The sequence below is a fragment of the Conger conger genome, chromosome 17, assembly GCF_963514075.1.
Source record: "Conger conger chromosome 17, fConCon1.1, whole genome shotgun sequence".
Classification (NCBI taxonomy): Eukaryota; Metazoa; Chordata; class Actinopteri; order Anguilliformes; family Congridae; genus Conger; species Conger conger.
Genome location: NC_083776.1, coordinates 1831349 through 1975527, shown reverse-complemented (window position 1 = coordinate 1975527; position 144179 = coordinate 1831349). Strand labels below are relative to the sequence as shown.

The following is a 144179-nucleotide window of genomic DNA, read 5'->3' as shown; positions in this document are numbered from 1 at the left end:
TAGAAGAGCCTGCAGGCTTGTAACCAGTCCCCTCTGCCTGGTACTGTACTCCCCATAGTCTGGCTCCTCCTTATTTATTGATTTTACCAATCCTGCGTAACTCGGACAACGGCGCAGTTGCAGTTTCAGCTCTTCGTTTCACTTGTGCTTTGCTTGAGTTTCAAACTAGTTTCAACTAGTTTTCATGTTTGTTGTCTACCTTGCGGTTGCAGTTGTGTTCATTCCTCCAGGCCTCTTCTCCAGATGAGCCAGTTTCTCGGCTGGAAAGTTGAGCCTTTCGTTTTGTAGCAGTAAAACAAGGAATGTCCATAATCCTGTATATACAGCATCTGTATTGTCCTCTCAACACAACTTGGTTTTTTTTTTCAGTTTATATTAAAGATTGAAAGATTTTTTTAAATACATGTTTTGATTATCCCTCTGTTGGGTAAAATAGTGTGGCATTCTATGGAAAATGGTTGGAATTTATATAGTGTTGTACAATTGATGCTTCCCATTTACCCATTCATATTCATATATATACACACACACCAACGCCGATTGGCTGCAATGAGGGAATTGGGGGCATTTTGACACACCCAGGGTGGGATTCAACCGGCAACCCTCCAAATGCCAAACGGCTGCTCTTACCACCTGAGCCAATTACAACTTATTTCAACGCTTTAGTACCTAATTAAAGTAGTGTTTTAGGTGTGTGTTACCCTCCACTCAAAATGCATAGCAGACCTGACCATTTGCATTGTTATATCAAAACCACCATTATTGGGGTGTTGGGGAGTCGAATTAAACAGACCAAAGGGTAATCAAAATGTTTGCTAAACCAGTATTAATTAGCCAGGTTTAAATTGTTGCTGTTGTTGACATGCACACTCAGTGTTTGGCTCTTTCTGGGATTCCCCCCCCCTTTCTGGGAAATTCACTTAACCCCTGTGTAGTCCTAACATTCTGTATTTCTGTAATAACATTCTGTAGACCCTTGTCCTAAGGGTAAAAAATGACCCGCCTTCACTGAACCCCTAAAATAAATCAGCTTAATTGAATTGCAAACCCCAAATCCATATTTTCCATGAAGATACAACCTGTCACTCATCACAAACTTTGTCATCAAATTTATGTTGAAAAAACATCATTTATGGGGTTTTATCTGCAGTTAAACATAGTGGCGGGTAATTTTGTTACAAGGGTTAATTGCAACTGGTTACGCACATGTCACTCGTCCTTGGCCGTAAATAGCTATGCTTGTGTTAGTCTACCGATTAGTTTGTTGCAGCTCATAAACCAATGAGGAGTACCAGAATAAAGGGGACCTTTTTTTTTTACACTAGCTACAGTTTTTACACAGATTATACTTTCACTGGGGGCGAAACAGGAATACGTTAGCGTAGTCACCACGGTAGCCTTGAGGGCGTCAACTGCAGCGGATATTACCACGTTTGCTGCATATTTTGATGCCAGTCTGCCTTGGTATATTCATTGAACGACTTCCAAAGTCTGCAGAGTACGGGTAAGTTAGCGTAGGCTACTGCAGAAAAATGGCTGCATTCTGAGCCATCCAAATAGGAGGTAACGGTTACTATATTTAGTCGGCTAATAATTTACACGTTATCTGTGGCATATATACTGTGTGTTTTTATATAACTACCATAGTTTTACCAGTAAATGCAAGTAATTAATTCAAATGAATAGCCATGGACATCTCTGCTTGAACGTCGACCTGGCTGTTTCACCATAGGATTGCATACTGTAGACTACGTAAGTTAGCTTTTGTAGCTAACGTTATTTGCGAAATTCCGTCTATTACGATAAGATAGCGTTTTCGTAAATGAACAAATTGATGTTAACTGGTGGAACCAACGGTAGTTGGGTACGATTTCTCTCTTGCTGGCGAAAAAGCAGCCGTAAATGATTTAATGTTAGCTAACTTACTAGCTAACTTACTAGCTAGCTTCAATGGGATGGCAGGGCATCTTCTGGTGTAACACGATCATGGTCAGACAAAGGTTCCAGAAATATGATTTCGCTAGCTACAGTGATATATGGCTAAATATCTCCGTGTTCAGTGTATGTATATAGTATTTATTTTAAAACCAGGTTGAAGTGGTGATGCAGCTTGCTAGCTGCTGTCACGAATGACGATGTAACTTAATGTTGTCATAACATTTCTTCGTACAGCGAAGAATCCGAACCGGTTTAGTCTACATTCTGGACCGGTGCTGTCCTAAAATCTCTTACCGTGAATAGTGCCTGACCTGCAAATGTATCTAAAATCTTAATAGATAATGAACCCCATTATAAAAAGAACTGTAGGCTACACGTGAATCGTAGGAAGCTTTAACAAAGTGAATGTAATGTGGCGTTTTGTAAAGTGCGGTTTCAGTATATAGTTACTGCATACTGGAAATGTAATTACTTCAAACGGCAGGCAATTTGTCTACATTGCTGCCGCACCCAACAATCGACCGATTACAATGGTGACCAGTGTTACTAAATCCACAATTGTATGGTCATGGTGGGATTATTATACATTATATGGGCCGACAAAAGGACGCATTTTGATTTATTTAAAAGTATAAATTGGGAAATTTGGCGGCACGCGTAGACGGTGGGTAGCACTGCCGCCTCACAGCAAGGAGGTCCTGGGTTCGATGGACTGCGATGGACTGGCGACCTGTTCAGGGTGTATTCCTGCCTTTCGCCCAATGTATGCTGGGATAGGCTCCAGCCCCCCTGCGACCCTGTTTAGGATAAGCGGGTTAGGATAATGAATGAATGAAGTTGGGAAATTGTAGATGCCTGTATGCAATACATGCAAAGCCTTGCAGTTATATTGAAGATATTGAAGAGGGTCAAGTGGATTTTTATTTTATTTTTTCATGCTCTTGTGTCTTTCCATCTTCCCCTAGTCGCTTTCTTGGATGCTCAGTTTCTGATGCCAGGGAGATAAAGAATGGGCACACACTACCACCATGGTGACCGTAGACTGTGACTCTGGCTAGGAAGATGGCAGTGGGGTCCAGCGAGACTGTTGACGATGTGGGGAAATCTGTCCAAGTACACCCCATTATTCCTGGTGCTGGCAGTGTCAGGACTCGTCCTACTGCTCTGCAACATCCACACCCTGGAGGTAAGGGGGCTGTCGGGGGTTTGGATGTTGATCAGATTTGTGTGCAGGTGGGAGGGGGCTACTCAGGAGAACCCACATGTCACGTCCCTCAACCTTCACTGCAGTGGAGGTCAACAGGAGTGTCTGGTGTAGCTTCGACTGGGCCCTTCACATGCTTCTTAATGTGGAACTTCATCTGGCGCTGGCCCAGGGATGAACTTTTTTTTTTTTTTTTTTTTTGGCCTCTCTTTTCGAACTCTTTTTGATCTCCCTTTTTGAACTCCCTTTGGGCCCCTGTGACCTGTGAAGCTCATGTCTTACACAAGTACCGTATCGGCATGTAATCCATCATCCCTCACGGCAGGGGTGTCAAACTCCAGTCCTGGAGGGCTGGTTTTTGGTGTGTTTCAGCACGGGAGATGCATTTCAAAGTCTTTCATTGGCTAAAGAGTCCACACACCTTGTTCTCAAGGCCTAAAACTGGCGGCTGATTGAAAGGAAACCGCAAATACCAGCATACACTGCCTGACTGGATAAGTGTGCCTGACTATGTGGTAGGGTAGGTTTCTAACCACCACAAAATTACAAATTCAATGATTACATCAGCCTACACATTCCTTTTTTCTCCTACAAAGGGGCAGATAGAATAAAGCTGAATGTGTTGATTCTGAACCCGCCTTGAGCCAACATTAATATGACACAAAATTTTTTAACAACATGTAAATGATATTCATTTGTAAATCATTTTTCATATAAAGTTAAATTTGTGGAGGTCGATCATTGTGCTTATGAAGCAGTAGCTAACTAGTTTTAAAATGACCTTATTAATATAAATGACGTATTGTACATGTAACGTAGTTGAGGATTTAGCCAATACAATATGAAAAGTTTATTTTCCACAACTCGTGAGCATTTTTCCTTTTATTACCATGTTTTCCTGGCAAGGACCCAAACATGAGCATCACCGTAATCTTGCTGATGATTCTATTTAGGTCATGGTAGTCCAAACAGGGTCTGAGAGTCTCGTCCACCTTACCCACAAAGAAAAAGCCACAGCACGTACGTTGGTTCAGTCATAATTTCAATTGCCAAATGTGACTGAAACGTAATGTTTAGGACAGATATCGACACGGGTGCATAAGAGGAGAGGCACTTCATACCCGATTATTGTCAATTTCAGAAATGCAATTAAACCATTGCGTTCCATGAAAACCAGAAACCATGGGCCAATATGGTCTGGAGGGTTGTAGGAACATATTACATTACCTTAATGGCATTTGGCAGACGCTCCTATCCAGAGTGACGTACAGTTGATTAGACTAAGCAGGAGACAATCCTCCCCTGGAGCAATGCAGGGTTAAGGGCCTTGCTCAAGGGCCCAACGGCTGTGCGGATCTTATTGTGGCAACACCGGGATTAGAACCACCGACCTTGCGGGTCCCAGTCATGCACCTTCACCACTACGCTACAGGCTGCTGCCTGTACACCTGCCCACCTCATGCAGGTACACCACTTTTCCCCGCTGTAGATGGAGCTGGTGGCGGTACATGAGGGCGAATCCTGTTTATCACACTCGGTTCTGAGACTCCAAAACATGATGGGGAGAAGGTATGAGGCAAGAGCTGGCGCTAACCGGTGTTCTTTATTCTGCAGAAAGGGAGTCGGTTCACATCACGAAGATGCACGTCCAAAATGCGTTCTTTTGTCCAGATGCTTTTCCCACAACTGTTGCTGACATGGCCAATATGGTTTCGGCATTCGATTGCGAAAGTTTGCTCTCACAATGACTCCCCAGTTGAGAAACACAGTGAGTTTGTCCAGAGCTTGACCCTCAAGCCAGAAAGCAGCTGGATTTGCTCTGCTGTTTATCTCTTGCTTGCTGTTAAAACGCGGTTTCTTTTTTTTTGGATTGTCTTGTTTTTTTTTCTTCCCATTCTGACCCACCGGTGTAGCTGCGCGGTATTGCTTCACACCCTCGGTGGCATATCCACTTGCATCCTTGTTTGCATGACTGTTCCCTCTAGGGTCTTTCAGCGCACTTATCCCTGGTTATGGGTATGCACTTTGTTGTACGTCGCTCTGGATAAGAGCGTCTGTGAAATGGCATTGATGCAATGTATGAACCGAACCTAACTGTCCGATGTCCCTGTTCTGGTGTCCCCGTCCCCCTACAGAAGTTCAACTGTCAGACGGTGTCGGCGCTCTACCAGCTCCAGACCAAGCTGGACTCGGCCTTCAGGTCCTCGGGCCTGCTGCAGCTGGACCGGAACCGGACCTACTGCGGCCTGCTGGGCCCGGAGCTGACCGCCGATGAGGCCGCGGAGGAGCGCCACCTGCTGGAGTCGGTGGCCTGGCCCGAGCCGCGCACGTCGCCCGCGCCCTTCCGCCAGAGCAGCGACCCCAGCCGCAGCTTCTTCGTCATCCTGTCGTCGGGCGGGGAGTGGCGCGCGGGCGGCCAGCTGGAGGCGCTGGTGCACATGCACGACTTCCTGGGCAAGCCCAAGCGGCACGGCGGGGACTTCCTGCTGGCGCGCCTCCTGTCCCCCGAGCTGCGCGCGGGCGTGGCCGGCCGCGTGGTGGACCACCAGAACGGCTTCTACTCCCTGCTCTTCTGGCTGCCCTGGGCGGGGCCCGCGCAGGTGGAGGTGGTGCTGGTGCACCCCAGCGAGGCGGTGCAGGTCCTGAGGCGTCTGCGGGAGGAGAGGCCCGACCGCGTCTTCTTCAAGAGCCTCTTCCGCTCCGGGTACTTCTCCGAGACCACCGTCTGCAACCTGTGCCTGCCCCCCGGCCAGCCGCTCTGCAATTACACCGACCGCCACACAGGGGAGCCCTGGTTCTGCTACAAGCCCAAGCTGCTGGGTTGCGACACGCGCATCAACCACGCCAAGGGCGGCTACCAGAAGGACCTGCTCACCAGCCAGGAGGCCCTCCTGTTTCAGAGGTGGGTCGCCCGCGTCAACGCTCGCATTTCCATTTCCAGGTGCCAGCAAGGCCGGTGGTTCGATCCCCGGTGTAGCCACTATAAGGCACAGCCGTTGGGCCCTTGAGCAAGGCCCTTAACCCTGCATTGCTCCAGGAGAGGATTGTCTCCTGCTTAGTCTAATCAACTGTACGTCGCTCTGGATAAGAGCGTCTGCCAAGTGCCATTAATGTAAAAGGAAAGTGAAAGGAAAAATTCACCAAAAAAACTAAACAAAAAAGACGATGAGTGTAATGCTGTGCTATTTGAGTCACTTTCATGAAAAGTTAAATTCTGATGACATATTTGGGAAGAAATCTGGTTTAATAGGGAAGGTCTATGCAATTCAGTACATTTCAATATCAATCATACATTTTGTGCGGGTAGTTTTTCCTCTGTCTGTTGAGTGAGTAGGCGTGCACGTCAAAACAATATTCCTATCTTTTAAATTTGACCTTGAACGCGGTCGTTTCTGCAAATACTTTGCCTCAGTCTCCCAAACTTCATTGCAATGCGTTTGTCTGCAAGATACTGATGAAATGTTAGATTGCGCTTTTGCCAGGCAGAACTGAACTGTAAAAAACTTTCAATGTAAAGCTTATGGCAATGTATCAAGCTAAATTTGGTATACGTCAGCACCCAAGTACACATAAGTAACATCGTATGCATTTTAAGGCTGTGTGCATTTTTCTTCAAAGTTATGCATTGGTAACTGAAAGTTAAGGGACTTGAACTCCCTTTTTTGAGAGTGCGTTGAATGCTTAAAGGTACAATAGGTAAAATAATTTTTCGTGTTAAAACATTGTTACAATACCATTGTAAATCCCTTCCTATCATTGAAAAAGGCTCACTGACATCTTGACCCACCCTCTGCCTGCGTTTATAGCCTTTAAATTTGGGTTTCAAAATATACAGTTGACAGGCCAGCACTCAAACATTGTATAACTGTACAATGTCAAGCTCATTGGTTCTAATTGCCGCAGCCAATGGTGTTTCAACGTCAGCGCATTTACAGAGCAGGGATAAAGTGTTGTGGTTTGAAGGTGTTTGTTGCTGATATTCCTCTCTTGAACGTTATAAGTCCAAAATGACCTATTGTACCTTTAATGCCTCACTCTGGTTTCTACATCCGTCTGTGTGATTTTATGCAGATGCTGCTGAGACCGTTCAGTAAAGCACCAGAATGTTCTCTCTCCTGGGATGGAGAAGAGGACTGCGGTGTGCTGTATAATGCAGGGCATTATTCATACGGTTATCTTACACCCAGATTAAGCGCAGTAGCCCTTGTGAGTGCTGCTGCTGTTCTGCAGTTTTTACGAGCAGCGAGTGAACTCGTGGGCTGTCTGTCGCCCCACACAAAACGTTCTCACGGTGTCTCCGCCATTTGGTGTAGCGTTGACAGAACGTTCCGGTAACAATGTGAGAACATTTTTTTTTTTTTTTTTTTGGTGCTGTTCATAAGTAATTATAGCATTCGTGTTTTTTTACACTGATTGTTTGTGTGATCTATTGCTCTGTTTTACAGTTATTGTTTCCTCCTTACATTTCAGTGACATAAATATTAAGGTCCCAATACCGTCGTCAGGACCAGACCGTGTGACTGTGCTGCCAGAAAGAAAAGGTATGGAGAACACGCTTTCTGGACATCTCTGAGACTCTATACTGTAACTTTATACACGCGTTATCAGCAGTAAACTTATCTTCTGAAAATGGAGATATAATCTACTTTGTTAAAGTGTGTTAGAGTGTGTGTCCTATCCCTGGTTGCTATAACGTGACAAAAATAATATGTTTCAATGGTACATTTGTTCCGCTTAAGTCTTTAAAAGTAACATAAACATATTTCACAGGAATTTAATCAACTAAACTAAGCAGGGTGTTTTTGTAAATCCGTGCTCATCAGTGTTATAGAGTCTTATTCAGCGTTTGAGTGGTGTCCTGCTTCAAGTCACATCTGCTTGATTGGCAGTGCTGATAGTAATTGACAAATGAATAAGACCAAAAGTACAGTTTAAAAAACGCTAAAAACTAAACAGAAAGAAATTGAATATTTGGACCACTGAACACTTTTTACATCCTCATCTTTGACGGTACTGCTGTATAACACTAAATGTAGGACAGATCACAAGTGCAATTAAACATTTTGTTGTCTAAGGATGTTAAACAACTGCAAAAAACTAGTCACAGTAAAATCAGATGAAAGGGATGAGCATACCACCTTTCTTTTTGGGTCCAGTAGGGGGAGACATTGTGTCAGAAAGCAAGAGAAGCTGAATTGGGGCACGGATTCATTTTCTTTTTTTACACTCTATAGAGTATATTTTCACGTGTAGCTGAGCAGTTCATTGAGAGGATGAAGGTGTTGACTGCTTAACAAGCAGGTTCAGAGGGTCTTGTTTCAACCACTTGAATTTGGAGAGTAGATCTGCATGTTAAGAGAAAACAAATTGAGATGGCTCATTGGGTTGAAGCACCATGGTGTGGGGTATGGATGGGCCTGGCTGCTCCGGGCTGAATCCGGCCCACTGGGAGATGTGCCTTTGCTGATTTCATCAACCAGGGAACGGGAGGGTAGAGTCTGAAAGCCCTCAGACTCCGCTCTACGCTGGTTCAGATGCGCTCTGTGGTCTGAGAAGAAGCAGCTGGCTTCTTTAGGAGGAGAAGCCGGCACGTTTACGACACTCTCCCGGTAGAATTCGCAGGAGACGTGTCAAATTGGGGTGGGAATTGGATACGCTCACGGTGGGAGTGCAAGATTCATATGAAAATGGCTTCTGGCCAGAAAGTCTCTAGAAAGTGGTATAGTGGATGACTATGTATGCTTGGTGGAGGTTTAAGCCACGGTATAAATGCTTGTATCAGAATAATGACCAATTTAATCTTTGAGTAACTGGAGGGATGTGGAGGAGTGTGTGTGTGTGTGTGTGTGTGTGTGTGTGTGTGTGTGTGTGACATTTGTTGTTCACATTTAAGTGAGGGGCAGTTGGTAAGAGTGACCGTCTGGCAGTCAGAAGGTTGCCCTCGGTGTGTCGAAGTGCCTCTGAGCAAGACGCCTAAACCCCAATTGCTCCTGGCGAGCTGATCAGTACTTTGTTTGGCAGCCTATCGCCATTGCTGTGAGTGTGTGTGTGTGTGTGTGTGTGTGTGTGTGTGTGTGTGTGTGTGTGTGTGTGTGTGTGTGAAATGAGAGGCATCGACTGTGAAGCGCTTTGGATGAAATGCAGTCCATTTACCGTTTAACTTGACCGTTTTCACCCACAGAGAAGCCGGAGTCTGAGAGGAGCGTGAAAGCTGAGACTGCCAAGTTCATGCCGTCGGGGTTCTACTACCAAGGCACGTGGCAGTCGACCGGGGGCGTGCCCATCCAGCAGTTCAACGACACCGCGGCCATCACAGACTGTCTGCGGGGGAAGGTGGTGAACATCTACGGGGACTCGACCGCACGCCAGTGGTTTGAGTACCTCAACGCCTTCGTTCCAGGTGAACAGGTTCATGCCAGGTCGTTTTTACCTGTCGTGTCCTTAGTCACTGCCCTATGTGACCTTGTGTGTGCATGCCATAAACCTGTCCTGTTCCTGCTGCGATGGCACACACACACACACACGCGCGCACACATACACACACACACGCACATACACACACACGCACACACACAAACAGGCACACAACACGCGCACACAACACGCACACACACACATACACACACACACGCACACACAACACACACGCAAGCACACACACACGCGCGCACACACACGCGCGCGCACACATACACACACACACACACAGCACACACGCGCACACACAAACAGGCACACAACACGCGCACACACACACACACACACACACACACAAACAGGCACGCAGCACACACACGCACACAGCCTAATCTCCGCTATGAGGAAGAAGACGCTGGGGAATGCATGAGACAGCCCTTCATGTTAAATAACACGCCACATCCTGTATCATGGTTTTGTGATAATCATTGTTTATCTCCGATGCTGTTCTGGATCCGCCTCATTTATCAGGTATTGTTGGCACGCCTGCTATTAGTGGCACGGCTGCTGGAGAGATCTTTCTTTTTTAAACAATTCTATTTGAAGGGTGTAGACTGTGCTATATGATAAATGAATGAAGGGTGTAGACTGTGCTATATGATAAATGAATGAAGGGTGTAGACTGTGCTATATGATAAATGAATGAAGTGTGTAGACTGTGCTATATGATAAATAAATGAAGGGTGTAGACTGTGCTATATGATAAATAAACGAAGGGTGTAGACTGTGCTATATGATAAATGAAGGGTGTGGACTGTGCAATACCGAGGCCTGTGGAAACGAGCTGCTCCTCCTCCTCCCCGCGCAGACCTGAAGGAGTTCAACCTGAGGAGCCCGAAGAACGTGGGCCCCTTCCTGTCGGTGGACAGCGAGCACAACATCCTGCTGAAGTACCGCTGCCACGGCCCGCCCATCCGCTTCTCCACGGTGGCAGCCAGCGAGCTGCGCTACGTGTCCAACGAGCTGGAGGGCCTGGCGGGCGGGCGGGGCACGGTGGTGGTGGTGACGGTGTGGTCCCACTTCAGCACCTTCCCCGTGGAGGTGTACGTGCGGCGCCTGAGGAACATCCGCCGGGCGGTGCTGCGCCTGCTGGACCGCGCCCCCGAGACGCTGGTGTTCCTGCGCAGCGCCAACCTGCAGGCGCTGGACCCCGACGTCAGCCTGTACAACAGCGACTGGTACTCGCTGCAGCTGGACGCGGTGCTGCGCGCCATGTTCCGCGGGCTGCCCGTGGTGCTGGTGGATGCCTGGGAGATGACCCTCGCCCACGGGCTGCCCCACAACCTCCACCCGCCGCCCACCGTGGTCAAGAGCATGATCGACGTCTTCCTCTCCCACGTCTGCCCCCGGAGGAGGGGCCTGTGAGGGGGGGCGGGGCGGGCGGGGGGAGGTCGAGAGACGGGCGGGCGGACATCCTGAGGCCGGTCGCTATGCGGCGGTTGGTTACCGTGGGAGCGCGGCAGTTGGTCGTTGACGGATTGGCGGGGGTCGCCGTGGAAGTGCGTTCGTTTCGGATCGTGGATCGGGATTCAGAACCTGTACTTGGACAGTCTTTCCCTACCCAAGACTTGCAGTGTTAAAAGGTCAAAATGTGAAACGGTCAGTAAGTCCACTCAGTATTCTGGACTACTTTGAGTGTATGTGGGGGCGGTAGCTATGGAAACGTGGCGAGACCCCTGTCCTGCTGAATGCAGGGCAGAAACTTCATTTCAAGCCATGCATACATGCGTGTACGTTGCCAAAAAGCATACCGAGACAAATGCCAATTTTAATAGTCATGCTCGATGTGTGCTAATGCAAATTCTAATTGCTGTTTCTACCTGTGCTTTTAATGTGATTTAATGAAGGGTCATTGATCAGAGCTAGAGTTTTGGCTAGAGTTTTCGCTGTATTACTAGAACGGAGTTGGACTGGACCATTCCTGGACCCGTAGACTTTCTCCAGCCTGTTTCTCATAGTCAATACACAATTGCGAGAATTGCATCTCCCATTGCCAGCAGTTGCTTCTGCACCTTAAGGGATTTCCTTCATCCCACGTCATTAAACCACCCGGAACTAAATCCTGCGGCCATTGAGGGTTAACAAACAAAAACGGTAAAAGTGAAAGATGAATCTCTCACTTTGAGGTTTATGGCTTAATGTATAAAGGAAATATTGGCTCTGAAACATGTGAAACGTCCAGGCTGGTTAACCAGAAGGGGTGTAACTGTATGCAGAACGGGGTCGGTACGTAGCCTACCTCCGCCTTTTCACTTCACGGTCTATTACATTTTCTGTTACAAAGCAGAAAAGAAATTTGATTATGAAAATGTAAACAGTGGCTCATTGCCTATTATTTCCTGCTTAATAAAATTAGGCACATTAAAAAAAAAGTTCAGCACTTGCTTTAAAGCAGGACTGTAATTGTTTGGTTATTGTTGCAGCGTGTGTTGCTACTCCAGTACTAAATCGCGATACAGGACCTTTTTTTTTTTTTTTTTTTTTTTTTTTTTCTCTCCCAGCCTTGACGAAGCCAGCATACTAGAGACGCATTGTGTTTCTGTATTTTACGGGAACCAGGTCTCTCCCCTAATTTGCGTAGGCAGAGCTGCAAGCACACCGGCTACTATTTTCGTAAGGACAAGTGTATTGAAAATTAAATTCATATTTGGTTGTTACACTATATATGAACATATGCACAAAACCATATCCCACTGCTGTACATTATCAGGTATGTGAATATAATAAACATATTATAATATGGATTTCTGTATGGTTTTATAGCATTTTATAGCATGGATATCCGTTTCGTCATTACCTGATATTGTAACATGAAGGTGGGGGGGGGGTTTGTTTACCAGTTTGTGGTATTGTCAGGGTAATTTGGAAGGTTGACATTCAAATGAAATAAACCACAGTTGTGTTCTCTCCATGTCACACTCTTGACTGACTTTTAATTTCCATTGCGAGCCAAACGGTGACAGACCTGCGGCACCACATCCGTGTCGCAGACAAACTGCGTGTGCGCGCGGGAGTGTTGGTGGCACACGCCCCAGAGTAACCGCAATAAGCTGTTGTGCCCTTGAGCAAGGCCCTTATCCACACACTGCTGCTCCAGGGCCATCGGCCCCGGCTTAATCTAATCAACTGTAAATTGCTTTGGATAAAAAGCATCAAAAAGTAAAAGTAAGGGAACACCAAATGTGATGATCAATATTGTCTATAATTAATTTTTTTTTTTTAAATAAGTTTTGATTGAGAACTCTTCTGAATTGAACAATTCAGTTAAATTGTGAAGTTATGTGGTGTTAAATTTAACAATGGCTATGAGGAAATAGCTTACGATACTTTTTTTCAATTGAACTTGGTCAAATATTTAATGATTGCTTAATCTGTGTGTGAAACTGGCCCTTTTTGTCCGCATATAATGTGTGAGATGATACCATTTTTTTTTATGTCACCTTTGGACAAACCATTGCAGTAATATGCTGTGCCCCCATGTATTCGACCTTTCTCTGTGCCTACAATGTGGTCTGTAAGTATTTGAACAGAATTTCACTTATTTTGTCTCTGTAGCCTACTCCAGCACATTGGATTTGAAATGAAACCGTGAATATGAGCGTAAAGTGCTGACTGCCCCCTTTAATTTGAGGCCGTTTACATCCGTATACATCCACGTAGGAATTACAGTCCTCTTTATGCACTGTTAGGGGAGCGAATGTAATCGGACAGTTTGCTTCTCAGCTGTTTGGATTCACCGGGTGTTGTAGGAAGAGCACTATAACGACATTGGTGATGTAGCCGTGTGTTTACCACTGTGGGGTGTTGAGTCAAGACACAGAGGCTGGGATGCGGTTTACTCAACTTTAATCATACTAAAAACATCAGTTACCTAGGCATGTCGTTTAAACTTTTCCCTCGCACCAAAGTGGCAGGAGTGTGCCACACCACCAACTACACTGGGCCCCCAGACTAGAAACTTATATTTGCAGGAACCTCCTCCGGTAACTAACCGACCTGAAACCACGCCCTAACATTGGAAAGGGAGGTGCTTCAAAAATAAAAACACAGCTGATATGTTCACTCTGTGCAGTGTATTGGAATGTTGGATTAGCCGTGCAACACAGAAGGTGATATACAAATACGGAATCGTAGAACGGTAGCTAAAAATTCACACCAGATTAAAAATCTGGATTATCGAGGAAGACGGCAAATAAAGCAAATATGTTCATCGAAAGCGTCCAATCTGAATACGTCACCTGCGTTGAGGGCTGGGGATCTGGAGTCATGACAAGCGCGATTGATGCATCTTTGTGCTCCCTGCCGCCGGGCGAGCCCACATACTCCACTGGATACCTTCTCTCCCGCTCGCCGAGTTTTTATTCACAGTCGGGTCACACCTGGAGCAGCGCGTCTTGCTCGAAGCCAACCAGCATGCAGCATCTCAACTGTTTCGACGGTAAATTACGCAAACGGTTGTGTTTTAACTCCTTTCAATATACAATAAACACTATCCCAGTGTTCTGATGGTGTGTTTACATGCCTAGCTTACCTGGTTTCCAATTACCTTGTTTAAAAGCGAAATAGGAATACCACTATTATGGTCTCGCTGATATGGATTCGCAGTCAGAAATTAACACGATAAACGTGATTAACATGATAAACGAATCTAAGCCCAGGGCACTTTTGCTCAAGTTAAAAGCCTTTCTTTCAACATATTAAGAATAAAAAAAGCAATTCACCGTTTACCTAGTTCATATGTAATTCTTGATATGAAAAATTATAATTGAATTGTCGATATCAATTATTAGTAATGATTTTATATAACAATTTTGAATTACAACGAGTTAAAATGTAATGTCTGGCTATTCAAAACTGTTTTAAAAAAATTAAAATTAAAAAAATAATAAAACGACTTCCTTACGTGGCGTTTGTTACAGATGGGACTGCTACAGGAACCGTGAAACCGCAATCTTACACGGGGGTGCGCGTGAAAAACCCGGTAAAGGAACTGATCATGCAAAAGTACCGGGACCAAAGGTCCTGGAGCTCAAACTATCAGAACCAGGTGAAGAGGTTTCCGCTTCGATTACAAAATTGTGTAAATATATTTTGCTGTGGTGTAAGGACATTCTCTGATCACTGATGAGCAGTGATGCACAAGTGTAATTGTCATTCTGTTGTTTTTTTCCTCAAATTCTACCTTAACGGGCTAAAGGTAATCTCATGCTAATGATGCATATTTTTAAAGGCTGACTGTTTATGTTTATTAGATCAAAACAAAATTATGCTGTATACAATGTTGTCCAGAAAAGCACAACTATAAAGTTACATGTTTTGTTATTATTTCCGCTTCATACATGCAAGATGTTAGATTGAGATGCGCCGCTTGTAGCGAACATAGGTAAAAAGGCTTGGAGCTACGTTGCCCTTTGTGTAGGTTGCCCAATACATTGTTGGTGACTTAAAAAGCTTTTAGGCACGGAATTTTAAGCTTTGTACTTCACCTTTTGTAGAGATGTTTATTACAATTACGTAATAAATACCTCCACTACTTCCGGTGCCAGTGTTGTAGTTGCAGTCACTACTCCGACAATGACCAAACTCTCATGAGTTTCCCCTGATTTACTTCATATCACTTTTTGTGCACCGGCACCGTTTCTAATTCCACAACGTTCTTTTGTCAAGGACAATGCACTCTGCCCTGAACCATGCTGTGACGTCAGCGAGAGGATGCTGCAGTTGTCCGAGTCTGGCCCTGTTTCCATGACAACCGCCCACATGCCCGGGACCTGGCCCCAAACCGCTCCTCCCCGTGCCGACCCCGGCGCGGAGATGAGCCCCCGTCCCGCGTACCTCGCCACCGATCCGGGGATCTCCGTGGCCATGGGGGCCGGCTTCTACATCCCGCCCTTGACCCCCCAGCCTGACGCGCCTCCTCCCTTGCCTCCCCCCCAGTCCCTCTCCCTTGAATCTCCTGGCGGCGTCTCCTTCTTCCAGTGGCAGATCAGACAGGAGGAGGAGAAAGTGGCGAGACTCATGCCGGCACAGCTGGTTGCACAAGACAGCGATGGAGACACGTGAGTCCTCCCCTGGAGCAATGCAGGGTTAAGGGCCTCGCTCAAGGGCCCAGCGGCTGTGCGGATCTTATTGTGGCTACACCGGGGATCGAACCGCTGACCTTGCCCCAGTCCCTGGTCATGTACCTTAACCACTACGCTACAGCTAACAGTCCAATTAGGAACCCCGCCCTCCAATTTGGGATTACACTGTAAGGATTAAGAGATTGTCCTGACCCACAATTCTTTTTTAAACAGACACACTCCCAGACTGAGAACTTTTCCAATCACTTTGGCACTAATCTCACAAGTTTGAGGACAAGTTGTCATTGTGAAAAGTGAACTCAACAGTCTGAAATGAGTGCCAAAGTGATTGTAAAGATTGAGTTTGAAAGAAAGATGAACGTTCATTCTCGTCTGGTTTCAATCATGTGGAAATTGTTTCACGGAGCAACTGTTTCTTTGAATACAGCGTTCTCTGAATGCTTTGTTTATCTTTTGGTTCCTTGTTGCCTGAGGGAGAGTTAATGATGACCAGACATGTATGTACAAACTAGCGGTTGGAGGGTTGGGTCCCTAATGAGCCCACAAAGTAGGACAGATGCCCGATCGGCTGGGCGTTGTCGCTTGTGGTTCCGTTTTGACACCTCCCCCGATGCTCCGTTTCCAGGTTACTGCACATCGCCGTAGCTCAAGGAAGGAGAGCCCTGTCCTACGTGCTTGCTCGGAACATGGCCCGTCTCACCATGTTGGATTTGAAGGACCACAACGGCCAGGTGAGTGTGAGTGGACCCGCCCACGGCCCGAAGGCGGTTCTGACTCGGACTCGAGGGACTCGAGGGACTGGCCGTCTGTGTGGCAGAGCCTGGGTTGCCCAGTGACAGCATCTGGGTGACCGCCCCAAAGTTTTGTCCTTGATCAAACTCGGATCCTGGAGTAAACATTCAGTGCACATCCAGTGTGATGCTTGTGTCTCATCTGTTTTTTTTTTGGGGGGGGTTTTACATAGAGTGCCCTTCAAGTGAGCGTGGCAGCCAATCAGCACTTGATTGTACAGGACCTGATTGCCCAAGGGGCACAGATCAATACAATTGACTGCTGGGGACGTACACCTCTACATGTCTGTGCTGAAAAAGGCCATGGACTGACCATGCAGGTGAGCCCAGTCACACCGGGCTGTGTGTGTGTGTGTGTGTGTGTGTTTGTGTGTGTATTTACGTGTGCACATCTGTGTGTGCATTTGTCTGTGTTTGTGTGTGTGTGTGTGTGTGCGCGCATTTGTCTGTGTGTGTGTGTGTGTGTGTGTGTGTGTGTGGTTGTGCTTATGTGTGCACGTCTGTGTGTGCATGTGTCTGTGTCTGCTCCTGTGTGTGTGTGTGTGTCACTGGTTGTAAATCAGGAATATCTGAACACACAGCTCTTTATTGTATTTTGTCCATCACACTGTGATGTCTGTGTAAGTCCACCTGCCATATTAATAAATCATTCCCAAGAGACGATTCATGTTAAACAGTACACATTTAGACCGATATTAATAGTGCCAGACAGTTATCAGTGCCAGACAGTTACACTTCAGTTCAAAGTGCAAGTTATCTTAATCGGCAGGTTATCGAGAGGGGAAGTTATAGAGGGGGATGCATCGTAAACACTGTAGGTATGGTGTGAGCACTGTATGACTGCCTATAAGAAGTGGCAATGTAGACTCGATTTTCCATTAGATCGTTCGGTAGTTTGATTGTGATGGTAAGCGTCGCCACGCGCAAAACAAGTTCCGTACATTCCGATCTCTCAATAACTCGGAACATTTGCGTCTTGCTTTTTTCTGTTCTCAGATTTGCTTAGTCGGGTGCTGCAGCGACTTCCTCATTTCTGACACAGCTTCGTTTCCTCAAACGGTAGAACATTATAGAAAAGAAAATTCCCCTTTCTCCCGAAGAGGGCAAGAGTCCTGTAGGACCGGCTCTGCCGCACAAACGCCCCTTTCATCGCAATTACAGTCCAACTCACCACACGCGTATTTGCCAACTGTCACCTGGGTTCAAATCGCACGAGGCTAATCGCTCAGCTATTAACTGACTCTCGGCTCTCTATACTCACTCTGTATTGCTTTCTGGGCGTCTCTCTAGGCAATCCACAAAGCTTTGGGAGCAACTGGCCAGAAGGTGAACATAGAGGCAGTCAACTATGACGGTGAATACTTCCTTTAACGTCCTTTTCAGCCGTTACACCCCTTTATGGAACCTCCCGCCATAGTGCCCCTCATGCCATGTCTCAATTATCGTTAAAGACAAGACAACGGACATTTCATAACGGATTGGGTTTATAGCAGGGCACTGTATATATTCAATTATTTGGGTTTGACTCAGTGGCAGTGCGAATACAGATTATTGTTAATATATTGTTATTAATAAGTATACGTACAGTACTGTGCCAAATTCTTAGGCACCATAGATTTTTTTAACTATACATTTGCCTTAGATGTTTACTTTTCAGTAGAAAGGAGCAAATCTGAGATATTCAAACATACATTTTTCCATAAACATTATAGAAAACATGATCAATAGAAATGTTCTATTTCCAATAGAAATCCTTCCTGATCAATAGAACTGACCCCCCCTCACACAGGTATAACAGCGCTGCACACTGCAGTTCTATCCCACAATGCAGCGCTAAAGGACTCATTGGACGGGTCGGCGGCGCAGACGCAGGCCCTGCTGCAAAGGAGGAAGCAGCTGGAAGAGTGTATCAGGACCCTGCTGCTGATGGGAGCTTCTTGCAGATCCAAGGTCAATGAACGGCCCAGCACACTTTTTTATGTTCGCCACGAACGTTAGCTAACGTTAGCTCACGTTAGCTCACAGTTTCAAAAGGTAGCGCGCGGAGCCGCAGCAAACAAAAACGGCTGCTGATGGGGGAAGACGTAGAGAGAACAAAAGTTGACAATTGGCTTTTATAATACACTTTAATAAATGTCATATTTGTTCTTACCTTGAACATTAAATCGCGGCTAAGCAACGGATCAGCTAGCTGTCATTGTTAGACATAAGTTGCATACGTTTCTATTAAAAAGGCGTTGGTGGCCGAACCAAATGGAACAATCTAAAACATACTTTGCCGCCAACGTTTGCCATCTTGAACTCACGTCTGCACTCGCATCCACATTCACAGTCACATACTGCATAGTGCGTTGGTTGGCAGTCCTGTTCCTTGGAGTATGTTTTCACTCCTGCCCCGTCCAAGCACACCTCATTCAACAGCAAGAGATCTCGCTGAGCTGATAATTAGTAGGATCAGGTGTACCATATTAGCGTTGAAATTAAAATCTACAGGACTGTAGATCGCTTGGGAACAGGGTTAGGAACCACGGGCGTAGTGCATTCACATCCACGCTCCCATCTGCGTGCAGAGGCAGGCTGTTTCCCTACAGGACACAATAGGTTCTCTTCCCCCCCCCATAGGACCACAAAAGTGGGCGCACTTCACTGCATATGGCTGCAGAGGAAGCCAACGTCGAGCTTCTGCTTCTCTTCCTGGACCAGCCGGATTCGCTGGCCATCGTCAATTCCACGGTAAATAACGCATTAAAGATACTTGACCTACAACTATGAAGTTGTGGTCATTGACTGTCTGCATGCAGCTGCCTGTACGTAGCAGCCTGCATTTATACTACATTTTACGGTGCCCACCATTGTTCATACCCTTGACTGTACAAAATAATACAAGTACTAGGACTTTACAATATACCGTATATATTTATCGTGAATGAGATATGAACATGCCAGATAAACACATCGCAAAAGACTGCTTGAACTGTGATGAATAGTATGTTCTGTTCTGATTGGCTGTTCAATAATAGCATGATGGAAATAATGTGGGTTTTATTTTTATTTATTTTATTCGGGCAGCATAGGCTTTTCATTGTTTGGGCTCTATGCAAACAGTGTACCCAAAGCTGACACATTAGAACTGTGCACACAATATTTGTTTATTTATCAGCAATATCATCATCGCAATATTCAACAACATTATCACTTATCACATGTCTTCCTCCTATTGTGCAGCCCTAACAAATACTGAGCGATATTAATTCTCAAACATATTTGTTATCAGTGATAGATATGTATATATATATATATATATATATTTATTAAATTTTTTTTGGGGGGGGGGGGGGGTGACTTTAAAGCAGCACTTTGTGCCTGTTTGTGATCTTTATGAGAGGGCTAACGCTCCCCCTGCCCTTCTCTCGTGCTGCGTGCAGGATTACACCGGGCACACGCCACTTCACGTGGCCAGCGCGCTGACCAGGCGTGTCACCCAGGTGGACGCGGTCAGGCTGCTGATGAAGCGGGGGGCCGACCCCAGCATGAAGAATCTGGAGAAGGAGCAGCCTTCCCAGCTCGTGGCCGAGGGACCCGTGGGAGATATGGTAGGTCCGGGTCCTCCTGCACTGCCCTGCGTGTCCGGCACCTATCCCAGCCTCCTTCTCTTCATCCAGCCCCTCTCGTGCACCATAGAATGCGTGTCGTTGTGGGTTATTGCCGAGCGGCCGAAACCGGGCTTTGTTTTTCACCCCCCACTTCCTGGTCTTGTCGAGAGACGTTGCCCTCTGGCGGCAGTGCTGTTCACCGTGCAGACGTGTGCAATGGACGGCCTCCGTTCAGACCCAGCGCTGCCCTTACTGTGCCCATCAAGGCGGACAAACAGGTTCTTCTTTAGGAGCGACATTGGCTCAGGCGGTAAGAGCAGTCGTCTGGCAGTCGGAGGGTTGCCAGTTCAATCCCACCCCGGGTGTGTGTCGAAGTGTCCCTGAGCAAGACACCTAACCCCCAAATGCTCCTAACAAGCTGGCTGGTGCCTTGCATGGGTGCATTTGAATGGGTGAATGATAAGCATGATAAGCATCAATCGTACAGCACTTTGGATAAAGGCGCTATTTAAATGCCGACCATTTACCATTTACCATTTTCCATTCTTCACAGGTGTGGCGCATCCTAAAGGGGAAAGACAAGTCCAGGCCATCCCTGTTCTAAGGCCTTGGACCAATCACCACTGTCAGTTAGGCAGTCCAGTCTGTTGTGTGTAATCATTTGCTGCCACAAAGCAGATGAACAGTTGTTTCTATGAAAACGTTTTGATCACTACAATGTAGTGTAGTAGGGGCGACATAGCTCAGGCAGTAAGAGCAGTCGTCTGGCAGTCGGAGGGTTGCCGGTTCGATCCCCCGCCCGGGCTGTGTCGAAGTGTCCCTGAGCAAGACACCTAACCCCCAAAATGCTCCTGACGAGCTGGTCGGTGCCTTGCATGGCGGCCAATCGCCGTTGGTGTGTAAGTGTGTGTATGGGTATAATGGGTGAATGAGAAGCAGCAATTGTACAGCGCTTTGGATAAAGGCGCTATATAAATGCCAACCATTTACCATATACCACTCTCAGGAAAAAAAAAAAAAAAGGGTTCTTTGGCTCGTTTCCATCGGGGAAACCTTTTTGGATCTTGATAGAGCTCCCAGATTGAACCATTTTGCCTGACAAAGAACCCTTAAAAAATAGATAGGGTTCCTCTATGGAGACACAGAGGAGCCTTCTGGAACCCTTTCTCCTGAGTGTTGTGCTGGAAAGGTAGAATTTTCAGCTCTGTAGGATCATGTTGTGCAGGGAAAGACTAGAATTGGAAAAGTTTAGATGAGTTTATTTTGTCAGATATACCTTATTATTATTCTGTGGTTTTCCTCAGCACCATGCGTAGCCACGGTGACATCAGTTGGGGACTGTCAATATTGTGATGCGTTTCTTGGTCTCAACCGTTTTGAAGATCCGGGTTTTCACCGTACTTTGCGGGTACTAAGAGCGAGCACCAACATGGACAACACGTTACTTTGCGCTCTCCACTGAAAATCTGTGCATGTTTTTGAAGTTAAGAAAGCAATGAATCTATGTGGATCTTTGTTGTAATCTCACGACTTAATTGCTTTCGGAGCAGTCTGCCTCGCGCCTCACCCTCAGAACTTGCCTTATGTACAGCTGATGTCTTTGTAAGGATTAAATTGATTCAATTAAACGTAATGGTGACATAAGCAAAATAAATGCACGATAGCAATGAGACGCGAATAAGAGCAAATGAGTGGAGAGCAGCAATCGTTTCATGTTCACGACACTGCTGCTGCGTAGTGGCTTTCAGTTTAGTTGATATCGACAGTATGTGTAAGGTTGGGGCCAATTCCACTTTCCACTGTCAGTTCAGAAAATAAATTGAACAGAAATTAATGTATAGAAAAATCACCATATTACTGCCTTTAATTTTAAAATTCATGTACCAAACTTGATTTGTTGATTTAATGAATTGATTTAATTGACAATGGAACAATTTCACTGACTTAACACACTCGATATGCAAGCCCAGCACAGTACGCAGTCAGCTAAACACTGATCAAAACAATTGACACTATGCCTGTGAATACTGGTTTGCTTAGGCAGAATTAATTCTGTAACCACAGTAGAATAAATAGTTTCTTGATTTAAATGTGAATTTGAGATGTTCGCGAGTAACTGTGGCATGTTTGAAAAGAGATGTTGCCGCTGCGTTTTGCTGTTTGCGGATTCATTACGAGAAACACAAAGATCCGTTGAGGCCCATTGCAGTTTATCAACGCGAACTGCGTCAAAAAGTCGTCTAGAAGTTTCGTTTAGATGTGACGAATTTATCTGGATGGATGGATTGATGGATAGATAGTACTCTGGGTAAGTGGAAACGTACTTTATTTTCATTTTTGGGTGAGCTGCCCCTTTAAAGAGTTAAAGACGAGAAGAGCGAAAATAATTATCTTAGCATTAAATAAGATCTTAAAATGAATTTGCAGATAACTGACTTCGTTAGATTTACAAGGATTTTTTCTAAGCTGTACAAGGCTCTGTTTTAGATTAGTTTAGCCTACATAGTGGCCTGTATGATGTCTTGGCTATTAGTTAGATTAACGATTAGATTAATCTAAACCGTATCCACTGTACAATTAAGATTACTATGAATCATTGTTTATGATGCAATCATTGTGTGAAACAGAAGTACTCACCATTGTAATTGACGATGTAATTGTCTCTCGGTTCTGTGAAGAATGAATGTATTGATATTGTGAATATTCTTGCAGAAAGGGCTACGTTTTACATTCTCACAGAACAGCCATAAATTGTAATAAAATGTTATTTTAGAGAAATGCAGTTAAATATGAATAGGTTAGGTGACTACAGTTAAATCAGGTATAATCTTTGGTGGTAGGACTGGGACATTAATGATATGTTAAATATAGGCTCCAGAGGTGATGGCACTGTCGGACATTGTCAGCAGTGAGAGAAAAAAAAAAGCTACAGCAGATAGCCTGATGGAAGTTAGACATTGCTTGGGACTTTGGATATTTTTTTGCTGGAACTTGTACTTCTTTGTTTTTCTTAAATAAATAAAAAAGCTGTATCCTAGACGTTTATTGAACTTGTGTGACTGTTAAAATGTGATTTCATTTATCTGAAATAAAAGAATGCATTTGTGTATTTGAAAATCATCTTGGTGATAGAAGTGATTATGACCAGAACAAGTTTTCAGTTATTTTCATCATATGTATCATATATATGAGTCGGGGGTTCCCTGGTGTCCTGTCTAAAAAACGTTTTTTTAAATTTGTAAATATGAAGAAATAAATGGAATACAACACATTTTAAGACATTTATGAGCAAAAATAGTGTGTTTTTATTGCTGAAATACATGGTAAATGGGATGCATATGATGAACATGAAGAAATAAGTAATACATTTTACGACATTTATTAACAAAAATAAATGTGTTTTTATTGCTGAAATGCATGTAAAAAAAAAATGCATTTCACCATTAAATCCAAAAAATGGATAAAAAAAAAATCCTTTATTAGAACGGGCAAGGAGAACAATGCAAAAAAGACAAACGCATATGGACACCAGATCAGTGTACAGTTATTACTATGTATATAGGTGATATGTTGTGATCAAATTGATGAAAAGATTAGAACACTGAATTAAAAACATGCGCAACAGCCCCCCAAAAATTTCATTTATTCTGAGTTAAATGACAAAACGTTACTTTGAAATGATCGTTCCAAATATGTTGCACACACAAATAAGCCTCTTGTGCATCAGGCAGTTTGAAGCTCGTCCCCATTCATTTCTGCAGGCCCAGGTCTGCATATTTTTCCAGCACCGATGACTGAAATTTGAGTTTGCCCTGTCGCTCCTGCTCTTTGGATATACCCTACTGAGCAGCGCCCGTGGCAGCCCGATAGGGCGACACCTAATTAACCACAGCACCACCACGTGACCGAAGTTTTCAGCCGGCCAGAAATGACCACATTTCGTCCCTCCCGCACCACCTGCTGGTCAATCGGGTGCCTACAGTCTGCTAGTTCAGGGTGCATGAAGGGTCTTCTTCTCTAAATCATGGCTGTGTGTGAGCTTAACTGACGGACCACAGAGTGACAGCAAGCAACGTGGCAGCTCACGGCGGTGCTAGTCTTGCATGTATGCACAGTCATGTTTCCTGTTGCTGGAATAAGCATGGCCACTGCATTTGGTATACAATTACTTCAGAAAACTAAACCATACTGTTCTTTTTACTCATGAAAAACTACTGATCCATAACACGGATTTGCAAGTTTGTTGATAGATGCATTGGACGAAAGACACCTTGAAAATGTGTTAGGGGAAAAATAAACGAACAAAAATTACGTTCATTGTTATATCTGCATCTTGCTAAATAGAAAAAGAAGAACACGTTATTATCATTGACATCGAAATCAGAAAACGAGGATTCTGCCTAGATCACCAATCTTTTCAAATTTACCAGTTCTCGGTCGGGAAAATAAAGCAACGAGGATGTCACAGATGTTTTTTTCCCCCGAGATTGTAAACAGGCGTTGATCTATAGCGCTATGGTCATAATTTCCTGTATTGTAGGATGATTTGGTTTTTAGTACAGTGTGGGGTGAGCGCCAGACTGCATGTTGAAAGGATGTTGTGTCTGGTTCGAGTGGGCGGACCTTCCGATCCGACTTGCGCGTGGTTCTCTGTCAGCAAGACCCAACAGCGCACGTATCCGACGGAAACAACAGAATGAGGTGGATCATGGATGGCGGTTCCTTGACACCTGCAGGCACTGACATTTCCCTGCGATTTTGAAAATAATGGACCTGAGATAAGAGACCGCGTTTTTTTAATGTTTGGATTTATCGCAAGACTGGCGAACTTGGATTCCCAGAGGACCAACCCTCAATAGTAGGCTGTTTACTTGCCATCTGCAAGCGTGTCTGACTCGACCACTGGACCGCTTCGCCTTCCCATTGAATCCACAGGCGATAAAACGGGTATAGTACTGTTGCAGGTGCAATATACTGATTCGTAGAGCATTCGGGTTTTCAGTGTAGCAAAATGTTATTGAAGCTAACCTGCTTTTTCGTGGAGAGTGGGCTACGGTCGGCTATGCTACAAATGTAAATCGCTCTGCTGCATTCTCAGTGATCCCCTCCTCTATGCATACTGCAGAGGAGGAACAGGGTGTTCGTGCAGTGAACCTGCACGATGAGACCGGTCCACTGAATTACGGCTGCAGAACGTGTAAGTTTGATCATTATTGGGTTATAGCATATACAAAATCACAGTCCAAGGATTGCAGTGACCAATTCTGGGAAAATACTCCGTGGAATCTTACTATGTTTTTTTAACAGCAGCTGTTTATTTGCTGTGCGTGTGACATTGTTTCAATTAACCTGTCCACAGCCTAGGAAAATGGGAAACAGTTTTGCCAACATATCAGCTTTTCAGTCCCTTCATATTGTAATGTTGGGGTTGGACTCGGCAGGGAAAACGACTGTTCTTTACCGACTGAAATTCAACGAGTTTGTCAACACGGTGCCTACAATCGGTTTTAACACAGAAAAGATTAAACTGAGCAACGGCACAGCAAAGGGCATCAGCTGTCATTTCTGGGACGTCGGGGGACAGGAGAAACTGAGGCCTTTGTGGAAATCGTACAGCAGATGCACGGATGGTATAATCTACGTGGTGGACTCCGTGGACGTGGACAGACTAGAAGAAGCCAAAACCGAACTGCACAAAGTCACCAAATTTGCGGAGAACCAAGGGACTCCCCTTTTGGTCATTGCAAACAAACAAGATCTTCCCAAATCTCTTCCAGTCGCTGATATTGAGAAACAGCTGGCGCTCCAGGAGCTTGGTCCGGCCACCGCTTATCACGTTCAGCCGGCTTGTGCCATAATTGGCGAGGGCCTTCACGAGGGTATGGATAAACTGTACGAAATGATAGTTAAACGAAGAAAATCTCTTAAGCAAAAGAAGAAGCGATAACCGCAAGTCAGTGGCACTGTAGCTCATTTTCATTCGGGTAGCCTGCATCACTGTTTCCCCCAATTAAAATGTTTACTTTGCAGCGACGTAGCTATTTCCGTTGCTTTCTGTTTGACGACAAACTCTGCTGCTGTAAACAGACTCCGTAGCGTGCTGCAAAAGAGGATGTCTCAAAGGGTGCTGGTTTTTTCCAACAAATTTAACCAAAAACCCGCATTAACTAGTGACTAAAACAATGTGAAAGTAAAAAAGAAAAAGAAAGGGCTGGGCCCGTGTTTGTTGCTGCTTCATCACGGATTCTAAATGTAGCTGGACAATTTATGGGCTAAATTATTATGGAGTCAATATAGCACTGTGACGATCATCGAACATTCCGGGCGTTGCTGTCCTCACTAAATCTTAACTAACCGAATGCTTGTTCTTTATCAAGAAAATATTTTTTTTGCACGTTCTCCGGATGTAGATCATGCTGGCTGAATTCCCTACAACTGCACCTGTAGGCATTTTGGGAACGATACCATGAAACGGTCGGGATTTGTGTGACACTTTCCGGCGACAGGCCAAGTGAACTGTATTATAATTTAGTTTCACCTCAGTTGTAAACAGATTTACATAAAGTATACATATACATAAAGCATCTAAATATATTACGAATATGGTGACACCAGGAATATATTTTAAACTGTATAGCGAAGTATGACTTTATGTACAGTAAAACCCAAAATAACCTTTAGGTATTTTTAATTAAAATGTTTTAAAATAACCTGCCTGATGTAATTTATTGTCATTGTGGAGAGTGTTTAGCGATAATTGGCTTTTGTTCAAAAACTATGAACTAATAAATTGAAATATGTTGACACTGACAATAGTTTTCCATAATATGTTGGCCTATTTGTCAATGTAAATCTATGTCGTGTTGCTATGTGCTGTTATCTGTGAGTTTAAGCAAGCAGTCATGAGTATCTGGGATGTCCTCACAAGACTAGTTGCATAGCAGTGTGAAAATGTAATGCCAATGTAAATTTCTGTTGTTGAGAAGCAGGGGAACCACCATTTGTTGGTTCCAGAAAAAATACAGACGGATTTGTACACTCACCAAGCACTTTATTAGGTATTTATTAGACTTATTTTTTAGACTTCTACTGCTGTAGCCTATCCACTGTATCCATCCATCCATCCATTATCTGAACCCGCTTATCCTGATCAGGGTCGCAGGGGGGCTGGAGCCTATCCCAGCATACATTGGGCGAAAGGCAGGAATACACCCTGGACAGGTCGCCAGTCCATCGCAGGGCACACACACCATTCACTCACACACTCACACACTCACACACTCACACACTCATACACTCATACCTACGGGCAATTTAGACTCTCCAATCAGCCTAACATGCATGTCTTTGGACTGTGGGAGGAAACCGGAGAACCCGGAGGAAACCCACGCAGACACGGGGAGAACATGCAAACTCCACACAGAGAGGCCCCGGCCGACGGAACCCAGGACCTCCTTGCTGTGAGGCGGCAGTGCTACCCACTGCACCATCCGTGCCGCCCCTATCCACTGTAGAGTTCATCATATTCAATATGCCAAGATTGCCTGAATCTATGGCCGATAGACATTACCAGACATCGGATGTAAATGGTAAATGGTAAATGGTTGGAATTTATATAGCGCCTTTATCCAAAGCGCTGTACAATTGATGCTTCTCATTCACCCATTCATACACCTACTCACACACCAACGGCGATTGGCTGCCATGCAAGGCGCCAACCAGCTCGTCAGGAGCATTTGGGGGTTGGGTGTCTTGCTCAGGGACACTTTGACACAGCCCGGGCAGGGGATCGAACCGGCAACCCTCCAACTGCCAGACGACTGCTCTTACTGCCTGAGCCATGTCACCCCCTGTTGTCTTCCCTGTTGATGCTCTGCAAGGCCTATAATGCAGCCCTCTTCAGCTCCTGGGGCTATTTGTCTTCATTCTGGTGTTCAGATAGCATGTGATATGCATGCTCAGTTGGATTGAGGTCAGGTGATTGAAATGGCCAGTCATGGCTATTCCACTTTTTGGCCCAAAACTCCTTGGTTGCTACATGTCTTTGAATCATTATCCTGCTGCACGATGAAGCGTCATTCGATCAGTTTTGATGCATTTGCTTGGCTCTGAGCAGACAAGATGGTTCTGCATACTTTGACTTTCATCCTGCAGCAGTGACATAATCAATAAACACAAGTTACAGATGGTGGTGGATCATTTTAGATCATGAGTTTCCTTTTTTGTCCACACATTACTCTTTCCATCACTCTGGTACAGATCTCCATCTCATCTGTCCATAACACTTACAGAATTCTACAGTTTATTTTAATGTATGTTTTTGCAAACTGTAACCTAGGCCATTATATTCTTGGGGCTTGCCAGCTGTTTGAGTAATCTTCTCTTGATGGTCATCTTGGACACACCTACGCCTATATTCTTGATCTGTTACAAAGGGATTTTTCTTCACCATTTGAAGGATTCTTCCATAATCAACTACACTTGTCTTCCATGGTCTACCAGGTCATTTGCCATTGCTGAGCTTACCTTCATAATTTCTTGCTTTCTCATAATGAACCAAACATGGTTTTGACACATCTAATCATATGACTCTGATTGGTTAATTCTGATTTATGATGGCCTACTTTGCTGGCATTGACACTTATTTGGTCCTCCTGTTGAGAGATAAGAACAACAGACTCTAAATGCACTCCTACAATCAACTCTAGACCCTTTGCTAGCTATTTTATGCATGAACTAACAAAGAAACCGAACACACCTGTCCAATAAACATTTTCGCAGCCATTTCCTAAAATTGGGGGGACTACATATAAAAAGGCTACATGGTTCACCCAATACACTTTATACATATACTCATAAATTATCACAATGCCCATTTGAATAGTCTCAATATGAATGTGATAGATCTGTCTGCAAGCAATTGTGTCAGGGGAGATGGGCATAAGCCTTTGTTTTTGTTTTTTTTGCATTAAATGTTTTCAGATTCATATTCATTTTAGTTTGTGTAACTGCAAAATGGCTGCCGTGCTCATTTCAGGGTTCAAATGGATAATGTGCACAATCCACTGGCCTCACATGATGCCCTGGTGCTGAGTGGAAGAGTGAATCAGGCTTTTCTTTCAGGGCCCAAGCACAATCGTCTTCTGTCGTCGACACACTGGAATGGAAAATCTCCAGGTGAACGTCCTTATCAGGGTCTCTCTGTCAGAAATGGAAAGGCTGCTGAAGGAGCTGCAGTGCACACGGGAGAGCGCTCCTTGTGCGTACGTTGCCTTCTCCACACACCGAGCAGGGACACTTCACTGCATTCTCCCAGGATGAGGATTACCAAGCCCGGCTAAATAGAAGGGGAAGCCTTTCAGAGCAAAGCGGGGGTTTAGCACTGATCAGTACATATTACACTACAGGACTGTAGTACTGTGGGCATGGCGTGTTTATATCTGGTATCTACTTTTCCTTGTTCTAAAAAATATTAGACATTTATGTGTATCTCCTAAATCAGCACTACTTAGGGTCAGGACCCAAAATGGCTCACGGAGTGTATGAGCTGGGCCCTGGAGTGAGGCTAGGTCCCTGAAAAGTGTTTTATTCTAATTTTTTTCGTAAGTTTTTAAGTTATGTATTAAAAAGTATTTCTGATTTGGGTCCCGCTATTAAAAGGTTTTTTAAGAACCGGCGCATTAAATTAACAAATTCCTCATTTCCTTTTATATTTTTGCACTGATATACTTTGCTGGTCAGCGTGATTTCAGATACAGAAATGTGCACGTACATAGTGTTCAAATTCTGGAAAGACTTTACTAAAATAAAAGGAAATAAAAGTCATTACAAGGTAAGCGTTAGTGAAGTAAGCATTGGTGAAGTCAGGGAAAATGGCTGGCATGAATTTTGGCACTTTTTGCCACCTGTTGGCTGTGCAGCTGAAACAATATTGACTATATGGTGCTTCAGAGTGATTCTGAATTGTGCGCAGTTTGGCCTGAAACCAGAACCTTGCAAGAGATGGAAAAATAACATGTTGAGGTTTTTTTAATGACCACCGGGTGCTGATATAAGAAATAGTCATTGTTCTTTCTGGAAACCTGACCTAATAAGGTGCTTATATTAAAAATGGCGGCGATATCCAGAAAGTTAACAAAGACAGATGCCACATAGCAAAAAGTTATGAAACTGCTCCTCTTTTGTTTGTTTGTTTTGTTATCCTTGTATTAGGCAGAAGAGGGACAGACTAAAATCACACAATGCCATCGCAGTTTGAAATAAGATTCTAAAATCGGGGTATTGCTATTGGTATATGCTTCTTAACTGCGACTACAAGCCAAACAGGTTCTCCCAATAATGAGCAGGACAGCTTTCAGGAATGCAGGTGCGCCCTTAAACTGGATTATAGAGTTTCTGTCAAACTTTGTTGAAGCAGCAGCACAACGTATAAACCCACCAAAAAGCCTATGGCATGTGTCATGGCAGCTACACAATGAAAGTAATCTTTTGAACAAGCAAATCAAAATGAGCAAAAACATATTTAATATATCCAACAGCAAAAAGCATTAAGACCCTGCTCCTGGGCCTCTGGAACTCTCTTAAATGCCTGTCAATGCCAGTATTTTTAAGCCAAGAGAAATTTGATGAATCACATGTATTCGTAATTGTGTGTCGGAGTAAAGAAAAATTTAAGACTATTTTTTTTTACTTTGGCTTGATATTTGGCTTGAATTACTACCCCACTGGAGCATTATCGCCACCTACTGTTAAAAATGTTAATTAACGCTAAATGATCAAATACGGTAAACTATTCCCATCTGTTCCAGGAAAATGAAGGTGAGGTTAAAAATGGAATCTCCCAAATTAAAACAGTTTTGAGGTCAATTTTCTGAATTACGTGAATAAAACATGCACTTTCTTTTTTTTTCTGATGACAAAGATCACATTCTCCAGTTGGAGAGGTTCCCTCATTGAATGGCATCCAGCTGAATATGACCCAATCTCATCCTGCCTATGTTACATTCGACGTGTCATATTTAAGACTCATTAATGCTGAACTATAATAAGAGCAGATCGCCATTCTAATTGGTTTGGCATACTCAATCCGCTGTAATGCAAGCAAAATTATATATATTGGCATGTGATCTGGTAACATCCTCCCATCCCTGGTCGATACAGTCAAAGAGCTTGATCAATTCTGTGGCAATAAGGTTTGAAGGGAGCACAGCACAAGGAGGAGAGGAAGGGAGGGGGTGTATAAACGGATCATTACCAAATTAAAGCGTCAAATCAAAAAGAGTAATGCGACTTATAGATAATTAATTACTCAGGCCATATGTGTTAAAACTCCGCGCTCAAAGTAAAAAATAAAAACAAAATAAGGCTAACTCAACAATACACTACACCCCCTTCCAAGAGAATAATAGGATCGACTTACTGAAGGCAAAGTTGGGATCATAGCAACTAATCTAAAAGGAGGGGAGTGAAGTCTAGCTTTTTAAAGATATTCACGCATAAATGGTTTAATTAAATAACAATAGTCTTTATTATCCAATAATATGAACTTAACTTAAACGATCAATATGTGTTTATGTAAATCAAACCCGTCATACAAAAGAAATGATAACTTTCATAGCTCCAATATACCCTGCGCAAATGTCTGGATTAACGTTTCAAGGTGGCGCCGGCGCACTAGGCTGTATCTTATTGTGTTTTTTTGTTTTGATTTTTTAGTTGGGGCTGAGGAATTGGGTAGAGTCGCAGTCGTTTTTTGTTCTGAAACTATTTTAGATCTGCATTGATTTCGGTAGGTTCCTGCTTGTTTCTACTAGCTGGTTTTGCTAACTAATGTAGTTTTGGTTTTCGACACTTCGTCATATACGTTAACTTTAGCGAAAATAGTTAGCCAGCTAGATATTTTCTGATTCCGTTTAGCTAGCTAGCCTGTCAACCTGTAGCTATCGCGAAAATGATATGCTAGCTAGCTAGCTAGCATTATAGCAAAGGACTGAATCAGTACAGTGTAGCTTACCAGCTAGCTAACAAGCCACTATGTTCATGGCCTAAATAAATACAGACGCATAACTTACTAAAATGTAGCCTTGAATGTTTCTAATAGTTAAGGTTATGTTGGACGCTGCAAGTTATAGTTAGCTGAACTACTAGGAAGGAAGTTATGCAACGTTAACTTGGCTGGCTAGCCAACTTGGCATTAGTTAACGTTCTATATTGTGCAAACGTATTTTAAAATCGGCTAACATTTTTCATTAGCCTAGCTAGGTTGCTGTTCTGGCTAACGTTATTAGCCAGTTTGGCCTTAGAAATTATGGCCTAGCTAACGCTATAGTTAGGCTAGCTAAATTGACTAGCTGTAGTTTGCTGCACGCTGCATCTGTGAATGTTGGTTAAGATAGCCTGCTGATTAAGATTGGCAACGTTACTTTCCATTGGTTTTCTATTGTGTCTGCTATTTCAAATGGGTAGCCTAGCTAACGCTATGTGTTGATTTGGGAATAACTTGCTAACGTTACCGTCGGCATGTTGGTTGTGCATGTCTTTAGACTATGATGATGAGCTGTGTTTGCGAAATTAACCCTCGATGCTACACATTACATGATCTACCCCTTGACTGGGCATGTGTGGGCATGTTTGTCTTTTTTGCAAGCTAGCAAACGCTGGGTTTAAAAATTGGGGCGACAAAGTCTTGATTTGACAGACTTTTTGCATCTATCATGGTCACTGTTTGTGGTTGAAAGTAGATTTGGGGGGGGAACCATTTTGGAACAAGGTGTGTGTAATAACAGCCAAACTTCGACACTGTGCAGTCCGGGCATTCTATGCACTAACGTTAAGCTGACATGTTAACTAACTTAAAAAAGCCAGCAAAAGAAAGCCTTTTGACATTTGTAAAGGCTTTATATTGACTTTAAACATCTTCACACGATAGTTACAGGTTTACATCGATCGTGCATTTTCCGGTTAAAAATGGCTACGTCAGAGCCAAAGTGTGACATTGCTTCGGCTGAGTTAAGTGCAGGAAGAAAATTTCCCGAATTTAAACAGATATTTAAACAACCTGTGTATAAATAGCCTGTCTTTAGTCCAATTGCAAGACTTCCCACACGTTGTACATCTATGGCCCTTCTCTGAATAGTGGCACTTGACAGGCAGTATGGTTTGAAATTGAACAAATGACATTAATTTAGATCGCATTCTAAAAGTAATTCCCCACTATGGAGTAAGTGGCAACGTGTTGCCAGATTGCACGGCCTTGTTTTGAATGCACGCCAGAATACACGCCCTTGTTTTGAATGCAAGACAGTGTCAATAGCATATATTTCCTAAATAGATTACATTTAGCAGATATATTGACCATTGAAACACAACCCATATAGCCGGTAACTCCTGGCCGGAACTGCGTCGATTCTGGCTGAAAGTCACTGCTGGCCCAGAATTGGTACATATCTGTTCCGGAGTCGCTCGCTGTCTGGGCAGCTAACTATATGCATTATTCATTTTAAAAGTGGCCCTCATACGTGTAGAGATATTGCATCTGTTCAATGGAGATGTGTTTACAGACTTTGAATGATGGGAACCATTAGGCTAACGCTAGTTTTTATTCAATTTTATTCATGACGTAGTTCAGCATGATTCAACATGTACACCCTGTCATAATTTGGGCTGGCGGGCTGGCGGCCGGGCGGGGCTGTAAATGCCCTCAAATTGAAGGTGATAGTCCGCACTTTACCTCATAGTTATTGTTTATTTTAAAGTGCTGGAGAGCCAAAAGAACAGGAAATGTACCTCGGCTGACTTGCAGACAGCATTGAAATTTCACGAAAGACATGCTGCCTGAACAATGAGTCATATTTAGTTCGAAAACACTCTTAGGTATTGGCGCACACTTCTAGCCTACTAATTTGGGTAACTGGTTGAATGAAATGGCGATTAAACCTGTAAATATTAGTGCTTATTGTGTTGCTCTACTTCCTGTTAGTGTTGTTGAACTAACGTTGGCTCAGGCGGTAAGAGCAGTCTTCTGGCAGTTGGAGGGTTGCCGGTTCGATCCCGCCCTGGGTGTGTCGAAGTGTCCCTGAGCAAGGCACCTAACCTCCTGATGAGCTGGTTGGTGCCTTGCATGGTGTGTGTATGAATGGGTGAATGAGAAGCATCAATTGTACAGCGCTTTGGATACAGCGCTATATAAATGCCAACCATTTAAAAATATGACTTAAGTGGCAGTTCCCTTTGTTGCTATGTGTACTCATACCGGAACCCTTTTTGGCGAGTTATATTTTACCCACTGCCTTTATTTAGCAAGGGAATGCTAATCTGTTTATCTTTTTTTCCTTCCTTCCTTAGGGTGTCTTTTATGAATAATCCGAAGCAGCAAAAGCCGACGCTAACCGGTCAGCGTTTTAAAACTAGGAAAAGAGGTACGTTTTCATTTCGCGTGCTGAATTTTGACTGCTGTCTGCTGTAAAAAAAAAAAAAAAAGAAAAGAAAATTGTAAACATGAAAATGGTGTTTTTCAGATGAAAAGGAGAGATTTGACCCTACCCAGTTTCAGGAAAGCATCGTTCAAGGTCTGAATCAAACTGGCAGTGACCTGGAAGCAGTAGCGAAGTTCCTGGATGCCTCCGGCGCCAAGCTCGACTACCGGCGCTATGCCGAGACGCTCTTCGACATCCTGGTGGCCGGCGGAATGCTGGGTGCGGTGCACACTTCATCGCCCAGAAGCGTTACTGACGTGTCGGCGCAGTCTACCCCAGAAACGTTACTGACGTGTTGGCGCAGTCTACCCCAGAAACGTTACTGACGTGTCGGCGCGGTCTACCCCAGAAACGTTACTGACGTGTCGGCGCAGTCTACCCCAGAAACGTTACTGACGTGTCGGCGCGGTCTACCCCAGAAACGTTACTGACGTGTCGGCGCGGTCTACCCCAGAAACGTTACTGACGTGTCGGCGCAGTCTACCCCAGAAACGTTACTGACGTGTCGGCGCAGTCTGCCCCAGAAACGTTACTGACGTGTCGGCGCGGTCTACCCCAGAAACGTTACTGACGTGTCGGCGCAGTCTACCCCAGAAACGTTACTGACGTGTCGGCGCGGTCTACCCCAGAAACGTTACTGACGTGTCGGCGCAGTCTACCCCAGAAACGTTACTGACGTGTCGGCGCAGTGTGTTTGTGTGGTGCCCTGGGCACAACAGGGGTGCGCAGCAAGGCCCGAAACCGTTTCAGGATTTTATGGCAACTTCTGCTCTTACTTATTTAATTGGCTCGGTCGTACTGCGTCTTGGTCATTTGTATTAGCACCGGCTCCAGTCACCGACTGCAGGTGTATCCTAAAGATTTCACTGCGATCTAGCGCAGGTGAGAGCCAGTGTAATGTAGAGAGCTGTCGGGAAAACTAGAATGAAAGTAACTGGTTGGAACAAAAGCCGGCATGTGGAACGGCCCTCCAGGACCGGAGTTGTGCACCCCTAGCGTAGAGCAATTACATACTCTCTCCTACATTTTATAGGTGTCTTTAGATGAAAAACAAACGCTTTTGTTTTCTCCGTTTCAGCCCCAGGTGGAACTCTGTCTGATGACATGACCCGCACAGAGTTCTGTCTCTTTACTGCGCAGGAAGACCTGGAGACCATGCAAGCATATGCTCAGGTGGGTGGCCTTTCTGTGAGACGGTTACAACCAGTTTTGAATTATTAATCTTGATCGATACTGTCAGGTAGCATATTCATAAAGCAGTGTTTCCTGCAGGAAATTCTTTAGAGTTAAGGTGGTGCTTTGGAGGGCTGCTTGTTACTTGAGTTTACATACTGTAAATGTCTGCTTGTCTACTGATAAATGTTGAGAAACAGACGCGCAACGGTGGTTTCGCAACAGCATGACAAAACGATTACCTTAACTAGCGAATATTAGCCCAGTTATGGTGTGGTGGTCTTCTCTCTGATTTGTTTCGTCCTCACCTCAGGTTTTTAACAAATTAATCCGGCGTTACAAGTACCTGGAGAAAGGACTTGAGGAGGAGATCAAGAAGGTGAGGCCTGTCTCAGTTTTTTTATTTGTTGACATTTACAGAAGTTGTCTGTCCCGTTTTCCTATTCTGCCTATTGTGCCATGTTGCAAATGAGTATATGGAAAGAGATTCAAGTTTTATTTTACTAATCAAATTAAGTGACTTGTGCTGGCAATAATTCCCAAGTACAACCAGGACCACTATGGAAATAGGTCAACATAACTTTGTGTCTATTCCATAATTTTACTGTGTGTATAATTGTTGTGCTGCCAAACCTACGTGTATTTTGGAATACGTCACATACGTGGGGCGGCCTGTAGTGTAGTGGTTAAGGTAAATGACTGGGACACACAAGGTTGGTGGTTCTAAGCCTGGTGTAGCCACAATAAGATTGGCACAGCCGTTGGGCCCTTGAGCAAGGCCCTTAACCCTGCATTGCTCCAGGGGAGGATTGTCTCCTGCTTAGTCTAATCAACTGTACGTCGCTCTGGATAAGAGCGTCTGCCAAATGCCAATAATGTAACATAAAAAATCTCCTTGCAGCTGCTGCTGTTCCTGAAAGGTTTCTCCGAGTCGGAGCGCAACAAGCTGGCCATGCTGACTGGGATCCTGCTGGCCAATGGGCACATCTCCGCCTCCATCGTCAGCAGCCTTTTCAACGAGGTTCTCGTCAAAGAGGGTAAAGTCAGGTTCAGTTTGATTTTCTCCGAACTGGGGCGGCCTGTAGCGTAGTGGTTGAGGTACGTGACTGGGGCCTGCAAGGTTGGTGGTTCGATCCCCGGTGTAGCCACAATAAGATCCGCACAGCCATTGGGCCCATGAGCAAGGCCCTTTAACCCTGCTTTGCTCCAGGGGAGGATTGTCTCCTGCTTAGTCTATTCAATTGTAAGTTGCTTTGGATAAAAGCGTCAGCCAAATGAAATGAAATGTAATCTGTAAGGGAAGAAACGGGTAATATCAGCCCCAAGCCCCCCGATAGCATATTGGGTAAACAACTCCCTAGTAGGAGAAAAACCCTCAAACAGTGGCGAGAAAAAAACTCCCTGAAGGGAAAAACTCTTGAGGGGAACCTGGCTATAGGGGGATGCCCATTCTCCACTGGCCTATAGGTTGAGATGGTAACAGTGCAAGTATTAGACTAGCAGGTAATCTAGACCAGCGTTTGTCAACTCCAGTCCTTAGGACCCACTTGCCAGAAGGTTTTTTTTTTTTTTTTTTTTTTTGTAACCAGGATGTAACTTCATTTACGGATCTGGTTTAATGACTGAACCAATCAAACCAACAAAATGCCCTTTATTAGTTCAATCAGATTTCTCTCTCTCCTTCTCTCTCCCTCCCTCGCTCTCCCTCTCCAGGTGTCTCACCGGCCTTCGCCGTGAAGCTGTTCAAAGCCTGGATAAACGAGAGAGACATCAATTCCGTCGCCGGCAGTCTCCGCAAAGTCGGCATGGACAACAGGATGATGGTAAAGTGTGGTCCATTTCGCTGTGTGTTTGGGGGGGTGGTGATGGTCTTCTCTCTAACCCAGCGGTCTTGTATAGCCGCAGGATGTGCCGTTTTATTTTATTTCCGTTAATATCAGCAACCAATCCAACCCCAAGAATCCCCAGGTGAGTTGAGTTAACTAATGCTGATTTAATAGATGAATTAAGTGCTGAGTGTAAACTAGTTGGCACACCCTGCGGCTCTCCAGGACCAGCCGTGGGGGCCTCTGCCCTGACCCGTTCACCGTTTACCTGACGCGGCTGAAACGCTCGGCTGACGGCGGTCTCCTGTGCTCCCTCTGCAGGAGCTGTTCCCTGCCAACAAGCGGAGCTGCGAACACTTCTCCAAGTACTTCACCGACGCGGGGCTGAAGGAGCTGTCCGACTTCGCCCGGAACCAGCAGTCCATCGGCGCCCGCAAGGAGCTGCAGAAGGAGCTCCAGGAGCAGATGTCCCGCGGGGACCCCTTCAAAGACGTGAGCACGCCTCCTCCTCCTCCGTCCTCTCTGCTCCGCGTCTGAAGGCTTTTGAGGGCACCCCCTCCCCGCTGTGTGACACCCGTTAGCTGGGGGCGTGTAAAGCCTGTCTTGATCCGTTCGGTCTTATAGAACTTAGACCTTTTCAGCCAATCGTAATGACCGCTTTGCTTGTTCTTTTCAGCCCCTAATGTATTCTAACCAACGTGAAATGGCCTGAATGAAGAGTATAATGTGAACTTTACTACATTTTCTCGACCAAAACTAAACCCCCTTTGGTTTTGACTGGAGCCTCTTCATATTTGGGACTGAGAAGGTGCCCCACCTCCCATTGTGACGCCCGTTCCAGTCGGGGGGGGGTGTCAATCAGGGATATTTGCATGGTCAGGCGGACCACACAAAGGTTATTGCATCAGCAGCTGTCTAAGATCCTTTAGACATTTTAGATGTTGGAGCAAAACAGTTTGTGTATGTAACTTGATTGGCCCCAGAAGTTAACTTTGACTTTCTTTTTCAGGTACAGTGCCATGAAAATGTGCGCCCTGCCATTCCTCTATTGCATATTGGTTGGACTGAATGGTTTCTGATGTTTAGACATCTATTAGTCCACGGGAACCTGAGTAAACACGAAACACAATTAAATGATTTAATTTATAGGTTTTTCTGATTCTGGGATTTACAGAAATAAATTAGGCAAAAAAAATGAATCTGGGTCTAGCAATTAGCTTGACCCATTGGACAGCAGTAGCATTTATCTGGAAGTAAGGAAACGTATAAATATTTCACCAATAATAAACATGTGGATTCCGTCATCGGAACACGATGAAAATAGCCTGAAGACAGCGGTGAAAAGTGCTAACTAGCCAAATAGACGGGAGGAGGAATTTCCTGTGTGACCATACGGTGCGTTCAGCTGATTGGCTCCTGGCCTGCTCCCCTCCTCAGATCATCGTTTACGTCAGGGAGGAGATGAAGAAGACCGGCATCTCCGAGCAGACCATGGTCAGCATCGTCTGGTCCAGCGTCATGAGCTCAGTGGAGTGGAACAAGAAGGAGGAGCTGGTCACGGAACAAGCCATCAAGCACCTGAAGGTCAGCTCCGCGGTCTCGGCCGGGGGGCCCTGCTTTGGGCACTGTGGTACCCGGCTGAAAGCTAGGTTTTTAAATGGCTGGTTGGCTGGTTGACCAGCTCCCAGCTCATTACATTACATTACATTACATCATTGGCATTTGGCAGACGCTCTTATCCAGAGCGACGTACAACAAAGTGCATACCCATAACCAGGGATAAGTGCGCAGAAAGACCCTAGAGGGAAGTACAATTTCAATTGCTCGACATGGTTTGGCTGTTGACCAGTTCAGACCAGCTCCCAGCTCGACATGGTCTTGCTGGTTGACCTGTTCAGACCGGCTCCCAGCTCGACATGGTCTTGCTGGATGACCAGTTCAGACCAGCTCCCAGCTTGACATTGTTTTGCCGGTTGACCAGTTCAGACCAGCTCCCTGCTTGACATGGTTTGACTTAACTCAAGCTATGTTTTCAAACAGCTACCAGCTCAGACAAGCTACCAGCACTAGCTGGTTGACCAGCTCATACTCAGCTAGACCAGCTTATGACCAGCATGAGCAGCCCAATTCTCAAGCTGGTGAAGCTGGCATAGCTGGATTTTACAGCAGGGTAGCGTAGGGCGAAGCATGGCTCCCACACAGTGTTATTGACTTTCATAGGATGTGTGTGCCCCAGTGCTACAACAGCACCTCAAATTAAATTTTACTCGATATATGTGTATCTAATCCTTTTGGTTGCCCATTGGCAAGTCTTCTATGGAGGTTTTACACGGTGTTTCTGGTATACTCCCCTCTCCTCCCCAGCAATACAGTCCCCTTCTGAGCGCCTTCACCTCCCAGGGGCAGTCAGAGCTCACTCTGCTGCTGAAGATCCAGGAGTACTGCTACGATAACATTCACTTCATGAAGTCCTTCCAGAAGATCGTGGTGCTGCTCTATAGAGGTGCGTAGTCTGCCCGGGGCTTCGGTGCGCTTCAACGCCTTTCCGCCTTTCCACTGCTGTCCTGAAACACGGGGACATGCACAGATAGGCCCCAGGTAGTGCTCAAGCACCTGCCCCTTTGCCCTCTGACCAGATAAGTGCCCTTTTTGAAAGACATTTTTGCTTGTCCTTGTGATACAGAAATAGTGAATGCTAAAGGTCGTCGTCTCTGTGTGAATTGATACAGTAATTTTGTGGAAACCTTTTGAGTATTAAACATCTGCATGAGTGTATGAGTACTGAAATAAATAAATATCTAATTAAGTACAAGATGTGCCACTGTAACGTTATTTTTTTCAAGAAATAAGAAAGGGTACTTCTAATTTTTTTTTTAACATTTTTTAATTTTAAATTTAGCACCTGCCCCCCAAAATGTCTGTGCACGCCACTGCTGAAACGCACGCATCCTTTTCTTTTTAATCTGTTGCAGCGGACGTTTTGAGCGAAGAGGCCATCTTGAAGTGGTACACCGACGCTCACGTTGCGAAAGGGAAGAGCGTTTTCCTCGAGCAGATGAAGAAGTTTGTCGAGTGGCTCAAGAACGCCGAAGAAGGTGTGTGCGGGCATTTTACAGGAACTACCGAAACTACCGAGTCCTCCCGCTCTCAAAGTTAACTGACGACGGACAACCGTTAACCGTTTCATTCACATAAAAGTGCCGTGTTCCCCATCTGCCGCAAAAGATTCCGTTGTTTTTCTTGGACACTTGGAGCTGACATTTTTATTGTAGCTGCGCCTGTCTGTAATCCTGCTTGCCGGATTACACGTACACAATTAGGTGCGTGGAGAAGCAGTGGGCGAGGGTGCTTGTATCACTCTGTAGGCTGGGTCGATGGGTGTTATGCATTTCAAAATGTTTTCACTGCAGTGCGACCATTGAGCAAGTTGGCCCTACTGCAGCTTTAAATATATAGCAAGAATAACACATTCCCAAACTTTTGGACCGGAGACTACACTGTATGTCTCCCATAATACAAGCAATGGTTCGTCTGAGAAAGTAGATTGTGTTGAAACTGTAACCGTAATAATGATAACGTTGATACAATGGGAATATGTTTTCGTACAGGACATTTTCTAATCACAAATGGTGACACTGTCGTCACATTGTTCACACTGCCAGGCCAGATGCAGTGTAGTGCATCGTTTGCTGTGAAAATGAGGAATGTTCACACGGCTGATTTTTAATTGGGTCTGTTTTTTTGTTTTTTTTGCAGAATCCGAGTCCGATCCGGAGGACGAAGGCTGAGCCCTGCATTTTCAGCTCAGTGCAACGGGAGCCGTAGAATGTTTTGTTACAAACCTCTGACCTTCGTTTTCATTTCTTTCTTTTTCTATTCTACCTCCTGTACTTTCAACCATAACCCGTTCAAATGCGATATAAAGGGCTTTCACAGTGTTGATTTTAACTCCTTTTTCTAAACTAATAATGTTTACACTTAAAGAGCACCAATCGTCAAAACCAGCCTCCCAAACACAACTGGGCTAATGGCGCCGATTGCTAAGGTGCTGTATTTGGCCATCTTTAAATTGATCCGTGTCCTGGTTTTTTTTCTTTTCTTTGTTTTATTCTTCATCAGTGGGTCCTTATAGTTACTCCCCACCGCCTATTTTGGAAGGAAAGCATTCGGTTTAATGTAGGGCGCGATCTGGACCCTCGATCGACACTTTTCAAACAAGTTGGACTTGTTGGGGTACGCATTGGGGTATGCCTTCTCTCCTCTAAGTATGAGGACCCTTGTCTGATTTTTACTTTCCTGAACTATAATTGCCTGTTTTGCCAAAGGAGTAAGCCCTGTTTTTTAATGTCGGTTCTATCCAACTCTAGTTCATTCTTTTCACTTTGGATTAAGTGTCAAAAATAATGTAATGTAAATGCATGGCGCTGGTGAGGTGCCACTTCTAAACCGAAATTGCCGTGGACATCAAACATAAAATGCAGTGCCAGCTCTCTAATATTGGTTACTCTTTTCGTTACCCTGATATCAATTGAATTTTTTTAAAAATAAAGAATTCAAGGTATAAATTTGATTTCGTTTCTTTTTTTCTTCTTGCGGGGTCTGTGTTGGTGTATGTGTGTACACCCATATTTAGTTTGTGGTCTGTGTGTGTGTGTGTGTGTGTGTGTGTGTGGAAAATGTGCAAAGTCGTCTATTAGCGGGCTATTTATTTTTGCCATATCCAAACCGTTCATACAGGTGAGTCTGGTCTTGATCTGAAGAGCCGCGTACAGGGCTGGGAAGTATTTGCCTCCTTCTTCGTGTCCTCTATTATTGCATATTTGTCACACTGCATGGTTTCACCTCTTTTGAAAAAATGTAATGTAAAAATGTAATGTCTTCAAGGGAAGCTGTGTAAACGCAAATCACATTTTTTCACACTATTTCATTTATTTTATGAAAAAGTTATCAAATGCTCATAATCGCCCAAGTGAATGTGCCCCCTTAGTGAAGCAATCAGCCAGTTAACCAAATTTTAAATTAGATTCAGCTGATTGGGCACAGCTCAGTGGCTTGTGTGCAGCCTGTTGAATCTCGACCTCACTCATATTGAACCTTAGTGTCCAAGTGAAGTCATCACCACAGTTTCTGCAAGCACGCTATGCCAAAGGAAATTTCAGAACGCATGAGAAAAAAGGTTTTTGAAGTGAGTCTGGAAAGAGGTCTCCAAAGGGGGAACACGTGGGACAGTGAATCTTCCCAGGAGTGGCTGGACTGCAAAAACCTTTCCAAGGCCCCGGTGACGGCCTGTCCACAAAGGATCAAAGAGGAACAACCAGAGAACTTCCGGCCTCTAGATTCAGCGAAGGTAATTATTGTTCACCACCCCACAAATATATTTTTTTTAGAAGCCAAAACCACTAGAGAAACATACTTGCGTGTCTCACTTTTGCAGAACAAAGCGCCTGGATGATCCACAAGTCTTTTAGGATAATGTTCTATGTACAGATGTACAGACTCTAAACCGAGTAAATAATATTTTTGAAAATATTTTCACTGCGAAGTCATCCATGTCATAAACTTTTTAAAAAGATTTTAATGTGGGGTTTTTTTTCTCTCTGAAGAACATGCACAAAGGTAAACAAACAAGTAGCCATCATTTTAAAAATACCTTTAATAATTTGAATGAAAATGAACTTATTGATATGCAATTGGTTATATTCATATTGTTCTGTTATACAAAAATACATGTGTCATTTGTAGCAGCTTCATGTTTTGCCATGTGCAAAATAAAACAACAGTATTGCAATATGGACACAGGTCCAGGTAAATTCAAGTATGCTGACATAAATGGCATATTAAATACTTTGAGAGGTAGGCCGATATATTTCAGCAAATAGTGCATGTGTAAATTACTTACTTAATTTGGATCTTAATTTGTTGTGTAACTTTTCATAAGCGGTATTTCGATAGGACACTCGTGTACAGAACAGGTTTGTACATGTCACAGTTTAAATTGTCCTGGTAATAATGTATTGTTGGGCACATCAGTTATTTTTTAACAGTACTTGAAAAACCAAATTTATCAACAAAGTGCATTTATCTGACACTGTCAAATCTAACACTATTCTTTTCATATGATGCAAAACAATATTCAAAATAGCATAAGTTGCATAAGGGTTTGAGGTGCCTCTTTTACTTTTGTCATTGACCAACTAAAATAATCAGATGTCGTATTAGTAACATTATAGCAACACGTTTTGTGCAATACAAGCAAGTAAACATTGCTGTTCTATATTTGAACCCCAGATTACAATATGTTAACAAAGTCGGTATACGATACAAAATTGTAACCAAAATGAATTTACTTCAAGATATTTCAATTTAAGGGCTTCTGGACAGAAGCAGTCTCTCTCTCTCTGGCGCTCTCTCCTCACACATTCTTTCCCTGGGAGAGTTGAGGTGTTGGGACCAAATTTCACAATTCTTAAGGAATTTCAGACTGCTGAATAAGTCAATTCCATGGTAACTGAAGTTACAACTTCTGGATATTTGTATGGTAAGGCCCAATACAGCTCCATAACAGAGACTGATAAGAGTACATTACATTACAGGCATTTGGCAGACGCTCTTATCCAGAGCGACGTACAATTGATTAAACTAAGCAGGAGACAATTCTCCCCTGGAGCATTGCAGGGCTATAAGGGTCTTGCTCAAGGGCCCAACGGCTGTGTGGATCTTATTGTGGCTACACTGCGATTAGAACCACCGACCTTGCAGGTCCCAGTCGTGTGCCTTAACGACTACGCTACAGGCCGCCCTTAAGAGTAATTTCCAACTGAGGGTTATAAAAAGCTTATGTAAGTTTCTTATGTAGCTGTATTGGATTCCAATATCCTCGCAGTAATGTCAATACTGTGTGTCCAGCTTCTGGACTTTATTAGGTACACCTTTCTAGTACTGGCTTGGACCTCCCTTGTCAAACAGCCTGAATTATCTGTGCCATGGATTCAACAAGGTGCTGGAAACATATTGGCACGATCGCATCACGCAATTGCTGCAGATTCATGCTGTAAATCTCCCACTGCACCCACACCCCAACGGTGCTCTATCGGATTGAGATCTGGTGACTGGAGGCCATTGGAGAACACTGAACTTGTTATTATGAGCAGACTGTGGCTATGTCAGCAACAATACTCAGGTAGGCTGTGGCATTAAAACAATGTACAGTTTGTTTTAAGGGGCTGTAAAATGTTCCTCAGACCATTCCACCACCACCACCACCAGCCTGAACTGTTGACACAAGGCAGAACGGATCCATGGATTTGTGTTGGAGATTCCTCAGACCAGGCAGCATTTTTACAATCTTCAACTGTCCAGATTTGGTGAGCCTGGTGTGGTCTTCTGCTGCTGTAGCCCATCCACTTCAAGGTTTGATGTGCTGTATGTTCACGGATGCTGTTCTGCATAGCAGTACTGCGTAACACGTGGTTGTTTGAGTTAATGTCTTAGCTTGAACCAGTCTGACCATTCTCCTCTGACCCCTCTCATAAACGAGGCATTTTCACCCACATAACCACCGCCCGCTGTATGTTTTCGTTTGTTTGCACCACTCTCTGTAAACTCTGGAGACTGCTGTGCATAAAAATCCCCGATCGTCAGTCTCTAAGAAACTTAAACCACCACGTCTGACACCAACAATCATTCCATGGTCAAAGTCACTTGGAACACATTTCTTCCTCATTCTGATGTTTGGTCTGAACAACAACTGAACCTCTTGACCATGTCTGCATGCTTGTGTGCTTTCAGTTGCTGCCACACGTATTATATTAGATAAATATAATAAAATATATTTGGTACACCTGCTCAGTATCACAAATAGACTGCTCCTCCAAACAGCGAATCAACTGAATATATAAAGCATGCTGATGGTGAGGTGGTTTCATCTTTTCTATGACCAAACATTTGAATGGGCAAGATCTATGTGACTTTGACCGTGGTATGATGTTGGTACCGCATGTGGTGGTAAAATCCCTCCCGGGATTTTCACACAACACAATTTCTACACAAACGATAAGCAAAAAATATAGCGAGTAGGAGCAGATCTGTAGGTGAAAACACCTATGTTTAATCTCTCCACAAGTTCGCGGTTTATCGAAGCCGAGTAGGCTATGTTTAATGTTTTGGTGCGCAGACTATGTTTTTTTAAAAAAAATTTTTTTAATAATTGTTTGTGTATATTTAGTTCTGACTAGCCCTCCACCGTTCATAAATACCGTTGGTATTCGGACTCATTTTCCCCAGTGCGCAGTTCACCAAACTATCTGTACGTATAGTAAAATACGGCTAACATTATTGTTTACGGCCAGATAGCGTAGCAATACAGGAGAGACTTGAGTGCCTCAGCCCAGCTGGCAAGAGAGCCGTCTCTATACTGACAGCAACCACTGTGTGTCCTGGTTTCGGTTACAGCCATGTGGCTGGCTGCGGAGGTAATACTTTCATTTCGGAACGGCACGCCGAGGTTTAGCATTTCTGATACTGAAATAGCTCCATTGCCAGGTGCAGCTGTACACACGGGCTCGCGTTACATTTTACCAAAACACTTCCTATAAACCGCAAAGTGCACTTCAGTGAGAGTCTCCCCCCCCCTCCCTTCCCTTTCGTTCTTGAAATTACAAAAATATACAAAGTTCAGCTTCTTCCCCCCCCCCCTCTTTCTTCTATACAACAGTAGTCGTCTTTACATGTAAACATCGGCGCTTGTCCGAGCATGCGTCCTCTCCGTTTCCACAGCTCAGTCAAACAGACGAGTGTTTCTCCCCATCTCTGACCTGCCGAGGTAAAAATCACATGTTTTAACTTTGTAGTCTCAATTGCACTTTCTCGGTTTTGTTCATCATCATCATATCATCATGATATATGTGCATCATTACTTGATTATTAATTTTAACAACACAGCGCATTCATTTTGTGCCTGTTAAGACATGCTTGTGATCATTTACCACACCGATTAACAGCAAGAATACTCACACTTGAACATGTAACTCTGCTTTCCAATAGATAGCCTACATACAAGACACATGTATTTATTTTCTTTCTTTCTGCGCCACCCACCCAGACAACTCCAAAAATAGAACTGGTTAACTTCTGCACTGCGGAAGCCAATAGTGTCAGAACCGTTGAATACGGAAAGCTAAACAACTCGCCCCCGCATTGGGCGCCATCCACCACCAAGCGCGTGACTTCAAGCGCACACAGGACGCACGGAAACGCACTCAAATTCACACGCTTTCTCACCATTTTCCTCTGGTTGCTGAGGCAGAAGGTGCAGATGGGCCGGAGCGCGGGGCCGGCGAGGTGAGCGCCGCCCTGCAGGACGCTGTGGTACTGCAGACAGGGCTGCCCGTCGGGGCTGTCCTCGCCCAGCAGCAGCACGTTGGCCAGGTGCGAGATGTAGCTGGAGGCCAGGCGCAGCGTCTCGATCTTGGAGAGCTTGCGGTCGGCCGGCTCGGTGGGAATGAGGGTGCGCAGGGCGGAGAAGGCCGTGTTGACGCTGTGCGTCCGGTCGCGCTCCCGCGCGTTGGCCGCCTGCCGCTGCTTGCTGACGCTGCCCAGCCGCCGGGCCCTCCGCTGGCCCCGGGGCCCCCGCGCCGGGCTGCCCCCGCCCGTCGACTTGCCGGAGCTCTCGCTGCCGCTGTCCAGCTCGTCGGGGTCGGAGGCGAAGCCGCCGTTGTCGCTCCCTGTGGACTTCATGGCGGCGCTGGGGAGAGTGGGGGCTGCCGGGGCCCCCAGGCCTGGGTGGGGGCTGCCCATGGCTGTGCGCGGAGTGAAAATAGCACCTGAGACCAGCTGCCACCGATCCAATGACCGGGGGTGTCCGCCGCAGTCCCCTGGCTGCTCAGCATGCCATCCCTTGAATGACGGATCCTTTCTGGGCCCCGGGGCATGTGGCCCGCTGCAAAAGGACAGGCAGGTGGAGTCTGCGGAACACCTGTCGTGGTTTCAGAGGCGAGAGGGTTTATATATATCCTCCCTCCTGCCCCTTCCCCGCCCCCCACCCCCTCATGCCCCAAGACACCCCCTTGCGGTGATTTATACTGCCCCTTGCGGGCATGTGGGCCAGTTCGGGTACTTAACCTTGTGGCTCAGTGCTTCATACAGGTAACCTAGAGGGAGCCACAGCTGCAGAGAAAATAATCCTTCCTCTACCTCTGTGACTGTGATGACCCCCCCCCCCTTCCTTTTGCTCACTCCATCGTCTTTCCTTTTCTTTCAGTCTGTTCACTATACCTACAATCTGCAAGAAAGATGCTGGAAAAGGTTCAAAGAAGGGCAACCAGATTGATTCCAGACATAAGATGCCTAATCTCTTCAATCTTTGAGGTCATTTGGTTGTTAATCCCTTTAATTAATTTAAAAGCCTCGAAAGGCGATTCAGAGTGAGCAGAGCGGTTGGCAGAACAAGGGGGCATAAATGGAAATTGTGTACAGACATTAGGAAGTTTTTTTTCCCAGGACATGTAGTGGAGGCACGACCAGGCTTCCTTAGGTGCTAGGCACTATTTAGCTTTTAGGCAAACTAAGGTATACTTTAGTGGTAGGAAAAGGCGAGCATTGCTGGGCTGAATGACCTGTTCTTGTCATCATGTTATTTTAATGTGATGTCATACCCCTCTGTTGTTCTTCATTTGATCTCACTGTGGGACAGGTTGGTGACACTGCGTTGTGTACATGCGTATGATGTACATGATGCATATGTGATCATGATGTATTCAACTCAGCTGGGTTAAACAGATTCTTCTCAATGACTGAATATCCAATAGAGCGATCGTGGAGCTCTAAAAGATCATCATCCTGCACTTCAAAAGATTGTTTTTCAGTATTTTACATGATTAAATGGCCTACCAGTTTAAATGAGGTTAACCAGTAACTCCTGATTCACTAGCTCCTGTCTCTATGATTGCATTCAGTATGGTTGTTTTTTCTTTGTGCACTTTCCCTGAAACCACATTAATTTTTCCAAGGAAAATGCATTAAAGGTAGAACAGCCAGAATAACAATTGGTGGCTTGTTATTAATAAAAACATTTGAGGACTAGCATCTTTTTATCTCTGCTTGCTCTTTGCCTCCTAGATTTAGACACATTTTACCTCGCTGGCTACATTTGGTTCCAATGGCTACACACATGTTTCTAATTTCTAATTTCTACTTGCATGTTTCTGAGGAGAGCACCTAATTTCTACACGCTCATTTCTCAATGAACACACTGATGTTGAAACGCCATTGGCCAATTTTCAATGAATGAGCTTGAATTATTGTACAGCTATACGATACAGATTGCCGGCCCGTCAACTGCATAGTTAGAAAACCCAAATTTAAGGACTATAAACACAGGCAGAGGGCGAGTCAACATGTCAGTGAGGCTTTTTCAATTATAGGAAGGGATTTACAATGGTCTTGTAACAATGTTTTAACACAAAAATCTTGCCTATTGTACCTTTAAGGCTAGACTTGAACACCGCCTGGGTCTCTGCCTGGACAACATGATGTGGGCAGCACTGACAGTTCCCTGTGGAAAAAAAAATACTTCCTGATATATGTGCAGAATTTACCTGTCTGTAGAACAAGGAGTCATTGGTGGAAATGAAGAAATGGCCCTGCAGATATGTGTGTATAACTGGTGGGACTGTGAGTGGCACCTTCCCTAGCCCTGAGCACCAAAGTAGTTTTATTTCCTGTATGAGTGAGTTGTACAGGTGTTATGCTTCCATTACACTCCAACTGTTCTGCTAGCAATGGTTGCTTACCAGGGCTGTGCCATCTTTAGAGTTGATATAAATATCTGCAAATGTACATGACACTTATATAGAGTTACTCTTTTAAACTTAGTTTACAGCTAAGTTTTAGACCCCACAAATCACATGATGTTAATATTGTGCAGCGAAATGTAATGTGTTGACATAGAAAACACAGCACCAAATAAACCTTGAGTCTCCAAGTCTTAAGTTTCATACTTAAGAAAATACTGCAGATAACTACACAAGTTTGTTGTTATAGTAGGGCCAATATTGTCTTTCCCTTGCTACAAGTTTGTAGTTGCCTTTTGGCAATATTACATGGATGATATATGAAACTTTGTGAGGTCGTCATGCCCACAGAGAGTGAACTACTCAACAATATGCTAATTTATTGCCCTGTTTATTTATAAATATCCAAGCCGAATACAAAATCAACACTTGCCCTGATTGGTCGATTGCCCTGAGTCAGGCATAGAGGTGAAAGGACTTTTTGCTTTTTCTGTATCAAAACAAAATACTGTGAATAAAAATAGACTTATATTTTACAATATTTTTTACATGCAATCACTTTACTGTACTGCTGGATAGTGCTTTACTGAAGTAATTTATGTTTTATGTATGCTGGTCAAGGGTACAAATGTCCTACTGCAGAAACAACCAACAACCATAGCTCCATAACCAGTATGCTACATCGCTGATTCTGCCACAGTTGCTATTAATAATATGTTGTAAAATAAAGAAGACATCTGAGTTACATTAGAATAGATTCCAAAAGCCAATATCATTCTGTTATACATATATATATAATTTGGTATAATAACCTGATGTGCTCTCCTTGTAAGTCAGAATGGTTTATTTGGCAGCCACTAGGTGGCAGTGAGTCAATTTAAAAACTAATTCCATGCTCTCAAGAGTAGAATTCAAACTAAATGGGAAGCTTTTGTACAGTTTGGTGGTAAATTATGTTAGCTGTAAATCTGAGAAATACATGAGATAATACCCTATTATTTTCCCCAGGAAGTGAAAAAATGGGAAATAAATTAAGCTTGAGTTTTTATTCTTTGAATGGATTGCAATGCTTATTATAAATATGAATTTAATTGAATACAACATATTTCAAGGCATTCATGGGGGAAAAAGTATTTGCAAAAAATCAGAATTTTTTTTTTTTTTTGGAAATCAGAAAAAAACATAAGATAATAATGTGCAAAAATATTTTGAGACATTTTTGATGAAAAAACCTTTTTTTGTGCAGAAATCACAAAAGACTTTTGGACATAAGAGTGTATGGTCAAAAAAATAAAATGAGGTTTTATTGGTGAAATGGATGTAGAATATGATGAGTATCATAAATAGGAATAAATAAATTGACAATATGTATTTTGAGACATTTATGATGCAAAAACCTTTTTTTGTGGAAGTCAGAAAAATACATAAGACAATAGTCTTATGTCCAAACACTGAGAAAATAGTCAAAAAAATAAAAATTAGGTTTTATTGGTGAAATGGATGTAGAATAGGATGAGTATCATAAATAGGAATAAATAAATTGAAGATTTGTATTTTGAGACATTTGTGATGCAAAAACTATTTTCTTGTGGAAGTCAGAAAAATACATAAGACAATAGTCTTATGTCCAAACACTGAGAAAATGGTCAAAAAAATTAAAATGAGGTTTTATTGGTGAAATGGAGGCAGAATAGGATGCCTACGATGAATATGAGGAAATAAATTGACAACCTTGTATTTTGAGACATTTATGATGAAAAACCTTTTTTTGTGGAAGTCAGAAAAATACATAAGACAATAGTCTTATGTCCAAACACTGAGAAAATGGTCAAAAAAATTAAAATGAGGTTTTATTGGTGAAATGGAGGCAGAATAGGATGCATACGATGAATATGAGGAAATAAATTGAAAGATATGTATTTTGAGACATTTATGATGCAAAAACTATTTTTTTGTGGAAGTCAGAAAAATACATAAGACAATAGTCTTATGTCCAAACACTGAAAAAATGGTAAAAAAAAATAAAATGAGGTTTTATTGGTGAAATGGAGGCAGAATAGGATGAGTATCATAAATAGGAATAAATAAATTGTAGATATATGTATTTTGAGACATTTATAATGCAAAAACCTTTTTTTGTGGAAGTCAGAAAAATACACAAGACAATAGTCTTATGTCCAAACACTGAGAAAATGGTCAAAAAAATTTAAATGAGGTTTCATTGGTGAAATGGAGGCAGAATAGGATGAGTATCATAAATAGGAATAAATAAATTGTAGATATGTATTTTGAGACATTTATGATGCAAAAACCTTTTTTTGTGGAAGTCAGAAAAATACATAAGACAATAGTCTTATGTCCAAACACTGAGAAAATGGTCAAAAAAATTAAAATGAGGTTTTATTGGTGAAATGGAGGCAGAATAGGATGCCTACGATGAATATGAGGAAATAAATTGAAAGATATGTATTTTGAGACATTTATGATGAAAAACCTTTTTTTTGGAAGGCAGGAAAATACATAAGACAATAGTCCTATGTCCAAACACTGAGAAAATGGTCAAAAAAATTAAAATGAGGTTTTATTGGTGAAATGGATGTAGAATAAGATGAGTATCATAAATAGGAATAAATAAATTGAAGATATGTATTTTGAGACATTTATGATGAAAAACCTTTTTTTGTGGAAGGCAGAAAAATACATAAGACAATAGTCTTATGTCCAAACACTGAAAAAATGGTCAAAAAAATTTAAATGAGGTTTTATTGGTGAAATGGAGGCAGACTAGGATGCATACGATGAATATGAGGAAATAAATTGAAAGATATGTATTTTGAGACATTTATGATGAAAAACCTTTTTTGTTGGAAGGCAGAAAAATACATAAGACAATAGTCTTATGTCCAAACACTGAGAAAATGGTCAAAGAAATTAAAATGAGGTTTTATTGGTGAAATGGGGGCAGAATAGGATGCATATGATGAATATGAGGAAATAAATTGAAAGATATGTATTTTGAGACATTTATGATGCAAAAACTATTTTTTTGTGGAAGTCAGAAAAATTCATAAGACAATAGTCTTATGTCCAAACACTGAGAAAATGGTCAAAAAAATTAAAATGAGGTTTTATTGGTGAAATGGAGGCAGAATAGGATGCCTACGATGAATATGAGGAAATAAATTGAAAGATATGTATTTTGAGACATTTATGATGAAAAACCTTTTTTTTGGAAGGCAGGAAAATACATAACACAATAGTCCTATGTCCAAACACTGAGAAAATGGTCAAAAAAATTAAAATGAGGTTTTATTGGTGAAATGGATGCAGAATAGGATGAGTATCATAAATAGGAAGAAGTAAATTGAAGATATGTATTTAGAGACAAAAATGATGCAAAAACCTTTTTTTGTGGAAGTCATAAAAGTACATAAGACAATAGTCTTATGTCCAAACACTGAGAAAATGGTCAAAAAAATTTAAATGAGGTTTTATTGGTGAAATGGATGTAGAATAGGATGCCTACGATTAATATGAGGAAATAAATTGAAAGATATGTATTTTGAGACATTTATGATGAAAAACCTTTTTTTTGGAAGGCAGGAAAATACATTAGACAATAGTCTTATGTCCAAACACTGAGAAAATGGTCAAAAAAATTAAAATGAGGTTTTATTGGTGAAATGGATGCAGAATAGGATGAGTATCATAAATAGGAAGAAGTAAATTGAAGATATGTATTTTGAGACAAATATGATGCAAAAACCTTTTTTTGTGGAAGTCATAAAAGTACATAAGACAATAGTCTTATGTCCAAACACTGAGAAAATGGTCAAAAAAATTAAAATGAGGTTTTATTGGTGAAATGGAGGCAGAATAGGATGCATACGATGAATATGAGGAAATAAATTGAAAGATATGTATTTTGAGACATTTATGATGCAAAAACTATTTTTTTGTGGAAGTCAGAAAAATACATAAGACAATAGTCTTATGTCCAAACACTGAGAAAATGTTCAAAAAAATAAAAATGAGGTTTTATTGGTGAAATGGATGTAGAATAAGATGAGTATCATAAATAGGAATAAATAAATTGAAGATATGTATTTTGAGACATTTATGATGCAAAAACCTTTTTTTGTGGAAGTCAGAAAAATACATAAGACAATAGTCTTATGTCCAAACACTGAGAAAATGGTCAAAAAAATTAAAATGAGGTTTTATTGGTGAAATGGAGGCAGAATAGGATGCATACGATGAATATGAGGAAATAAATTGAAAGATATGTATTTTGAGACATTTATGATGCAAAAACTATTTTTTTGTGGAAGTCAGAAAAATACATAAGACAATAGTCTTATGTCCAAACACTGAGAAAATGGTCAAAAAAATAAAAATGAGGTTTTATTGGTGAAATGGATGTAGAAAAAGATGAGTATCATAAATAGGAATAAATAAATTGAAGATATGTATTTTGAGACATTTATGATGCAAAAACCTTTTTTTGTGGAAGTCAGAAAAATACATAAGACAATAGTCTTATGTCCAAACACTGAGAAAATGGTCAAAAAAATTAAAATGAGGTTTTATTGGTGAAATGGAGGCAGAATAGGATGCCTACGATGAATATGAGGAAATAAATTGAAAGATATGTATTTTGAGACATTTATGATGAAAAACCTTTTTTTTGGAAGGCAGGAAAATACATAAGACAATAGTCTTATGTCCAAACACTGAGAAAATGGTCAAAGAAATTAAAATGAGGTTTTATTGGTGAAATGGGGGCAGAATAGGATGCATATGATGAATATGAGGAAATAAATTGAAAGATATGTATTTTGAGACATTTATGATGCAAAAACTATTTTTTTGTGGAAGTCAGAAAAATTCATAAGACAATAGTCTTATGTCCAAACACTGAGAAAATGGTCAAAAAAATTTAAATGAGGTTTTATTGGTGAAATGGAGGCAGAATAGGATGCCTACGATGAATATGAGGAAATAAATTGAAAGATATGTATTTTGAGACATTTATGATGAAAAACCTTTTTTTTGGAAGGCAGGAAAATACATAACACAATAGTCCTATGTCCAAACACTGAGAAAATGGTCAAAAAAATTAAAATGAGGTTTTATTGGTGAAATGGATGCAGAATAGGATGAGTATCATAAATAGGAAGAAGTAAATTGAAGATATGTATTTTGAGACAAAAATGATGCAAAAACCTTTTTTTGTGGAAGTCATAAAAGTACATAAGACAATAGTCTTATGTCCAAACACTGAGAAAATGGTCAAAAAAATTTTAATGAGGTTTTATTGGTGAAATGGATGTAGAATAGGATGCCTACGATGAATATGAGGAAATAAATTGAAAGATATGTATTTTGAGACATTTATGATGAAAAACCTTTTTTTTGGAAGGCAGGAAAATACATAAGACAATAGTCTTATGTCCAAACACTGAGAAAATGGTCAAAAAAATTAAAATGAGGTTTTATTGGTGAAATGGATGCAGAATAGGATGAGTATCATAAATAGGAAGAAGTAAATTGAAGATATGTATTTTGAGACAAATATGATGCAAAAACCTTTTTTTGTGGAAGTCATAAAAGTACATAAGACAATAGTCTTATGTCCAAACACTGAGAAAATGGTCAAAAAAATTAAAATGAGGTTTTATTGGTGAAATGGAGGCAGAATAGGATGCATACGATGAATATGAGGAAATAAATTGAAAGATATGTATTTTGAGACATTTATGATGCAAAAACCTATTTTTGTGGAAGTCAGAAAAATACATAAGACAATAGTTTTATGTCCAAACACTGAAAAAATGGTAAAAAAAATAAAATGAGGTTTTATTGGTGAAATGGAGGCAGAATAGGATGAGTATCATAAATAGGAATAAATAAATTGTAGATATGTATTTTGAGACATTTATAATGCAAAAACCTATTTTTGTGGAAGTCAGAAAAATACATAAGACAATAGTTTTATGTCCAAACACTGAAAAAATGGTAAAAAAAATAAAATGAGGTTTTATTGGTGAAATGGAGGCAGAATAGGATGCATACGATGAATATGAGGAAATAAATTGAAAGCTATGTATTTTGAGACATTTATGATGCAAAAACTATTTTTTTGTGGAAGTCAGAAAAATACATAAGACAATAGTCTTATGTCCAAACACTGAGAAAATGGTCAAAAAAATTTAAATGAGGTTTTATTGGTGAAATGGGTGTAGAATAGGATGCCTACGATGAATATGAGGAAATAAATTGAAAGATATGTATTTTGAGACATTTATGATGAAAAACCTTTTTTTTGGAAGGCAGGAAAATACATAAGACAATAGTGTTATGTCCAAACACTGAGAAAATGGTCAAAAAAATAAAAATGAGGTTTTATTGGTGAAATGGATGCAGAATAGGATGAGTGTCATAAATAGGAAGAAGTAAATTGAAGATATGTATTTTGAGACAAATATGATGCAAAAACCTTTTTTTGTGGAAGTCATAAAAGTACAAAAGACAATAGTCTTATGTCCAAACACTGAGAAAATGGTCAAAAAAATTAAAATGAGGTTTTATTAGTGAAATGGAGGCAGAATATGATGCATACGATGGATATGAGGAAATAAATTGAAAGATATGTATTTTGAGACATCTATGATGAAAAACCTTTTTTTGGAAGGCAGGAAAATACATAAGACAATAGTCTTATGTCCAAACACTGAAAAAATTGTCAAAAAAAATAAAATGAGGTTTTATTGGTGAAATGGAGGCAGAATAGGATGAGTATCATAAATAGGAATAAATAAATTGAAAGATATGTATTTTGAGACATTTTTTTTGTGGAAGTCAGGCAGAATAGGATGAGTATCATGGAGGCAGAATAGGATGAGTATCATAAATAGGAATAAATAAATTGAAAGATATGTATTTTGAGACATTTTTTTTGTGGAAGTCAGAAAAATACATAAGACAATAGTCTTATGTCCAAACACTGAGAAAATGGTCAAAAAAATAAAAATGAGGTTTTATTGGTGAAATGGATGTAGAATAAGATGAGTATCATAAATAGGAATAAATAAATTGAAGATATGTATTTTGAGACATTTATGATGCAAAAACCTTTTTTTGTGAAAGTCAGAAAAAAACATAAGACAATAGTCTTATGTCCAAACACTGAGAAAATGGTCAAAAAAATTTAAAAGAGGTTTTATTGGTGAAATGGATGCAGAATAGGATGAGTATCATAAATAGGAAGAAGTAAATTGAAGATATGTATTTTGAGACAAATATGATGCAAAAACCTTTTTTTGTGGAAGGCAGAAAAATACATAAGACAATAGTCTTATGTCCAAACACTGAGAAAATAGGATGAGTATCATAAATAGTATCATAAATAGGAAGAAATAAATTTCAAGATATGTATTTTGAGACATTTATGATGAAAAAACCTTTTTTTGTGGAAGTCAGAAAAATACATAAGACAATAGTCTTATGTCCAAACACTGAGAAAATGGTCAAAGAAATTTAAATGAGGTTTTATTGGTGAAATGGAGGCAGAATAGGATGCATACGATGAATATGAGGAAATAAATTGAAAGATATGTATTTTGAGACATTTATGATGAAAAACCTTTTTTTTGGAAGGCAGGAAAATACATAAGACAATAGTCTTATGTCCAAACACTGAAAAAATGGTCCAAAAAATTAAAATGAGGTTTTATTGGTGAAATGGTGGCAGAATAGGATGAGTATCATAAATAGGAAGAAATGAATTGAAAGATATGTATTTTGAGACATTTATGATGCAAAAACTATTTTTTTGTGGAAGTCAGAAAAATACATAAGACAATAGTCTTATGTCCAAACACTGAGAAAATGGTCAAAAAAATAAAAATGAGGTTTTATTGGTGAAATGGATGTAGAATATGATGAGTATCATAAATAGGAATAAATAAATTGACAATATGTATTTTGAGACATTTATGATGCAAAAACCTTTTTTTGTGGAAGTCAGAAAAATACATAAGACAATAGTCTTATGTCCAAACACTGAGAAAATAGTCAAAAAAATTAAAATGAGGTTTTATTGGTGAAATGGATGTAGAATAGGATGAGTATCATAAATAGGAATAAATAAATTGAAGATTTGTATTTTGAGACATTTGTGATGCAAAAACTATTTTCTTGTGGAAGTCAGAAAAATACATAAGACAATAGTCTTATGTCCAAACACTGAGAAAATGGTCAAAAAAATTAAAATGAGGTTTTATTGGTGAAATGGAGGCAGAAGAGGATGCATACAATGAATATGAGGAAATAAATTGACAACCTTGTATTTTGAGACATTTATGATGAAAAACCTTTTTTTGTGGAAGTCAGAAAAATACATAAGACAATAGTCTTATGTCCAAACACTGAGAAAATGGTCAAAAAAATAAAAATGAGGTTTTATTGGTGAAATGGAGGCAGAATAGGATGCATACAGTGAATATGAGGAAATAAATTGACAACCTTGTATTTTGAGACATTTATGATGAAAAACCTTTTTTTGTGGAAGTCAGAAAAATACATAAGACAATAGTCTTATGTCCAAACACTGAGAAAATGGTCAAAAAAATTAAAATGAGGTTTTATTGGTGAAATGGAGGCAGAATAGGATGCATACGGTGAATATGAGGAAATAAATTGAAAGATATGTATTTTGAGACATTTATGATGAAAAACCTTTTTTTTTGGAAGGCAGGAAAATACATAAGACAATAGTCTTATGTCCAAACACTGAAAAAATGGTCCAAAAAATTAAAATGAGGTTTTATTGGTGAAATGGATGTAGAATAGGATGAGTATCATAAATAGGAAGAAATAAATTGAAAGATATGTATTTTGAGACATTTATGATGAAAAACCTTTTTTTTGGAAGGCAGGAAAATACATAAGACAATAGTCTTATGTCCAAACACTGAGAAAATGGTCAAAAACATTTAAATGAGGTTTTATTGGTGAAATGGACGCAGAATAGGATGCATATGAAAATGAAGAAATAAATTTAAACCTATGTATTTTAAGACATTCATGATGACAAACCTTTTTTTCTGGAAGGCAGAAAAATACATAAGACAATAGTCTTTTGTCCAAACACTGAGAAAATGGTCAAAAAAATTAAAATGAGCCTTTATTGGTGAAATGGAGGCAGAATTGGATGAGTATCATAAATATGAAGACATAAATTGACAACCTTGTATTTTGATATATTTATGATGCAAAAACTATTTTTTTTGGTTATTTGGTAATCACAAAAATACATAAGACAATAAATAGTCTTATGTCCAAAAACTGAGAAAATGGTCCAAAAAAATAAAAATGAGGTTTTATTGGTGAAATGGATGCAGAATCAGATGCATGTGATGAATATGAAGAAATTCATTGAAACCTATTTATTTTGCGTGAGAAAGTACATACACAAGAAATGGATGAGAATTGTGAAAATATTCTAAATATGAAGAAATACCTTGAATTTAACATCTTTCAAGAAATTCATGAGGAAAAACAGTGCTTGGAGAAAGTCAGAAAAATCGATAAGACAAGAAAGTGAATAAAATGGACAAAAATGTAATATAGGTGTTTATTGTTGAAATGCGCGAGAAAGTACATGCTCATGATACATAAGATGAAATACATTTTATTGAACATATCCAAAGACTTTTGTTGGGAAAACAATGTTTCTCCACAAAATGAAAAAATGGAAAATAAATAAAGTCTGGTTTTTATTGTTGAAATGGATGAGGCTTGTGATGCTTATGATAAATATGACTAATTCAATTGATTATAAGTTATTTAAAAAAAAATACAGAAGTGTATATGCTATTATTTTCCCCAAGAAGTGAAAAAATTGAAAATGAATTAAGCTTGAGTTTTTATTAGGATTGCGGTGCTTATGATGAATATTATGAATTAACTTGAATCTAATTTTTTCTAGACATGTATGGGGAAAAACAGAGAATCAGAAGTATACATAAGTCAATAGTCTTTGGTCAAACTATTGGGCAAATAAAGAAATAATTAAGTATGGTTTTCACAATGAATGAGGAATTACATGCTAATGATAAATATGAAGAATTAAATTGAATATAACTTATTTGGGGAAAAATGTTTGCAGAAAAATAGATTTCATCCAAATACTGAACAAATGTCCCAAAAATGCAATGTTTTTTCTTGTTAAATTGGTTGAGGAACGAGAAGTGAGAAGACCATAGTCTTTCGCCAAATACTGTGGCAGTAGACAAAAAATAAAGGATGGTTTTTATGGTTCTTGCTATGAATTTGTAGAACTATATTGAATATTAAATTACTAAATATATTATTAAATAATTAATTAATGTTAAAATGGATGAGGAGTGAAATGCTAATGATAAATGTGAAGAAATACATTTTATATACAGTACTGTGCAACACAGTTTAGGCCCACATCCCTGGGATTTGCATCAGAGGCTAGAATGCAGCAGCCTCCCATGAGCCCCTCAGAAGTGCGGCTGCTACACCTCTCCTTCAAACAGCGGCTGTTAAAACTTGTTTCACCTGTTCCCCGGTTAACTGCGTGCCAAATCTGAAGTCAGGAGCGTTATGCTAACTTTGACATCTGGGGTATTCAGCAAACTTGGTTTACAGCCTCGGGGAAACAAACTGATTTAATTACACCCCAAGGAGGAGTGCACACCACTCCTCCTTGGGGTAAGAGGTAATGACCTGAAAAATCCCAGAGTACACAATCAACTTAATGTGCAAATTCATAATAAGCAGTTAGGGGGCGGCCTGTAGCGTAGTGGTTACGGTAAATGACTGGGAAACACAAGGTCGGTGGTTCGAATCCCAGTGTAGCCACAATAAGATCCGCACAGCTGTTGGGCCCTTGAGCAAGGCCCTTAACCCTGCATTGCTCCAGGGGAGGATTGTCTCCTGCTTAGTCTAATCAACTGTACGTCACTCTGGATAAGGGAGTCTGCCAAATGCCAATAATGTAATGTAATGTTAACCGCTCCTGTTTGCATCGTCACAGGCAGGATTTCTGTTGATATTTACAGGACATAAAGTAGTACATAGTGCATGTGGGTCAGGGGAAAGGTAATGGGATTGCTTATAGAAATGGAGGACTGCCGCTAGTTTATCTCTACATCTTTAAGACAGCTCTTTGAGTCCTTCACACGGAGGGGTTCCACAGTGAGTGCAGTGAGAGTTGGGGCTTAGAAACGGGGAGAAAAGCTGTATATTTGTAACTGATGGTTTATTGAGGTCGGGTTTTTTGGCCAGTTGAACCAGTCCCTTATAAACATCACAACGGCATTAGGATACATTTCCCTCTCAGGAAACATCTGATATTTCAAAACAATGAACTCAGCTTTAAACAGAAAGGACACTGGTGTATTTCTTAAAAATGCAGCAGTTGGACAGTATTGATTGTATCGGGAGTGTCTGTATTAAAACAAATCTTCACTCTAATCTACTGTCCTGTGCAATGACAAGATGTGTGGTTCAAGTGTAGCTCAGGACACTGAATAACTAAACCTTTCTATGATCAGTGCTCTGTGAAGACAACATGCTCGTCCAAGTACTATTATTAAAACAATGAGCACATCCCAAATGCATTTGCCCAAATGTGGAAGACTGAAAACCGTGTCCAAGAAACCTTTGGTGAACAAACAGACAAACAGCACACATTAAAAACAGCTTTATATAAGACTGATACAAAACATTATATTATACCCTTGTGTATAAATTATAATCTTTAAAAATATATATTACAATTCGTAACAATGTACAGGATGAGGATGAGGAGAGAATGACAGCCGTGGGCTGTGGGGGCAGGACACGGGACAGGGAACAGGACATGGAACAGGGAACAGGACACGGGACAGGGAACAGGACACGGGACGGAACAGGACACGGGACAGGGAACAGGACACGGGACAGGGAACAGGGAACAGGACACGGGACAGGGAACAGGGAACAGGGAACAGGACACGGGACGGAACAGGACACGGGACAGGGAAAAGGACAGGGGACAGGGGACAGGGGACAGGGAACGGGGCAGGGAACAGGGCAGGGGACGGTGCAGTAGAACGGTGTCCTCAGTGCGTGGTTTCCCAGGGGACCCAAATTCAGCCTCGTCTAACAGGCAGCTGGGACACAAAGAACAGGGTGAAAAATCTGTCAAACTTTCTCACCTCGATTTTTTTGTCTCATTTAGGAAAAGTAATAGAAATAAGATTAAGACTAAGATACTTGATAAGACTGACTTATTTTTTGTTTGTTTTTTGTTTATTTTATTTTTTTGCAGTGTATCCACACGGATGCAAAGTTTGGCACATAGCTCAGAGTCCATTTACCATATCTAATTTTCTCTTTTCACCACTTAACTAAGTGTGATGCAAATATTACTGTTTAAGCACAGGTATACACAGGTGTCATTTTCTAAATCCAATACCCATGCACAATATTCAGCAAACTGAATATTGCTTAACCCACACACTAAAATATATTTTCTGTGATTTAATTTGAATAATTATTACTGGAATTGCCAAATTTGAGTCAAAACCCAATTTGTTGGGGTTCACGAAATCATGTTTATTTTCGACTACTCTGCTTTGGTCGAGTCTTGCTGTATTTGTAAATTCTTTTTACAAATTTTTTTTTTTCTTCACACTGCTTAGCAACATAACCCTTTCAGTCCTGAGCCCAATATGAAGTGGAATTTTTGCTTTGGTCGAGAAAACGTTGAAAAAATGTAGTAGTAAGTCCATATAATAATAATACATTTTATTGAAAGCGCCTTTCACGTCACCCAAGGACACTGTTCAATAAGTCCATATGGCACTCTTGGGACTGAAAGGGCAATCACTGAAAACCGAGTTTGCATGAAAATGCATAATGCTTTGACTTTACTAACAAAAGTAATATTTAAGGTCAAATGTTGACTGATTCTAGTTCTATGTTCGGAACAATTGAATTTTTTTTTGCAGAGGAAGATTTTGTTTACCTTTCTGTCGCAGAGAGCCCCAGAATATCCACTCCGACAGGCGCACACGTTTGGCCGGACGCAGCGGCTCCCAAACAGACACTTCTGCTCGCAGATCGCTGCAGAGACAACCCGCCAGTTACACTGCGGCCTCCAGTATTGTATTCAATACATATCACTTTTCAAAAATCAATAAAATATTTAAATCAAACTGTTTTCAGGAAAGACCACTTCCATCTTGAAGAGCACTATGCCAGGTATAGATAACATTTCTTGCGCAACATTTTATAGTAGGAATTTCGAATTATGGGATTGCAAAGTCCTCCAAAATGGTAGACATATTCAATACATGGCACATTTCAAAAATCACAAAAAAAAATTTATCAAACTCTTTTCAGGAAAGACCACTTCCATCTTGAAGAGCACTACGCCAGGTATAGAAAACATTGATTGCGTGACCTTTTACTGTAGGAATTTGGAACTAAGGGATTGCAAAGTCCTCCAAAATGGTAGACATATTCAATACATATCACTTTTCAAAAATCTATAAAAAATTTAAATCAAACTGTTTTCAGGAAAGACCACTTCCATCTTGAATCTATGCCCAGTATAGACAACATTGACCAAAATCCTCCAAGACGGTAACTGCTTTCAATACATGGCACTTTATAGATTTTTGAACAGTGCCAGGTTTAGAATACAATTACAATTAGGGTGAGGATTTTGCAATCCCATAATTCCAAAATCATATGGTAAAAATCACGCAGTCAATGTCTACCTGGAATTTCCTGAAAAAAGTTTGAATACAATTTTTTTTTGATTTTTGAAAAGTGCCATGTATTGAATACAATTACCGTCTTGGAGGATTTTGCACTCCCATAGCTCCATATTCCTAGAGTAAAAAGTCATGAAATCAATAGCATGTATACCTGGCATAGAGCTTCTCAGGGTGTACCTGGTATTTCCTGCAAACAATTAGATTTTTTATAGATTTTTAAATAGTGCCATGTATTCAATACAATTGCCCATAATCCCACATTCCTACGGTAAAAGTTAAATTGAGACATTGAATTGAATAGAGAATATTTTGCTGAAGAGTTTGCTATTCCATAATTCTAAATACCCACTGTAAAAACGCACGTAATCGATATGCACGGACACATGCAAAGATGGTTTTCATGAATATTATGGAATTTTGAAAACCGTTCGAGTTGACCTTTTTATAGATTTTTAAAAGTCGCCGTGCATTAAAAATAATTACTATTTTGGAGTATTCAATGTTATCATTTTCATCAGTGAGTGTTTAAAATAACCTAAAGGTATCATTTGGAGTATTGAGCGAGCGAGTCGTGGAGAGTATATTGTCGTCGTTACCGTAAAAGTTACCGTAAAAGTCACCCACATAGATTTCAAGTACGGATTGCTTGACCGACGGTTTTCGAAGTGCGGACGGCGTCACCGCAGTTGTTTAATACCGTACTCCGCAACCTCTGCCCTATCCCCATTCGTGCTTCTATAATACCAAACGCTTTTTCAAAATAATAAAACCACCCACCAAATCACCATAGCAAAGTTTACATGACGTTGACAGGCTTGCTCTGTAGCGTTTGCAGCTGTGCTCACCACGTGTCGCACATTAACGCGCGGTATAACGTTATAAGTGGAATTCGTGGACGTGATTGGTTGAATCCTGGACAGAGAGGAGTGGACAGCATTCCCGATGCCACAGCTTCTGCTGTTTACATCGTCTTCCATTCCAAACCCTGCGCGTGACAGTTTAGTCACTGAATGATTTTAGGAATGTGGAATGTGGTCCTGAGCTCTGTTTGAAACGGCTCTACTTTAAACTCGTCTGAACACCCCTGTGTGAATTTCATCTGCTCGCGCTAAGAGAACATTTTACGGCCGCGCGAGCTGAGATTTACTAATGGCCATTGTCGGCATCAGGGAAGATCACAGAGGCAATTATAAATAAATCAGCTAATTAATTGATGATGATCTTTAAATCTTCTTTACAGTCAGTCACAAATTTAGCGGTCAGTAAAATTAGCAGCTAGTAAAAACAAAAGTAATATGACATCATAATTAAAGTGAAAATGTGACTTTCCATAATTTGGGAATTTCTAATGCAGAGTTATGATTTATCATTCGACAATGTACCAAGCACTTCATATATTGTCATATCATGAACCTTATGGTGACAGACATATACTGTACATATCATATACCTGCTCATGCAAAATATTTTAAGGCAGATACTGCATTCAATAACAGCCATAGAGGGACATGCCAGAGCAGTTTAGATTTGTTCAGACCACAGCAGGACAGAGACACAGCGCTATGAACACTGTACTCGGATACTTGGTGAAGGCTATAATCACTGTTCTGGGATGGGACTTCCCAGAAGATTGTGATGACTGAGCTGGCGTTCCCAGATACTCACGCATTTGGCATAGCATGCCCTGCCATCCGGGTCCGCAGTGGCAGGTATTTGGCCCCACACACTCTCCTCCGTTCAGACACTTCTGTAGACATGTGGCTGTAATACAAATGAAAACGTGTGAGGGGAGACTATTATAAACACTAGAAAGGCCAGGGTTGCTTTTACCGCCTAGAACCGCCAAGCATTGCAACATTGATTTCTGCACGCACAGTGGACTAATTTCATAAATATCATGAAAACAAATGTCACATAATTTTCTTGAAGTAAAGGACACAGTTGAATCGCTTTCTACATTTTTATTTCAAAATTATAGTGGCTTTGTTTAAAAAATATGTCAAGGCATATGCTTTTACAGACACACAGAGAAAAGCGCTAAAATGCTAGGAACTGAGGCAGTGGTGATAGAGAAAATTTGGCCATCCTCATCAACAAATGTTGAGTATTTGAATGAACGGATCATAGGTTGGGACTTGGTTAACGTTATAACATTGTCATAGGTTGGGACTTGGTTAATGTTATAATCACTGTCATAGATTGGGACTTGGTTAATGTTCTAATCACTGTCACAGGTTGGGACTTGGTTAATGTTATAATCACTGTCGCAGGTTGGGACATGGTTAATGTTATAATCAGTGTTATAGGTTGGGACATGGTTAATGTTATAATCACTGTCACAGGTTGGGACATGGTTAATGTTATAATCAGTGTTATAAGTTGGGACATGGTTAATATTATAATCAGTGTTATAGGTTGGGACGTGGTTAGTGTTATAATCAGTGTCACAGGTTGGGACATGGTTAGTGTTATAATCAGTGTCACAGGTTGGGACATGGTTAATGTTATAATCAGTGTCACAGGTTGGGACGTGGTTAGTGTTATAATCAGTGTCACAGGTTGGGACATGGTTAATGTTATAATCACTGTCACAGGTTGGGACGTGGTTAGTGTTATGATCAGTGTCACAGGTTGGGACGTGGTTAGTGTTATAATCAGTGTTGTTTCCGTGTGTATACTCACGCTTGTCGCAGCGCTTGCCTCTCCAGCCGGACGGACAGTCACACACATCAGGGGCGATGCACCGCCCTTCATTCATGCACATGGGCTCACACACACCTGCCAACACCACAAACGGTAAATGTGTATCTGTCTGTGGTGAATGTGTAGATGCCTATGGCAACTCTGTATCTGTCTATGGTAAATGTGTGGATGCCTACGGTAAATGTGTATCTGTCTATGGTAAATGTGTAGATGCCTATGGCAACTCTGTATCTGTCTATGGTAAATGTGTGGATGCCTACGGTAAATGTGTATCTGTCGATGATAAATGTTTATGGAAGCCAATGGTAAATCTAGGGCTGTCTATGGTAAATGTTTGTGCTGGCTTTGTGTCATTGACGAACCACCGGAAGACACATATTCACCGGGTATAATAATGTTTCAAACCACAGCTCATTGTTAGTGACTGTTCCTGGCCATTACCCCTGTGCTCAAATCCCAGGGCCATGTCTTTCTATGGCTCAATGTACACAACACACTTTACAACTCCAAACACATCTTAATTAAGTATACGCACACTAGCACTCCTTGTACAAGTGTGCGCATCACTTATTAAAGTTGTGTTTGGAGTTGTAAAGTGTGTGGGCTTTCTTTTTCTTTCACGGATTAAGTCAGCCCAGAACCTTATTGTAGGATGTATGTCCATGTGATATTTCATATACTCAATTTAAACACAAACTGTAGCGTAGTGGTTAAGGTACATGACTCGGACCCACAAGGACGCTGGTTCAATTCCCAGTGTAGCCACAATAAGATCTGCACAGCCGTTAACCCTGCATTGCTCCAGGGAGGATTGCCTCCTGCTTAGTCTAATCAACTGTACGTCATTCTGGATAAGAGCTTCTGCCAAATGTAATGTAATGTAATGTAACACGCTGCGTATTAACCACAAGGTCCCCCAGACCTGCGCTGCCGTTGGCGGGTAAGGTACTCACTCCTCTCACAGCGCCCCCCGGTGTAGCCTCCGGGGCAGGAACAGACGTTCTTGCGGCTGCAGCGGCCTCCATTCTTACAGGGAGGGCTGCAGACAGCTGAAAAAAGGAAACTGACATAAGTCCTGCAAGGTGTGTGTGTGTGTGTGTGTGTGTGTGTGCGCGCCCGCAAACATGCACAACACTGCGCAAAATACTCAACAGCAGGGATACTCAATCTTACCCAGAAAGGGTCGGTGTGGGTGAAGGGTTTTGTTCGAAAACAAGCAGTTACACCTGATTCTACCGATCAAGGTCCTTAGCAAAGACTCTAGTGGTTGATTAGTAAGGAGTAGGTGTGTTACTGCCGGGTTTGGACAAAGCCTGCACCCACACTGGTCCTTTCTGGGAAGGATCGAGTGCCCCTGCCAGACTAAGCCTATCAATCAAGCCTTTTTTCAATTTTCTTTCAAAATCTTAATTTTTTTCAAAACCTATAAAACAAGGAGATACTCAAGTCTCGACTCAACGTCTCGTATTTATTCAAATAAAAAATGGAACAAATTCAGTTACAGGCTGGGAGTGTAGCTTGCTGTGTGTTCATTGCAGATGATAATATCACGCGCTCTAGAGTCGTGCATTAGCACTGCTGTCTGAGCTGTGTCGCTGTGCTGCTGTGTCGCTGTGCTGCTGTGTCTCTGTGCTGCTGTGTCGCTGTGCTGCTGTGTCGCTGTGCTGCTGTGTCGCTGTGTCGCTGTGCTGCTGTGTCTCTGTGTCGCTGTGCTGCTGTGTCGCTGTGCTGCTGTGTCGCTGTGCTGCTGTGTCTCTGTGTCACTGTGCTGCTGTACTGCTGTGTCTCTGTGTCGCTGTGCTGCTGTGTCGCTGTGCTGCTGTGTCGCTGTGCTGCTGTGTCGCTGTGCTGCTGTGTCTCTGTGTCGCTGTGCTGCTGTGTCGCTGTGCTGCTGTGTCTCTGTGTCACTGTGCTGCTGTGCTGCTGTGTCTCTGTGTCGCTGTGCTGCTGTGTCTCTGTGTCACTGTGCTGCTGTACTGCTGTGTCTCTGTGTCGCTGTGCTGCTGTGTCGCTGTGCTGCTGTGTCGCTGTGCTGCTGTGTCTCTGTGTCGCTGTGCTGCTGTGTCGCTGTGCTGCTGTGTCTCTGTGTCACTGTGCTGCTGTGCTGCTGTGTCTCTGTGTCGCTGTGCTGCTGTGTCGCTGTGCTGCTGTGTCGCTGTGCTGCTGTGTCTCTGTGTCGCTGTGCTGCTGTGTCGCTGTGCTGCTGTGGTTTGACCTGAGCTCAGACGATAAGCAGCTTGCGCACACGGTTTACCCACGGTTACCGTTCTGACACTGCTGCCGTAGAATCCGTGGGGACACACGCACGTGTTCGGACGGTGACAGACGCCTCCGTTCAGACAGACAGGACTGCAGAGGGCTGTGGAGAGACCGCAAAGCACACCAACAACACCGGTCAATGACACGGTCACAGGACTCAGGTCTGGATTCTGGATTAACATTAATCCATATTTGATTCATAGCTGGTTAAGGTAAATGACTGGGCCCCGCAAGGTCGGTGGTTCGATCCTCAGTGTAGCCACAATAAGATCCGCACAGCTGTTGGGCCCTTGAGCAAGGCCCTTAACCCCACATTGCTCCAGGCGGAGGATTGTCTCCTGCTTAGTCTAATATGTCGCTCTGGATAAGAGCGTCTGCCAAATGCCATTAATGTAATGTAATGTAATTTACAACAAAAACTGAATTTACAGTCACTGCCTGGCCTGGCAGTTGAGATATGCACCACGCACCTCCCCCTGCTTTGGGAATAAGAACGTGCGCTCTGGTCTCCCATGGCGACGGCTCACGGTTCTGTACCTGTCTCACAGGACGGTCCAGCCCAGCCCCCGGGACACCTGCACTGGTCCGGAGACGTGCACTCGCCCCCGTTCTGACAATGCCTCAATGCCTGTTACACACCACTGGGGAGGGGAGAGAGGGGCACGCACCTTAGGAACGGCTGCCCAAAGGCTTGAGGCAGCCGGTAACTCACACCTGGAGAGGCGATTGTTCAGGGTGAGCTCGGTTAGCAGAACGAGGGGGCATAAAATGGAAATTGGCAAAAGGTGAAATTCTTTTGTGGTATGGAAAAGGCTGAAAAGGCTGAATGGCCTGTTCTGTTATGTTCTGTTATGTTATTTCATGCTGTTATATGATATGATATGATATTTTATGTTATGTTATATGATATATGTTATGTTGTATGTTATGTTATATATTATGTGTTATGTTATGTTATATATGTTATGTTATGTTATATACTAAGTTATGCTATGCTATGCTATGCAATGTTATGTTATGTTATGCTATGGTATGCTATGCTATGTTATATGATATGCTATGCTATGCTATGTTATATTATGTTATGTTATGTTATGTTATGCTATGCTATGCTATGTTATGTTATGTTATGTTATGTTATGCAATGCTATTTTATGTTGTTATGTTATGCTATGCTATGTTATGTTATGTTATGTTATATGATATGCTATGCTATGTTATATTATGTTATGTTATGTTATGCTATGCTATGTTATGTTATGTTATGTTATGTTATGCTATGCTATGTTATGTTATGTTATGTTATGCAATGCTATGCTATGCTATGCTATAACTATGTTATGCTATGCTATGCTATGCTATGTTATGTTATGTTATGTTATGTTGTGCTATGCTATGCTATGTTATGTTGTGCTATGCTATGCTATGTTATATTATGCACTTACTGGTCTGGCATTGGGGTCCGACGAAGCCGTAGGGACAGGAGCAGGAGTCCCGGCCCACACAGACACCCCCGTGCTCACAGGGCAGGCTGCACAGAGCTGAGGAGAATTAAACAGAGTGTGAGGGGCCAAGACGCTCACAGGGCCCCCACATAGGGACCGAAGCAGGGGTCCTCACTCCCGGTCCTTTCTTTTACAATTACATGCAAACATTAATTTAATTCCTTGCAGAAGCAGTTTGCCAAATGAATTTAGCGGATTGCTAAACTCGCCAAACTGCGTCCATCGACACTGTGTCTGTCAACACTCATAAAATTAAAATCAACACCCGACTCAGTTGAAGTTAAAAAGTCAACTTAAGCACGAATATTGACTGGACCGAGGCCTCTATCTCGTCGGGGTGTGCGTGTGTGGACCGGGGCGGTCCTGTCGACACTCCTGGACAGTTCTGCCGGGAAGGACAGAGTTTGGGGGTTACCGGTTTGGCAGGCCTCTCCGTGGTAGCCCGTCCCGCAGTCACACACGTCCGGGGCGCGCAGCGGCCCCCGTTCTGGCACTCGGGGCTGCAGACGGCTGTAAAAGGGGGGCGATACATCACACTGCGGTTTGGCGCGAGAGAGAGAGAGAGAGAGATGAGAGAGAGAGAGAGAGAGAGAGAGAGAGAGAGAGAGAGAGAGAGAGAGAGAGAGAGAGAGAGAGAGAGAGAGAGAGAGAGAGAGAGAGAGAGAGAGAGAGAGGAGAGAGAGAGAGAGAGAGAGAGAGAGAGAGAGACGAGGTCGGCGAATGTGGGGAAGTGAGGTCACGGCGCGCGAGTTACCGAGGTGACAGCTGTGGCCGGCGTATCCCGCTCGGCAGCGGCACGTGTTGGAGCCGCACACGCCATGTTCTGCCGCACGGACGCCTGCACACGGCTGCGTGATCGAAACACAGAGAGGCGTGAGAACGGACGCCAGACATAAACGCATCGACGCGTCGGCGCGTGCGATTGCGTTTGTCACAAAAAACACTGAATCACTGAATCACTGAATCACTGAGAGCCAGAAAAGAGAACATATTCTGTGACAAGCACCCAGACATTGAATGAATGGCTCTTTTAGGATAATAATAATAAAAAATAAAAAATAAAAGATGACCTAAAAACCTCCTCTATTTTACACCAGGAGTGAATTTTAGCAAGTGGAGCAGAAGCTATGAGTTAATATAATCATATGAATTAATGTTTGTATGAAACCAGTGCCTGTCACATCTTCCCTAACACTACATTTCCACCTGATCACTGACCACCTTCCCACCTCTCAGCCTACCAATTTAAAAAAAGTACTTCTTTTTCACAATTCTGTAAAGAATAAAGCAGTAAACTGTTCAAGTATTCCAAATTCCAAGAGTGCCAATAAAAATAAACATTGGATCTCATGCAAGAACATTTTTGTATTCTTATAAATTTCTTGCACTTTTTTTCGAATGAAGGGCTCATACGAGTGATAACATGTTGAGGCTAGTATTAAGCAGTGCAGTTGCTAAATCTCGATTCATATTTGATTTTCAACGCCTAGTTTGAAAGTTTGATCCCAGTTCTGTGTGCCAGGCATGCACTGCAAGGCTCTTGTTTATATGACTTGTACGACAAGTCGGGGCCACACATAATTTGGTATCTAAATAAGAGAAAAAAATCATTTTAAGAAGAAACGTGTTCTTACGAGTGGTTCTGCCATGAAGCCCACTGTCTGCAGTTTTAATGATAATCAGTGTACTTTGGAATTGGCATTAGACAGTAAAGGGTAAGGCTGTGTGTAAGGATTCTGTTCCAGGTGCAGGGTGCAGGAGCACGACAGTACCTCTGCAGTTTCGTCCATCACCGACGTACCCATAGGGGCAGCGGCCGCACCTGAAGCCGGCCTCGCTGTGGGGAGAGCAGGACACTCCAGGGAAGCAGGGCATGTCGGCACAGGTCCGGCTCTTCTCCACGGAGACCGCCGGGCTGCTCATCTGTGGGGTGTGGGCGGGGCGGAGTGGGGTGTGGGCGGAGCTGAGCTGGGTGTGGGCGGGGCTGAGAGGGGTGTGGGCAGAGCTGAGAGGGGTGTGGGCTGGGTTAAGCGGGGTGTAGGTGTGGATGTGCGGGGTGTGGGCGGGGTTAAGCGGGGTGTGGGCGGGGCTGAGTGGGGTGTGGGCAGGGCGGAGTGGAGTGTGGGAGGGGCTGAGCTGGGTGTGGGCAGGGCGGAGTGGAGTGTGGGCGGAGTTAAGCAGGGTGTGGGCGGGGCTATGCGGGGTATAGGTGTGGATCTGCGGGGGGTGGGCGGGGTTAAGCGGGGTGTGGGCGGGGCTGAGCTGGGTATGGGCAGGGTGGAGTGGTGTGTGGGCGGGGTTAAGTGGGGTGTGGGCGTGGCTGAGCGGGATGTGGGCGGGGCCGAGGGGGGTGTAGCCGGAGTTAAAGGGGGAGCCGGGGACCTCCTTCCTGGGCGTGGTGTAAAGGAAGATCTGCACCGGGCGGAGATCGTAGGCTCGGCCCACCTCCCCGTCCGCAGAAAACTCTGATTCGACGAGGGCTTGAGCCGAGAGGTCGTGGGCGGAGACGGCGTGGGCCGCCAGGCTGTGGGCCGCGGTCTGGGCGGAGCCCAGCGGGAGATCTCTCCTGGGAGGAGCCTCGGGCTCCCCCTCGCTCTGCCGTTTCCTGGTGGGCGGGCCGACGGTGGCAGGGCCGCGTCTCGCGGTCGTTCGAGCCGCGGTTGCCCCCGGCGATTCGCTCGAGCCGGGGGTCTCAGCAGGGCTGCCTCTGTAGGGCCAGGAGTAACCGCCGTCAGATTTCCTCCTCGCCGGGGAGTTAAACGGCCCGGCGCTATTGGCCGAGGAGGGCTGGCTGTGGCGCGTATGAGGGCGGAGCTGGAGGTGGTGGGCAGTTGTCACAGGGTGGAGTGGGCGGGGCTGGAGGTGGTGAGGGATTGTCACAGGGTGGAGTGGGCGGGGCTGGAGGTGGTGAGGGATTGTCACAGGGTGGAATGAGCGGGGTGGAGTCTCCCTCCTCTGAGTGACAGGTCCCACAGCGGGGGAGTGTAGCTGAAGGACTCTGTGGAGGCCGTAGCTGGCCTGCTTGCTCTTGGCCGGTGTCGGGCGCGAGGACAGAGGTGGACCACCTGCAAAGACAGCAGAAAGCAAACCTGAAGAGCAGGGTCTGTGCCAGGCTAATGCAAGGCGCTAGAATAGACTGAGGAGACGTCTACCTGTGTCAAGGGGAGTATGTCATGCCAAAACAACAAACACTGTATCCAATAGCAATAAAAATGTTTATACTATAGAGCCTAATAAAGAATCTAATAAAGCTGGATGTTACACACATTGTGCGTGTAACATTTTCTTTTCGCGATCTGCACACGATACAGGGGCAGCCTGTAGCGTAGTGATTAAGGTACATGTCTGGGACCTATGAGGTCGGTGGTTCGATCCCCGGTGTAGCCACAATAAGATCCGCACAGCCGTTGGGCCCTTGAGCAAGGCACCAGGGGAGGATTGTCTCCTGCTTAGTCTAATCAACTGTACGTCGCTCTGCATAAGAGCGTCGGCCAAATGCCATTAATGTAATGATATGTTTTTTGTTTAATTTTCCTATAACAAACAGGCAGACTCATTGCTTTACTCTTCAGACCCACACACCTACGCACTCTTGTTAGGCACATAACACATAACACATCACACATAATATAATAAGTTATATTAGAATGTGGCAGGCTGCCTAGTTCTGAATGGCTGGTGTGCAAGTGTGTGTGTGTGGGAACTGTTATTGAACGGGAGGGGGGCCTGACAGGCCTTAGTCACTGGTGCGGAGTTGGAGTTTCCAGGAAGTGGACTTGTCTTGCCTGCTTGGGACAGTTTGGTGCAGGCGTGTCCGTTGCCTCGGTACCCCGGTGGGCAGCGGCCACAGACGTAGCCCCGGTAGGGGGGCCTCCGGTCGAGGCACTGCACCCCGGGGAAGCAGGGCCGGCTCGCACACCTCACCTCCACGTCCACCGCACGGGGGGGGCCTGAGGACACATCGCCCCGGTTACTGCGGGGAAATCCTGTAGCGTAGTGGTTAAGGCAAATGACTGGGACACGCAAGGAAGGTGGTTCTAATCCCCGGTGTAGCCACAATTAGATCCACACAGCCGTTGGGCCCTTGAGACAATCCTCCCCTGCATTGCACCAGGGGAGGATCGTCTCCTGCTTTGTCTAATCAACTGTATGTCACTCTGGTTAAGAGTGTCTGCCAAATGCCAATAATGTAATGTAATGAAATCTTCAGTTCCACAACCACTCCAGCAGCAATCTGCAATTATTTACAGCTTGGAGTGACTTGACATAAGTTTCACGAACTTGCGACTTGTCGCTTGTTTGTTTCCTTTTTGTCTATAGTTTGTCTATTTTAGGACTGCGATACCATTCTTTATAGATTAACGTACAATGCAGACCGTACGTATCTGGAGAATTGCACAATTTCACAGTTATTTTGACCTAAAATGGCGGAATGGCTTTCCGCGCCCTGGGCCTGTGTTGGTGTGCTGTTTGGCTGGTGGTGAAAGCCTTCTTAGCCTGCTTCCCATCCATAAACACCGTCGTTGGGGACTGTACTCGCCAGCTTTGCTGCTCTTGCTGGGTGCGGGGGCTGCGGACGGGCCCTTCTCCGGGGGGGGTGTGGGGGTGTTCTCTGTTCGGCTGGGGGTCACCGCTGGGGGGGCAGGAGACTCCGACCGGTCCGGAGCTGGGTAGGGAGGGCAGGGAGGAAGGATGGAGAGAAAGAGTGCGCAAGGATGGGAAAGAGAGAGCGTAAAATGGAGGCTAGGACGAGACAGATTCTCCTTTCTCTCCTCTCCTTGCACTCGATTCATGAAGCAAACATTCACATGACCACTGCTCACATTACATTCCATTAATGGCTTTTAGCAGACGTGCAGTTGATCTTATCCAGAGTGACGTACAGTTGATAAGACTGCAGGAGACAATCCTCCCCTGGAGGAATGCAGGGTTAAGGGCCTTGCTCAAGGGGTCCAATGGCTGTGCGGTTGTGGCTACACCGGGGATTGAACCACCGACCTCGCGGGTCCCAGTCATGTATCTTAACCCCTACGCTACAGGCCGCCCTGGAACACTCACCAGAAACGAGTGTGAGAGGGAAACAGGGAGACAGAGGGCTCATTCTAACATTACTCATTTGGCAGATATAATTTGTTTAGTTTGGCTTACAGACTGGCCTGTACAAGGATGAGGAACGCTCTCAGATTACAGATAAACTCTTTCTGACTCATAAAACCCTCAATATTTCACCTCAGGATGCTTTAATAACGGCACGGAATACCATTATTGTATAATCTTAAGGCTAGCCCTTATCACAGGTGAATTACTATACACTCAGTGAGCACTTTATTAGGTCTTTATAAGACTTTTTTAGTAGTGTATCGACTTAGAGTTATGATGCGTTGTGCGTTTAGAGATGCTCTTCTGCATACCACTGTTGTAATGTGTGGTTATCTGCGTTACTGTCACCTTCCTGTCAACTTTGACCAGTCTGGCCATTCTCCTCTGATGTCTCTCATTAACACGGCGTTTCTGTCTGCAGAACTGCTGCTCACTGGATTTTTGAACCATTCTTTGCAAACTCTAGAGACTAGTGTGTGTGAAAATCCCAGGAGATTGGCAGTTTCTGAGATACTCAAACCACCCTGTCTGCCACCAACAATCATTCCACTGTCAAAGTCACTTAGATCACATTTTTAGATGTGAACATTAACTGAGGCTCCGGATCCGTATCTACATGGTTGTACGCATTGCACTGCTGCCACACAATTGGCCGATTAGATAATCGCATGAATAAGTAGGTGTAAGAAAGTAAAAATGTTCCTAATAAAGTGCTTGTGAGTGTATGTAATAATAATAAATAAATAATTTGTTTTATCCAAAGTGACATACAGTTGATAAGACTAAGCAGAGGACAATCAATGCAGTGCAATGCAGGGTTAAAGGGCCTTGCTCAAGGGCCCAACAGATCTTATCGTGTCTACACCGGGACTTGAACCACCCTCCTTCCGGGTCCAGGCATTAAGCTGTGTGCACACATAAGCGCCTTGAGATTCTATTTTCTATTATTATCATAAGCAATTCAGGCTTATTGCTTTGTCTAAAGAAAGATGGCAGTAGCATAGCAAAGGCTTGAACATATAACCAGACATGTAACATGACAAACCAAGGGCTAACCACTATGGCACACCGATGTGATATTGCACTGTGCAGTATTAATACATAAAAACAGCCATTGAGTTTGTAGCCTTGCAAATTGTACGGTACGTGATTTATGTCACAACGCAACCTGGATGAAAATACCACTTTTCACCACCTGGTGGCAGTAATACCAATACCAGTCCCAGGAGATCAGAGGATACAGTTATTCTCTTACAGAATCTGCCTCTTAGAGGCAGGACACAGACCAATGAGTTCAGCTGAACGCCCACCAGCTGAAACCTCGCTAAACAGAGCTCTACAACATTCCCAGGGGGCCGCAGGATCAGTTCGGTTTTTGTGGTTTCCTTTCAATCAGTTGTCAGTTGAGGCCTTGAGATACAAGGTGTGTAGATCCATTACATTACATTATTGGCATTTGGCAGACACTCTTATCCAGAGTGACGTACAGTTGATTAGGCTAAGCAGGAGACAATCCTCTCCTGGAGCAATGCAGGGTTAAGGGCCTTGCTCAAGGGCCCAACGGCTGTGCGGATCTTATTATGGCTACACCGGGATTAGAACCACCAACCTTGCGTGTCCCAGTCATGTACCTTAACCACTACGCTACAAATCCTTCAGCCAATTGATCACTTAAGTGCACCACTGGTGCCTAGAACATCCAGAAAACATCCAGAAAACATGCAGGCACTGCGGCCCTCCAGGACTGCAGTTTGACACCAGTTTTCTAGAGCGTCGTACTGAAGGGGAGGGTGGGGTTAATGCCACGCCGGCTGTTTAGAAAAATGAACAGTGACACAGTGAAGGATACAGTAGTTCGCTGAGACAATGATTAGCTGCTGTCAGCAGCTCAGGCCCTGCCTTCTTTAAGAACAGCTTCCAACCAAAAACGCAAGTGCTCACTAAAAGCACATATATATTTTTCTGTAGTTCAATATTTTTAATTCAAAACATTTCAGATTTGATGGTTGATTCCATTGCATCATTAATGAAGCACACTACTTCACAAATGTTGGAAAATAAATTTCATGTGAACAACGATATTATACTTGTTACGTTACAATATTGTTTGTGCACATTCATCAAGCGTGGCAATAATTCTGGAGCCCACTGCATATCCCGAGGCGTAAAGTCCAGGGGTCAGAAAGTAAAAGTCATGTGTTGGTTTCCACCCATTAATGCAGCCAACTACCTTCTGGCTGAAGATTTGTGCTGATTAGCAAATCCAGGTGGTTGGAACAAAATACTGGGGAGGACTTCTGCTTTCTAAACCGGGACATTACACCTCTGTGCATATCCATATATTAGATTTGTGTACAGATTATCGGTCAGCCTGTAGCCTAGTGGCTAAGGTACATGACTGGGACCCCCAAGCTAGGTGGTTTGATCCTCAGTGTAGTCACAATAAGATCCGCACAGCTGTTGGGCCCTTGATCAAGGCCCTTAACCCCACATTGCTCCCTGGGGGGAGTGTCTAATGAACTGTAAGTCGCTTTGGATAAAAGCATCAGCTAAAAGCTGATAAAATGGTCAGCTAAATAACATGTAATGTAATGTACTGTAATGTACTGTAATGTTACAGACAGCTTTACCTGTGCATGTCCTCCCATCTCCCTGCAGGCTGGGGGGGCAGGTGCCACACCTGTAGGACCCGAAGCTGTTAACGCACACGACTCCGGGAAAGCAGGGGTCCCGCTCACACTCATTCACATCCTCTTGACAGGTAACCCCTGCAGAAACACAAGGGCAGAGACACAGGCCTCTGATTCATCCGTCCCTCACTCTGAAATAAACGGAAACGTTACATTTTTACATTTCCTCGCAAATGCAGTCTGACGTGTTAATTTCAGTGATTTCTGGGCTTGTGAAAAAACTTCTGGGTTTATAAAAAACCCCAAAAAAGTGATATTTGAAATAATAAATAATAAGTTAAGTTCTAACGGTGAAGAGAGGAATTGCAGCAACAAACACGCTGAAACAACAACACTGTTTATCCCTCCCCTTCTCTGTGAATGTGCTGACTTAGAAACACCATTGGCTATGGCAAATTGGAACCAATTTTCCACCAATGAGGTTGAATTATTGTGCAGCTGTACAACGTTTTGGTACAGAGTGCTGGCCTGTCAATTGCATATAAACGCAGGCAGAGGGTGAGTCAACATGTCAGTGAGCCTTTTTCAATGATAGGAAGTGGTCTTGATGGATGTTTCAACACAAAAATCTTACCTATTGTACCTTTAAGCACAAATTCGGATTGAATCCAGGAAGGCCGCATTCTCTCATCTCAGAATGTATTTATAAAAAAGTGTCCTCTTCATTTTCAGGAACACACACAGTCTCACACTCTGTGCTGAGAATTCAGGGTCGATGATTTTCCATAGGCATTAATTATTCGGAATGGGTGTGCGGGAAGCCCGCGGCCTGCTGTGCTTCCGGACGACGGGAATACCGAGGCGATCGCAGCTAACGAGCTGCCGGAGTCGAGCAGTTGATGCCTTGGTGGCATATTGACTTGTCACTCAGTCTTAAATATTTGAATGCTCTTGTTACTAAAGCATCTGCTCATCCAGCTAACGGCTCCATACCAGCTAACGCAGTCGGTTCTCAGGGACTAATTATCATTCCTCACATCGCAAGACACACCACGGCAGACTGGACACACAGCTCTACCCTGACCTGGCGTCTGTTCTAATTCCCCCCGCACTCGAGTCCGTAGCAGGACAACACACACTCCAAGCATCTCCACATGCCAAGATAAATAGGTTTGGCTCAAGTAAGGCAGAGGCAGAGGTTAATCATGACCACAAGATTCATTTTACTGCATCACAGTGGCAAAATGGCAGGATCTAGCAGGACGGACACATTAAAGGGGGATTTAGCTGAAGTTATTTGACACACAGATCTGGGACTGATTTTTCACCTCCACTCCCCCTGCTTAGAGGTCCCTGTTATTTATTTATTTATATGTACGGACATGGACGGGACTAATGAGGAGACGATGGGTGTGTGTGTGTGTGTGTGTGTGTGTGTGTATGTGTGTGAGAGTGTGTGTGTGAGAGAGAGAGTGTGTGTGTGTGTGAGAGAGAGAGTGTGTGTGTGTGTGTCTGTGTATGTGTGTGTGTGTATATGTGTGTGTGTGTGTGTGTGTGTGCGTGTGTGTGCGTGTGTGTGCGTGTGTGTGCGTGTGTGTGCGCGTGTCTTTTTAGACTGTTGATACTGTATGATTTTTCTAATTTGGTGGGATAAAACAGTACAAATGAAACAAACATAATACAAGTTTTCAAAGGTCCTATACAAATTTTGCTCAAGAAAGGTGTTGTGTGAGGTTAGCTTTACCCTCGGTAGCTGTACAAAATATACAACCGTTTTTATTTTAACCTCAGATTTCTTTGTGGATGATTCTAGTGGCACTTTCCAATACAGGTGTCAAACTTTCACTTTCTGTTCCTCAGGCTTTTAAATGAGATGTTTCTCACAGATTTTTCATATTTATGAATATATGAATATGTCAATTTGACCCCAAACACAATGGCGGTCATAAAATCTTAACATAATATGAGGGTTCATTAATAATGAAATAAAACTAAAATAATCAATGCATAGCTTCATGAGAAATTAACTGGGTAGGTTTTGTGAATGACCGGTCCTGTTTGTGGTATTCATGGACAGGATCTCAAGGCGCAGCCGAGGTGAGGAGAGTGTCCGGTTTGGTGACCCCAGAATCGCATCTCTGCTTTTTGCGGATGATGTGGTTCTGCTGGCTTCATCGGACCGTGACCTTCAGCACGCACTGGAGCGGTTTGCAGCCGAGTGTGAAGTGGCCGGGATGAGAGTCAGCACCTCCAAGTCCGAGGCCATGGTTCTCTGCCGGAAAACGGTGGATTGGTCCCTCCGAGTTGGGAACGAGTCTTTGCCCCAAGTGAAGGAGTTCAAGTATCTCGGGGTCTTGTTCACGAGTGAGGGTAGAAGGGAGCGTGAGATCGGTGCAGCGTCAGCAGTAATGTGGGCGTTGCACCGGACCGTCGTGGTGAAGAGGGAGCTGAGCCGGAAGGCGAAGCTTTCGATTTACTGGTCGATCTACGTCTCAACCCTCACCTATGGTCACGAGCTTTATGGATACATCTCCATTTCTGAGACCTCAGATTGTGAAATACTGCAAAGCATCAAGACTATTAAAGCACATCCAAAACTTATTTCAATTGACCATTTGAGCTTTTGAAATGAGTCCAGGTTTCTTTCTATGAAATAATCTTTCTCACAACATCTAATGTACACATGTAAAATCCAGCCGGGATTAGTATTCTGCTGTTATTATATACTTGGCTGTGTAAATGCATGCACTGCATGCAAAATAATGTAAGCTCTGTCAGCTGTTCTGGATGAGAGTGTCCACTTTCTGCCTAAAATATAAATGTAAACATGAAAAAGGTTACAAACCACTAGTACTGGAGTTTCAGTCAAGGCTTTTTCATGCTTCTTCTGATATTACTTTTTTTGATTGATTGAATCTTTCAGTCAGCAACGGCCTCTTTAATCAAAAATATTAATTTAACATAATAAAATAAAAACAATTGCTTGGCATTGGATTCAGTTGAAATATGACAAACGTAATGGGTATAATTTGTGTGGCTTAAATGTAAATAGCCTTGAGCATATGTGTACATGTAAAAATGTGTGTGCATATGCATGTATGTATGTTCGTACATATACACGGGTATGTATATGTTTTAAGAGGTCTTGGAATGCTAATGATGTCAGAATGGAGGGTTAAACAGCGGTCAATCTTGCCTTTGGGGGAAGAACGCTCTTAACATCTGGCCAAAGCAGTTTTCATGCGATCTCGTGCCACATTTAAATACAGCTCATTAGGTATGTCGCATCTCTGAAACTAAACACGTTTTTCAAAATCAGTTTCATCTAATTGCAATGGCATTTTCCTAAGAGTATTCCCTTCTGTTTACTTAAGACTAAATGGGTTTCCTGAAATTAATGAAAAAATGTGTTGTTGAACATGAGCAAAACACCATGATGACGTGATGAATTGTTATGCTCAAAGACAAAAACACGTGTCAAGAATAACACCTAATTTACTCACATACTGACCCCACACACACACAGATATACAACATGCAGGACTGTCACAATGATCGTAGACCTGTTAGAAATGGCATTTTCAAAAAGGTAACAAAGGAGTTGAAGGAGGGAATGTGTAATACATAAAAAAGGATGATATGAATGTTTAGATGTTTGTGCATGTGTCATGTGCATTAGAAAGTTGAAAGTTGGCAACAAAAAAATATATATATATAAAAAATAAACGTCGTTGATGAGGACTGACTGCATTGTTAAATGTAGAATTAAAGGTTAAAGGTTAAAGGTTCCATATTGTACACCTTTTCCAGGATTTTATTTTAGGTCCTGATATCAATAGGAAGTGTGTGGTTTTAAGTAACAAAAACCTAAAACATAAATCTCTTATGTTCATTCACCAGCGCCATTCTCCAGCGTTCTTTACCAAGAAGAAGGCTGTTTTAGTGACTGTGTCTTTAAGGCTCATCGATATCTAAACCTCTGTTCCAATTGGCTGGCTAGCTCCAACAAGCTGAATGGCGTCTGTGATGTCACAACTTCACGGAAGTCCAAACGGCTCGTTTAAATGCACATTTTCTTCACACGTGTGGATTTATATGGGGAGCGTGTTACATTTGTCTACCACATTCGACCCGTTTTCCACACAGCAAAGGGGCCTGTACGCGGCACACAGACGCATTTCTCCCGTTGCTCAGCGAAGGAGGAGGGGCTTACCTCGCAGGCCGGCGGGGCATTGGCAGAGGAAGCCGTCCGTCTGGTCGTGGCAGGTGCCGGCTGCGCAGGGATTGGACGAGCACTCGTCCACCTCGTCCTGGCAGAGGTCCCCCGTCAGGCCGGCCGGGCACACGCAGCGGTACCGCCCGCTGCCCGGCGGGAAGAGCATGTCCGTGACACACGACCCGCCGCGCTGACAGCCACACGGCCGCACCGACACCTAGAGACACAGCGGAGAGACACGCGCCCGTCAGACAGGACCGCCGCGCTGACAGCAGCCTTCCGCTTGACCCCGCAGAAGACTGTCACAAAGACACTTTACAGAGTAACACAGGACAGAATTACACAGCTCGCAAGCCCCCATTTTGCCAAACCACATAGAGATTGTTTCAACTGACAAAAAAATGTGTTATTGTCCAAAGCTAACGGACTGCACTGTATATATTAGCATGGATGGGGGATATTAGCATGGCTGGGGGTATTAGCATGGCTGAGGATATTAGCATGCATGGGGATATCAGCATGGGTGGGGGTATTAGCATGGATGGGATATTAGCATGGCTGGGGGTATTAGCATGGATAGAGGACATTAGCATGGCTGGAGGCATTAGCACAGCTGTGGTTATTAGCAGTGGGTCTGTGCAAAAGACTACATACGGGCTGGTATCAGAGGCTTGAGTCGCATGTGGAAGCATAAGGCCAGACTTAACGGTGACTGTTCAGGATGAAGGGAAATCCGCGGCACTGGCCCTTATGTTACGGTTAAATGGACAGATTTTACTTTTAATTTCCCAGAGCATAATGTTCATGTGCTTGCACATCATAATGTTACAACATTAATAATGCCTTTTACCCTGTTTTGTGAATTCTTTATTATTTTGGTTTTAGATCCTTTTTTATTTTTTTTGCCTGTTTTTGAGTGTGCCACATCTGGAAGCCATTCTCAGCTGTACAAGTGGGTCCTGAAACTAATTTATTATTTCTGGTTCACAGGTTATGAAAAGACAAATGTTTGATAAAAGATTAGTGGAGACCCATATTTTATTTTTACATTTATTTATTACAGCCAGACTATCCCTTTGTGTTGTATCAAAGTTAAGCCACATAGCCGGCTTTCAGGCCATGTTATCTGGATAGCAGCCATGGTCATGCTATGTTCAGAATTACTAGGGGCTTCAGTGTTCCACCTGGCCCCGCACAGACAAGCAGTGCTAGACACACACTGTTCCTGTGCAGTCCAGAAGTATTTGGACAGTGGCACAACATTAACAATCACCAGGGGGTTTTTATTTATTTGTGTTCAGATTAGAATGTAGATATGGGTAAACATATAGATGTGTTTGTAGGAATGTATAGGGGCCATACCCAGGACCTCCAGTGCTACCCACTGCACCATCTGTGCTGCCTAAAGTTATTATTTTTGTACATTTATTATTGTTTGTTCATGTGCTTAGGGACTAAAGTGGTAGGAGTACACCAGTGTTTTTCTTCGCACATGTAAATGGGTTTCAGTTTAAGTGCTGGTGGAGGGAATTTATTATGTCTTTTCACATTTTGTCGTTCATCTGTTTTTAACTACTGTTTCTGCTTTGGTTACTATTTTTCATATTCGAAATAAAGATGTCAAATAAAAAAATCAAATCAAATCAAATCAAAACGTCTGCTCTTTTGGATCTGTGCACCAGCAGACTGGATATGAAATGAAACAATGAATACCAGATTAAAGTGCAGACTGTCAACTTAAATTTGAAGGGTAGTTACATCCATATCGGGTGATAAGTATAGGAATTACAACCCTTTTTCATAGTCGCCCCATTTCAGGGGGTCAAAAGTAATTGGACAGTTGGCTTCGCAGCTGTTCCTGATCAGTCGGGTGTATTGAACATGCCACAGTTGGTCTGCTGGCTGTCTCACTTTCAGGTCTCCAGGTGATGCCAGACAGACGCAATCAAGATTTAATCAGAAACGTTGTCTGTTGCTTAATATGTTACTTTACTTTATTTCATTAAATTAAAAAAATATATGTAATATTACATTGCTCTACTGACACACTAATGCAGAAAAAATAAACATTTAAAAGAGAAATTTATATTAAAAAGATCAAGGGTGCTTAAGACTTTTACACAGTACTGTATATCTCAGCTATAGTATATGAGAGAAATGCTAATATGGCAGAAACATTTTTACCATGCCTGTACATGGGCATGATGTATAAATGCTTTCCGCAGTCACAGACAAGACAATTTGATCCAGGACACAGGAACACTACCTTTTCCTAGCATACAGTACGCTCCAGAGAGAGTTTCGCATCACCAAGTTTACACGGATTTCTAAACACTGTCAAATTAATCTTTCCAAGGCCAGTCTGGATTTTATCCAGTTCTCCAGGCCGTGCCTGTGGCCTGATTCATGTCTGAGCCAGCAGGCTCCCTATGGAGGGCCAGTCCAGTACTGCCCAGTGACTCCAGATGGTGGTTGCTTTCATTGTTCCAATCGTTTGATCCAATCGTAGGGCGGCCTGTAGCATAGTGGTTAAGGTAAATGACTGGGACCGGCAAGGTCGGTGGTTCGATCTCCGGTGTAGCCACAATAAGATCCGCACAGCCGTCGGGCCCTTAAGCAAGGCCCTTAACCCTGCATTGCTCCAGGGGAGGATTGTCTCCTGCTTAGTCTAATCAACTGTACATCGCTCTGGATAAGAGCGTCGACCAAATGCCATTAATGTAATGTAACGTAATGTAATGTTTCATTTGTTCCGGACAGCAGCGTATGCTGCAAATACAATAAATAGCTTTTAGAATGAAAATACGTGTTTTTTTGCACATATTTTCTCTGTGCGTGGCAACAGAATCTCTGGAACAACCAACCGGATGCTTCCGGATCAATCCTGAATCAGGCTCAACACATCTCAGCTTTCTTCTGTCATACCCACAGATTTTCTTTCTCGTCTTATTTTTTTCTCCAGCAAATCGGGTACCGATTCGTCCAGTCAGACTACCACTGACATTTATTATTTCTCAGTATAATAATTGTAATTTCTCTTGTTGCTGAGGACATATACATAGACTTCTGAAGATCTAGCTTCTTCTTCTTGCTGAACTTGCCCAATTCTTCTGATCAGCTCCCTCTAAACTGACTTCTTACTCCCCAGCTAGACCACTCCGGTCTGCCACTGGTGGAATGACTTGCCTAGCACTGTCAGGACAGCAGAATCCCTCCCCCTATTTCGACGCAGACTAAAAACAATCCATTTCAAACTGTACCGTAGTCCTCCCTCCTGATTTCCCCCTACCCCACCCCCCCTTTCCGAAATCCCTCTTGTCTAACCCCCCCAAAAGAATTGCACTTACGATGATATATTTTTTACTAGTTATGGATGTGATGCTTTAGCTGAAAGGAAGAACCTATGCAAAATGACTAAAATGTAAATGTAAACTTCTCTGGTGATTAAATATCCTTTGGAAAGCTTTGTTCCTCCTAACCGTTATGTTATCCGCTCAGCCCATCTTAATCGTCAGTCATTACCAGTCCTTCATGCAAGCCCTCTCATCCTTCTAGATCCACGCTACTCAACTCCTGTTCCTGGGGGCCGCAGTGTCCGCAGGTATTTGCTCCAACCATGCGCTACACCACCTGATTTCATTATTTACCACTCTTCCTGAACCAAGCAGGTGAAATAATTAGAGAAATCGGGTGGTGTAGCGCATGGTTGGGGACAGCGCAGCCCTCAGGACCAGGAGTTGAGTAGCCCTGTTCTAGATCATTCCGTTTACAAAAGTCTCGGCCACTCGCCAGCAGTAGAATGGTCTAATAGGCATCATCTCATCCAGTCTTTCACACTCTATAGTCTCCTGACATTTAGATATCACATCATGGATCATCGTCTACTTGCATCACATTTAACATTTGCTTTGCATCTGAACTATAATTCGTTTTTTGTATAATTATGAATTATGCCCCCGTGCGTGTAATGATTTCAAGTTTTTAAAAATGTCATTCAATTTCATTTCAGTGTAAGTGAAATACTTTTCTGATGTATTCATATGTGAGATTAGGTTCAATGACCTCATGCACTGTGTGCTTTGCTAGACCGAAGCGCTTACTAAATTACATTTCTGAAAGACATGAAAATGCAGAGGAGCATATCACTACAATATCCAGCTCTCCAGGAGCCAAGTCCTGTCAGCAGCCAGTGGACCGACAGGGGTTTAATGGAGGGAAAATTCCAGAAGATAAATGCAAGCTTAACCCTTTCAGTGCCATATGGCAATCTCCACCTAATACCTTTTCAACCAGTCAAAATGACTGCTCTACTACTGTTTTGTGCCCCTATTAAAACCCAACTCAATTTTCTCAACCGAAGCCAAAACCCCCTCGGGATGTGGGAGGACTCCTTTGACACTGGGCTTGGGACCGAACGGGTTAATGGCGTATGGAGGTCTGTTTGTCAGGGCAGGGGCCCTGTTGTGTGGAAACGTTGTCCGGGGCGGAGCGGTTTCCGAACGCGCGCGCGCGGTGTTTTTCCGCCGCGGCTCCTACCTCCACAGTGTGTCTGCTCTGCGCGTTGCACTCGTCCGACGCCGTGAAGCCGAAGGCCTGCTTCTCCTCCGAACGGACTTTCCAGATGAGCAGCCCGGCCGGGGAGAGGGAGGCGCCCGCCGGGCCGGACTCCAGCAGGAAGAGGACAGCGGAGCCCTCCGGGTCGGCCGCGGCGAACTGGTAAACAAAGTTCTCCCCCACGAAGGTCTGCAGGCCGCCCACGGGCGGGAGGAACGTGGGGGGCCGATTCACTGGAGAGAACGAGAGGGAAGAGTAAACGGCTCAGGAGAGGTTTTGAAACAGCCGGTAGCTGGGTCGGCCGGCTCAGACAAGCTCCCCGCTCAAGACGGTTTTTGACCGGTTCAAGCTGTGTTTTGATACTGCTGCTGGTAGGTGGTAATTTCAAGCTCGCCATAGCTGCATTTTACAGCACGGAATTCCGGGACACAAAATATCAGGTCTGTCTCTCACATCACAGAGCTAGTAATAAAATTACTGTTTTTTAGTCCCAAGCGTAATAGCAGTCAGACAAAAGGCACAGAGAGGTGCTCTTTTGTACTAAGATGGCAGGTATGCCATTTACCAAGGCAGTGCATGCCCCATATCTGTACATTACATTAAAGGCGTTTGGCTGACACTTTTATCCAGAGCGACAAACAGTTGATTAGACTAAGCAGGAGACAATCCTCCCCTGGAGCAATGCAGGGTTAAGCCTTGCTCATGGGCCCAATGGCTGTGTGGAACTTATTGTGGCTACACCGGGAATCAAACCAATGACCTTGCGGGTCCCAGGCATGTACCTTAACCACTAAGCTACAGGTTGCTGTACAGCACTAAGAGTCTGGCATTATGTTTCCCACAGAAATGAATACAATACCTACAAACATTCACTCCTAACAAACACTTCTGTATACTCTGACCTCTGACCTCCTAGAATTCAGACACAACTTTACACAGCCGCACAATAAAGCCCCAAACTTGGGTAATTAGGTGATTCTCCCTCTCTTTTGTCTGCTTTTATAGTTTCTTTTTACTTTTCCTGCCTCGAGCTCTGCAATTATCCATTTTCCGAAGTCAACAGAATTCAGCACACTAGGACATGGACCTGCAGTTTGAAGGACAGCTTCAAAAGCAACTGTCCAAAAGCAACAGTCGACAACTCGCAACTCACACAATTGCTTATTTATTTGAATTAATGCCATAGAAACTATCATATCATGCCAGCTTTCAAGTATCAAGCATTAGGCTTGATACACACATGTAAAAGTCATAGCCTTGGTCCATAATTCCATCCATCAAAGTATGATGAGTTTCAGCATCTTGAACATTTTACTGAAGGAAAGCCAAGTTATTCACACGAAGCATAAACTCTATGCATCTGGAAAAATATTAATTCCAAAGTATTGCGCCAAGATTAAACATATTGATCAGGTTAAGACAACATTGTTAAAGTCTTGGGGTTTGCTTTGCTCTCGGTGGTGATAAAGGAAATGATGTCATGTAGTTTGGGTAAGAGGAAGCCCCGCTCACTGGACGTTTGTTTGCTTTTCACACCATCCTCTGTGCATGAATCTCACAGGTCAACAGTTTCTTAAATACTCACACCACCCTATCCAGCACCAACAATCATTTGAAGGTAAAAGTGACTTAGACCACATTTCTTCCCCCATTCTGACATTTGGTCGGAACAACAGCTGAACCTCTCGACCACATCTGCATGCTTTTATGCATTTAGCTGCTGCCACAGGATTTGCTGATTAAATATTTGCATGAACAAGCTGGGGTACAGGTCTACCAAATAGATTTCTCACTGAGTGTACGTTGCTCTGTTAATTTGGAGAATACCGCACTTTGCAGATAACCCCTTAAAAGCCCACCATAGACACTCTGAAGTAGAGGGCACAGATCAGGAACAGGCGACAGGCTGATGCGTGCGGCGGATTCATTATGAACGCAGCCGCAGAATCCGGGGAGAGGAGGCCTGGCCCCTCAGCGGCGCACAGCTGCTCCGCCGGTCCAGGCCTGCCCCGATCACTCCCTTCCCAAAGATGATGACATGAGTCTGGAACACAGGAAGCCGTAAATGAAGGCCAAAGCTGGGGCAATCCGCACAGCAGGCCTGACGGAGGCTTCCAAGGAGGCGCGCGGGGAGTGGAGCGAAGAAGGACACCCTTTAATAACTGTAGAAAGCGCGTACGGGCGGAAAACTCGCCGTGACCCTCGGCTCCGGGTGACTGCAGAGGCGCAAACATCATTTAAAGAACTTGCCATGATTAAAGCCTTCCTCGTAAGGCAGAGGAAGGCTTCATGAAATTATAATTTTATTTTATTCAGTTATGTTCCTGCCAAGGTATAGCCAGGTACACGCTTGCCGATAGCTCCTGATTTTAACCTCAACCGCAGTCCGGCTGACGGGAGTCAGTTGGGCCAGTGGTTGGCAAACGTTTTTTCTATAGAGCAGTTGTCCTCACTCTTGGTCCTGGAGAGCCGCAGGGTGTGCTGACTTTTTGTTCTATGGAACAAGTGAATGCAGCAGTGTCAGTGCGACATGACTGATAATCACAAATATTTGACATCTGCGTCACACTGATTGCAAATCACCTTCGCTAACACCACTGTGGGCCTTTGCTAACACCACATGGCACTAGATGTCTACCTAATAAAGGGACCGGTTGCTTTCTCATTGACTCGTGCGCATGCTTTATTTCCACCCGTTTCATCTTGAAACCGCAAAAGATTTCTGAGGATAATTGTCCGCATTCAACATGTACAGTCGGTGGTATTGGCAGCGGTCAACACGTGGGAGAGAGCATAGGCGGGCGTACAGCACCAGCAGCGCATTCCTGCACGTCAGGACACGGCAGCTGACATGCAGCCTGTGTCAGTGCCTTCAGATAGCCTCTGAAGAGCACACCCGGAGACAGTCAGCATATCAGGGCTGTGTGGAGGCCGCTGCCCTCCATGGCTTCCCCTCGAGTTTGAGCTGGCTCGATGGTACAAACATGTCTTGCATTCTGTATTCAATATTTACAAAAGGCTCTCAATTTGCCATGACCCATTAAATGATAATCACATTTATGAATCATGCATTTCTGTGTTTATTTTTCTTGGAAAGGGGTGTAAAATCGAGAGGGAGTGATTACATTACATTAATGGCATTTGGTAGACTCCCTTATCCAGAGCGACGTACAGTTGAATAGACTAATCAGGAGACAATCCTCCCCTGGAGCAATGCAGGGTTAAGGGCCTTGCTCAAGGGCCCGATGACTATACGGATCTTATTCTGGCTACACACGCGGATCGAACCACCGATCCCAGTCATGTACCTTAACCACTACGCTACAGGCCGCCCTAGGTGCAAACATGTCTAGTGAGCATTCTGCAATCAATATTTACAAAAGGTTCTCAACTTGACATGACCCATTAAATGATAATTACATTTGTGAATCATGCATTTCTGTGTTTATTTATTTTGGAAAGCGGTGTAAAATCGGTGAAAGGAATCTCGGCACAGCTGTAGCAGCAGAAAGCTGGTTTAACCCCAGTAGGGAGACACACAGCATCGCTTCTTTGATGTAAACAGGCAATAGAGGAGAGTAGTGGTTACCACCATCATACTGCCATGTTGTATTCTGGATACAATGTTTGGGCAGAAAGGTAGTAGCCAAATAAAAGACAGCAGGAATGCTAGGTAGCTCCAATAGCCAGCTACCCTTACTAATTTCGCCAATAATTTATAGGTGTTTTCCTAATTTTATTTGTCTTCCATTCTGTCCAAAGGATTTATCCTTAGTTTGGCGAAGAAATAAGGTAAAATCTTCCTCCTGGGAGGAAGAATATGGCATGATTTAATTATCATATCTTGTCAAACTTATCAGATAGGACAGCACAGCCTGAAATTTCCTGCAGCCTAGATACGACCTCCAAACACAGCACAGTGCAGCAATTAAATTAACTGGAAAATAAAGCTATTACTATTTTTATTGACCCCGTCTGGATGTGGCACAACTATGTGATACTTGGACAGACCAATTGAAAAAAATGTGCTAGTTCAATTATGAATTGCTGTTCAGTATGCTAGCCTAATTGTCACTTGAAATGCATCACCAAATACACCTTTCCAAGGATCTGTGGAAGCTGAAAACAAAGGTGGCCATAGGAGAATGATTCTCCCTGAGCTCCGATGATGAAAAGGAACATGATGCAACTGGAAAAAACAACTGAACGAGTCTTACTTTCATTTAGTGACCATGTGAATTTGGAGGTAGTTGAATTACACAGGAGACACGGGCTGGTGGGATTGGGGTCTTCCTCGGCAAAGCACATCCCGTCAATATTACAGGCCTTCTCCTGATGAGAGAGGGTATGAGAAACAGAGAGAGAGAGAAAGGGAGAGAGAGGGGGAGAGAGAGAGAAAATTCACTAATGTAATGTACTTGTGCTGCCTTAGTGTTTCAACTCTGTTAAAAAAACATTCAACACCATTTTCTGTAACAAATTATATGCATTGAGAGGGTGGCATATCCATGATTTTTCAAGTCAATTGCAATAGGCAAGAAATACATATTAAACTATACAGAGGGGCTTTTGCTATACAACTGTTGGTGGGTGTACTCAAGGGGGTTTTGCTATAAATAAATCCCGCTAGCTCATTTTTATAAATGTACTGTAGGTTGCTTATCAACTTGTCATTTTGTATACGTCTGCCCAAATGCCAGCCTCTGAGAAAATAGAATCTGGAAAAAAGGTTAGTCAACTCCCGGCTTTGCAATTTTCCCTGATACAACATAAAAACATCACATTTGTTTCCATGCAACAACATGGGCAGTTCACCCAAAGAAGATATTAAAGTATGTTTCCACTTACTTTTCCACTCAGAGTACTATCTATCCATCTGGATAGTTTTGCTGAGATGTGATGAGTTTTCTACATTTCACAGCTGTTTTAGGGGCAGTTCACCATGATATAATGAACCTCTAAGGACCGATTGACAACTTGCTGCACAATGCTGGAGTGCTACAGCGGAAACCTCTGCTGCACAGACACAGCTGGCCACATCCCACGGCAGAATAAATAGTTCCTGATTAAAGTTCTGTTGAAGTTTGCATGTAACTCTGGCATTATATTTGGAAAGAGACATTGTTGTTGAGTTTTTCTAAAGCAAATTGTCTGTGCATTGATTGCCAGAATAAAACTGGTCCATAAGAGGTCCATTATATCATGGCAAACTGTGTCTAAAAACCTAGAAAATTTGTCATATCTAAGCAAAACTATCTACATTTACATTTTAGTCATTTGGCAGACGCTTTTAATCCAAAGCGATTTACAAGTGCATAGGTTCTACCACTATCTGAATGGGATGATAGTACAACTCCGCTAAAAAGCTATTTGATTGAACTTGGTTCACGCAAGTGAGTGGCTAACTAATGTCATCAATCATTTATGTTGACAGTGTTTGTCAGTGGAGTTCAATGTAACTTTTTATTGGCTCCAAAGATTTGCATGTGTCTATGTCTTGCTGTGTCTTGTGAAATCTCTTCTCCCAGTTGCAGTTTGACATTTACCTGGTCAAAGCCAGAACAGCTGCACAGCTAATGTTCATCATTGGCAAGTCAACCCGGGTAACTGACAGCCTACATTCTGATCAGGCGTGCTCAGAAAAAGAACAGTTTGGGAAAGATTTTTCTATTGGTGTGATCTTTTTATGATGGACAGCTGGACAATACAGACACCTCATCAATTCCTCAAATACAGGCTGAATGTTTTAGTATATCCCAAATAATGGTCCATATTATTTTCTTACATAGCATGTGTGTAAACACCTTGAATCAACTCCGCTAGCATTTGGAACAGTATGCTCTTGGCTCTTGACAACAATGAGCAGAGAACTTGTGTTTTTAACTGTGTTAAAGATATACAGCTGGTTCATTTATCCGGTGAAGTAGCAAACTCAGGGGTTCAATGCCATTCCACCAACAATCTGAGTTATAAGCCCTGTTTCCTGACTACTATGGTACCACGTCTTAGCTTACATGGCAAAAATCTAAATTATTGCCAGGGAAAAAAGACTCAAATTTTATACATCCAGAGATGACCTGACCAACCTGCAGAATAGAGACAAAAATATAAAAGCCATGGTTATTCAGCCTAGTCCACGGTACCTGATGGAAATGGCAAAGAAATGCAGTATTATTTGAGCAGTGTTTGTAGATTACCTTTAACTTACAAAGTCCGGAGAGAGACGATTCGCAGACCTGACAGACTCCATCGTACAGCGTCAGCACCTTGGGCTTGCTGAACAGGGACCCATCGTTTGTCACCTGGGAACAAAGAGGTTTGCCGTAAAACTCAATATAGGTTCACCATAAAAGGTACATTCCTACTACCTGGTGCTTTACCTGTGCCCAGGCAATACCTTATATTCCAAAATCCTTCAATTATTTATCATATTATTATAATTAATATAACACAAATTAATATAAACCATTAATATAAGCCATTCATATAATATAATATAATATAATATAATATGACAGGTGAACGTGCTGTACCTATGGGACAGGTGAACGTGCTGTACCTATGGGACAGGTGAACGTGCTGTACCTATGGGATAGGTGTATGTGCTGTACCTATGGGACAGGTGAACATGCTGTACCTATGGGACAGGTGAACGTGCTGTACCTATGGGACAGGTGAACGTGCTGTACTTATGGGACAGGTGAACGTGCTGTATCTATGGGACAGGTGAACGTGCTGTACCTATGGGACAGGTGAATGGGACAGGTGAACGTGCTGTACCTATGGGACAGGTGAATGGGACAGGTGAATGGGACAGGTGAACGTGCTGTACTTATGGGACAGGTGAACGTGCTGTACCTATGGGACAGGTGAACGTGCTGTACCTATGGGACAGGTGAATGGGACAGGTGAACGTGCTGTACCTATGGGACAGGTGAACGTGCTGTACCCATGGGACAGGTGAAAGCTCTGTACCTTAATTTCCCATCTGTCAATGGGCTTGTCATCCACCATGAAGTCCATAATGTCAGCAGCCATGTTGCTCAGTGAGGGAATGGCACAGTCAACAGCTTTGGAGCTCAGGAAGGTGGCCTTGGTTCGCTGTTGCTCCCCTGGTTTCCACTCGCCATTAATATACTACAAACAAGAGAAATACAAGAGATGGGAAAATCAGAGATCTATTATGATGAAAGTTACAGGCATAGTATGATTATGCTGATTCATTTCAAGGACATGCCAAGGTAATTGATGGTGCAGTTGTGTATTGCAGAAAGTTGAGTATTTAATCTCAGACAAAGCCAACGAACACACCTCTCTCTCATAGGGGACTATGGCCAACAGTCATTCAAGGTGACTGATAAATAACGTATATAGAGTATGTAACACAGTAAATAAATAAGAAAATAAATGAGAAAATGAATAAGAACTAAATCCAAATTCACCAAGGAGGGGAAATAAAACGTGAAACCAGAATTTTCCAGTTTTTCCTGGACTCCTCAGGTCCTAAAATCCCAGTGGAGACATCAATATGGAGGGATGGTAGATGCGATGATGTGAATGGAAAGTTCTGCTCTAAACTGAAAATGCACAACGCTCAATGCAGACCATGGGCGAAACCCATTACCGCCAAGTCCGTAATCATTTCTCTAAGAGCCGCTAAACTTCACTGCAGGAGTTTGGTAATAACCAGCAGAAACACCACCAAAAGACAGAAACAACACCAAAAGACAGAAACACCACCAAAAGACAGAAACAACCTAGGAAATAAGTACTTCCTGTCATGATGGAAAGTAATTAGTGTGGGGAGAGCAAGGAACAAGACTGCAATTTAAACTCAGCTCGTCTTCTCTGTTATCATTTGAGTTAAGCGAGGAAGAGCCATTTCAGTCGACTTGAAATGGCTCAATCAATCAGTCAATATGGGGAAATATTAAACTGAGCAAAATAACAACATGCAAATGAATATACTTGGGTACACCTAACTGGCCTCCCTTTCCCCCCTCATTGCCAGAGAGGACAGTGAGCTAGTGATACAGGGTGTTTGGTGATGACTTTGCTACATTATTATTTACAGACCCTTTTGAGAATGCTTTTTGTCAGACATTAAGATGGTATCTGTCTTTTTATGATGGACTGTTAACATATTTCTGTGCAGTACATTGGCTTCTCTGTGCTACCAGACCAACCAGGGGTACTGGAGATTGCTGACTGGAATAGCAAGAGTTATTACTGCATTCACATGTTGTTAGGTCCCCAAGTAGTCTTTTCTTTTTTTTTTGGTGGCCAGGGTGATTTAACCAGAGGTTTCCTTCCATAACATGGAATCCTCCCCCAACCATCCCTCTTCTAAAAAAAAACTAAAAAAAACTATGACGATTGTCTTTGTTTATGACTGCTCTACAAGCATGTTTTGCCATTTAAGGATTTGATGCTTTTCACTTATGCACTTGAATGAATGCACTTGAAAGCTTTTCATTTTGGATTAAAAGCATCTGCTAAATTACTAAAATGTAAATGTAAAAGTTGGACAGTACCGCACAACAACTGTTATTTGGGCGCATATGAGCGATGCCTTCAAATCTAATCTCCTTTATGGGAAGCAAAGCTTCTGTAACATCTTAAATGAGCATCGGGTAAATGATTTTAGATTCCCCAGTCCCTTCTGCGGGGTTGTCACGGTGTTGTCACGGTGTTGTCACAGTGTTGTCACGGTGTTGTCACGGTGTTGTCACAGTGTTGTCACAGTGTTGTCACAGGGTTGTCACAGGGTTGTCACAGGGTTGTCACGGTGTTGTCACGGTGTTGTCAAGGTGTTGTCACAGGTTTGTCACGGTGTTGTCAAGGTGTTGTCACGGGGTTGTCAAGGTGTTGTCACGGGGTTGTCACGGGGTTGTCACGGTGTTGTCACGGTGTTGTCAAGGTGTTGTCACGGGGTTGTCACGGTGTTGTCACGGTGTTGTCACGGTGTTTCCGTGGCAGCGGGCAGGTCTTCTCACCGTCAGCTTGGTGGCGTGGCAGCTCAGGTCGGGCAGGTCGATGAATCCCAGGCCGAAGACACGCACTTTGTTGCACTCAAAGGCCCTGATGTCACACAGTCCACTGTTCTCCAGGTCCGTCACCTCGATCGGCTGATCTGTCATACCAGAGAAATGATTTTTTTATCACTAGTGCACCTTTTCACATGTTGAGAACAAAAAAAAAAAAAAAAAAAAAAAATATATATATATATATCTTTTTTTTTATGTAAAAAAAAAAAAAGCTAATGCCTGAATTTAATGAAGCTGGATAATTACTTGTTGTGCCATATGGTCCAGAATTATTACCGTCTTCCTTACAGTAATAATTTAGCTATTGTAGCAAGTTAATGACACATCACTAAAGGCTGAAAGCAAAGCAGGTCATTGCCATGCTTTTGAAACTCCCCATTTCTTCAGCAAACTATGTGGGGGGAACGTCTCAGAGATGGGAATGAAGGCTGGTGACATTCGGGTTATACTTCACGAATTAAATATATTTAAAATTAAACAACGACCACAATCAATGTGGCGTTATAACGTTAATTAACATTCTATGATTTCAGTTGAGGGAGTATAAACCAGCCTAAAATTTTATGACTCTTTGTAGGATACCCTTATCAGGCTCATCTGTCTCTCTACATTTTTATTTTTATATTCCTGTTGCAACAAGCTCACAATTCATCTTCTGCAAGGGCAAACCACAGGCGACAACACAAAGAGACCAGGTCAGCTTGCTGTATTCCCACCACCCTTCAGGGTACATTTCTGACGCCCTCCCTTTTCTAAGCTCTTAGTGTCACCTTTAATATCAAACACCAAAATCAGAAGCAAAATTAGTGCCACAAATCAGAGTCTGACTAACCAAAACATTTTAGGCAAGCCATTACAACTCTCTTCTTCTACACTCCTCTAAAACACACAGAGTTAGGAGGGAGCCCCCCCCCCCCCCCACCATAAACACAGCGGCACCAAAGACCACATTCTGTTCATTTCAAATGTTTACACGCTCACTCGCAGTGTACAGGTAGTGATTTCTGACTGGCAGCGCTATTCAAAGAGAGCGCTCCTACGAAAACAAGCAAGCGTGCAGGTCACGGCCCACAAGCTCCAGACAACAAAGGGAAAGGGCGAGCAATATTGTGACCCCCTGCGGCTGAAGGGCAGCGCGGGGCAGGGCGGGGAGGAGGCCGGCAGCCCGAGGCGCTGAAGGGAACGCGGCGCTGTTATTTCACACAGCGTGACGCGCCTCACACCGTCTCACCGCCTCTGCGCTGCGGCCGAGAACCCAGACACAGCGCCAATAACGCTCTGCGGCCGAGAACCCAAACGCAGCGCCAAATAACGCTCTGTGGCCGAGAACCCAAACGCAGCGCCAATAACGCTCTGCGACCGAGAACCCAAACGCAGCGCCAATAACGCTCTGCGACCGAGAACCCAAACGCAGCACCAATAACGCTCTGTGACCGAGAACCCAAATGCAGCGCCAATAACGCTCTGCGGCCGAGAACCCAAACGCAGCGCCAATAACGCTCTGCGACCGAGAACCCAAACGCAGCGCCAATAACGCTCTGCGACCGAGAACCCAAACGCAGCGCCAATAACGCTCTGCGACCTAGAACCCAAACGCAGCGCCAATAACGCTCTGCGACCGAGAACCCAAATGCAGCGCCAATAACGCTCTGCGGCCGAGAACCCAAACGCAGCGCCAATAATGCTCTGCGACCGAGAACCCAAACGCAGCGCCAATAACGCTCTGTGACCGAGAACCCAAACGCAGCGCCAATAACGCTCTGCGGCCGAGAACCCAAACGCAGCGCCAATAACGCTCTGCGACCGAGAACCCAAACGCCGCGCCAATAACACTCTGCGACCGAGAACCCAAACGCAGCGCCAATAACGCTCTGTGACCGAGAACCCAAACGCAGCGCCAATAACGCCCGGCGGCCGAGAACCCAAACGCAGCGCCAATAACGCTCTGTGACCGAGAACCCAAACGCAGCGCCAATAACGCCCGGCGGCCGAGAACCCAAACGCAGCGCCAATAACGCTCTGCGGCCGAGAACCCAAACGCAGCGCCAATAACGCTCTGCGACCGAGAACCCAAACGCAGCGCCAATAACGCTCTGCGGCCGAGAACCCAAACGCAGCGCCAATAACGCTCTGTGACCGAGAACCCAAACGCAGCGCCAATAACCCTCTGCGACCGAGAACCCAAACGCAGCGCCAATAACGCTCTGCGACCGAGAACCCAAACGCAGCGCCAATAACGCTCTGCGACCGAGAACCCAAACGCAGCGCCAATAACGCTCTGCGGCCGAGAACCCAAACGCAGCGCCAATAACGCTCTGCGACCGAGAACCCAAACGCAGCGCCAATAACGCTCTGCGGCTGAGAACCCAAATGCAGCGCCAATAACGCTCTGAGGAACGGCGCAATGTAGCCCTGTCAGCACGGGGTCGTGCCGCTTATTGACAACTAGCTCATTAGCTCACTCTGGCACATTTACATTGATATGGAAACTGAAAATGTTGATTAATGTGCACTGTCCCTGGTAAAAAAAATATGTTCTATTGCCAATTTGGAAGCATGGAAGGCCACTACCCATCAAAATCTTGACGTTTTCTGTTAGTTCACATGCCTAGAAAGTTTTTTTATATCCAAAATAAATGTTTGCTCAGTTAGCAAGAAAAGAACATTGTGATATATGGCCTCATGCAAAGGCTATAATGCTTTCCTATATGTTCACTAATGTAATGTCAGACTGAGAGGATATTATCCAGTTGCTAATTGCCGCAGGATATTACATTACATTACATTAATGGCATTTGGCAGACGCTCTTATCCAGAGCGACGTACAGTTGATTAGACTAAGCAGGAGACAATCCTCCCCTGGAGCAATGCAGGGTTAAGGGCCTTGCTCAAGGGCCCAACGGCTGTGCGGATCTTATTGTGGCTACACTGGGGATCGAACCACCGACCTTGTGTGTCCCAGTCATGGACCTTAACCACTACGCTACAGGCCGATATTTCTACACTTTTTTCTGGCCTGGTGCTCAGTGGGTAACTTACACACATAAGTGGGTCATCCTCACGGATACACCTATTTAAAGCCAGACCAGTGTTTCTGCAAACAACAGCACTCAAAAAAGCAACAAAAAAAGACGACCGTGGTGTGCCTTCCATTAACAAGAAGCAACAGCGTGAAGCAGTCCATCTAGGAAATGTTGCCGTCAGCACACTGTACTATTGAAATAATAGCAATATGTTATGTCTGCTTTCTTTCAGACGACTTCTCAAGCTAGGTATGCGTCACCTCAGCTCCCCCTCCACACAAACACATGAAGAAGAAGAAGGGGGCAAATGTCAACGAGCCATAAAATCACATTCCTTTCTGGAGGCTATGGCGAATATGCAGGGGATGCTGGTGGAGTGCAGGGATACTCAATCTCACCCAGAAAGTGTGGGTGCAGGCTTTTGTTCAAAACAAGCCGTTATACACCCGATTCTACTAATCACTAATCTACTACAATCCTTAGCAAAGACTAGTGGCTGATTAGAAGAATCAAGTGGGTTGGAACACAGGTCTGCACCCACACCGGCCGTTTCTGGGAGAGTATCCCGGGGGGAGTGGACAGAGGAGGGGGTGGGCTTTCGGTAAGAGGCCTCCTCACCTTCCCTAGCCCCGCTGCATGCTGAGCAGGTAGGACAAAATGGAGGCAGGGATTGTGATGATTCTGAGGGCTCACTGCTGCCCTGCCAAGTAGCCAGTGGCTCCCCTCCTGGTACCATTAAAGGTCCCATATTGTGGAAATTGACATTTCCATTGCCATGTGGATTATAAAAGAGTTGAAGGTGCTATGAAAACACTGTGACGTTTGGACTTCCGTGAAGTTGTGACATCATAACGACACGGTCATTTGCTTCAGCATGGCCCCACCCTTGTAGCCTGAACAAATCCAACCGCTCGGCACAGACAGCGCTCAGTTATCCAGCCAATCAGAACAAAGGTTAGTAGAAGTGAACCAACCAACAGATCGATGTCAATGAGCCTTAAAGGCACAGTCACCAAAACGGCCTGTTCTTAGGAAAGCTCATGAGAGGTACTGGAGAACGGACATGTAAAACTTGATAGATCGTTTTTTGGTGCTTAAAGCCACACACACACACACGTCATATGGATATCAGGGCCTGAAATAAAACGCTGGAAATGCGTGCAATATGGGACCTTTAAGGTAGCGTAACGAGAGCTGCAGCCGGCCTCAGCCACGCTCCCGCAGAGTTCAGAGCCCTGACCCGTGTCAGGCGCGGAGGAGGAGCGGGGGAGGGGGGGGGGCACACGCGTGTATTTACGAGGAGACGTCCCTGAGCAGCAGCTGTGTTTGACCGGGGGCCTCGCTCGTCTGAGAGGTCAGGGGGTGGGTAGGGCCGGCCTCGCGCTCCCTGTGTTCAAGCAGTGATGAATTGGGGGCAAACAAGTGACCCGTCTCCCTGAAGGGTGTTCTCGCCAAACCCGGCCCGTTTTAAAGGAGCACACGCCTCTCTCTCTCTCGAGCCATTACACTGCCGTATAACGTTCTCCATATCGGATTTTATTCTCGTCAGCCGAATGTAAGAGAACCAATTAAAGCTGACTTTGCCGCACACGGCATGGGTCAAGAGCCCTTTGAAAGGCTAGGCCCTTCAGGTCGGGCCTGGATGTAGAGCAGTTCTGGCTCGAAGCCACAGGGGGCGCTGACAGGCACAAATCATGAACGCTGATGTTTATAATGGAGGGGTCATGGTCAGCTCTCCAGCGTCACTGGAACAGCAGTGATCTGGGGCACGGACCGTGGACATTGTGCCGAGCCATAATTCAGAGATAAATCTCTTATCGCGTGTTATTCAACAGGTCAGGGAACAAAAACGCACAGTATTAAAATACTTGCAGTAACCATTTACGAGTGGTGCATAAATCAGTGGTGCATTCATAGAAAATTAAACTAAACCAGGTTTTAATGTCAGGATGTCCTGGCAAATGCAGGTATGAACATTAAAGATGCAGTAAGATTTTTGTGTTAAAACATTGTTGTAAGACCATTGTAAATCACTTCCAATCATTGAAAAAAGTATCACTGACATCTTGACTCACCCTCTGCCTGCGTTTATAGTCTTCAAATTCGGGTTTAAAAATATGCAGTTGACGGGCCATCACTCTGTACCAAAACATTGTACAGCTGTACAATAATTCAAGCTCATTGGTTGAAAATTGGTTCTAATTGCCACAGCCAATGGCGTTTCAACGTCAGCGCATTCACAGAGAAGGGGTAGGATTGTTGCTGCAATTCCTCTCTTGACTGTTAAAAGTCAGAAATTGTACCATTGTACCTTTAAAAAAAAAAAAGAACCCTACAATCGAACAGAGGGCAAGGGGGCTTAATCGACTAGTTTGTACACCCTAGTTTGTTATGCTTCTGAAACTCCAGGGGCTTCCAGCAAGGACGCCGGCTCAAGGCAGCTGAAGATATGCCGTGTGACTCGTGCAGTTTTTACTGCATCCGGCCCCTCCCCCAGCCCAGCAGCTGTGCCGTCAACACGGCCCACGCGTGTGACGGCGTGCAGACATCCCCTACGCGTCAGCCCTGTGCTCAGCCCTGTGTTCAGCCCTGTGTTCAGCCCTGTGCTCAGCCCTGTGTTCAGCCCTCTGTTCAGCCCTGTGTTCAGCCCTGTGCTCAACCCTGTGTTCAGCCCTGTGCTCAGCCCTGTGTTCAGCCCTGTGCTCAGCCCTCTGTTCAGCCCTCTGTTCAGCCCTGTGCTCAACCCTGTGTTCAGCCCTGTGCTCAGCCCTCTGTTCAGCCCTCTGTTCAGCCCTGTGTTCAGCCCTGTGTTCAGCCCTCTGTTCAGCCCTCTGTTCAGCCCTGTGCTCAGCCCTGTGCTCAGCCCTGTGTTCAGCCCTGTGTTCAGCCCTGTGCTCAGCCCTGTGTTCAGCCCTGTGTTCAGCCCTGTGCTCAGCCCTGTGTTCAGCCCTGTGTTCAGCCCTGTGTTCAGCCCTGTGCTCAGCCCTGTGTTCAGCCCTGTGTTCAGCCCTGTGCTCAACCCTGTGTTCAGCCCTGTGTTCAGCCCTGTGTTCAGCCCTGTGCTCAACCCTGTGTTCAGCCCTGTGTTCAGCCCTGTGCTCAACCCTGTGTTCAGCCCTGTGCTCAACCCTGTGTTCAGCCCTGTGTTCAGCCCTGTGCTCAACCCTGTGTTCAGCCCTGTGTTCAGCCCTGTGCTCAACCCTGTGTTCAGCCCTGTGCTCAGTGGTATTTACCGCTCGTCCCGGTGCTAAGCCCGGCGGTAATTTGTGTGAAACCGCATTCGGTGCGAGGCTCCTCCCTGGGCCTGTCGCCAGCTCCCCGGACCTCAGCGCTAATCAGCAGCTTAGAGCGTTCGTCTCATCTCACTGCAGGCCAGGGCTCGGAGTATCGGCACGACAAAAATCCAGAGAGAAGCTTGTCCGGGAGAGACGCTGACGGTGTTCACACGCGTTCCGAAGCTCTTCAGGAAAACCGGCAGGAATAAGCACAGAATATAATAGGATAGCAACAGGCTTGTTGCAGTTGCACGCCGAGGACTGGGGTGCGATTAGCAGGTGAGAGAGAGGTACTGATGGTGAGACTCAGTTGTAAAATGTGTGTGAGAGAGATATGCACAGGTTTAGCAGGTGAGAGATATGTACAGGTTTAGCAGGAGAGAGATATGTACAGGTTTAGCAGGTGAGAGATATGTACAGGTTTAGCAGGTGAGAGATATGTACAGGTTTAGCAGGAGAGAGATATGTACAGGTTTAGCAGGTGAGAGATATGCACAGGTTTAGCAGGTGAGAGATATGTACAGGTTTAGCAGGTGAGAGATATGCACAGGTTTAGCAGGAGAGAGATATGTACAGGTTTAGCAGGAGAGAGATATGTACAGGTTTAGCAGGTGAGAGATATGTACAGGTTTAGCAGGTGAGAGATATGTACAGGTTTAGCAGGTGAGAGATATGTACAGGTTTAGCAGGTGAGAGATATGCAAAGGTTTAGCAGGTGAGAGATATGTACAGGTTTAGCAGGAGAGAGATATGTACAGGTTTAGCAGGTGAGAGATATGTACGGGTTTAGCAGGTGAGAGATATGTACAGGTTTAGCAGGAGAGAGATATGTACAGGTTTAGCAGGAGAGAGATATGTACAGGTTTAGCAGGTGAGAGATATGTACAGGTTTAGCAGGTGAGAGATATGTACAGGTTTAGCAGGAGAGAGATATGTACAGGTTTAGCAGGTGAGAGATATGTACAGGTTTAGCAGGAGAGAGATATGTACAGGTTTAGCAGGTGAGAGATATGCACAGGTTTAGCAGGTGAGAGATATGTACAGGTTTAGCAGGAGAGAGATATGTACAGGTTTAGCAGGTGAGAGATATGCACAGGTTTAGCAGGTGAGAGATATGTACGGGTTTAACAGGTGAGAGATATGTACAGGTTTAGCAGGTGAGAGATATGTACAGGTTTAGCAGGTGAGAGATATGTACAGGTTTAGCAGGTGAGAGATGCACGTACTGATGGTCAGGCTGCAGTCGTAGAAGCTGTGCCCGGGGAAGCACTGGCAGCCCCACTGGGTGCAGAGGCCGTTCCCGTTGCAGAAGTTGGGGCACCGGAGGGCGGTGAGCACGTGGCCCTCGAGGCCCCCCAGCTGGAGGGAGCCCCGGGTCCTGTTCTCCAGCAGCCTCCGCTCACACTCGTTCTCCAGGAAGGGCAGCAGGCCCTCCTCCCAGGCCAGGTCGTCCTTCAGCTGCAGGTCGGAGACGCACAGGTCCAGCGCCTCGTCCAGCCTCCGGCCCAGCGGCCCCCGGCACACCACGCCCACCGTGGAGTTGGCCAGGGCCTGCTGGCAGATCTCCAGAGCCTTGGCGGAGGTGAGTCCGCTGGGCGTGGGCCAGACGGGGAGCGGGGCCGGGCCGCTCGCCCACTGGTGGTCCTCGGGGAAGAAGTAGGTGAAGCTCTCCAGGTCCGTTTGGGTCAGGCTCTGGAAGCTGAGGATGGGCAGGAACTCCGGCTGGCTCTGCCTCTTCGCCCTGGGCTCCGGCCGTTTCGAGTTGGGGCGAAGAGGCACAAGAGGCGGCGACCGCTTGCCCCTCGGTGGGTCCGGACCGAGCGACTCGTCGGGAGGAAGCTCGAAGAGGTCCCGCTCCCCCAAACTCGCCGCGCTCCCCACGTACTCGGACGTGACGTCGACGAAGGGGAAGAGGGTGGTGAGGTCCACGTGGTCGCGGGAGACGCAGGGAGACGAGGCCCGCGGCTCGAACACGCCCTCGGCCCCTGCGGCCGCGTGGAGAGGCACGCTGTACCCGTTCTGGCACCGACAGAAGTTCCCCCTCATCTCCGGCTCCACCGCAGGCGGCGTGGTGTCAAACAGGCTCTCTCCGGGTGCTATCCTGACCAGAGGAAGGGTGCGTGAGAAATCTGCCATCTCCCCCAACCCCAGACATGTCAATTTTTTATTTCATTTCAAAGGGCAGCCTTTCATTTCAGTGTTTTACCACGATAATGGGGGTTATACAGAATGGACTCATCTTTCAGGTTTCTTACTGAAACATGACCTCAAAATAATAAATAGAGTGTACCCTTATGTTTATTTTCAGGTATTTTCAAATGCAGCCATGGGATTTACTGTGAGGAAACCCACACATTTATGAAGCTGTTGGAATGGAGTGGAAATAATGCCTATAAAGGGGGGAGGTTACTTGTACATTACTTGTAAATTTGTAGACCCTGCAGCTAGAACAGCTTATGACCAGCTTACCATGCTGGTTGACCAGCTCATACCCAGCTAGACCGGCTTTAAGACCAGGTCGGCCATGCTGGTTGACCAACTCATACCCAGCTAGACCGGCTTTAAGACCAGGTCGGCCATGCTGGTTGACCAACTCATACCCAGCTAGACCGGCTTTAAGACCAGGTCGGCCATGCTGGTTGACCAACTCATACCCAGCTAGACCGGCTTTAAGACCAGGTCGGCCATGCTGGTTGACCAGCTCATACCCAGCTAGACTGGCTTTAAGACCAGGTCGGCCATGCTTGTTGACCAGCTCATACCCAGCTAGACCGGCTTAAAGACCAGGTCGGCCATGCTGGTTGACCAGCTCATACCCAGCTAGACCGGCTTTAAGACCAGGTTGGCCATGCTGGTTGACCAGCTCATACCCAGCTAGACCAGCCTATGACCAGTCATGACTCAACTCAAGTCAAGATTCCACAGCAGGGCTGTCCTTTGAAATGAAGGGCCAGTTACCTCCACTCCCTGACGAAGCGCTCGGAGTCGCCCGTGCTGTAGGGGGCGCCGTCACGCCCGTGGAAGTCGTTGTTGCCGCTGCGGTCGAACGTGCCGCACAGACCGCGGGTGGCGTTGAAGTCCGCGCTGGGCGCCCTGACGGACAGACTCATCCCCCAGTCGCTCACGTCAGCCCGCACAAAGGCCCCAGACGGGAACACGACCTGTGGAGCAAACGTGACAAACCGTTAAAACGCGCACACAGTCGCACCGTTTACCTCCCTCCTCCATTTAACCCCTTTCGAATGGGGTTCCTCTGACATGCCAATATCACATTAAATTACATTACATTAAGGCATTTGGCAGACACTCTTTTCCAGAGCGACGTACAGTCGATTAGACTAAGCAGGAGACAATCCTCCCCTGGAGCAATGCAGGGTTAAGGGCCCAACGGCTGTGGCTACACCGGGGATCGAATCTCTGACCTTGCGGGTCCCAGTCATATACCTTAACTACTATGCTACAGGCCGCCTTAACCATCCATTGTGCCATCACTACCCTCCTGGGGCCCAAAAGTCACTTTAGATCACTGTTTCTCAACTTCAGTCCTCGAGACCCACTCGCCAGAATGTTTTTATTGTAACCGAGGACTAATTTCTGATTTAATTAATCAAGGGCATTTTTGGAGGTTTGATTGGTTCAGTCATTAAATGAGGTGTGTGAGTTCCTGGTTACAACAAAAACCTTCTGACAAGTGGGTCCCAGGGCTGGAGTTGAGAACACATTTCATTACATTAGATTATAGTCATTTGGCAGACACTGTTATCCAGAGCAACGTACAATCAAGTGCAAATCAGAACCAGGGACAAGTGAACTGAAAGCCCTAGATGGAAGTATGGAAATGCTAGAGTCAAAGATAAAAATTTGAACCCTTTTAGAATACACTTTGTGTTGAAAAAGCAATACATGAATTTATGCTAATTTTTTAGGGGCATCCACAACATAGTAATAACATAACGTAGCTATAGACATATCAGTATTTTGCGAGCCATTGTAGTAGTCCTGCAAAACGGCACAATGGAGTTTGGTTTTGAAACGGGTGAGACATTAATTTAGGTATACCGCGTTTAGTATACGTTTGCTTTGCTCACCTGTACCACTTACACCTAGTATTGTAAATGGTACTTCATTTAGACATTGTGATGCTTACATCTGGAGTTATAAAACCTTAAGCAGAACACTATATAAATCGACAAGGATTAACCAGGTTTGGTATCTGCTTGAAGGGGTATGGGGATCCCACTACACAGTACATTCTCTGTTTTAATATCTCTACCAGAGCTCCCATCTGCAGGAGCAGTGATAGTACTTGCAAGGAATCTTGGCTGCATGGGAGCTTGCTTCAGTTTGGAAGCATCCAACTGACCACAAGTCCCACCGGTTTCACAGGAGGAAAGATTTTTGTTTTAAGATTGTGAGTACAGTTATACCAGGGTTTCCCCCCAGGTTAATAGTGGAGATGTTGACCCTGTATTAAATTCACAGGCACATCGACAAACATCAGAGAAAAACCAATAAAACCTCAGATCTCCATGTCACATTGGCACTATTTGACAAAATTGTCATTGTGTAGTCATGTTTTCACCAGGTAAGGTAGTAAGCTCAAATCTCAAATCATAAAATCAAACAGAAAACTAAAAGTGTATTTCAATTTTAATTTTGGGCTAAATAATTTTCTATTTTCATTTCCATATATTTTTTGATTTTCATTTTGGGCTGAAAAATAGACTACTGGACACAACCAAAATTATAAATTATCTCCCAAAATAGGGCTGCCACAGGCTGTAGGATATTGGTACACTTTGAGTTTGATACCAGATAGAGTCCCTAGAGCATGGTCAGGGTTAGATACCAGGCACACTGAGTACTGACACGACCAGGGTTAGATACCAGGCAGTCTGTACTGACACGGTCAGAGTTAGACAGCAGTCACAGTCTGTACTGACACGATCAGGGTTAGGCACCAGTCACAGTCCGTACTGACACGATTAGGGTCAGACACCAGGCATTCTGTACTGACACGGTCAGAGTTAGACACCAGTCACAGTCTGTACTGACACGATCAGGGTTAGGCACCAGTCACAGTCTGTACTGACACAGTCAGGGTTAGATACCAGTCACAGTCTGTACTGACACGGTCAGGGTTAGATACCAGGCAGAGTCTGTACTGACACGGTGAAGGTTTGACACCAGGCCCACGGTCAGGGTAGGATACCTCACATGAACTGGCAGCACTGTGGAATGAAAGTGATTCTGCTCACGGTGACTTTTCTGCCCTGGTGCGTCTCCAGGATCTTGATCTGCTGGGAGGCCGAGGGCCCCAGGCTCTTGACGGACAGGTGCGGGCGGGTCTCCTGCAGCTGTCCGTTACACATGTCGAAAGTGACGACGTCGTTGCCCTCGCGGGCCGCCACCCCACAGTTGCAGGCCACGGAGTAGTGCCGGCTCCCGCAGTCCCACTGCCTGGACTGCACCTCGAACTCCCGCACCAAGCTCCGGTACAGCACGAACGTCCCCGTCTGCTGGTTGTCATAGCGCCTAGAGAGAGAGAGAGAGAGAGAGAGAGAGAGGGAGAGAGAGGGAGAGGGAGGGAGAGAGAGAGAGAGAGAGAGAGAGAGAGAGAGAGAGAGAGAGAGAGAGAGAGAAAGGGAGGGAGGGGGAGGGAGAGAGGGAGAGGGAGAGGGAGAGAGAGAGAGAAAGAAAGGGAGGGAGGGGGAGGGGAGAGAGAGAGAGGGAGAGAGAGAGAGAGAGGGGGAGAAAGAGAGAGAGAGAGAGAGGGAGGGAGAGAGAGAGAGAGAGAAAGGGAGGGGGAGGGGGAGAGAGAGAGAATGGTTTCAGACCTTTAGACAACATGGGATTTTAGATGAAAGGAACCGAGGTAAAAACAAATGTCACTCCTGTGAAAAGTAATTACCCCATTAAACTTAATACCTGGTTTCACCACCTTTAGCAGTAATAATTGCAGTTAAATATTTATTTTCACACATTTCTGAACAGCTGGAAACCACAGACAGCTTCCAAACAAAATTATTCAAAATATCCATAAGGAGACAAAATGAAATTAATAGGCCCCTGCCTGGTAATGACAATAAAACAACAATATAAATAATAATAATTTAATAAAAAATATTTATGATAAAAACCATTAAAGCACGTGAAAAGTATGGAACCATATTGATTGGGATTGGGAGGGCTGGAACAAAATGGCCGCCGAGATGCAGTAATTGTAGTGTTACCTGCCATCAAAGGTAATGAGGTGAGGATCAGTCAGAGAGTAGCAGCTTGCAGTGGGAATGTCCTGAACCACCACCTGTGCAGAAGGAATAACACAGCTTAGCCTGATTAAAGAGCAGGAAGAGGCCCACCGTTAGCTAAATACTGCACGTTCGCACCAAACACAGCCGGCCTTCTGGCGGGCAGTGATGCATGGGAGGAAGCTCCAGAGGCCATGGAGGCCTCCCTACCCCCCTCTATCTCTGTCAGGAAGACAGCCTTCCTCCTGCCTGTCTGAGCCAGGAAGTGGACCGAAGAGTCTAATGCTGTACTGCCCTGGTGTAGAAACCTGTCAGACCAGTTTGAAATGACCGGCTACAAGTTTCAAAACATAGCTCATAGCTGGTCAAAGCATGCTGAGTATGGAGTTGGTCTGAACTGGTCAACCAGCGACCAGCTGTTTCAAAACCCAGCTTTGGCTGTTTTTTGTTTTTTTTTCCCAGCAGGGTGTTCTTTACTTCCCCTGGAGGTACATGGTGTGCGGGCACCTATTCAGAAAACTGCCAACTCCAACCTGGATAAATGTCAATGGCAAAGAATGACTGTACAAAATGCAGTCTGCAAAATCTCACTGCACAGATCAACTAAACCGCCCTCTTGAACAGAATGCGTTTCTTGCGCAAACAGCTCACGTTGGCTTCAAAAAGGCAGAACATCCTCACCCCTGTGTTAGATTAGAAGGGCGCAATGTTACATAACGCTCACAGATGGAGTCATTTCCCCATGAAAGTACATGTGTTGTGTGCATTAAATCACTCCAGAGCGAAGCAGCTGTTTTCCTGCAGTTCTGTTTTTCACTGAAGACACACTCGCGCTCAGCGTTTACGACACTGCCGAGACTCTCCCAGCGTATGTGCCATCAGGCCCCTCCAGCTCACACAGAGTTACACACACCTTACACAACTGCAATCCATTATGAAATCGTATACCCATTCAGTCTATTGTCAAATGTTACACTTCTTGCAATCTATTATCAAATCTTGGCTCGGGGTGGTTTTGCCTTCAGCTGACTGCCTTCGGAGCCTCTGGAGGAAAGAGAGGCCTGGGTTCAAATCTGTAGTTCGGCAGACCTCTAACTCGTTGCGCATTCGATCTTACGATCTTAAGACTCTTCCAGTCCATTATCAAATCTCGGGGCTCTGTTTTCCAGGAACAGTGGTGCACAGAGCAGGGGGGCACCGGGCGGTGTTTTCATGACCGGAGGTGAACTGGAAAAGGCGGAAAGTGGGCTGAACTAGGCTGAACGTATCATCTGTGGGTGTGCTGCAGCTGGATTCAATCACAGCCAATCAAATGACCTCTTTTCATTCTTTTTTTTTTTTTTTTTTTTTTCATTAAGGGTTGCGCGCTGTGTGTCCCGGCGTACTATTAATTTCCGTGGTGCCACTGAAAACACAGTAGTTAGCGGGCTGTTTCAGTGTAGACGAGTCACCAAATGGTCTCCATCATGAAAATACCACTTTGCCATGCGCCGACTGTAAAATAGACCCCTACAATAAGTTATTAGAACTTTAAATCCCACATCAACTATCAGACCTTACGCTCTTGCAAACTATTATCTTACACTCTTGCAATTTATTATTTAAACGACACACTCCTGCAATCTGTTATAAGACTTTACAATCTTGGAATTCCAACACCTAGCAGGAGAGCGGAGCATATTATCAAAATCTTGCATTGATAATATCGAAAGCTTGCATTATCAAATCTTGCAGCCCTACAATCTATCGAACCTTACGCCAGACTCGTCGGCCATCTTGTTTCCCATCTCCTCTCAGTCACACTACTTCTGTGGGTCCCATGCTAAAAGGAGCTCCCTTTTACTAAAAAACAAAAAAACCCACCTACTCAAACAGCAACCACTTCAAACTGACACCCTCTTTTACATTACATTACATTACAGTCATTTAGCAGATGCTCTTATCCAGAGCGATGTACAATAAAGGGCAAATCAAACCCAGGGACAAGTGCATTAAGGACCCTAGAGGAAAGTACAGTTCTAGAGTAATCACACAGATACAATTTGAAGAGTACATCAACTGACCAACTAGCATACCACGCTTGGCAGCTAGAATACCCCGAGTACTACAATAACGATACACAAGTACTATCATAATCTATGGCATGCACAAGGCTAATGATGGTAGTGAGGTAGGGAGGGAAAGGTGCAGCCTGAAGAAGTGAGTTTTCAGTCTGCGCTTGAACGTGGTCAAAGGCCCCTCCACCGAAAATCTGCTGTTCTAACATCCACAGTAAGGTCATTCCTCTTCCACATACAGTGGCTCCTAATGTTATGTATGCTATAGATTCATACATCAGCTATGACCATGATAACCTCGATTCTGCCTAACCTTTTTACGCATTCACTTTCGTAAGTGACTGTGCATAAGAGCGTCTGCTAAACGCATAACCGTGAAAGTAGTGACCCGGTCATTTCAATACACTGATTCTCTCCAACCTGCCGATTAAACGGCAGGTTGAGCCGATTCATTTCTTCCAGATGTCTGCAAGCTTAAGGACAGCCTAGGAAAATAGGAGAAGGGGGTTTCCAGATGTGGCTGGTCCTCGAGCAGGGCTAGGGACGGCTAATGAGCTGATGCTATCTCAGACACCTGACCCATCGCGTCAGGCCCATGAGAACTGAGACCCGGGGCAGAAGTGGGTTCCCCACATTTTTTACATTACATTACATTACATGTCATTTGGCAAAGTGACTTACAGTTGATTAGACTAAGCTGGGGAAATCCGTGATAATAGCAATAAGGATGTTGATGATGTAAATAACAGTGATAACAGCAGTAAGGGTGTTGATGATGTAAATAACAGTGATAACAGCAATAAGGGTGTTGAAGATGTAAACAGTGATAACAGCAGTACGGGTGTTGAAGATGTAAACAGTGATAACAGCAATAAGGGTGTTGAAGATGTAAACAGTGATAACTGCAGTACGGGTGTTGAAGATGTAAACAGTGATAACTGCAGTACGGGTGTTGAAGATGAAAAACAGTGATAACAGCAGTACGGGTGTTGAAGGTGTAAACAGTGATAACAGCAGTACGGAGACTGACCTTCAGGGGCTGGGGGGCGTAGCTCCTCCAGAGACGGGGGCTGTTGCGGGCGGGCTGGGCGCTCAGGAGGCTGGCTCGGTGCCCGTCGCGGGTGAAGTCCGTCACGGCGGTGAGCAGCAGGGAGACGCTGGCGCAGCTGCCTTCCCAGCATGCAGTGGGCCGCAGCTCCACCCGGCAGTCGGACAGGGCGACGTTCGGCGCCTCCAGGCCGAGGCTGTCTGGGGGGCGGGGACGAAGGCCGGGAGGCGGGGTTAAGTCACCTGACACGGCCGCGGAGCGTCATTGGCTGAAAACAGATCGCGCACTGCACTGCACTCCCATGGGCAACGTTGGCTCAGGCGGTAAGAGCAGTCCTCTGGCAGTCGGAGGGTTGTCGGTTCGATCCCGCCCCGGGTGTGTCGAAGTGTCCCTGAGCAAGACACCTAACCCTCAAATGCTCCTGACGAGCTGATTGGGCCAATCGCCGTTGGTGAGTGAGTGGGCGTATGACTTGGTGAATGAGAAGCATCAACTGTAAAGCGCTCGGGATGAAGGCGCTATATAAATGCCAACAATTTTCCATTTACCACCTGCGAGACTGAAACTTGAACACAGACACAGTGGTGAAATGGTGCCAGTGCTAGACTGCACAGCAGTGGTCACCAACCCTGTTCCTGGAGATCTCCCATCCTGTAGGTTTTCACTTCAACCCGAACAAAGCACACCTCATTCAACAGCTTCAGATCTCATTGAGCGGCTAATTAGTTGACTCTGGTGTGCCAATCTAGGGTTGAAATAAAAACCTTCAGGATGGTAGATCTCCAGGAACAGAGTTGGCGACCTCTGCTGTGGAGGTGTGAACAAAATGACAAAATGATATTATAAACTGGATTATTATAGCTAGCTAGGTCTCCTACATTAGCCGAAAATAATTAGCGGAAATAAAATGATCATATACATATTAAAGGTACTCAAACTTTGCCATAGGAATAGATTTTTCTATGCACAATATACATATATGCACTGTTTCTATTTTTAGTATTATTCTTTATGTTGTCTGCATGCACCGACAAACCACGGCAAATTCCTTGTATGTGAAAACTACTTGGCGAATAAAGCGATTCTGATTCTGATTCTGATTCTGATTCTGGCATCATAATGATTTATGAGCTGCCCACCTGAGTCCTCCACGCTGAGCAGGAGGGAGACGGAGCAGCGCCGGTTCTGGTCGTTGTCATGGCAATGTATGGGCACGGTGCTGTGGACGGTCACGCGGTGCTCCTGACCGTCCTCCGCCATTTGCAGAGATTCTGGAACAAACTGAAGAACCGCACAGAGGCCGGTACCGCTAAGAATTTAGGCTCGGAGGAGAACTGCCTTAACTACCTCCAAAATTCAAGCTGCACACTCAAATACTGATTTCGAAATTCAAAATATTTAAAAATGTTAATTTTGCTAAGAATGAACAAGGAGCAAACAGTTCCCGTGTTTATTTATCAGGGACAGGGAATAATTACAGTTATGAATATAGCTGCAAGCAGTGATTCCTGGGGTCCAAGCAGCATGACAACAGTTGGAAAGCAAAGACTGAGATGTTCCAATTGAGAGAATAGGCCATGCCATCAACTGTCTGATACCAGATTATTTTTAGTGATTTTCTTTTAATAACAAACATTTTTTTTATAATTGGAAGACAACATTACTGTACTTTCAGGATACATTCAGGGTCTTTTTTCCAGTTTAAATTAGGGATTGACATTCCCCAGTAGCTCTCAGACTCCTACGGTTAAAATCTTATTAAATATCATTTTCCAAAAATCTAATTTCCCCATTGAAGTCCATTCAAAACTGAAAATGACTTCACCCTGGTGAATATATACAACATATTTTGGACCGTACTTTTAAATTAAAACGTTTCTTCACACTGAACTAATTACTCTCCAGGAACCAGTTATTTTTCTGAGCCGCACAGAAGAAGATTATTTATTCTTAGCATTATAGCATTCCTTCCCATTTATGTACACAGCGTACATCTGTAGTCAAACATGGAAGCATTCAAAAATTGCACCATTGAGCAGCTCCCATAGGAATCCACGGAACCGGTTAGTATCTCGACGGTTCAAATACTGAGATTATTCTAGAAAATGTAAAACAATGAAAGATTTACCTTGATTCCTGCAAAAAAACGATCGCTTTCCCGTGGCAAAGAATGCGTGCCGGAGGAGTTTCTCAGGAACGTCGACACACTGCAGGAAACCTGTAAATCACAAACAACATCAGAGGTGTGCCTGTACATGCACTTCACGAAGCCGCACAGAGGTGCGCTTATAAGGTATAACCCTACAGTGGCCATTTTCTGCCAGTGAACACAAATAGCCTGCTCCCTCCAATGCTATTAACATTCCCCCTCCCCCGATGTTAATACTTCATTCTTTTCATAGGTTTCTGCAGGTACGTTACATGATCCAAATGTTTCAGTGGGATATACCAAGACGACATCCAAAGGGCTGTGTTTAATTTATCCCTCTGTGTAGCGTACTGGCTGGTGACCCCATGGAGTACGCTGATTGATCGCAGCCCTCCGTGCTGAACACAGACAGCGCTTGTACAAGGCGTGCAGCACAGCTCCTCTGAGAGATGAGCATATTCTCTCACTCGCACACACAGAGGCCAGCACATCGCTGCTGAACAATCCAGCTATGCCAGCTGGTCATAAAGCTGGTCTAGCTGGGTATGAGCTGGTCATAAAGCTGGTCTAGCTGGGTATGAGCTGGTCATAAAGCTGGTCTAGCTGGGTATGAGCTGGTCATAAAGCTGGTCTCGCTGGGTATGAGCTGGTCATAAAGCTGGTCTAGCTGGGTATGAGCTGGTCATAAAGCTGGTCTAGCTGGGTATGAGCTGGTCATAAAGCTAGTCTAGCTGGGTATGAGCTGGTCATAAAGCTGGTCTAGCTGGGTATGAGCTGGTCATAAAGCTGGTCTAGCTGGGTATGAGCAGGTCATAAAGCTGGTCTAGCTGAGTATGAGCAGGTCATAAAGCTGGTCTAGCTGGGTATGAGCAGGTCATAAAGCTGGTCTAGCTGGGTATGAGCTGGTCATAAAGCTGGTCTAGCTGGGTATGAGCTGGTCATAAAGCTAGTCTAGCTGGGTATGAGCTGGTCATAAAGCTGGTCTAGCTGGGTATGAGCTGGTCATAAAGCTGGTCTAGCTGGGTATGAGCTGGTCATAAAGCTGGTCTAGCTGGGTATGAGCTGGTCATAAAGCTGGTCTGGCTGGGTATGAGCTGGTCATAACGCTGGTCTAGCTGGGTATGAGCTGGTCATAAAGCTGGTCTAGCTGGGTATGAGCTGGTCATAAAGCTGGTCTAGCTGGGTATGAGCTGGTCATGAAGCTGGTCTCGCTGGGTATGAGCTGGTCACGAAGCTGGTCTCGCTGGGTATGAGCTGGTCATAAAGCTGGTCTAGCTGGGTATGAGCTGGTCATAAAGCTGGTCTCGCTGGGTATGAGCTGGTCATAAAGCTGGTCTAGCTGGGTATGAGCTGGTCATGAAGCTGGTCTCGCTGGGTATGAGCTGGTCATAAAGCTAGTCTAGCTGGGTATGAGCTGGTCATAAAGCTGGTCTAGCTGGGTATGAGCTGGTCATAAAGCTGGTCTAGCTGGGTATGAGCTGGTCATAAAGCTGGTCTAGCTGAGTATGAGCAGGTCATAAAGCTGGTCTAGCTGGGTATGAGCAGGTCATAAAGCTGGTCTAGCTGGGTATGAGCTGGTCATAAAGCTGGTCTAGCTGGGTATGAGCTGGTCATAAAGCTAGTCTAGCTGGGTATGAGCTGGTCATAAAGCTGGTCTAGCTGGGTATGAGCTGGTCATAAAGCTGGTCTAGCTGGGTATGAGCTGGTCATAAAGCTGGTCTAGCTGGGTATGAGCTGGTCATAAAGCTGGTCTAGCTGGGTATGAGCTGGTCATAAAGCTGGTCTAGCTGGGTATGAACTGGTCATAAAGCTGGTCTAGCTGGGTATGAGCTGGTCATAAAGCTGGTCTAGCTGGGTATGAGCTGGTCATAAAGCTGGTCTAGCTGGGTGTGAGCTGGTCAACCAGCAAGTGCTGGTAGCCTGTCTAAGCTGAGCTGAACCTAGCTTGAGCTGTTTTTTTTTCAGCAGGGATACTGTTGACATCAGCTCTGCATGTCTCAGTGCGCCCAGCAGTCAGGCGGTTTCACACGGACCAGAGGAGGACAGAATATGAACGAGCTGTCTGAATTACAGCAGTTCTTCACAGAAGAGTGGGCTAAAATTCCTTCAAGTCCCACCAGCTGACCCCTCCACCCAAAATCTAACCCCCCCTCCTTCAAGTCCCACCAGCTGACCCCTCCACCCAAAGTCTAAACCCCCCCTCCTTCAAGTCCCACCAGCTGACCACACCACCCAAAATCTAACCCCCCCTCCTTCCAAGTCCCACCAGCTGACCCCTCCACCCAAAATCTAACCCCCCCTCCTTCAGGTCCCACCAGCTGACCCCTCCAGCCAACATCTAACCCCCCCTCCTTCAGGTTCCACCAGCTGACCCCTCCACTCAAAATCTAACCCCCCCTCCTTCAAGTCCCACCAGCTGACCCCTCCACCCAAAATCTAACCCCCCCTCCTTCAGGTCCCACCAGCTGACCCCTCCACCCAAAATCTAACCCCCCCTCCTTCAAGTCCCACCAGCTGACCCCTCCACCCAAAATCTAACCCCCCCTCCTTCAGGTCCCACCAGCTGACCCCTCCACCCAAAATCTAACCCCCCCCTCCTTCAGGTCCCACCAGCTGATCCCTCCAGCCAACATCTAACCCCCCCTCCTTCAAGTCCCACCAGCTGACCCCTCCACCCAAAATCTAACCCCCCCTCCTTCAAGTCCCACCAGCTGACCCCTCCAGCCAACATCTAACCCCCCCGCTTCCTTCAAGTGCCAACATCTAACCCCCTCTTCCAGTCTTCCTTCAAGTCCCATCACCTTATACTGCAGACCTCACCGTGTCGCCCAGTTTAAAGTGCACCCCGTCCATCTCCACCAGGGAGAAGGGCTGCAGCGTGGAGTCCTTCCGTATCTCCTCCCTGCCGCCGGGGCCCCTGTGCCGGGTCCACACCACCAGGAAGCCCAGGGGCAGGGCGGAGGGCAGGGTCCTGAAGGCGCAGCGCAGGTGCACACTGCTGCCCACCAGCTCCGCAGAGACCACCGGCCGGCTGGGTACGGAGGGGAGGCTGGCTGAGGAGGAGGAGGAACAAGGTCGAGACGTGTTTTTCTGCGATTAATATCACCATATAATTATATATAATTTATATAATATCAGTGAGATTCAATCCACATGGCGTGAAACTTGGTAACATTTGTTGACTTGGTAACATTCGATGTACAATTTTTTATTTTTTTACTTTTTTTTTACCTTGACAGACGCCGTCAACTTCCACTTCACCGGGTGGGCAGAGTTTCAGCCTGAATTCTGTAACTTCTACAACGACACAGACAGTCTTTGTCTCCAGAGCATATGACTAACATGTACACATAAACACAATTCTCAGTCTTCGTTTTCAAACCTCTGGATAACACAGGATGACAAACTGACAATCCCTGTCAGAAGCATATACTTTCAGATTATTTATTTTGAAAAACACATTGTAAACTGATCTGTCATTAATGTCAAAGGTTATAAAAACTGTAACTGGTCTTGCTGTCTTTTGTTACATAACTGATAATATTGTGACAAGTTTGTGATAATATATGACGTAATATGTGACACATCTTCATTGACTCAAGGCTGTCCCTTCAGCAGTGAGGTGTACCTCACTTCCGGTACTGACATCAGTATTCTTTTTACCAAATGAATGTTCCCAATTATTTGAATGTTGTAAGTCTATCTGGCGGAGTTTCAGGAAGATGTTCTCATAATGTGTGATCAAAGCAAAACTACCAGCACATGCGCTGGTACTTCTGCTGTTTCCAGGTCCCGGTCATGAGCCTTAGTCACTAGGCAAACAGGTTGCCCTTAATCAAACATCAAACAGGTATATTCACGGCATGATTGAAAAGAAAAAGCGAGCGTCATCAGGACCTCAGGACCGCACCTTTGGCGCAGTATCCCATGCACCCCTGCGTGGGCTGCAGGAAGTAGACGAGGAAGTCCCCGCAGTTGCGCACGGACACGGGGATGCGGAACAGGCAGCAGTCCTTGGTGCTCCCCTGGAAGAACTGCCAGGTGGCGCAGGCCGAGAGCTGCCGCACCTCCCCCGGCCTGGGGAGCGCCGCCTCCTTCAGGGAGAGCCACACGGGAGCCTGGGTCCCGCACCTGTTCATCTGAGACACACAGCCCTCTGTTTTTACACTCGCACCGTCTCTCCGTCCGTTTCTACACTCGCACCGTCTCTCCGTCTGTTTCTACACTCACTCCACCTCTCCGTCTGTTTCTACACTCACACCATCTCTCTGTCTGCTTATACACTCAAATCACTACGTCTATTTCTATATTCACATCCCTCTGTTTCTACACTCACACCATCTCTCTGTCTGTTTCTACACTCACGCCATCTCTCTGTCAGTTTCTACACTCCACACTGGGGCAACATTGGCTCAGGCGGTAAGAGCAGTCGTCTGGCAGTCGGAGGGTTGCCGGTTCAATCCCCCGCCCGGGCTGTGTCGAAGTGTCCCTGAGCAAGACACCCAACCCTTAAATGCTCCTGACGAGCTGGTCGGCGCCTTGCATGGCAGCCAATTGCCGTTGGTGTGTGAGTGTGTGTATGAATGGGTGAATGAGAAGCATCAATTGTACAGCGCTTAGGATAAAGTCGCTATATAAATGCCAACCATTTACCATTTACACTCACACCATCTCTCCATCTGTTTCTACACTCACGCCATCTCTGTCAGTTTTTTTTACACTCACACCATCTTTCGGTTTTTATACTCATGCCATCTCGGTTTCAAACATTTACAACTTGAACTCAAATAGAATAACACTGTTTCTCCAGGAGTGAACTTCAGGATGAAGGCGGTTGGAAAGGAGCAAGGTGCGCAGTGATTTGTCGGGGCTTACTTCCACGCAGCTGGTCGGCATCTCTGCCGGTTTGTTCTTGATGGTGAACCGGTACCAGCCGGCGGGGAGAGAGTGGTCACAGATCAGGTCCTGGATGGCTGTGTGCTGCAGCTCCGTGGAGTCAAACTCCACACTCCGGTACGGGTTCTGTAGGGTCCGGTAGCCACCCGGGTAGCATTCTGGGGCTGGACACACACACACACACACACACACACACACACACACACACACACACACAACATAGAAATTCAGAGAAAATCACAAACATTTCATAACCAAACAGGTCATCAAATTGAATAATTAGATTTTTTTGGTATCTCGGGAAATGACATGGCATGTCATTTGTTTGGTCTAACAGGGTCCAGTACAAAAGCTAGCACAAATTTTATAATCACAGCAATTTGTTTTATTCAAATTACGTTGAATGTGTCAGTCATCTGTCAGTCAGTCATACTTGACAGAAACCATACCAGCCAAACAATACAACTGTCTTTAAAACTAAATAAATTCCTTGGTACTGTACATCAAACCAAAAGCACCTCTTACATCTTCAAAGGGTGGAAAAAAAACTGATCTGCACATTCCCTTATAGCTGGTAAAACAGTCATTGCAAGAAATCGCAGAGGTCAAATCGGCCTTGGGGGCAGGGAACATTTAAACAGGCAAACGGAGTAGTCCTTTGACTAACTCATTCTTCTGTAAACTTTCCAGTGAAGGTGGTCTAAGGCAACGATGCATGACTGGCTCTGTATGCATTTCGTTGCCGAATTAGGAGCAAAAATGGAAGAATGACTTTTAAGGCAAACCTTTTTCGTAAATCCCTTGTCATTTTTTTTGGCACCACAGCTGCAAAGCCTCCCTTGTCTCCGAGACTGTAAACTGAACCGGGTCAAACGACTCGGACTCGCTGTCATTCCCCCTGCTAATTATGACCAGGAGGAGCCTGGCTTTCAGACGTTACTGTAAACGTGATTATACCTCGTGTAATACCAGACATTTCCATACGATGAGCTGCACATCCTGGTCCAATGCGTTTATCAGTACTCAAAACCTCTTCTCTGTTTCTGGCCCTCTCCTTGGCTGTTATTGTATTTAACATGAAACTTATAGGAAGGCTTTATCCGAAGCGCTGTACAATTGATGCTTTTTCATTCACAGCTTGTCAGGAGCATTTGCGGGTTAGGTGTCTTGCTCAAGGACACATCAACACACCCAGGGCAGGATCGAACCGGCAACCCTCCGACTGCCAGACGCCTGAGCCAATGTCGCCCCCGCTGTACAATTGATGCTTCTCATTCACCCATTCACCCATTCACACACACACACACACACACACACACACACACTCACACACTCACACACTCACACACTCACACACTCACACATCAAGAGCAATTGGCTGCCATGCAAGGCACCAACCAGCTCGTCAGCAGCATTTCTGATAGGATTTTGTGTTTTTCCTTATTACAGATTTGTATATAGCCAGCCTAACAAGATGAATCAAGTCTCCATTATTGCTCTTACCTCCTGAGCCAATGTCTCCCCACATTGCCTGGCGGCCCAGTAACGGTGAGGGGTTTATTTTCCTGCCATGACTTTGGTGCCCTCATACTGCTGGAAGGCAAGGTCAATGTCTGCCATCATTACCTGATGGTACAGAGTGATCATCTGCACCCCGCATTGAAGCATTTTCTTTTCCTGGAGACAGGGGTGTCCTTCAAGATGATGAACTGCATAGATGAGGTCCCTGAGCATCCAGTAATGGTTTGGTAGGTATGACTGATATTATCTGTGTGTTAAACCGTTGTCAGTCACCAGATATGAACCCAAACAAACAGTTCAAGACCCTTGAATTTGTGTCTCCTCCGTGTCCAGTCCTGCTAACTACGGCTAATCCAGAGCCAAAACAGCTTACTGTAAAAGGATTAATGGAGTCTTGTTAGGCTGGCTATATAAAAATCTGTAACAAGGAAAAACCCTGAATCCTATTTTGTACACAATGTCATGGAAAATGACTATTTTGCAATACAAGCATTGAGAAATAAACGAAACAACGTTGGACATGATAATAGCAAATCGAATGAACAGAAGGCACATGCACTATATTATCAATATTTAATGTTTCAATGAAGGAACAAAATGGGAAGCATCTTAAAAACAAAAAGACTTCAAGAAAACACAGAGTATCCTTGCGGCTGATGACAGTTCACGCCTGGAGAACATTTGTCATGGTCTCTTTGAAAAGGTTCACCTTTCAAATTGCAGGAGCGAAGGTGGCTTATTTAAATAACCTTTGTTTGGGTCAGAGGTTTTTGCAACAGCAATGTCTCCAACCTGGGACTGAGTGACCTGACGTTTCTCCTGGGATAACGGCCAAATTTGTCCACTTAATTTGTTTGCTTAGGAGTAGAAGTGTCTTAACATGTTCTCTTTTGGGAATTATCAGCAGAGAGTCCGGCCCGGCAGCTGGTGACGTTCTCTCATGGTATCAGGGTCATTACAGCCATATTACCCCACAGCAAAATAAACACATAATAACAACAAGAACAAAGAAAAACGCATGAAAAATTTGGTCAGCAATGGACTATTGAGGCTTAATAAGGAACACTCCAAATCCTTTGAAATGTGTTTACATTTCAAAGCCATGTGTTTACAATACGCAAAGCTGTAGTCTAATATTTACAGTTGGATTACACTTGAATTTATTTCTAAAGCCCTTTCAGTTGTTGTTTTATCTTTCTTTTTTTTTTCATTTGTTTTTTTTAATGGTGAAATTCCAGGTTATTCCCCCCATGGAAATGCCATTAATGAGTAAAAGTAAAGGCAAGCAAAGCCAACATCCTTCATACCAGACCATATGAAGGGTTGTGATAATTTGTACAATGGAAACTCCTTGCAATAAAATTCCTAACGATACATGGCGTAAGACCACACCCTGCATACTGTAAACAAGGCAGGGTAGAGACACTACACTGGCGTCCACAGGGGCAGCAGGACAGACACCCAGGATGATATAATCTCCAGGCTCAGAATGCTTTGTTGTTTTCTGGGGGAGGCTGTGATGAGGGCCGGGTCTTTGTGAGGGCCTTAATGGTCCTCCGACACCGCCCCCGGCCCCCACAGAAGCACGGGCCCCTGGGCTTGTAGTAGCTGCACTGAATTATCCTTTGTGACAGTGGTGCTTCACAGCTCACGGGAAGAGGGCAGCACAGTGTAATCTCTCCCCTCTATCACAGATTAGGTATTTATTATACTTTTATTTATTTTTTCGTTATTTTGTCTTCTGCTGCTCTAGCCTATCCACTTATAGGTTCGTGTTCAGGGATGCTCTTCTGCACACCACTGTTGTAATGCACGGTTATTTTCATCGACCAGTCCGGCCCTTCTCCTCTGACCTCTCTCATTAACAACACGTTTCTGCCACAGGACTGCTGCTCCACACACGAGCGGTTATTTTAATCTGCCACATTCCCACTGTCTTTTTATCTCTCTGGTGGCTAATAGGGTGGATTCTTTTGTCATCAATTACAGCACTATCTCTGTGAAGAACTAGAGATTAGTGATGAGTGCAAAAAAATGTACTTTTATCAGGTAGATAAATCAACCGGCCAGAAAAATGGGTACAATCACAATCTAATTTAAAGCGATGGGAGTTAAGGGGGGGGGGGGGGGGGGTAGATTCATGTAGCCACAAGGGGGGGGGGGCAAGGCAAACTAATGTCAGGTGAAGAAGTTTGTTCCACCTTGATTCATGTCATCTGTGTGTAGAGAAGGTGAGGTCCCCCGACAGATATTTTGCAACCCCACGTTACAAAATAAGGAACCGTTGTTGCTAAAGCAATGGCATTATTAAATAGTTTATACCCACAGAACCTTGAGGCTTAACGCTTTCAAACGGTATACACTCTGACCACATTGATTGAAAATGTCACAGTGGGAAAAGAGAATGAATACAAATGAACCTACTCCGGCCCAGATCTGGGCTGGTACGGCTTACGAGGCTAAAACATAAATAATAACCGTTGATTTTAACTAGGCTACTCTATGCTTTAAGCACAGCGAAAGGTGAAACTGACATGGATATAAATCGTTCAACTCTTTTGTTAGCAGGGGTGCACAACAAGGGCTGATCCCCTTCAGGATTTTGTGCCAACTTCCGGTCTTAATTATTTAACTGACTCAATCATATCTTATTTTACATGCGTATGAGTACTGGATACAGCCGCAGACTGCAAGTGTGTCCTGATGACTTTACTGTGCTCAAGTGCAGGCTTGAACCAGGGTAATGTATAGAGCTGTCAGCAAATTAAAAACAAGGCAATTGTTTGGAACAAAAACCAGTACGCAGATCGGCCCTCGAGGAGTTGTGCACCCCTGAACTATAGGACACTGCAGTTTTCACCAACTGCTATAAGTGAAAGGTCCCTTCATGTCTTATAAAGATTTTCAAACAAACAACTCTACAAACCAGCACAGACCCTGCAACCGTGGAGTTGCCTGCTCCTCCCCTCTACAATCCCAAATGTCCTGGCCCCATCTGTCGCCAGTCCTAACCCTTAATTTGTGGAATGAGCTTCCCACGGCAGTCTGACACTGGCCATCTCCTGACACAGGCTGAAGACCCACATTTTCAGACTGTCTCTAGGCTCCTACACCCCTCTAGCACTCCTACTGAGCCTTAACACATGATTAAGGGAAGAGTTTTTCTGTTCACAGAGACTGCAGATCTTTACAGTTGTTCATTTAATGTGGTTTAATGCTCGCTGGGGTAGTTTTGTTCTTGTTTGAAAAACCTTTTTAAAGTGCAGCTGTGTAAACACTCAACCAACGTGTTTTACCATTCCCTATCACTGTCTAATTGCAGGATAAGAGTCTTGTCTGTCTTTCTAAGTACTGTCATTGTTCCATGATTAACACTACTCATGAAGTTGGTTCAAAACCTCTGCTATCTCTAGCACAGCGTAGCCTACAACTTCCTGCTGAGACCACCCATACAGGACACATGACCTTTGTGTTCAGTTGTGATGGTAAGACGGACAGAGGCCCAAGTCAGAACTTCAACTGCCCATAATGGGATATGGTAATACTGGATTATATGACACTACAAAAAAATTACCAGAAATTTTTCTATGACTTTTTTTGGAAGTATGAAAATGTATATTTATGGCGGTTTTAACAGAGATAGAATTGCTATTTAGTGAGGAGTCCTATACTGTGGTTATTGAAAATATAATTTAATTTTCCTCTAAACTGTTGATCTCTGTTGAATATTGGTTATCGCAGAAACACATTTTCATAAAACCACAAAGAATCGTAGTTAAAACAAATTTAAAAAATGTTTTATTTAGGGTTTTGTCAATGCATTCACAGAGAAAATATATAAAGTCTCTCAGATCAAAAGTTAACTCTTTTGATGGTGGCTCGTACTTTGGACTAAATGTCCCGAATGCAGGGCGAGACGTCCCTCTCTCACAGCGGAAACTGCAGGCGTCATAACTGTTTGAGGACATCTCAATCTGTCATCAGTAGAGCCATAACACACATAGTCACAGCCCTTGTTTTGTCTCGCATAGTCTGAGAAGGTTCACTGATTTCCAAACCCACCAAAAGCAAGCAGAAACCAAGCTGCTTTTATGTGACGTCACGGAATTCCTGTCCTCAAGGTTCAATATTGACAGCAAAGCAATACTATACAAATTCTATCCAGTTAGCTAATCAGTGCTAATGATCAATGATCGTTAGCTGCATACTAGTAAATAAAATTAACGATGCAACCTTGCATGCGACACGTACGTACACTGCAGTGAAACTTTATGCCCCCATTCCTGACTTCGTCCATTTCCTCGATTCTATGGATAAAAATGATCAGACAATGTTGTCAACCACACAGTGCAAACAGAAAAGGCATGCGCAAGTACTACAGGAACTATGAGCTAAAGCTCACGCTATATGACTCGCTTCAATTTGGTCCTCAGAAACGTCGGATGAGATACAACCTTCAAGATGAAATATTTGGGTTGTTCTTCAATGCCCAACTACAACTCCACAGTTACGTCGTTATCATCTTTTTTTTTTTTTAAATGGTAAATGGCAGGCATTTATGTAGCGCCTTTATCCAAAGCGCTGTACAATTGATGCTTCTCCATTCACCCATTCATACACACACTCACACATCTTCATCAAACAACGGCAGTGAATCTTGTTTGCTCAGATGTGCCAAATTGGTTTCAGTAGCACTTGATTGAGCAATTTGCATCAACGTGTTAGTCATTTAGTTGCTGAACAGCGTGCTTAAGGAGAGTAGGCACCGAGGCATAGTGTTCCATCCATCCATCCATCCATCCATTATCTTAACCCGCCTATCCTGAATAGGGTCACAGGGGGACTGGAGCCTATCCCAGCATACATTGAGCGAAAGGCAGGAATACACCCTGGACAGGTCGCCAGTCCATCGCAGGGCACACACACCATTCACTCACACCTACGGGCAATTTAGACTCTACAATCAGCCTAACCTGCATGTATTTGGACTGTGGGAGGAAACCGGAGTACCTGGAGGAAACCCACGCAGTCATGGGGAGAACATGCAGACTCCGCACAGAGAGGCCCCGGCCGACGGGGATTCGAACCCAGGACCTCCTTGCTGTGAGGCGGCAGTGCTACCCACTGCACCATCCGTGCCGCCAGGCATAGTGTTACAGAACACAAATTATAGCAAAGGCTCATAGCTGTCATTTTTGCCAGGTGTATTTGCACCAGTATTAAATAAGTCAATTTGTTGTTGCAGCCACTTGAGTGTTTGAGTGTTTAGAATGTAAAATATACACCCACCGAGGAACATCTTTACTTTATTACACCTACTTACTCTTGCCATTATCTAATCAGCCAATTGCGCGGCAGCAGTGCAATGCATTCAACAATGTAGATACGAGTCAGGAACTGTGGAATGATTCTTTGCAAAGAAGAAAACAGCAACAGTTCTTCAGACAGTAATGCGTTGTTAATGAGACGTCAGAGGAGAATGGCCAGACTGGTCAAAGCTTATATGAAGGTGACAGTAACGCAAGTAACCACACATTACAAGTGGAATGCGAAAGAGCATCTCTGAACACACAACGCATCATAACTCTAACTAGATAGGCTACAGCAGTAGAAGTCTAAAAAAATAAGTCTAATAAATACCTAATAAAGTGCTCAGTGAGTGTAGGTATACAGAGAAGATGTTCTGATTAAATGTCGAAAGTTATCTGCTTTTGTTTTCTTCCAGACATCAGAAGTTAGGATGAGTATGTGAATGAGAAACCAATATATTCCCAGGGTATGTGGTGTACAGCATCCAGCTTCCACGCTGATCGATGTAAAGCCAATAAACTATCATGATAACCATGACTCATTCCGGGCCGGAAAGCTAATTTAAGGTCTTGCAATCTGCGGTTTTGAAAACCAGGACTCAGCATTATCATTGTAATGAAAATGTTTCCCTGTTGATAGCAAGCCTCATGTCTCACTGTACACTACATACGTAGTTGCTTGTAATAGAAGTAATAGAATTTACTTATGTACAAACTGCAGAGAAGAGTATGAGAATTTCACTTTATCGGATTCAGACAATACGCCTTTTGCCCGATTTAAGTTTCTGCGGCGTTTTTCCTTCGCTTTCCTTCAAGCGTAGCCTGCACGGCTGTTTAATTCCCAAAGCGTTTGCGTAAGTGACTCTGAAAGCAATCAACACGACATTCAGACATTGGCACTGGCTTCACCAAGTTAAAGGATTGAATGCAGCTAGGTTCGAGTTCAGTAGCCTTCATAACCGGATCTAAAACACACGGGTGGTACCTGCAAACACTACAGTTTATAGTAACAGGACTTGCAAACTCAGAAGATGCCCATCGCAGCATTTTAACGAGACGAACACTTTGAAAATACAAAGGTGTTTCAACTAAAGCAATCGTGTGATTGTTGGTTATCGGAGTATAACAATGGCGCAAACAAACAGGAAACTACAGTCACCACAGCGGCACAATGCTTAGTGAATTTACAAAACCCATTGGGAAATATAATGAAACACCGTCTCAGAACAAGCGTTTCTAACTTACAAATGTGCAACAGTATAATTACAGCCGCATAGCAGGCATACAATCAAAATCCTCTGATATGCCGCAGGTGTTCGGAAAGCCGCTTCGCTCATTCTTTATTTAATAACCCCTCCGCCCACCATTTGAATCAAAGAAGCATGCCTACTAACTTACCTAACTGCGCGACCGCATACCGTTGCATCAAATAAATGCAAGCTACGCTTAGGTAGCCGTGATATAGAGGTGAAAAACGTTCCATAATCATTTGTCTTTGGATTTTATCCACGGATCATTTGCTTTGATGGCTTGAAGGTAGAAGGTCCCATTTAGGTTTTTTTTTTTTGTAGGCTACAAGTGGCATGCGCTGTTTTCAGAAGTTTTATGTGCAATGGTGATATCCTGTGGAGGGCTCCGAGGAAAGCGCTGCATAGTATGTCAAAGTGGTTTAGGGCTGCCAAAGCCTCTTTGTCTGCTTTTGACCTGAGCAGACAACAGTCGGTTTCAGGAGGGGAAAGACACGATGTCTAGTCCCTAATTAACAGCATTAGTAGGTGGACCCAGGAACAGGAGCGACGAGAGCAGATGTGGGGAGACTTTCCCTTGCGTGGGTTGAAAACCAGCGCTTTTATGTTGATAAGTAAGATGTATCTATGGATAAACTGTACGTATACATCCTGTATTTCCAAAAAAAAAAAAAACTAACAGTTTGATGAATTAACAATAGCTAATATTATGATGATGATGCTTATTATTATTATTATTATTATTATTATTATTATTATTATTGTTATCCATTGTGTAGTGATATCATTGACAGTATATAGTGCAGAAACAATTTGTGAAATTCCTGTTTAACCCCTTAAGTATCGCCCCCTTTTCTTAACACAAGCTTGACAATTACATCCCCAAAATCAAATGGTTACTGCTCTGGAACCCTTTTGACTACAGGCATAATCCTGGTCTCTTCTGGAAGCTAACCCTTTGAGGTTTGTCTTCCAAGAGTCATGACTGCTATAATTACGATAATTAGAACTAAAACAAAGTTACAGGAGCTGAAATACAGTGTAACTGGTTTCACGCAGAAAATATGATTATTGTGGCTTTTTAGAATTAGAAACTATTACTCATTTTGTTCGCTGGACCCTTGCTGTGAAGATGACACTGACATGACCTTGAGCGAAAGCAATGGCATCTTAAAATAGGTTATAACAGAGAGAAACATCTGTTATAACACTTTCAAATGGTATATCCTGTTCCCGCCGTGAAAAAATCTATGAGTGCAAAAAAAACCCACACTAGCCCTGATGAGATTTAAGGGGTTAATGAATGAAAAAAGTGTCACCTGTGCATATTTGAAGTAGTCAGCCTTAACTGCCATATGATCTCTGATCACATACCCCCAGCCTTTGCTCTCCAATGGCCTGAAGACTACAATTTCAGAGACTGTCCTCACCCATATGTTCTAATGTCCAAACACAGGCCCACAGCAGTCCTGTAACACACAGACCCATAGCGGCCCTGTAACACACAGGCCCATAGCGGCCCTGTAACACACAGGGCCACAGCGGCCCTGTAACACACAGGGCCACAGCGGCCCTGTAACACACAGGGCCACAGCGGCCCTGTAACACACAGGGCCACAGCGGCCCTGTAACACACAGGGCCACAGCGGCCCTGTAACACACAGGCCCACAGCGGCCCTGTAACACACAGGCCCATAGCGGCCCTGTAACACACAGGCCCATAGCGGTCCTGTAACACCCAGGCCCATAGCGGTCCTGTAACACACAGGGCCATAGCGGCCCTGTAACACACAGGGCCATAGCGGTCCTGTAACACCCAGGCCCATAGCGGTCCTGTAACACACAGGGCCATAGCGGCCCTGTAACACACAGGCCCATAGCGGCCCTGTAACACACAGGCCCATAGCGGCCCTGTAACACACAGGCCCATAGCGGCCCTGTAACACACAGGCCCATAGCGGTCCTGTAACACCCAGGCCCATAGCGGTCCTGTAACACGCAGGCCCATAGCGGTCCTGTAACACACAGGGCCATAGCGGCCCTGTAACACACAGGCCCATAGCGGTCCTGTAACACCCAGGCCCATAGCGGTCCTGTAACACACAGGGCCATAGCGGCCCTGTAACACACAGGGCCATAGCGGCCCTGTAACACACAGGCCCATAGCGGCCCTGTAACACACAGGCCCATAGCGGCCCTGTAACACACAGGCCCATAGCGGCCCTGTAACACACAGGCCCATAGCGGCCCTGTAACACACAGGGCCATAGCGGTCCTGTAACACACAGGCCCATAGCGGCCCTGTAACACACAGGCCCATAGCGGCCCTGTAACACACAGGGCCATAGCAGTCCTGTAACACACAGGCCCAAAGCGGCCCTGTAACAAACAGGGCCACAGCAGTCCTGTAACACACAGGCCCATAGCGGCCCTGTAACACCCAGGCCCATAGTGGTCCTGTAACACACAGGCCCATAGCAGTCCTGTAACACACAGGGCCACAGCTGTACAGCCCAAACACACCTGGGTTCACACACCTTCCCTCCCAGTGGAGCCCCTGGCTGAGGGTCCGAGACGCTGGTTTACATAGCCCCCCGACATGATGATACATAGCCCCCCGACAAGTCCCCAGATGATATCTTATTTTCCCCACAATAATTTAGGTTACTCACTTGAACTGGGGACTTGATAGACAAGTTCACTGCAAGTTAACTGCACAACCAGCCTCGAGGATGCAAAGCATTTATTTTGTGCAGCTTTTGGCCTTTCAAAGTTTAAAGTTACATTTTGGACTTCTATCGTGTGCCTTTAAACTTTGAAAGGCCAAAAGCTGCACCAGCTAATGTCAATGTCTCTACATGGACGGGCCATACCTCCTTCATAGCCATGGCCAGAGGGGAACATGAGCTGGCCCAAACACAACAGAGTCTCCCAGACTGAGACAGTGAGTCATCCTGTCCACAGCAGTCCTGCTGCTTAAGTGGATGAAAATGCAGTCATTAAATTCAACCGACCAATCAAAACGCTGGCTCCTGTTAATTAATTCATTCTGTCTGTACATACTGTGTTGACAGTTTCAAGATGTCCTGAACTCTTTATATAAATCCTATGTGTGCTTGAGTTGACAAACTAAATCGAAACAGCAGTAGTGCTACTAATCTGATTTCTTACTGTCGTTATCAATCAATAAGGACATAAAGAAAATACAGAATGCGCATTAAAATGAAAACAATCCAGAGGATTTGATGCGTGCTGAAAGCATCTACGTTTCACGCATTCCAAGATTGTTTTGGGGCACAAATCAGTCCACAGGATATATCTGTGTGCTGTTACACAACATGTTAGCAAAAAGCCAAGCACATTTTCCTGCTTAAAGATGGAAGAGGTCTGCAGTGATGATGTCTAAGTGGCCACAGAGGAAGAGCTAGGTATTCATCTGACCAATGAGGGCATTACACTTACACATGCCCTCTACAGCTAGCAGAGTTCTGCCTGAGAGATGGCTAATGCACGTTCAGAGATGAACCGAACAGAGAACACGGACACAAGCACTGCACGTTGTTAATTATACTGAAATGGATTTGTGCAGTAAGTATTCATAACCCTTAGTGACATAAAAGGATAATAATAAAAGGATTGAATCAAACACAAATATTCTCCCGGGTTGCAAACTAAGCAACTATACTCTCACTACATTCACACTTTGTTCTCACGATTTCCTGCGACAAGCTTGTATCAGTCTCTCTTTTATCCCTTAGCCAGTTTACACACAACCCAGACGGGGTTCTGTTCCCTTCAACGCAATACTGAACGACTCATGGCCAGATTGAACTCTAAAACGTCTTAAGATGATTGGCCAGAATGATGGGTTTGAGATGAATGTAAGTTGTGGATGATTGGAGCAGGTATTGGAGAATGTCTTGAAATAATGAACTTGAGATGACTGGCACTCGGACAGAGAAGAACGACATTATAGGGTAGGATCGAGAGCCATGAACAGATGGCAGCAAAGCAGGACTGCAGAGTTAGCGGGATAAGTGCACTGCGCAAAACCCGAAACCCACCCAATTTCCCAAATGAATTCATTAATTCAATTAATTTATTATTATTATTATTATTATTATTATTATTATTATTATTATTATTAATGTTGTTATCGTTGTTGTTCTTGCTGTATAAACATCACATCTTCTAGATCTTGGTATATGAACCTTCATCTAAAATTTTCTGAAGAGAACTCTTTCTGAGAGTTCTTTTTGTTTTCCAGTTACTTTTCATATGCATCGCCTATAAAATAATCCTAAACACCATGGTATTAATTCTGCCATACGAAACCTGTTTTTATTTGAAAGTGCAGTAAAATGAGATGTCGCACACGACTGTCGCTGGGTTTCACTTGACACATACCATTTGGCAATTAACAGAGCAGGGACTGATGTTTGCACAATAAAGCACAAAGCTCGCTCCCACAAACTGTCACATGGGAGATGACAGACGGAGCGTAGCTGTCGAAGTCAGGGAAAACTTCACAGCAACTTTTGACACAAGATAACAGATCCGAAACAGATTACAGTGGACACGTCTGCTTTCAAATCAGCAGTCTGGAGTATAGCCGTGTGCAACAATTATTCTGCTCCTCAGTTATTGCGTCTCACTATTGTGTCTCAAACTTGAAGCGTCAGGTTTCTTTAGATGAGATTAAGAAAGACGTACCGGGTTTTGAACAATAATTAAAAGGTAGACATCTTTACAAATCAATGCACACTCCATTGACAGTTGCAGGGGTCCGTTTTAAGGTCCTCTCCGATGCTGTAAAGCCCGAGCATAATTGCGATTTCCCCGAAAAAGCAATTAAAATAATTTACACTTGTGTGTCCGAGGATCGCGGGCCCCAGAAAGCAAAGGCATTCCACCAATGCTCCTGGCCCCCCGAGTGGCCTGCACACTGCGGATTTTACGTCGTAATTCTTTGGAAGGATCTGACAAAATGGCTGCTTGTCCCTTCAATTATAATAAGCCACAATAAGTCATAATTTTTAATATCCATATCACGACGTTTTTGCTTGTTTGAGCAGTCAAATCATATGCACTCCAGATATTATATTCTCAAAAGGTAAATTGCTGCTATGAGTTGGTACAAGTTGTAATGCTAATGCTATGTTGTAATGCTAACTATCATAAAGAAGTAGATCATTGCATGTTCAGTTGAACTTTTCTATGCCTATAAAATGTAGATTTTTAATAATGTACATAAATGTTCATATCATTGATGTCAATTCACAAGTTACAAGGCACTTTATTACAAACAATAGATACAGTCAAAGCAAAATTACCTTCGGGTATATCTTAAGGACACGTTCATTAGGATATATCACAGAGGAATATGCTTGATAAGTGTCAAAAAAAAAAAAAAGCGTGGAGGTGCACGCTGTTGTTTTGCAGGGCAAATGTGATCAGATCATGAAAGCAAAATGCATTCTATACAGATAATTGAACACATGAAAGTATGTCATTGAAGCTTTACTACAGTTCATGATTAGCTTGGCTTTTAACAAAGACACATAATTACTACCTTACAGCGAAGGCTCTTAATGTCCAGGTGGTACAACCCTTCAACAGCCCTTGTATCTTTCTGTAATCTGTCTGTAAATGTCTGTAACTACCACATTGCAATACACATTTTTTCTCCTGGGGGCCAACAGAAATCCCTGTGTTTAAAGTGCGTTTAGTTTTTGATTAAAGCTCGTCTCCTCACACATAATGACACGCGTGCGAAAAAGAGCCAAGACCTTCCTGTCACCTGCGTCGACGTACAAAGCCCTCCACTGCTGGTGTCTCTTCCTTCTGAAATAAGTACAGGGGGGAAACTAGCCCCTGGTGAAACATCAAGTCTCTGACAGGTTTGATCAAGATAATCCCACAATGCATATATTCACAGAGTCTCGGAGGGTATTGACATGATGCGAACAATCATCTGTTCACCATTTCACTCAGGTGCAATATGGTTCTTACCATATTTTGGCAGAATGTTCTGAGGTCTTCTACAGATAGAAGGAATCTGATACGGTACATCAGGGTGATGACGGCTGACACTGCCTGAAGTTATATACACTCACCGAGCACTTTATTAGGTATTTATTTATGACTTATGTCATAATGGGTGCTCCATAATATTGATCGCAATTAGACAATCGTAGCAATGACGAATAAAACTGGCCAATAATCAATTTTGGAATAATGGCTATCCATTAAATACATGTCTGATGACAGGAATATAGCGCGTGAAATATTCGATGGAAAAAAACTGAGAATGCGCTTAAGATGGTTGGGTTGCATAAGTCAGGTGGAACATTATAGTAGAGCCCTCAGATGACCTGGCTATTCTTTGTGGCGTGCTGTGCATTACATAACATTGCCAACAGTAATGGATGTGTCCGACAGAAGGCGTGATGGCGAACTGTATGCAAATTCCTGACCCGAAATACTCCCAAAAGAGCTATTTAGCTGATCTATTGTTTTGAAAGCAGATGGAATGGTTTATTTTTTTGTAATAAAATACAAAACTTTGTCCAGCCAATAAAACTTTTATCAGACCATTTAAATCACGTTAATGCATTGCAATATTTTCAAAATAGCCTACAGTTCCAGGGATTCATTGTGCATGACGTGTTTTTCGTTCGTTTGATTTAAAATTTCACCATTTTCATGCCCGTTTGAAGTACAGTGACCATCAAAAAGAATTTGTCTAGGGCAGTGGTTCTCAACCTTTTTAGATCACGATCCCCTAAAAAATGTTCATGGAGACTTGCGACCCCGTCTGCCTTCCAAGTTTTCTTCATTTGTTCAATGAGCTGACATTTGATGTCACTTGCCACGTCATCAATACGCCGGGAGATGGTATGATTAGACTGGGGTATTTTGTAGAGAGCGCTAGCTATTTTCTCACCGTGAATTGCCCTTGTCATTGCAATCACTGCGGGCCGAATCATCGACTTAGCAATGAGATATGCCATACGATAAGAAGCCATCTGGGTTCTTGCAGCGGTCAGATATGTAAAAGTTTAAAATCTTTCACCAAGTTCTACAAAAAAAAAACGAGGTTCTACCCATCTCATAGCTCTCTGCTGCCCTCCGGCGGCCACTCCTGCTTAAAACACAATTAAAATCTCCTACCGTTAAAGGTCCTGTCGTTCTTCCCACCTGCTCTGCTTTTGAGGAGAACAACAAACATTTATTAATTTAAAAGACAGAAATGCTTAGTGCCACCATCAAAATTCTGCCACACCACATTATAGGGCTTTCCACTATCTTTACCTTTTTATTTTTTTTATTAAAACAGCCTCACCTTCACATTTATTGTCTGCTGAGCCGCTCCATAGAGATGGCCCATGTGGCCACCTCTTCTTCCACGGTCCATATGTGGTCCTAAAAGGCAACCAGCATTCCTGTAGGAAGATAATGTTGCCTGCACTCCTTGCAGGAATGCCAGGATAGACTGTGCCCTGTTTACTGATCTCATGGCGCACACATTGACTGTCGTGACGTAGAGAGGGATACCGGCTGAGAAGCCATTTTAAGGCTAACCAGGAGAGAAATTACACACACACGTGCACAACATTAATTTCCCAGCACATCACAGATCACATCTCTCTGGCCGGTCCTCCCAGGTGTCCTGGGCTGGAGGAGTGTCAACCCCTCGCCCCCTTGTTACAGGACTCCCCCAGGGCTCAGTCCTCGGACCCCTCCTCCTCTCCACTTACACAAGATCCCTTGGCCCCATTATCTCTGCTCATGGCATCTCATATCATTGTTATGCCGATGACACCCAACTCTTTCTCTCCTTCCCCCCATCGGACACACAGGTCTCTACCCGTATCTTCGCCAGCCTGAGAGACATCCAGAGCTGGATGGGCAACCACCATCTAAAGCTCAACCCAGGTAAGACGGTGGTAATCTTCATCCTTGCTCTAACCTCTCCCTTCTCCGATTTTTCCATCTCACTAGGGGATACCACAGTGACCTCATCCCCTAGTGCAAGAAACCTTGGAGTGGTGATGGACAACATGCTGTCCTTCTCCGAGAACATCGCTACGGTAACCCGGGCATGCAGGTTCTTCCTGTACAACATCCGGAGAATCCAACCCTTTCTCACCACCTACTCCACTCAGCTCCTTGTTCAAGCAATGGTCCTTCCAGCATCTGCCATCAGACCCCTACAACTGATCCAGAATGCTGCAGCCCGTCTGGTATTCAATGTTCCCAGACATTCACGTCACCCCCCTGCTCAGCAACCTCCACTGGCTGCCTGTTATGGCTCGCATCAAATTTAAATCTTTGGTGCTCGCATACCAGGCAGTTAAGGGATAAGCCCCTGAATATATTCAATCCCTTATCAAGACCTATACACCAACAAGACCCCTCCGTTCTGCCACTTCGTGCCGTCTGGCGCCTCCCCCTCACCACACCTGCACTTCACGCTCACAACTGCTGTCTGTCTTGGTCCCACAGTGGTGGAATGACCTCCCGGTGGATGTCAGAACGGCAGAGTCTCTGACCTCCTTCAAGCGCAGACTGAAGACTCATCTCTTCAGGTTACACTTTCCCTCCCTAACTCACCACCATGATTAGCCTTAGACTGTAATGGCACTTATGTATAGATTGTATAGATATTGTTACTTGTATAGATATTGTTGTTTTTTATTGGCTGTTGTATTGTTGTATTCAGGGTATTCTAGCTGCCAACCGTGGTATGCTAGTTTCGAAGTTGATTGTACTCTTCAAGGCTTCTGATTATCTGTATGTTTACACTAGGACTCAGAACTGTATTGTCCTCTCAGGTCCTCTTCGCACCTATACTTTTTTTTTTTGATTTGCACTTCATTGTACGTTGCTCTGGATAAGAGCGTCTGCTAAATGCCATGTAATGTAATGTAAAAATCCACTCCTCCCCTCCTGGATCACCAAAAAAAGGAGGTTGGTGTGCATCAATCAATCAAAACTTTATTTACACTTTCATACAATTGAATGCAGCACAAAGTGCTTCACATAATAGAACATATAAAACAAACAAACAAATCAAGTAAAACAAACAAATCCAACAGTGTGATCAAAAAGAAGGACAACGAGGAAACACCAGAGACCAATGCACAGACCAATACAGCCAGAAACAGCACAGACACAAAGATAAGTCAAATATGGCTTGAGAGAGAAACGGACTGATAAAATGCAGTCTTGGTGACGTTCCTGATGTGAGGCTCAAAGTTCAATTCCGAATCAAGGATAACGCCCAAGTTTTTTGCTTGCTGCCTTGGGGGTAATGCCAATGATTGTAGTTTTGTAGCCACTTTCTCTCTCTGGGCCAGCACCAATAACCAGTACAGTTCAGTTTTGTCCTGGTTCAGCTATAGAACGTCCTGAGCTATCCATGCATTAACATCTAGAATACAATTAAATAGGGCATCAATTGGCTGTGTCATCAAGAGACACGGCCATATGAAGTTGGGTATCATCAGCGTAGCTGTGGAAATTGATGCCGTGCCTTCTGATGAAGGGGCAGCATATAGAGATTAAAGAGTACTGGACCTAAACTTGACCCCTGTGGGACACCAATTAAGAACCGGAGAGGCCAGCCAGATTGTGGACTGTTTATAAAAGAATTAAGTGATCCATGGTGTCGAACACTGCACTCAGGTTAAGTAGTTTCTTGGCATCCAGGTTGGTCCTAATGTCATTTATAACTTTGACTAGGGCAGTCTCAGCACTATCGTGCTTCCGGAAGCCAGATTGATATTTTTCAATCATTTCATTGATTAAAAACAATTTTCTCAAAACTTTTACTTAAAAAAGGAAGATTTGACACTGGTCTAAAATTGCTTAGAATTGTTGAATCTAAATTGCTTTTATTCAGAATGGGTTTAACTATGGCAGTGTTACGGGTGAAGAGAAATAGCTTTTAACTCCGTCATACAGTTAAAAGCTTTGGGGCTTCAACTGAAATACTGGGCAAACGACTCCATTGTTTCCTCATATGATGTAGTTTGGGGTTCTGAAATGTTGTCAGAGGCAGTATTTCCAAAGAAAAAACCCAGACCTAATAGTGTCAATTTTGTCACTGAAGTGGGATGCAAACTCTTTACATCTGGATGAAAAACTAATGTCAATTGAGTGAGAGGAGACGGGGTGAATCAGATGATCAATTATTGAAAATAGCGCTTTTGGATCACTCCGATTGTCACTTGTCAATTTGGAAAAGTGAGCTTCTCTCGGATTCCTGATTGCTGCATTGTAAACAATGAATTATTCATGTAGAATATCATGATGGACATGTAGTTTGGATTTTCTCCATCTCCTTCCTGCTACTCTACATTGTTGTTGTATTCTAGCTGCCAACAGTGGTATGCTAGTTTGAATGTTGATTGTACTCTTCAAGGGTTCTGAATTTCTGTATGTTTACACTAGGACTCGGAACTGTACTGTCCTCTCAGGTCTACTTTTGCACTTGTTCTTGTGATTGATTTGCACTTTGTTGTACGTCGCTCTGGATAAGAGCGTCTGCTAAATGCCACGTAATGTAATGTAATGTAATGTAATGTAAAAAAATGTCTTCCTTTTTCCAGGGAACTTTCTGTGTAGTCAGTATCTTTTTCAATTTCAGAGGTGACACTGTATCAATGGTGGTTCTCAGTTTGAGTGTTGCTCAGTGGTATTGTAAAGTTTGCAGCCACTTCAGAGGTAAGATCTTTAACATTATGTTCAGTGTTCAGCATTGTGTTTAAGACCTTTACAGTAAAAAAAGATACAATAGTGATCAGACAATATAAGTTCATACAACTTAGAAGATTTAAGAATTCCATGGCCTTGGTATCATTCACATTGTTCATATGTAAATTAAATTAAACAGTAATTCAGAGAAGTCAGTCAGGAATGAAGAACATTGCCCGGGCGATTGACAGATTATAACACAGAGCACAGGCTGAACGTGGTTAATCATAATAGCATGAAATTCAAAAGAGGCATAATTGTCAAACGAGAAGTCTCTGGCACCCAATGTCTCTGAATATATGGACATCGTAGCACCACTTTTCTTTACACTTCTACATGAGGAGAATTTATAGTTTGGTGGCGAAGCTTCAATTATGGCAATTGATCTATTAGACTTCAGCCACGTTTCTGATAGAAATATACAATCTAGCTTGTGGTCAGTAATAAGCTCATTCACTCGAAAGGTCTTATTTGAAAGAGGTCGAACAATCCATAATGCCATGTTCAGTGATAAAACAACATTGCTTGCATAATTAATATGATCCATTTTCAGTTCAACGTCTGAGAGAGTGATCGTTTGAACCGGGACAATGAGATTTAAAGCCATGTTCAAAGTCATTTCATGAAATGTGTCGAGTGTTTCTAATTCACAGCTATAATTAAAATCAACCAGCAACAACCTCACCCTGTCTCATTGAGTAATGGTTTGTTGCAATGGCAAAACCAGTTCAATGTTGCAGGCCAGTAGTCTTGTCCCAGTGTAATTGAAGTGTCGTATATGAGTATCTGCACTTCCAAAAAGTTCCAAAATGATCAACAAAGGGAATGGACGGCAGGTTCTCCTTTGTATCCTTTGAGAAACGTGCGCAGCTGTCACATCCTGCTGAAGTTGACTTCTCCAAAGGAAGGACTCGATAGCGGACCCTAAATAACAACTTGACAGCTGGTATCTAAAACAATATCGTTTGAAGTTTTTAAAACCCACCTCCTAATTGCTCCACCTGCTGATTGGAGTGCGGCTGATGTCCTTGGAGCCGCAGGGCGGATGATGTCATTGGAGCCGCAGGGCGGATGATGTCCTTGCATCGGCAGAGCGGCTGATGTCGTTGCACCACAACTGCCGGGGGGGGGTGTTGAATGTTCCTGAAGAGTAGCGGGGACCACAGCAGCAAGATGGGCCACACAGGCGCCCGGGCAGCAGTGTGTCTCGGAGCGTTGCAGACCGAGATGTGGGACCGTTGATAACGGCCTCCAGAGGGTTTTGGCGCTGACGATGCTCGCCTTCTCACGACCTCTCGCAAAGTCGTCCTCGGCATTGTGGGATGCAGGAGGGGGCTCAGTCCACCCCGAGGCAGACGCAAGGTAGAGGGACGTCTGCTGGGAGATGCTTCACCTGTGGAAGCAGTGGCGGTACTCGCACGTGGGGATAGCTCACACAGCGGCCGGACCTCATTCTCCAGCCTAAGAGCCTCCTGGGGAGGACATTGAGAGGAGTGCTGTCTCCCGCACCCTGGAGCTGGAATGGTACACTAAGCTCCCTGGTCGATGTGACAGGCCGGGGGGGGGCAAATACCATTGGCCTCCATCTGCGACGCTTCTTCTTTCTTGATTTGTCTCAGGTTAGAAATTACTTTCTCCATGTAGAATTTTTGGGGTTAGCGTGTCAGTGATGGCAGTACGTGGGAGAGGGCTTTTGGGGCACCATCTCAGGTGAGCTGTTGCAGTAGTGTTCAGATCCTCGCTTGACTATTCTCTCCTCTGTTTCCGAAACCTCCTGGATCTGATTTAGATGGTTTTCGAACAACGTAGCTGATTCCTACACTTGTGGAGATGAGTAGTGACTCTGGATGAAATGATGTGTAACCAGTGGTCACAGGTATCAGGGTGAGGACCTGTCACCAGGAAAACAAGAAAAAACAACAACCGTCTTCAGAGACAGACGGCAATGACTGAGAAAATAAAAATTAGCCTGCAAGCCTGCATGTCTAAGCTATGGTTGGTTAATGGCTAATCATAGCATTGTAAGTTATGACAACCTACTGTAACTGCAACTGCAACTAAAAGAGCTAATGTAGCAATATGTGTCTCTGGTGTGGAGAGCCACACCTTGAGCTGATGGTCGAGGAAAGGACGTTGGTGTTCTTGACCATCTCTCCTCCCTTGCCAAAACCTCCTGGATCTGATTTAGATGCTTTAAGAAGAACGTAGCAGAATCTTCCACTTGTGGAAAAGATCTCTGGTGAGCTCCGTCATTGGATAAAACGACGTGTAACCAGTGGTCACAGGTTTCAGGGTGAGGGCCTGTCACCAAGAAAACAAGAGAAAACAACAACCCTCTTCAGAGACAGACTGCAATGACAGAGACGATATTTCAAACGTGTCCTGTAGGCCTGCACACCTTAGCAAAGGTAAATGGCTCATCAAAGCATTACAAGTTATGACTACCTACTGTAACTGCAACTAAAAGAGCTAATATAGCAGTATGAGTCTCTGGTGTGGAGAGCCACACCTTCAGCAGATCGTTGACGAAAGGTTCCCCCCCTCCTTTGCCAAAATCTCCTGGATCTCTGGTTTCGATGATTTTCAAAGAATGTTCTTGAATTAGCGGACAACATCTCTCATGAGAAGTACCCGTGGGTCAAATGGTGATGGCCTGCCACCTCGAAGCCAAAAGACAAATCACAGACCCCACCTATTATACAGACTGCAGTGGCAGGTAATTCAACTCGTAAACTAAGCATTTCGATGGAAAATGGATGTTAGATGGAAAATGATGGCAACTAACTTTTTAATGAGTAGAAGCAAGTGCGTACCATACTGGGGATATTACTGCTATACTATGGTACGCCACGGATTAAGCTTGTGTGAAGAGAATAAGTTAGGTCTACTTGGACTTCTGTATGTATGTCTTCTGTCAGAAAAGCTTCATTGTCCTGCTGGAAAACATCTGATGAGCACTACACAGGTGTTTCACAATGAGGACCCATGCACGTGTTCAAGAAGGTCAGTAACAAAGCTTTCTCATGCTGCTGAATGCAGCAATCTCACCCCTTGATGCTGATGGTTGGTAGTCTTTGACAACATGTATTCTTTTCCTTATCCCAATGCTTCATCTCATCCATCTTCATGACGTCTCATCTTCACCCTGTTTTTCTGTATCTTTCCTTTTGTCCTGTATCTACAGTGGCATGTGCATTGACATTCCCTCCCCCCCCCCCTCTACTAACCACAGAGGCTCCCATTAACAGCTGCTCCTCCGAATAAAAACAACTTGAAATCATTAGTTAGGTGCAACAATGGATGTTGAAATAAGTAACTCCAAAATTTAGATCAAGATGCCTTTTCAGTGAATAATTCATGGAGTTCACACTGCCTGCCACCAGAGCAAGCAGATAACTAATACTCAGGTACTGCACATTTGCGTAGAGGAAGAGTGAATTCACAGAGAAGAGAAAGAGGAGATATCTAATTGATCAAACATCCCAGTGAAGCCATTTTGATGATTTTGGGGACAGCAATTCCACACTTACAATCTAGCAACACAGACTGAATAATTAAGACTAATAAGAATTTTTGCCAGTTTTATTTTTGTTCATTTTATGTAGCTTGCTTTGACACCAGCTTCAGATCCAGCTTCATCACCACACCCTACAGCACAGACAGCAATGTGGGTCTGTCTAATTGCATGAATGCAGGTTTTATCTCAACAGCAGCAAGACATCACTACCGTAGTTTGTGTCTACTGAGGCTCTATGGAGTGGAGGGGGCTGGGCTTGAGATTTGCTGCTGGAAGCTCGCGTTAACGGGAAGAGCATGATGACAGGAAATGACATAATTTTCACACTTTTCTGCAGTGAAAGATGACAATATTAATGCATTTGAAAAAAAACAAACGCATCAACAATCTGGCACGTACCGTAACCAGATGGTTGCTAACAGACTAGGGTTCCAATTGTCAGTCATGAAGAGTCAGTAGGCTACACCCCGTTAATATGTGTAGCTATTTTAACTAATTAGCTGAAACGTACAAGCTGTCAACATTCATGTTTTATCAGTCAAAACTTATCACTAGCGATAGCTACAATTAAATTGATTTTCAGCCGTCCCAAACTACTTCCCAAAAAAAACGTACCTCCTCAGGTGAATTCCTGCTAATCATTGCTGCAACGAACCGGCTGGGTTTATCATGGAAATAATAAAATCAACTAATACGTTGTTTCAACAAGCTATAACCGTTGATCACTGGCAAACAATAAGTCATACCGCGTTTTTATACGTTTTGGGCAAACATTCCGTGGTGTTCGCTCACGTCACAGATGAACAATTATGTTATGGTGGCGTCCATGGTGATCGTTTTTATTTAAAGGCATATATGTTTTATAAGTAGTAGATAGGCCTATGGCGTTCCGGCACCTTTATTCCGACAGGCTACGAGTGAAAACGGCGATAGGCCTATCTAAATAAACATAGCCTACGTGTAACTGAAATATTGGTAAAAATACTTCGCTTCTGGAATTTCGTATTTTTTAGTTGGAGGTGAAATAAGTCGGATGTCGCCCTGCTACCTGCTAATGGGAACGTGTATCCACCACCAGTCGCGCGCTTTCATTTTCTCTATATTGCAAAAGAATAAGGCAGCATGCATTCAAGTCTATGATATTTTATCTTTAGGCTACACATAAGTAGCTAAATGATCCCATCTCGTTTATTTTAACATACTGTACCTCGTGGAAACACCTGAATCCGACTAATCTTTTTTAGACGTACAACACCCAGCCTGTTTAGATTAGAGCTAATTGTTTCTTCTCGCCTACCATAATTATATGGATTAAATAACTAACTGTTATAGGGGCTAATGTAACTTGTGTTTCACGTTACTTATTGAGGTCATGTTCCAGAAAACAAAACGGCAACATGCCTATACTTGCTTTTACTGAGAGGAAAGTATATTTTTAAATGATCACAGATAATATATACACTCACCGAGCACAGTATTAAGTATCTATTAGACTTCTTATTAGTATCTTTTTTTACTTCTACTACTGTAGCCTATCCACTTAAGAGTTATGATGCGTTGTGTGTTTAGAGATGCTCTTCTGCATACCACCGTTGTAATGTGTGGTTATTTGCGTTACTGTCACCTTCCTGTCAGCTTTGACCAGTCTGGCCATTCCCATCTGACGTCTCATTAACACGGCGTTTCTGTCTGCAGAACTGCTGCTCACAGAGCGTTTTTGTACCATTCTTTGCTAATTCTAGATACTAGTGCACATGAAAAACCCAGGAGATCAGCAGTTTCTGAGATATCAAACCACCCTGTCTGCCACCAACAATCATTCCACAGTCAAAGTCATTTAGATCACAATTACCCCCCGATTTTGATGCTTGATATGAGCATTAACTGAAGCTCCTGACCCGTATCTACATGATTGTATGCATTGCACTGCTGCCACACAATTGGCTGATTAGATAATCGCACTAATAAGTAGGTGTAATAAAGTAATACATGTTCCTAATAAAGTGCTGTGTATACATGTCTTCAATATATGAGTATCAATTACTTAGCCTTATACTCGGCCAAGCTAGCAAACCTAACTCGATTATTACTTGGCTTGTCAGCTGAACCACAGCAGTTGGAAAGTCTATCACTTTGAAAGCTGTTTAATATCAATAAATATCAATAATCAATAAAATTGATATTGACATATGTTCCACTGAAATTAGCCAGATTTGACCTTTGTTGTGAAAGGGTTTAGCGTGCTGAGTGGAACTTTAGCTCTGTAACCGCGGGCAGCTACAGTGTGACAGAGACACTGTGGCAGCTACAGTGTGACAGCTACAGTGTGACAGAGACAGTGTGACAGAGACAGTGTGGCAGCTACAGTGTGGCAGCTACAGTGTGGCAGAGACAGTGTGACAGAGACAGTGTGACAGAGACAGTGTGACAGAGACAGTGTGGCAGCTACAGTGTGGCAGCTACAGTGTGACAGAGACAGTGTGACAGACAGTGTGACAGCTACAGTGTGACAGAGACAGTGTGACAGAGAGTGTGACAGCTACAGTGTGACAGAGACAGTGTGGCAGCTACAGTGTGACAGAGACAGTGTGGCAGCTACAGTGTGACAGAGACAGTGTGACAGCTACAGTGTGACAGAGACAGTGTGGCAGCTACAGTGTGACAGAGACAGTGTGGCAGCTACAGTGTGACAGAGACAGTGTGGCAGCTACAGTGTGACAGAGACAGTGTGGCAGCTACAGTGTGACAGAGACAGTGTGACAGCTACAGTGTGACAGAGACAGTGTGACAGCTACAGTGTGACAGAGACAGTGTGACAGCTACAGTGTGACAGAGACAGTGTGACAGAGACAGTGTGACAGAGACAGTGTGGCAGCTACAGTGTGGCAGCTACAGTGTGGCAGAGACAGTGTGACAGAGACAGTGTGGCAGCTACAGTGTGGCAGCTACAGTGTGACAGAGACAGTGTGGCAGCTACAGTGTGACAGCTACAGTGTGACAGAGACAGTGTGGCAGCTACAGTGTGACAGCTACAGTGTGACAAAGACAGTGTGTCAGAGACAGTGTGACAGCTACAGTGTGACAGAGACAGTGTGGCAGCTACAGTGTGTCAGAGACAGTGTGACAGCTACAGTGTGACAGAGACAGTGTGACAGCTACAGTGTGACAGAGACAGTGTGACAGCTACAGTGTGACAGAGACAGTGTGACAGAGACAGTGTGACAGAGACAGTGTGGCAGCTACAGTGTGACAGAGACAGGCTAGCCCGCCTCACCTTGTTGAGGACTCCTTCCACAGGTCCGGGTCAAACACAGCAGAACTCGGCAGACAAATTTTGGAAACTTTGCAGCAGGTCCCTGGGAACTTTCAATACAACGTGCCAGCCAAAAACCACAACCACAAGAAGGGAACGGGTTGACAACATCAAAATCGACAGTAATCTGCAGGAATTTTAGTCGAAAGCGAGCATTTAAAATGACTACCCGATACGTATGAATGTGGCTGCAATGTATTCACTTTGCTTGGCCGCAGGCTGTTCTGAACCGGAGCAGCCCTGATGAGTGGGCCAATACGGATGTACATTAAATCCGAAAGGCACTTTAACCACATAGTGACTGTTTTAGTTTAACTGTTTGTTTGCTGCAGTACAGAGCGAAAACCACGGACTGCCCTGCACATCAGCCTTAAGAAGCATTCCACAGAATGTTAAAGTGCAACTGAAATAAATCTGGAGAACTTCAGGTGAGACACTGATTTTGCTTTTCACTCACTCACTCACTCACTCACTCACTCACTCACTCACTCACTCACTCACTCACTCACTCACTCACTCACTCACTCACTCACTCACTCACTCACTCACTCACTCACTCACTCACTCACTCACTCACTCACTCACTCACCATTGTCCTCCCCTACACACGGTCATACCTCACCTTTTACACACAGGTTTATCTGTGGC

At 44.1% G+C, this 144179-nt stretch overlaps 7 protein-coding genes across 13 annotated transcripts in view; 5 read left to right on the top strand and 2 right to left on the bottom strand.

The window, feature by feature from the left end:
- Positions 1–400, top strand: part of cep97 (centrosomal protein 97) — a 12901-nt gene extending 12501 nt beyond the window's left edge. For all 3 annotated transcript variants that reach the window (XM_061226073.1, XM_061226075.1, XM_061226074.1), the window contains one exon: positions 1–400. This exon is cut by the window's left edge and continues 827 nt beyond it. The gene's annotated coding sequence lies outside the window, so the exon portion shown is untranslated.
- An 878-nt stretch (positions 401–1278) lies between these two features.
- On the top strand, positions 1279–12363 carry nxpe3 (neurexophilin and PC-esterase domain family, member 3). 4 transcript variants are annotated; one of them, XM_061226601.1, is made up of 7 exons: positions 1279–1504; positions 2904–3124; positions 4757–4910; positions 5278–6044; positions 7613–7683; positions 9324–9542; positions 10428–12363. In XM_061226601.1, the coding sequence occupies exons 3-7, from the start codon at positions 4887–4889 to the stop codon at positions 10982–10984; spliced, it is 1638 nt and encodes a 545-aa protein (XP_061082585.1). In that variant the 5' UTR covers positions 1279–1504; positions 2904–3124; positions 4757–4886; the 3' UTR covers positions 10985–12363. The 4 variants fall into 4 exon arrangements, with proteins under 4 accessions (XP_061082585.1, XP_061082582.1, XP_061082583.1 ...); XM_061226598.1 differs by lacking the exon at positions 4757–4910; XM_061226599.1 differs by lacking the exon at positions 4757–4910 and having other exon boundaries at positions 1503–1563.
- A 1340-nt stretch (positions 12364–13703) lies between these two features.
- LOC133116933 (NF-kappa-B inhibitor zeta-like) lies at positions 13704–23203 on the top strand. Of its 2 annotated transcripts, XM_061226955.1 has the most exons (10): positions 13704–14057; positions 14539–14666; positions 15287–15678; positions 16328–16433; positions 16667–16813; positions 17784–17847; positions 18283–18443; positions 19116–19226; positions 19919–20086; positions 20640–23203. In XM_061226955.1, the coding sequence occupies exons 1-10, from the start codon at positions 13823–13825 to the stop codon at positions 20688–20690; spliced, it is 1563 nt and encodes a 520-aa protein (XP_061082939.1). In that variant the 5' UTR covers positions 13704–13822; the 3' UTR covers positions 20691–23203. The 2 variants fall into 2 exon arrangements, with proteins under 2 accessions (XP_061082939.1, XP_061082938.1); XM_061226954.1 differs by having other exon boundaries at positions 19919–23203.
- A 1505-nt stretch (positions 23204–24708) lies between these two features.
- Positions 24709–26899, top strand: LOC133116496 (ADP-ribosylation factor-like protein 4C). The gene has a single exon (XM_061226118.1). It carries the CDS (start codon positions 25455–25457, stop codon positions 26031–26033), a length of 579 nt encoding a protein of 192 aa, XP_061082102.1. The 5' UTR covers positions 24709–25454; the 3' UTR covers positions 26034–26899.
- A 4835-nt stretch (positions 26900–31734) lies between these two features.
- On the top strand, positions 31735–42124 carry LOC133116685 (eIF5-mimic protein 2-A-like). Its single transcript, XM_061226533.1, has 12 exons — positions 31735–31874; positions 34430–34503; positions 34603–34779; positions 35639–35733; positions 36047–36112; positions 36635–36770; positions 37447–37556; positions 37881–38051; positions 38997–39143; positions 39924–40062; positions 40532–40654; positions 41316–42124. The coding sequence occupies exons 2-12, from the start codon at positions 34440–34442 to the stop codon at positions 41345–41347; spliced, it is 1260 nt and encodes a 419-aa protein (XP_061082517.1). The 5' UTR covers positions 31735–31874; positions 34430–34439; the 3' UTR covers positions 41348–42124.
- Positions 42125–46245: 4121 nt separating this feature from the next.
- Positions 46246–47524, bottom strand: si:ch211-246m6.4 (basic helix-loop-helix transcription factor scleraxis). Its single transcript, XM_061227053.1, has 2 exons — positions 46839–47524; positions 46246–46372 (listed from the first exon to the last, which is right to left on the bottom strand). Exons 1-2 carry the CDS (start codon positions 47352–47354, stop codon positions 46340–46342), a joined length of 549 nt encoding a protein of 182 aa, XP_061083037.1. The 5' UTR covers positions 47355–47524; the 3' UTR covers positions 46246–46339.
- Positions 47525–61403: 13879 nt separating this feature from the next.
- Positions 61404–126443, bottom strand: LOC133116857 (von Willebrand factor D and EGF domain-containing protein-like). The gene is given in 36 exon segments (XM_061226853.1): positions 61404–61536; positions 62394–62491; positions 64816–64911; positions 65833–65928; positions 66807–66902; positions 68118–68132; positions 68135–68212; positions 68650–68740; positions 68743–68753; positions 69558–69653; positions 70033–70089; positions 70092–70127; positions 70372–70429; positions 70431–70465; positions 71390–72682; positions 73403–73567; positions 74158–74283; positions 77348–77485; positions 81561–81780; positions 86100–86350; positions 90335–90449; positions 92315–92419; positions 93093–93254; positions 95114–95250; positions 102689–103563; positions 104421–104623; positions 106721–106997; positions 107696–107769; positions 110801–111018; positions 111958–112099; positions 112947–113036; positions 115788–116020; positions 116199–116264; positions 116878–117106; positions 117843–118027; positions 126092–126443. Coding segments are annotated over 36 exon segments (6279 nt in total). The 5' UTR covers positions 126183–126443; the 3' UTR covers positions 61404–61515.
- Between the last annotated feature and the right edge of the window lie 17736 nt (positions 126444–144179).

Coding starts and splice junctions, on each gene's coding strand:
- si:ch211-246m6.4 (XM_061227053.1), bottom strand. CDS start 47,354: ATGGGCAGCCCCCACCCAGGCCTGGGGGCCCCGGCAGCCCCCACTCTC. Junction 46,373..46,838: donor TCAGCAACCAGAGGAAAATG/GTGAGAAAGCGT, acceptor TTACCTCGGCAG/GTCAGAGATGGGGAGAAACA.
- LOC133116933 (XM_061226954.1), top strand. CDS start 13,823: ATGTTCATCGAAAGCGTCCAATCTGAATACGTCACCTGCGTTGAGGGC. Junction 14,058..14,538: donor GCATCTCAACTGTTTCGACG/GTAAATTACGCA, acceptor CGTTTGTTACAG/ATGGGACTGCTACAGGAACC. Junction 16,434..16,666: donor TGAAGGACCACAACGGCCAG/GTGAGTGTGAGT, acceptor GGTTTTACATAG/AGTGCCCTTCAAGTGAGCGT.
- LOC133116685 (XM_061226533.1), top strand. CDS start 34,440: ATGAATAATCCGAAGCAGCAAAAGCCGACGCTAACCGGTCAGCGTTTT. Junction 34,780..35,638: donor GGTGGCCGGCGGAATGCTGG/GTGCGGTGCACA, acceptor TCTCCGTTTCAG/CCCCAGGTGGAACTCTGTCT. Junction 36,113..36,634: donor TTGAGGAGGAGATCAAGAAG/GTGAGGCCTGTC, acceptor ATCTCCTTGCAG/CTGCTGCTGTTCCTGAAAGG.
- LOC133116496 (XM_061226118.1), top strand. CDS start 25,455: ATGGGAAACAGTTTTGCCAACATATCAGCTTTTCAGTCCCTTCATATT.
- nxpe3 (XM_061226598.1), top strand. CDS start 3,032: ATGTGGGGAAATCTGTCCAAGTACACCCCATTATTCCTGGTGCTGGCA. Junction 6,045..7,612: donor GAGGCCCTCCTGTTTCAGAG/GTGGGTCGCCCG, acceptor CTTACATTTCAG/TGACATAAATATTAAGGTCC. Junction 7,684..9,323: donor TGTGCTGCCAGAAAGAAAAG/GTATGGAGAACA, acceptor TTTCACCCACAG/AGAAGCCGGAGTCTGAGAGG.